We start from the raw sequence: 144,179 nt of genomic DNA, 5'->3' as shown, positions 1-144,179 counted from the left end.
ATGTAGAGTTAATATGAGATTAATAAATAATAACTTACTGTCTTAAATTTGTGGCTTTGTTCTTCATGTTCTCCTACATGAAATTGCATGGAAAACAATTACCTAGTGAATGAGCAATGAGCAAAAGGAAAATTACATAGGACTGAGAGAGATATTTGAATTGCTGGTCTAATGCTGCTGCATTTATAGAGAGCCTCTGACAAAGCCTGACTAATGCATTTAAGTGACATCATAGTGAAATATTATACAACACTACTTTAAATGCTGCAAAGTCCCAAACTTTTAGTACACTAGGGACATCCAGTCATTTTTTTCCCCCCACAGGCTTCCTGTAGAAAAAGTCCTTTCAGCTCTGTTTGTGACTCTGTAGTTTCCTTTTCTCATAGAGAGGATAATGTTTTCCCCAGCCCAGCATGTGATGGCAAAAATGCTGCTTAGTGTATTAACACAGTACTGAGGACACAGAATGGCAAATAGAATGCTAATATTATTTTGCATCATCTTACTCTTTCATTTTTCAGACTGGTGAGTTTGTCTATTGCAACTCTCCCAAAATGGCTAAAGACAAGAATGCCTCTGTGCCCTTATGCAATTCTGCCACTGTTTCAGTAAAGGTCATTACATTAAATTGAAGCTGCAGTGATATTTATGAAGGTAAGAGAACCTGCCTAAAAATGATAAAAGAGCAGCCACTTGCACAGCCTTTGGTGACTCCATCACATGCAAATGAGTTCCTTGACCTCTTGGGTTTACTTAAGTGTATTTTTGCCTTGGAGTGAGGCTTGGCTTAAACCATAAACTAGTTTTGTCTGCATAGTTACTCAAAACGTAGGAAAAGTCTGAGAGACAGGTCCCAGTTGAAGAAGCAGGGCTACTGAAAACCTCCATAGTGATACACTGCTCTGTAAGGGACATGTATGTCAGTTCTACTCAGCTGCTGCTAAGTCTGCTGAGAGTGTGGTTTTCTTCCCTGAAAACACCCAAGGCTTAACACTCCTGGCGTCCCCCACCCCTTGTTCTTATGGGTCTCCAGATAGACCACAAGTACACAGGACTGGGTATCTCTGGTCTGCCATGTGGCCCTAGGACCCTGACCCATGGCCTCAGGCTTCTCAGGATATGTCAAACTCTGGCACCACTTGCTACTTCCGTACCTATGAATCTGGAGGCACTAAAGCCACTTGATGACCTCCAGGAGTCCAGACATTGATTGGTGCACATATGTAGAGCCTAAAAGTTTTACAAGCAACTATTCAGGGATTAATGAATGATAATTTTTCAATTTAAATGTTGTTTGGTAAAGAAAATTCTGCCGTGCTCAAGGGCCAGTCAGTCAGGCTGCCAGTGTTAGGAGCCTCAGTTGTCCCATGCTAGAGATATTGCCTAGAGTTCACATCTCTCTGGAGCTTGTTTGCTTTCCTGACATCCCACATTGACTAGGTATTAAGGGACAGGAAGAGAGATACAAGTAGGCAGGAGTAGGTCTCCTGAATACCATCTAATCTGCCACATGTCCTGACATTTAGACTCTTGTTTACTCTTTGGTCAGCTTGTGTGCACAAGAAGACTTGCACATGCACTTGAGAAGACATGAAGACTGCATCACTATTCCAGCTGCAAAGGATATTAAATCTGGAAATCTTCCAAAGAGAACACTCATATTGGTAGACTTGCAGAATTCTAAGATCTTTTTTACCAGCTCAGAAAGGTAAATAATTCATGCCTCAGTTTACATCCAATGCAAGTTGTCTACCTCTAAAATGGGTGCTGACAGGAGCATGGAGGAATATTCAAATGGTACAGAACAGAGCTGCTACAGAACCAAGGGCTGGGAGCTTCACCATCTTCAGAGAAGTGTCTGTAGGTAGTAGATGCTCCTTGGTACCTGGATTTGAACTTGGCATGAGGCAAGAGCTGCTACTGATCATTTGCCTTTAAGAGGCAAAAATATGGTTGAGCGTCTAGTGACGTGCCTAACCTCTGTGTTTGAAAGAGCTGACATCAATACAAGTAGAAATCTGAATGGGAATTGCCTCACTTCCATCCAGGATGTGACACTTCACATACGGATCTGTGAAGTACAATACCTGACAAGCCTATAGAAGTACAGAATTGGCCAGAAAGTGTACATAAAACAGCTTGGCAGAAAAATGTTTCAAAATAACATTTTTTCTGAACTTACAAATTTCAGTAATTACCTCAGGAAAACTGAATAAAATGAAAATTAGTTTTGAGTAAGTTTGTTTTAGAATTTTGACATTTCAGTTAGCATCAGATGTTTTTAATTCCATTGTTTCCTAAACTTTAACTATCAGTGAACATTTTATGTTACTACTGCCATGTACCATAATCTGATAAAAGAGCTGTATTTATTAAAAAAGTAATAAATTGAGGTTGTTACTTCACAATGGTTGAAGTGTTTTACCTGCTTTCTAGATCAAAGTATCTTCTCTTTGCATCATAATCAAATTAGTAATAAAAATATACAGCACTTTGATCTAGTAGAAGTGCTTGTTCCAACAAGTAAGAACTTACTGTTCTTACAGATTTTAAAAATGAAGTGATATCTGTGGCCAGAAGTGAAGTGTGAAGGGAGTGCTGTGTCCAGTCCTGGAGCCCTCAGCCCAAGAAGGACATGAAGCTGTTGATGTGAGTCCAGAGAAGGGCCACAAAGATGATCCGAGGGTTGGAGCCCCTCTCGTAGGGGCTCAGCCCCAGGCTGAGAGAGTTGGAGTTGTTCAGCCTGGAGAAGAGAAGGCTCCAAGGAGACTTTGTAGTGGCCTTCCAGTACCTGAAGGAGCCTATGGGAAAGCTGGGGAGGGACTTTTTACAAGGGTGTGTAATGATAGAATGAGGGATAATGGTTTTAAACTGGAAGAGGGTAGATTTAGGTTGGACATTATCAAGAAATTCTTTGCTGTGTTGGTGGTGAGACATTGGAACAGGTTGCCCAGGTAGGCTGTGGATCCCCTGTCCCTGGAAGCATTCAAGGCCAGATTGGATGGGCCTTTGAGTCACCTAGTCTAGTGAAAGGTGTTCCAGTCCATGCAGAAAGGTTGGAACTAGATGATCTCTAAGGTCCTTTCCAACCCAAACCATTCTATGATTCTATGATGACTGTTTCCTCAAGAAACTTTTCCTAACTCCCTTTAGAATGAAATAGGAAAATAAATATATTTTTCTAACACAGCACAATGTCAATACAACAAAGGTTAAGAAGAATTTTGCATGAGTACAAATGCTGCATTTGCAGCTGCTCTCAGCATTTCTGCAGGCAGCAGATAGCAGGGAGATGAAATGCTGGTGTCTTTGCCTGATCAGATGCATGTGACCAAAGCCCAGGCATCCTGTGCTTCGACAGCCTGGCTGCTGATGTGACAGACTGAGTGTGCTACATGTCTGATGCAAACTGTACTGGCCAGCTCTCCTCAGCCCCAGGGCTGGGCTGCAGAGAGGTGGGGGCTGTGTCTGTTTTTGAATGTGCACAGCCCGGCTAGCCACTGTGTTGGGTAAAACCAGCTTTCTTCTCAGGCTGCTGCAGAGTACAGCAGGCCAAGTGTTGCCTGCCCTGTACTACGGGGCTGTGAACACAGCCTGCTGGAAAGAGATCAAGAGGGCTGAACAGGATAGGAAGGAGAAAAGGAGGGTGGATTTCTGAACTATCCCAAGTTGGGGTAAGAGGCAAATGTCACTGTTGTTTTGATGGAGGAGAAAGTCATTAATAAAGCATCAGCTGGCTGGTATGCAAAACAAGCCTCTTGTATTATTCTGGGAAAAAGAAAAATATTGCTAAGGAGAAATTTAGCCTTAAACAGGTTCATGGCTTCTGACAATTGTGGCTATCAGAGAATGATTAGGGAATCTTGTGTGGAGCTGAACATGAGACCCAACTAAGCAGAAGAATTATAAAAAGTGCTGATAGAGAAGATACATGCAAGATTAAAAGGAAACACTGTTTTTTAATTTTTTTAAATTTTTTTTATTTTTCTGAGTGGTTTTTGCCAACTGCTGTGAGTGGCTCCTTATCCCTGTTGGAATATTTCAGTACATTCTCAACTGCTTCATTTTATTCCAGCAGGTTAGATTACTTGAGGGCATATATTTATCTTGGTATATGATTATGCAATGCATTTTCTGGTGGCTAGAAAATAGGAGTAGCATCAAGATCACATTTGATAACCAAAGAAAGAAGGTGGCAAGGTTTATCTGTATCTCTTTCACCTGCAGAATTATCTCATGCAGATTAAGGCAGAAGAACAATAATGGCAAAGTCTGGACAGAAGCTTGTACAGTTCCTGTCTCAGGTCTGTGGTTACATGGAAAATTTCAGCCTCAGCAACCACCAGCTGTCAACACCATCTTCTCCCCCATTACACAATACATCTTACATTTTGTTCAGACCAGCGTGAGCAAGGTTCTTTTTGCAGAACTGTGTGTGCTATTTAAACGTAAAGGATTTCCACAGTTTAATCTATTTATAGATAATACAGTTAATGTCATCTCAAAAACAAGGAGAAAAGCAATAAAGACAATAGTAGGTGTGACACTAATACCTTTAGAAAGTGCATTCTCTTCTAATGTGCTGCTTATTAAATGTTGCGTTTGCACAGAATTCACTTTTTTTGCTACTGGCCTGTGTGGTCTTCTATTCCCTGTTTAATTTTGCAGACCTGGTAACAGTTACTTTGTGACTTTCTTCAGGGAGCTTAACCCAGTTTATCCAAACGTCTGTAATCCGAGTTGTGTTTCTTTGGGGGTTTTATATTGTTCAACCTCCGCTTCCTGCACAGCTGTGCGTGCTTCTTGCACCTGAAAGATCTGTACAGTCCTATCTATTTATTGATTACAAGAGTCACACTGCTTGGGAACAGGAAGAAAACCAGCAGAATCAGTGACAGGTGGAACACTTTGGTCCAATTACAGTTGAAAAGTCTTTACCATTAATCCAGTTATACCCATCACATCTCTCTCAGAGCATTCTGGACTCACCTGCCAGTTTGGCTTCTTTGGAAAGTTACTCCATCCCAGGCTGCACACTGAACAAGGTTGTCAAGACTGTATCCAGCATTGTGTGTTTCTCTGGGCTATCTAACCCTTTGTAAATGCTGCTTTTTTCTATGTTAAACATCTATGTCTCCTATTTGTATGAAAACCAGAGTTGCAGATTCATTACTAGAATTAACTGTGTAACCCATGAGAGAAAGCACAAATTATTATTGGAGGAAACGGATCTCTTTCAGATGGATCTTTCTAAGCAAGGGACTGTACGCTGGGTCTTTATTTCTGTTTTGTCATAAACCAGAAATTTGCTATATGACCCTTGTCCCAAAGCTCATATATACATAACACTATACACATAAATAATATAGGGAAAATATTTATATCTCAAAGGTGATTCTATCTTATAGATACCTGCAATGTGAGATAATAACAGCATGCACTAGATGGTACTAGTGAAGATAAGCTTACAGTTACATAGTACTCCAGTTATGGGTTGAATATTTTTTCTGTATTTTCCATTTTGTCCTTACAGTCTCAAAACAGATAAAGAGGGACATTTTTTTCTGGTAACAGAAATATTTATTTCTAAACTGAAACAGGTGACATGATAACGTGACATTTTAGACTTGGTGTATGTCAGAAAGATACCGAAAGAACAGTGTTAGATTGTGTAGAAGGAGCTAACTCCTCTCTGATAAGTAACAAGGAGAGGACCTCCTGCCAGCTTGTCACCACAAGAAACAAACCCTATGATCTTAAACAGTTTTCAACATCTGTGTTTCAGTAGTGGCTGACAGAGAAACAAATCTGGTTTTTATCATCCTCATGCAGGCTGCTGTAACGTCACTGTGGCTGCCCTCTGATTGTGTCAAGGATGGGACATTCAAGTAACCTCAGGACAGAGAAACATGACAAAGTCAAGGGGCAGGATACTATAAATAGGGACAGGGAGGACAAATTAGCTGAATAAAGCTTTTAGAAGAAATGTAATTCTCATTTTGCATTGTCTTTTGCCTGTTCAGAAAGTTTGTTTTTTAGTGAAGCTGTGTCCAAACAAGGAAGGATTCTTTTTCTCCTCCATGCTATTTCCAGAAGGCACACCAGCATTTTCTGGCCTACGGATACATTAGAATTATTGGCATTGCTTCTTGGAGTATAGACATCTGATCCCCATTTATAGATGGTGAAACAGAAGGGCAGTAAGTTGTACATTGAAATTTTGAAACTTCTCTTGAATTGAGGAACAAATATTGACGCCCTAAACATCAGTGATGAACGTTTGCAGCTTATTCACTCAGTTTGTACTTGCATCTCTTCTGCACTTTTGCTGATATGGCCCAGAGTCAGGCAGAGGGTCTTTTCCCCTTTACATGAACTTCATTTCAGAAGACTCAAGTCATGGCAGAAAGATTTTATGTCCATTATCAGATCAGTGATATGTGTGGGAGGATGATGCACAAATTGCCAAGTGTAAAAACCTGTTGATGATTCAACATGACCAGGAAATGTACGATCCTGCAAGCAGCAAATTTATGTGGCAAGAAAAGTTAGCCAAACCTTAGAAATAGAGATTGATTTTATTTAGCTGGGAGAGGCACCATTTTCTGATGTTTCCTGTAAGCTGGAATTTCGGTTGAAGATATTCCGCAAATACTCACACATGGGATTTCTGAAATGAAGTATGATCCCTGGCAGCTGCTGGCTGAAATTGGTCTGGTGCTCATTGGGCTCAGTGCTGCCCACCTCCTGAACAGCAGCTGTGACTTTCATGATCGTGTTAATTTTGCTCAGTTTCTGCTCCCTTCCCAAATCTGGATTGCTGAGATGGGTCTGCCCTCTGGGTTGCTCTGGGGTTCCAGAATTTCTAGGCCCCTGAGCCAGCTGGCTCCCTTGCTTGCAGGAGCTGGATGCTTCGTGGTCCCCTGGAATCTCACTCCATGATTCATCAAAGATGCTGATCCTGGTGCTGATAGCAGCCTGCTCTGATGAAGCCACGTCTAGTTGGAGAGTTCACAACCAGCTTTGAGTGGTACAATGATTAATCGATACTCCCAGAGACAACGATGCACAGACACATCATTATCTCTGGTTCCCTTGCTGTATAATTACCAGACATAATTCAACATTTCTTTCATGAACAAAGCACTTACCAGTTATGCTCCACCTGCCCCTTTGGCAGTGGTCACAACACAGAATAACTGAGCAGGCCTGCCAGCCCCTTCCAGCCTTCCTCCTCAAGCCCTGGCACACAGTTGCAAGGCAGAAGTGATCTTATGCCCGTTACTTAATTTTCCTCACACCGTTCATCCTTATGTCAGCTTATCCTTTTCCTATATCCACAGCTCTGCCCTTGGCTGCCTGTGCCCACTGCCTTCTGTCCCTTCAGTCAGATGCCACTACTGTATTTCCCACTGCTGCATATGCTCACTTTTCTTCTCATTTCATTATCTCCTCCGTCAGTCTGCTGAGCTCTCTCCTGGCTTCTAACCTCTCTTTCTGTATTGACTTTCATTGAGGAACCACAGCTTTCTTTTCCCCTTCCTTCTTCAGAAGCTGCCAGCCACAGATTTTGTACATCCTACCCCTTCCTCTCCTGCTTTTCAATAATTTTTTTTTCTGCCTTCTTTCCAGTTCTCTTTCTATTAAATGCTGTCTCAATATATCTTACCTCCTCTTTCAACATTTGTCCTGAAGCCATGACAAAGTCAGCTTTCTCTTTTTCTTGCCTCATTCATCTCCTTTCCACTCCATAACCACAGCTCTTCTTCTGCTGGGATTTGTTCCACCCAATTTGTCTTATTTCTCGAGGCTTATTTGATTCAGCTAAGTGTATGTTTATGTGAGCATCGAAATCTAATGACCTAATGACCCATTTTTTAAGTCACTGATAAGCTGAAACCTCAGTGATAAAAGACTGAAGGTCAAAAATTCCAGCTTCCTGCAGTTATCATGAAGATTGGTGACTAGGTGAAGAAGAGAGATCAGCGCTTGCCTTTACTGCTGGAAAGGCTGCAGCACATGCTCCCTCCAGCGAATCCAAAATTATTATTAAAGCTCAGCACCAGGAAACACTTGGGTCAGAGTTCACATTTTCCTAGACAACAGAAAATGAAATCTCAAGACAGAAATCAGTAAGGAACTATACATCAGGAATTCTGCTGTTCACAGAACTGCTCATTTTTCACTCTTGCTTGTGATCTGTTACTCAACTTTCATTATTTAACTTTGAGGTTTGTCTTTCCTTCTTATTTGAAATTCACTTGTATCTTGATTGACTTCCTTAATCAAAATTTCTCATACAAATTTTTAGTCACTCAGGTTTCTGGTTTGACTTCCATTTTTGAGTTCATTCTTTCTGCATCTGGACTTCTTCAAGGTAACTCTCTTCATGTCTCCAAGTTCTTTAGACAATGCCTTCTCCCTTAATGTTTCTTCCTTTTCTCTTGTTTTCTATCTGAGCACTTTTCTCAGCAATGTCAGTTCTTTAGTTTTGTAGTTGCTGGTGTCTGCCATTGTCCCTGAGCACTCTCCTTATAATCTAGCTCTCTGTATTTGAGAAAATTGCCCTTTAAATGCAGAACTGGGGAAAAAAACCCCAACAAAACAAACCCCTCCATTTTTCTAGGAGGGAAGGGAAGAATATAGTATCTTTCTGAAACTTCATTAAATTAATTTATGGCCACAGTGAAAATTCAGATGCCCTTTTACCCGTCTTGATAAATTTTCACTTAAACATTCACATTTCTGTCACATACACAAGAAACACATCTCTGGTTACAGGTTGAGATGAAAATTTATTTCTGAGCCATGTCAAATTATTCTGCACTAAAGTGCTTGCAATGAAAAGGCTGTATGGCTTACAAGTCATACAAATCTTATTTTGCTTATTTTATACTCAGTGACCTCTCATTAGGAGTTAATATGTTTTAAAGGTAGTGGGCAATGATGTTGAAACCTTCTGAACAGAAGAATATCAACGCTTGGCATGGAAACACTTCTAGTAAAAAAGAATAAGAGAAATAATAATTTTTAAAAGCAGAATATTTTGTTCTTTCCTCCTAGCATTTAATTTGAATTGTTCCAGAAATGCTAACAATAAATTTAAGTCAGCATTTTGGAATTAAGATCCTAAATCACGACTTTGCAGAGATAATTCCTTACGTCCCTAAATACAACTGATACAAGAAGTCAAGGATAGGAATCTTTCATAATTGAGTGACAGATAATGAGAGGCAGCAGAGAAGTGCTCTCTAGCAGGCCTGATTATAAACCATGCTCCACATTTTCAATCCAGGAGCATATAGAGCCATCTCTCCAGAAGAGTCTTCAACCACTGTATTTCATAAATCCCAGAGACCACACACAACTGCCTGCAAAGGAGTGAAATTAAGATCCTGCACTAAGTGAGAATTTGATTTTGCCCTGAGCAACTTCTGCGGAAAGTTTTATTAGTAAAGTTCAGACAGTGAAGTGTCACAGGTGCAGCACTACAACAGACAGCTTCATTTCCACATCCAGTGAGAGCTCCTGGGTGGCAGTAGGTACAGCTCCCAGCTTCAGACCTAAATTGAGCAAAAAGTAATCAAGCAAATAGGAGTAAGGAAATTACAGCTTACTTGTGTACTGTCATATCCGATCATGGCTCTTCCACCAATGAGATAAATGGGCACATCATACTTGAACGGCAGTAACCTCAGTTCTGACCAGTAGGTGGAGAGTTTTGAAATGTTATTTTTGTTACCTGGATTTTAGTCTTTATGTCATGCTTAGGCTAGAGCAAGAAAGCTTCTCAAAATATGTTATTTAACATATGTGTCAAAGCCTATTGTGCAGATAGCAGTTTATGCTTTACATTTGTGATACCTGGCTGCCTTGTACTGTGCTACTGATCATAGAATCATAGAATCACAGAATGGTTAAGGTTGGAAGGGATCTTAAAGATCATCATGTTCCAACCTCCCTGCTATGAGCAGGGGCCCCTCACACTAGACCAGGCTGCAGAGCCTCATCCAGCTTGGCCTTGAACACCTCCAGGGAGGGGGCATCAACAGCCTCCCTGGGCAACCTATTCCAGCATCCTCATGGTGAAGAATTTCTTCCTGATGTCCAGCCTAAATCTCCCCTCTTTCAATTTAAAACTATTACCCCTTGTCCTATCACTGCCCTCTCTAGTGAAAAGCCCCTCCCCAGCTTTCCTTTAGCCCCTTCAGGTACTGGAAGGCCTCTATAAGGTCTCCCTGGAGCCTTCTCTTCTCCAGGCTGAACAGCCCCAACTCTCTCAGCCTGTTTTCATAGTAGAGCTGCTCCAGCCCTTTGATCATCTCCATGGCTGTTCTCTGGACCCCCTCCAACAGCTCCATGTCTTTCCTGTGCTGAAGGCTCCAGAGCAGTAAGTTCCAGATGAGGTCTCACCGGAGCAGAGCAGAGCAGAGGGGCAGTATCACCTCCCTGGCCCTGCTGGCCACATTTCTTTTGATGCAGCTCAGGATGCAGTTGCTCTCTGGCCTCCAGCACACACTGGTGGCTCGTGCCGAGCTTCTCATCTACTACCACCCCCAAGTCCTTCTCCTCAGGACTGCTCTCCAGCCATTCTCCCCCCAGCCTGTATTTGTGCCTGGGGTTGTGCTGACCCAGGTGCAGGACCTTGCACTTGGCCTTGTTGAATTTCATGAGGTTGGAACTGCCCCACCTCTCCAACCTGTCAAGGTCCCTCTGGATGGCATCCCTTCCCTCTAGTGTGTCAGCTACTCCACACAGCTTGCTGTTGTCAGCAAACTTGCTGAGGATGCACTCCATCCCACTGTCTACGTCTCTAACAAAGCACTGGTCCCAGTACCGACCCCTGAGGGACACCACTTCTTTCTTGGACACTGAATGATTGACCACAACTCTCTGGGTGTGTCCTTCCAGCCAGTTACTTGTCCACTGAGTGGTCCATCTGTCAAAACCATGTCTTGTGTAGTTTGCAGATCAGGATGTTGCATGGGATGGTGTCAAACGTCTTTCACAATTCCAGGTAGATAATGACAGTTGCTCTGCCACCATCCATCATCTCTGCAGCCTTGTCATAGAAGGCCACCAGATTGGCCAGGCATGACTTGCCCTTAGTGAAGCCATGTTGGCTGTCACCAATCACCTTATTTTCCACGTGCCTTAGCAGACTTTCCAGGAGGATCTGTTCCATGATCTTGCAGGCACAGAGGTGAGACTGGCTGACCTGTAGTTCCCTGGGTCTTCCTTTTTCCCCTTTTTAAAAATAGGGGTTATATTCCCTTTTTTCCAGTCAGTGGGAACCTCACCAGACCACCATGACCTCTCAGATATGATGGACAGAGGCTTAGCAACTGCATCCACCAGCTCCCTCAGGACCCGTGGATGGACCCCATCAGGTCCCATAGGCTTGTGCACCTTCAGATTCTTTAGATGGTCAGAAATTGCCATCAAACTTTAGTGCTTTGGTTGAATTATTATTTGCTTGTAAGTCATAATCTGCTTGTTATTTATTGCTTGTAGGGAACTAAGAAATTATCAGTATATGATAAATAGCTTAAAAGTGGGCTCAAGTTCAGGCTGGTAGTAATGGTTATACAATTGTAGTGAAGTCTAGAGAGCGTCTTCAGGTCACTCTTTTTCTAGAGATGGATAGACAAGTAGTTAAAAAGTGCCTACTACAGTTACAAGAAACATTAACTATATGGAACATGCAGAAGAAAGGGAAAGCAACCATGGGGACCTGTAAACATAGTGGGGAAAAAAAAAAAATCTACCTATTTTGTCAATGAGAATCTTCCTGCTATGAATGTTTCAAGTGAATTTCACCAGATGTTGCAGACAGCCTGAATCAACTACCAAGAGAAAAAGATAAATTGCTCCATATAATCTCAATAGCATTGATTTTGTACCTCAGTTATCCCAATGTTCATTCTTTCTTCCAGACCATTTTAGTGAAAATACTGTAGAAGCAGACTTGCTCTGTTACCTTAGGTCTCTCAAAAACCTCCTTTGTCCCTGGATTAAATGCCAGACTTTCCCTCACTTGATTTATTTTGCTTTTCTTCAGTTGTCTCTGTTGTTGATTCCAATTTGATAACACTTTTTTTTAAATATGTGGGGTTTTATTCGATAAAAGATCTCCAGGAAATCAAGTGAAATATGACCACTTAGGTGGAATATTTTCCCCCAGATCTTCAGTAGCAGAAAATAAAAGCAGTGTAAAACCCTGCCACTATCTCATTAAAATCTGTTCCTGCTTTCAGCCTAAAACCTCACTAAATTAGCATTAAAGGAACAGACCTTTATGTTAAATTCATTGCAGAGCTGTGCCAGCAGGACTCGTTGCATTTTAGTGGTCCCTTGTTGCCTGTTTGCACAAAATTATAGCAAAACCCTGAACAGTAAATTAAAATGGTACACAACCTTTTTATGTTGAACTTAGGGTAGTTGAAAGCTTAAGCTTATGTAGAACTCCATTCTTACTGCATAAAGCATGTCTTCCAGATTTAAAATTCTGGATGATTGATTAATTAAAAACACTTGCAATAATTAACGTGTATGCTAGAAGAAGACAGAAATTATTTATACAAAATTGCTTATTGTTTCTTTTAGTGTAGATACAAGAAAACTTGATATATTGACTCTTTCAGAACTTCCAGCTTCATGAACTAGCACTGCCTGGGTGCCTGATTTTAAATAATTCCCTGCAGTAGGTTTTTCTCTTACAGGCAGCTCTGTCTCTTCAAGTAGAATTCTGCCTTGTGTGTATTTCTTCTCTCCTTTTTGCAACCCAGCAATTTTTGACCATGTTCTCCTTTCCTTATTACTTCTTTCTCTTTGGCAATGAGCCCTTCTTTGTCTTCTTCAGCCTTATGAATGTATTAATATAACATACTACATTAAGGCACTATAGGAAGCATAATCTCTCTCTAATAACTGTTGCTACAAACCATGGGATAAGCCAGGTTGTTGAAAGTTGTTGCCAAATGTGGTGAATTGAATGGCACTTGACAGTATTTAAACCACAGTGTTTTGCCCTCATCTCTTTGCACACCATGTACTTTCACACAAGGGTTTTCTGAGCCATAATCCTACAGAGGGTCATAAGATGAAGTGTCTATATGCAATTTAGGACTACAAATTGCTAAAAGGACATATTAAAGAAACCAGTTTTATAGCAGTGCATCCCTGTCAGCTCCTGTTTTCTCTGACAGTCTGAGCAAGAGCAAGGGTTACCCAAGTATGTTTAAATAGTAAAGATACAGTGCTGGTTTGCACACTCTTTTAACAAAATCTGCTCTGTAAAACTGATTTTATTTGACAGGTAACCTGCAAACAGACTTTGACTGGAAGGTAAAATGACTGAAATGGCTTTAATTTTTTAATAATTATAAAAAAGATTGTGGTCCATATAAGCTTGTACCAGGAGGGCAAAGATTTTTAACTGACACATTGTTTTACTCTTGCTTTTATCTGCACTGTTCAGGAACACAGGATTGTATGAAGCTAGGCAGACCACTGAGCTTGCTTCAGTATCATCACAGGACCTCTTTGTGTAATCTCCAGTTTGAGCTGACTGGTTAATTTTGATGATACCTGTAATAGACATCGTATAGTCAGTGGGAGATCTGTTTATTCAGAGTGCACCTGTGTTTGAGCACACAAGCTGCATGGGAACTGCCCATCTCCCAGAACCAGCAGATGGCAGATCCTGGGTCTGCAGCTTCTCTGAAAACTCACCCAGATTTGCAGTGCCAGGTTCACCCACTAAGACTGACTTCATGAATCTGCTCTTTCTACTATTCCTAGTGATGTAAATTCAGTGTGGTGATGTTTCTACATGTTCTTGTTATCCTTCTTCCTCAGATTACTCACCAAGGAACCATTGTGTTTGTGCATGGACATGCTACTTGTGGCAGAATGGTCTATGGAATACAGGCTTGATGACTTTTAGAGATGTGTGCATTCTTCCAGTTGAACACAGCACAGCCCCTCAACTTTACAATTAACAGTTGCATACACATTTCAAAGAAAAATGCTTCTTCTTTACATGTGGAATTTCTTAAAACTATTCTGCCCAGTGCCTCATACAGGCAACTACAGGCTTTTCTGTGCTTGAAGATGGAAAGACTGGATGTGACTAAAGATGATTTTTTGGCAATAGAGATAAGGTCTTTAGCAGTTGGAAAGGAGAGAGCATGATTTTTCTCACAATGTCTGTAATTTACTTATAACTTTGGAAAAGTCTAAGTTGTCAGGTAAAAGATACTGATGCTTGTTTTTTCCTGCATGTGGAAATAGACCATAATAGTTACTGCAAGCTGGCTAGCACGCTTTGAATTTATCTCCTGCTTTATTGTGTGCTGATTACCCCTTGTGGACAAGCCTATTAGTCTCCATTAGTGTGTTTATGGTTTCTCCAGAACACACTGCAGTGGGTCTTGTGGGGATGGAGCCACCTCACTTTACAAGTGAAGCCATTTGGAAAATCAGTCCCAGTGCATTTAAAAATACCAAACCAAAACTTTGCTAGAATATTTATCTATCCCTTCTCACTCTTTTCTTCTGGCAGTGCATGAAGATGATTTTATACCACATCACCATCTAATTTTTCTCAATGTTTGTGTAACTGCATAACTCAGTCATGAATAATGCAACCAAGATAAACTCAAGGTAATGACACCTTTTAATACTGAACTGTTATGTATTCTGTGTGTCATATGAAATATGATTAACTCTTTGGGGTTAGGTAGAAATCAGCTAGCTAGACTATAAAGGTGAGAGGCTATGAGGCTAGATATTTCCTAGTATTTTAAATTGGCAATTGAATGTAATTTATTTAATGAAAAATTTAACATTTCCATGTTTTGCCATGCTGTGGTTGTGAGGGCTGATTTAACAACAAATTGAAAAGCATGTTTAGTAGTGTGCTGCTCTAGAATAGCGAGAGAGAGACAGTTCAGCTTGATAATACCTGGAGTAGAGGAGGTAAGGCTTCACTTATTCTGAAGTGCATCACTGATGTTTTCCTTTCACGTAAGAGCCTGTATCAGGTGTACTGGGTCAGATAAAAGGCCCAGCTAGCCCAGTGCTCCATGTCTAGCACTGGCCTTATGGAGATGTCAAGAGAAGAACAAGAACAGGGCATGCAGGAATGACACTTGCCCTTAACACATTCCTGCGCTCTAACTGCTTTTAGCTCTGGCCTTCCTTGACCTGGATGTGGTTTTGAGGTGTTTAGTAATCCTTAGAACACCTCTCCTTGAGCTCACAGGAGCTTTATTATCTACAACATCTATGTTGCAAGAAGTTGCACAGGTCCACCTGTCACTTGAAGAACTGCCTTTCTTGTTTTCTTTGGACATGGCTGCTGCCAGCTTCCTCTCTATTCCAGACCAAAGAGTCCTAGCTAACTTAAATAACTGTCTGAATGGAAATCTTCCACCTTTCAACATTACTGCTAAATTAGATCCTTTTGCACTTGGATAACAGAAAATACTTGGTAGCCTTCTGAACAGTTAACTCCACGACTTTTATTGAATAAAAACTTTTAATTTCTATATATTCCTGTATGTTCTTGTGTACCTGTCTGTCAGATTCTGAACTGGTGCAAATCTGTAAGTTTATTGATTTAAGAAGGCTTATATGTTTAGACTAAATGAAGCCACAATCCAGGATTTGTCTGTTTATTGTTGGTGAAGTAAATTTAGTATTGTTGATGATGTAAATTAAATAGGTGTTTGAAGATTTTTACTGCTTTTGTAGCCTACTTTATGGGATGTAAATGCCCCAAATAAGCTCCCTACATAATTAAATTGTTATAGAATCAGAGAACAGTTTGAGTAGGAAGGGCCATTAAAGATCATCTAGTTCCAATCTCCTGCATTGGCAGGGACATCTCCCACTACACCAGGTTGCTCAAAACCTCATCCAACCTGGCCTTGAACACTTCCAGGGATGGGGCATCCACAACTTTTCTGGGCATCCTGTTCCAGTGTCTCACCATCCTCACAATAAAGACTTTCTTCCTAATATCCAATCTAAATCTCCCCTCTTTCAGTTCAAAACAGTTTTCCTTTGTCCTCTCAATACAAGCCCTCCCCAGCTTTCCTGGAGCCCCTTCAGGTACTGGAAGGCCGCTATAAGGTCTCCCCGGAGCCTTAACTTCTTCAGACTGAACAGCCCCAACCCTCTCAGCCTGTCTTCACAGGAGAGGTGCTCCAGCCCTTTGATCATCTTTGTGGTCCTCCTCTGGACTTGCTCCAACATCTCCATGTCCTTCCTGTGTTGAGATATAGAAAAGTTTGTAAAGTTAGTAAAGATAAGTATGATTAAAAGTTTCATAAAACGAAGTAGAGCTGTGTCTTTTCCTTTTTGAATGTAGACCTACTTCCCAATTAAATTTGTTCTGATATTACTGCTTCAGTGAGAACGGGGATTATGAAAACAGTACATGTCCTAGAACTGACTGATTCCACAGATAGTATGAGAATACTGCAAGTTTCGATAGTAAATACGTCAATGAGACTATGACAGCAACAGTTAGGGTGGACAAGTAACCTCTGTAAATGAATAGTCCTTTAAACTGTGCAGATCTAGGAGGAACATTCAGTAGAGTGTACAAAGTCAGTATGAACTTTTATGAACAGAAACAAAGAAAGCTTGTAAGATAAGAGAAGTGAAGCTAACAAAATGCTTTATACAAGGAGTCTGTGGAAGAAACAGGATAAGGTGTAGGCAATAGTTTACCTTTTTAAACTACTGTTTTAAAAATCAACATGCAAATTTTTCATGCAGAAGTTAAAACCAAACCAAGCAAATTACCTCAGAGCTGGGCAGCATGCCACCCAGGCAAGACTTGTTACATCATGCCTGAAAACTGCCAGCAAGAGCTTCAGGGAATACTGGCATTGCAGTCAATGTTGCAATAATCCAAGCATCAGCTAACAAGCCAACACACGGCACGTATAACTGGGCTTACTTTGCTCTGTAGAGTTGATCACACTCTTATTGCCTGCATTCAGTATATAAATATTAACACTGATCTACACGTGTGCACTTCTTCAATAGTTTGATGAGTCACCTGAGGCAATCATGCAACAGTTTGCTTACAAATTCTGAGCAAGATAGCATTTAACAGGAAGAAAGTCATATAGGTGACTTTTATGTTCAAATCTGCTACCTGAGAAATTATATTTCACATTCAAGATATTAAACAGTTCTGTTATTCCTGGTTGCCCATTAAAGCAAGTTTTGTACCTTTATCAGAGTGGATTTTAGCTTTTTTTTGGCTTAGTAAACTTTGGGCAGAAGGTGTCAGCCTGAAGAATTTACTGACACACTGTAGTTTCCTCTCCTTCAGGAAACGAGAGGTCCATTTTCAACCAACTGATTTTGTTAAAACAATGAAATTAGAGGTTTATTAGAGATATAGACTCTCATACTTTATATACTCTCATAATTTGAAAATTGAATGGAAACACTTCCTGTGGGAGGCAGGTTATCTAGTTACTGTTAGATGCAGAACTGTATTGGGCTCTTCTGTAAAGTATCTAATGTACAATTCCTGTGCTCCTTAGAAAGAGCAAGTATATTTCTGTGCTGCAAAGACGAAACATGTATTTTTATTTACAATAGCTCTATTAGTCTCATCTTACAGGGAACCATAGAGCCTCCAAGGCTGTTTTCAGCAGACACGGGGAATGCCGCGAGGCCATGGCAATCCAGAGTACAGGCAGAGCACTGGATGCTGGGTGACATGCTCCTGGTGTACTTACACCACTTCTGTGCTATTTCATAGTGCCAGCCTGGACACCGGTGCCTGTGCTGCTCTCCACTAGTTACTTAGACAATCAGCTGATTTACCAAAGAATGTTATTTTCCACCAGTTTCCCTCAATTCTGCTAAGTGGGCACAGGGTGCAAAACTGTCCTAAAGTATTTGTCACTTACAGCCCTCGTTGTGGGTTCTGGGCTGTGTCTTCCTCTTGATGTCAAGGAATAGGACCAATTCTGTAAGAAAGTGCTGCCAATAGCACACCTTTAGCTGGAAATAAGCTGGGTAGCCTTCTGCAATGAGCTGCCTTCTGTGCTACCTGATCTTTTTATTTGTGAGAGCTTATTTTAAATCCTGCATGGTGTGTCAGGTAAAAAAAGCTGCATGGAGCACAGCACCATTCACACTTACATGAACAGTGGGATTATACTTACGTTGTTTTGTGCCCACATTTCTGCCATTTACCTGAAGAAAGCTGGTAGCCAGGGAGTCTTCCCTTGATGTGCACACAGCAGCATTTGGGGAAGCATAGCCTTGCATTTTCTTTCAATTTCTAAACTGACTCAGTAGTATCTTAGGTCTATTATGCAATGCCATCTGTGTAGCAGCAAGTATTTTCAACTGTTCATCCTGTAGGATCCCAGAGCACTTTCCAAAATAACACACAAGTGTCATTTACTAAGCACTGTATGAAGCTTGTTAAATAAGTAACATCTAAATCTTATAATTGAGTAAATATTCCACCCATTCACTAAAACCTATGTAGGGTGGGTCTTGGTAAGAGCTGAGAAGAGTTGGCATTACCAGAGAACATGAAGTCTACTGAAATGAAATTTGAACCCACAGGTCTGTTAACAGCCAGGAAGAGTCCCCATTTACAGGGTGTGTGATGAAATCTTATGATAAAAAAGCAGCTCACCTGCCCTCACTGCAGATTTGAACTTTAAAACAACAACAATAAAAATCAATGCAGTTAACCCCTCCAAGGTGCCAATAAAAGAACAAGTTTGTCATGTCATCAGAGAAACTAAAATTTGCAATAACTTCTGTTAGAAATCAGTCTCCAATGTGATTTAAAAAGGAAATACAGCATCAGTACTTGTTACATCCCATTAACATCTGAGAGCTGCTATCTAATGATCTCAGAGATTGTTTGCAAATATTGGCTTGCTCCCTTTGAGACAGTTGTTATCTTGCCATTTTGCAGATCAGAGTAGGAAAAGGTAATGATGAACTCTTTAATAAAGCTGATCAAAGTTCACGCAAGAAATCAACAGCAGAGCTGGTAGGAGAAACATTCCATCAACTGTAGCTATATTCATCTACATTTGTAAGGTCTAACACCAAGTTTATCCTGCCAGGTTAATATGTAAAAAGTGTGTCACATCTTGTGCAGCTGCCCTGTCAGAGGTATGGGTTAATCTAGCACAGCTACACTTCTGTAGCATTGCATTGTGCCCTTGTTCTTCAGAGTAATGAAGTTGAATTTTACTGTCAACTTTGTACAAAATTTCAATGGTAGCCAAAAAAGGAATTGAAAATCTGCACAGAACGAGTTGGAGAAGAGTGGACTGAAAAGAAACTACAAAGACAGGAAATCCAGATCAATTTTACAGTGCTGGTGGAGATGATAGGCATTCCAGCCAAAGTGAGCAGTTAGTCTTCCTCAAGGACAGATTTCATTATTATTCCACAAAACTAGCAAAACCCATGTTTGTCTTTCAGCCACCTCACGTATTTCTCCTTCCTGTAAGAAGGAGACTACCAACAAAGTAGCATGAAGGATTCTCTCTACTAGCCACCAATGATAATTTCTGCCAACATTTGCTTCATGTCAGTGGACATTTTAAAACATTTTAAACCATTAGAGAATTAAAATATTCTTTTACATATGCATGCTCTTGTTAAAAATATTTCGGAAGCGGTCTGTTTGTGACAACAGCCCTACTATTTCAAGAGGTGAAATAATCACAGTTTTTGTATATATTTTTGTAGTTGTATTGATGATGAGAGAGTGAGGTATGGCTGATGGCTACAGAGAACTGACAGAAAGTCATTGGCAGGTGGGACTTGGCCTGCATCATTTGCTTAGGAGTGAACAAAAGCTGCTTTCCTCTTCCTGGATGGCCATGATGTAATTTCAGTCCAGTGGGCACACACATTTGTTTCCCAGAGGTGCTGTTGATCAGCTTCTAGGATGATACCTCTAGAAAATACTCCTTAGTTGTTTAAGCCTCCAAATGTTTTCCAGGTTTTGATGGATTAATATGTTTACAGATTATAGAAATACATACATATGTACTTCATATCAATATATCAAAAGAAGAGCGATCAGCAGGTTGAGGGAGGTCGTTCTCCCTCTCTGCTCTTGTGAGAGTCCACCTGAAGTACTGTGTTTAGTCCTGGAACTCCCAGCACAGGAAGGACATGGAACTGTTGGAGCAAGTCCAGAGGAGGACCACAAAGATGATCAAAGGGCTGGAGCACCTCTCCTGTGAAGACAGGCTGAGAAAGTTGGGGCTGTTCAGCCTGGAGAAGAGAAGGCTCCAAGGAGACCTTATAGCAGCTTTCCAGTACCTGAAGGGGCTACAGGAAAGCTGGGGAGGGACTGTTTAGAAGGAAGTGAAGTGATAGAACAAGGGGAATGGCTTTAAACTGGGAGAGGGTAGATTTAAGTTAGTAGGAAGAAATTCTTCACTATGAGCGTGGTGAGACACTGGCACAGTGGAAGTGTCCAAGAGCAGGTTGGATGGGGCTTTGAGCAACCTGGTCTAGTGGGAGGTGTCTCAGCCCATGCAGGGGGGTTGGAACTGGATGATCTTTAAGGTCCCTTCCAACCCAAACCGTTCTATGGTTTTGTAATAATACAATTTATGATCTAATTCTCTAATTGCATTATTTTATCTGTGTTAAGTTTCGTGTTTCATATGTGAAACTGAGAATAAAAAAATAAAGCTTGTAAGAATTATTATAGTAACTACCCTTCACAGAGTGGCTATGGAGGAAGCCTGAAATGATTAAACATGCTGTATGATTAAATGATTAAATCCTGTTGCTCCAAGATCTGTGTTGCCATTAATATGCTCAGTTGTTAAGCTGTGTCTAGATATGTCAGTTTTCACCTGTTATCTATCATGACATTTCTATTTCTGTTATTTCATATGAACTTGGCTGTACAATCAACAGGAAATAGAAACATCAAAGGGAAAGAATAATTTATTTTAAAGTAAGCTCTTAAAAGGTTATGTAAACTTTTCAGCCTTGATGTCTCCAATGACAGAGGACCTAAGATGTCTTCAGCCCTTCCCGGGAGGCAACTTTAAGAGTTCAAACAAATAGCAAGTCTCATTTGAATGTGCTATCAATATACCCCATGCAGACTGTGTAAGATTGCTTTGCTGCATTAACCATGATAGTTGTAGTGTGAAATACGTTGCCAACTATCAGCTGTTCTGTGGCCACCCTACAATGGTAAATTCAGGTAGGTGGAATCGGTAACATATTTTGGTTTACCTTTGCTAATACAAGGCCTGATAGATTACGTATACGTTTCTAGTTCAGTGAGTCTCCCACCTGCAGTATACATGGGAAGAGAGGAGCACAAAAAGAGTCTTGCCCATTTTAAGTCCTTATGAGATAGGAATTCTCACTTATATGCTGTGTTTTTTTGGGCATAACTCAAATAAACAAAGCACTTGTCCCTAGATTCCCTATGCAAATGAAAATGTTGTGCTACTGTTCTAGATAAGAGAATTTTAACCTCACATGTGCACCAGCTTCGTATCCAAATTTTAATTCAGAGTTGAAAAAAGCCTGCATACAGTAGATAGCTTATTATTAGTACAAATAAAACACTACTGCAGTAGTCTAACACACGTTGGCTTAGAAAGAAAAACTGCATCATTTGGCCCCCTGTCAGCAACGACCAAATCAGTAACTGCCTTTGGTAGTAACCAGGTCCTAAACAGGACAGGGCCCTGTGGCTTTTCATGTTGCTAAAAGGCACTGCAGGAAGTTCAGCTTGATCTGGCATAACTGGCGGAAGAGAGAGTCATTTTAAGATACAAACTTGGATGAACGCTTCATTTAAGAACAATGTGACTTTTCAAAAACAGTAACTGTAGATGATCAATGTGAAAAAAATAAATCTGGCTGATTGTAAGAGATGCCGTGAAGTCATTGCTTGAATTAATGTGACAAGTTAGTGGTAAAAGTCACTTTCAAATTATGCAACAACATATTTTTCAATATGATATAATTTTTCAAATTATTCAGACTAGAGAAGTCTGAATAATTTGGCTTTTCTAAATATACTGAATCTTATTTTCTTGCTTTAAGGTTAGAAGTAATTTACTATCAAAAGAATCCAGAGAAAATGAAGAAATGAAGTAGTCAGCTCCAAAATCTGGTACCAGTGCCATGAGTGTTAGGGACAAAAGCTTTGTTTCTCCTCACTGACTGACAGTTCCCCGGTTACAGTGGATACACCAAGGGAGCTCCCACCAAGTGAGAATGCTGGATATTAGAAGCAAAACCTTGAACAAACTTGGCATTTGGCAGAGAACCAACACAGACGGGCATGTTCACAGCAGCCCTTCATTTCTAGCAAAGAGCCTGGTATGTTTTGTACCAGCTGGAGGTTTTTCCAGGGATAATGGAATTCAGTAAGAAAGAAAGAAAGTCCTGAATACATCTATCACTGTAGTAAAACCCATTTCCAGAGCTGCAAGTAGATGTTTTACTTCAATTACAGGAGAAGGCCTTGTTCTAGTTCCTGCTGGTGGAAGTGAAGCCTGTATTTCTTTACTGGTAAGATACTTGATGACTGCAACAAGTTGTTTTATTTTTTGAGCTACCAAGTCGTACTTTACACTTGTTTGTTAGCCACTTTTTGCTTTGTGTTGATGTTGCTAGAAACAGGAATGAAATGCAACTGAAGGCTCTGTACATAACTTCTTAATTTCCAGGTAGGATTGAGTGTGTGGTTTATCTGGCACTTGCTAGGAGGTAGGAGATCCATTTTCTTAATGTACTTGCTAATGGAGCGAAAAACTGGTTTTTCAAGTTACACATGGGACATGTGATTTGAGAGTGGGCTGATAAGTAAAAGGAACTGATAGATTGATTTTGCTTCCTTATTAGCTGTTTTTCCATTTGTGCCAGATACTGGCAGACACAATAACAATGAAATGCCCTTGGGAAATAAAGAACAGTTTCAACTGTAGCTACTGATGTAATAATAAATTCAAATAAATTACGCAAAAGCAAAATAAAATAATTAATCTTAATGAAAGCTTAATTGAATAAAATGTGTTTGTCTTCTCTGGTTTTAGTTTACAGTAGTATTTGCGTCCAGAACTCAATGGAGTTTCATGTGACATGCCAGGCTGGTGCTACAGAATGCCTTTCTGTGGCAGATCTTTTATTAGCTGATCGTCCTTCGAAAGCGTGCATAAACCTTCTGCAAAGATGATGCTGAGAAAGAGGCCAGCTGGGGTCATTATTTGTAAAGGCAATTGCAGTTTCCCTATGAGCCAGAGATAAAGTATTCTACTTTTCTATTTCAGGCTGTAGACCATACCAGGCTGTTCTTGAGCGTAAGTTCTACCTTCACAGGAAATCCATTGTTTGGAAGGCTAATGGAGCCACCACGCCCTTGTGCGTACACAGATGGGCCTCTCCGATAAGTTCTTGTTCTCCAATGGACATAAATATCTAGAAATTATCTGATAAGGCTATTGTTAAAGTTCCAATATTGAAAATCCGATAAGAAATGATAAATTTATTTACACAAATTTATTGAAGTAGGGAACTTGATCTGAGCTAGGAGGCAAATTAGCAAGTAGGAATTGTAATGTCTAAACCAATGCAGAGACAAATCATCAATCCAGATAAATTACTGGAAGTTAGCAGTGACCTGGTGTACAGAAATACTGACAATCCAGTAGCTTTATTTATTTGCCTGTAGGTGTATACATCAACTACTCAGAACAAACAGTGTTGCAGAGTTAAGCATTCAATAATAATCATTACTTTCCCCTTCCCTCTGTTGGTAGAAATAGGAGCTCAGTAAAGCTCAGAAATCTTCATCCAAAAAGGCAATAGTGAACAAGCATATCTCCTTCATAGAGGGAAAGAGTGTATAGAAGACAGAATTAGTACAGCTTTAAGGTACTCTGCAAATAAACACCAGAACTTTTTTGAGGGTCACACATTCAGTTATTATAAAATAAATCTGAACATAGAAACCTTCAAACATCTTAGCAATTGACAGCTTAGTAATATCACGTTAATATACTTAGATATTTGTAATCACTCTAGAAATGCTGCCTCTCCCAGTCTTTTAGAGCAGAAAAATGATGAGTTTTTTTTGAGGATGTGTTAGGTTTTCCAGAAGTAAGAGATGAATGGAGACAGTCTGAAGTGAAGAGAGAAAACTTCTGTCTTTTAGTCTCCAAATACATCTAAACCAGAAATTCAGTTTCAGATTAGGTCCTACTGAAACAGTGGGTCATATGCAATACAACTAGCACCTTTGGGAAATCTGGTTGGAAAACATAGTTGCAAAACTCAGTTTGTTTATATGACAGTTCCGAGGGTGTGAAAAATGTGATTCTTAAAGTTATATACTCCCTTTGCTCCTTATACTAATAGCCTGGCTAAATACAAGTAGATTTTTAGAAGAAAAGCTAAAGGCTCATTCTTGTCACTAATGTAATTCTGAGAAACTTGAAACTCTTACTCCAAGGAACTTGAAATTAAAGGGTGGAGCTTTGAAAATGCTGGTCCAATGGCTAACAGCGCACAAAATCAAATATTTCTGCTATAGGCAACTGAAATGGGATCCTAAAGTGGGAAGTGCTGGACTGACTCAGGTAGCAGTGTCCACACTGCTGCTAGCCCAGCATATAAGACAAGTTGCATGGTTGGATTTTAATCTTCAAGCAGCTTTCACTGTGCATGGTATTGGATGATCAAAACCACACTTTTGGATAGTTTGTATTGTACTTACTCTTCTGCAGGGATAAATGATTTTCTTTATGTAGCTGTATTTACCTGTGGCTCAACTTTGAAATATATACATGCAGAAGTTCCTTTTGTACTTTGCTCCTTTTGACCTTTAAGACTTTGCTTGCTGTAAAACCAGTGTGTGGACAGAAACAAATTGGTATGCCACACCAAACCCCATCAGAATTCAAAGTGAAGCATTGTAAAAGTGGAAGTGCCAAGAAAAAATACGTTTAGACTGATTGATATAAACACTTTATTTGAGTGCTTTGGTTACAGATAAACAATCCTTGTGCAATATTTGTTATGGTTCCACCTGCTTTAAGCAGGAAACTAAAAGTGTTTTGATGAATGAGACAGAAAAGATCATTGAGTTGCTCTGCAGCTGCAAGTACTTCTGTATGTTATGCTGAAGCACTGTCTTACAAGAGCAATATGTCTCAGTAATTAAATTTTTGTTGGGGTTGGTTGTTTGTTTTTCCACAGAGGATGAACCATTACCTTGTACTGCAATTACAATGGGCTTTGGTGACATTCTTTAATGGACATATATATAAGTGTTAGTTGAAATGTTTTTAAAAAAGATTCCTGTAGCATTACTAATTCAAGTTCTTTTCAATTATTTGAAATTATGTTTTATCTGAAACTCAGACTTAACAAGTACAAGATCACATTTCAAACCAGTGGAAAAAGCAGGAAAACTTCTGTGATATGAAATATTTGAGGGACCCTTTAAAACATTCTTTAGGATTTAAGAAATTTGGGTTTATATTAAATGATTGATAACATTCTTAGGGATTTTCTTTTAAGTTGTATTTGATACTAGCAGTTTCTGTAATCTCCCAGTTGATTGTGGTTTGGTTTCCCTTTAACCCTAGTGACATATTCTCTTTATTTCTTATCTTCTGGTTGCATTTCTGCAGATAAAAGCATACACCTTTCCTGACTGGCACTGTCACTGGGTACTCACTAACAAGGTGACTTCTAAATGGAGGCTAAATAAACTTATCTAGATGTCTATATTCTTTCTCAGCTCATCAACCTTCCCAATACATAGTCCTCATTTAAGAAGGACAAAGGCATGACACCCTTCCACTTCAGTTCCATTTTTTCAAATGTAACTTCTACATTTGTTGCTTAAATTTACTGGACATAGAGCTGTTCCTAGTCATGCCTTATTCCTACTTTTATGTGAAAAAATAAAGTAACTTATGCTAGAAACAGTATTAATCTTTGTAGCCAGCACAGGAAAATATGCCTGTAACCATGTCCTGTTCCGATTTTGGTTTTCATGGTACTTGAGCTCTACTGCTTTATAGCGGGCTACAATAGTTAATCCAGAATAGCTGGCATGAAATAAGCCAGTCTGCAACCCCAAGTTGCATACGGAGGAATTCAGATGAGTGTGTGATTTAACTCCAACGACACCTGTAGAACTGGACATCTTTATAAGTGAAGTACTTGCAAGGTACAGTTATACTGCGATAAATAAAAAGTGTTCAGAAAACTTGAGATAACAAAAAACCAAAACTGATGCTTAACAAAATTCTCAAATAAATTCCAGAACTGTTTTTTTAAATAGTTTTATTCCTTTCAGGTTTATGACAGCTAAAAACTGAATTGCTTCTACAGTTTTTGAGGCCATCATACAACTCAAGGGGATAAGGATTTAAGAAGACAGGTATTTTTACAGGTGTCACCTGCCAAGACACCTTTGACACTGGGGTTTGAAGCTAGGTAAGAACAGGAGACAGTTAACATTGCAGAGAGAAAGAAACAGTTCACAAAAGAATTTTTTATCCTGTGAGGGCTAAACGTGGACTCCAGTATGTGCTTGTGTATCTGGGGGACAAAGTTAAAACATTTAACTAAAGCTGCTGCTCAGAGTAACTTCTGAGACAGGTGGCAGGATGTCTCATTAAAGTGAAACTAGAGTTGCCCTGCTGAGATTCCACCTGCTCTTGTAAAAGTGATTCCACCTTCTTGCCAAATGGAAAGAATTCCCTGACTCCAGCAGACTTTGAATCAGTACTACTTAAAAGTGATGCATTAGGGTTGTGAGATGAAGCACTAGAAAACATACACTGGGCAACCAGAATCAGAAGATTCCATCTTAAAACTGCAGAATTGTTTAACATAATTTGTTTCCTAACCATAGGAGTGAAAGATTGCCCCACGTTCTTGTGTAAACTTCCCTTCTCGAGGGTTTCAGAGCACTCAAAATACAAGGCTCCGATTCTTGGTTACCTGATGGATTTGTTGTGGGAGTCACAAATGAGGTTCTAGACTTAACAGTGAGATTTTTGTGGTGGGGGAAAAAAAAAAAAAAAGCTACTGGCCTTTTAGTCTGGTTTGGGAAACGTACTTTTAAACATATCTACCTGCTATATTTAGCATTTGTAAAAAGTTAGTGCTCTATAAAAACATTTCCCTCAGTAGTTTTTAATCTCTCTCACTAGTATTTTTATTTTCTTTCTCCCATTATGACATGGCTTAGTGCTGCTCAGGTCACCAGTTGAGGCTGATAGCAGTAGCTGCTATAGCATGGCTAGAATGAGAATACAAATAATAACTCATAATGGTACAAGTTACGTGCAGATTGATCACAACTCATCCACTGGTATCTCCAGTGGATACTGGGTCAATTCTAGCACTACATTGTTTTCTTTGGTTTAAGACAATATGCCTATAGCAGAAAATGTCATGGGCTTGAAAGCAAATAGACCAGTAATAGTAACCTTGTTGCATTAAGCAATCACTTGAAATGCATTTAATTTCACACCATAATAAGTACAAAACTATTAATGATTTTATGAAATATCCCATTTATTTTTTTTATTTTGATGCAGTTTGCAGACATCTTATCTCAGAACTGTTTATATCGAAAGCAGTATTTTGTAGGTTAGTAGCCAGATTTATGTCTATAAACCCGTATTTTCCCACTAGATGGGGAAGACCTATCAGAAGAAGCTGTAGAGTTTTCAGGTATCTCCCTGGAGAAATTTATTGTCTTTTGGAATCTTTCTTTAGGTTCTCCAAGAAAAGGCAACATGCAGTTAAATGTTTAATTCTGAAAGTTGTGCCTTAGATTCTGGATCACCTTGATGCAGCTTAGAGTCATAGATTGGTTTGTGCTGGAAGGGATATTTAAAAGTCCTCTAGTCCAACCCTCCTGCAGTGAACAGGGACAACTTCAACTAGATCAGGTTGCTGAAAGCCCCATCCAACCTGACCTTGAATGTTTCTAGGGATGGTGGCTTTCTTCCCTCACCTGTACTTCACGCACTATTGGCCTTTTTGCATAAATTTAGACTTTTCAAATGGGCGTTTTGTGTTTGATTTTTTTTTTTCCCCATGAAGGGACAATAGAATAGCAAGTTTAGGGTTATTAATGATAGTTTAGATTTTTCTTATGGTTTTTGTTATGCATAGATTAGTATAGTTCACTAGTGCATTTATACCACAAATGAAAAACATATCTAAGCCCTTTTGAAACAATAACTGTTTTGTTCTTTTACCTGTATAAACATTGTACCTAACACAACGGGTTTTGAAATCCAAATCCTTGACTAAGTTTGTGGGCATAACCACAACATAGTGGTGAGTAATGATAACAACTACCACAGTTGTAAGGGCTAGCAGCAGCAGCTCAATACTCAACAGCCACTGGCAATCTGTTTACAACTTCAGTTTCTAAACTAACCCCTAGTGTTGTCATTTAGGAATTAAAACCTTAGTGAAAAGAGATAAATTCATTATTTTTGCATTTCCAGATCTCTCTGGAAAGGTTGCTATGGGCACAGAGTATTATAATTCTTCTTTCCGTCCCCTAGACAATGCTTGCAGCAGCTGTGCCCCAAGCTCCGTGTTAGCAGGCAGCTGACCTATGAAGTCAAAAGAGGAAAATCAAGAGACACTCCAAAGACCATATAAGCACGTGTGAATGTTTCCTAGTTCTGAGGGAAAATAAAAAATTAGAGGGCTTGTGGAACAAGTTGGAGAACAAAAGTGTGCACAAATACATGACAAGGCACTGGTATGCAGGACAGCTCTCCTGAGACTGGGAAGGGGGCTAAGAAGGATGTGACAGTTACAAAAAAATCCACCCCTTCCAGCTCTGGCTTTTACACAACTCACAGGGGATCAAAACATTCTCCTACTGTGATCCCACCTCTGCCACATCATCTCCCAAGAACACTGAAGCGTCCCCTGTGCCTGTCACAAACTTTGAAAACCTGCACAGCTTACCTGTGTGAATGCTTAGGAAATTAAGGTTACTTTACAAGCCCTGAATTTCTGCATCTGCCCGTGTCCACCTGTGTTTACTCGCATTTCCAGGGCACGTTTTGCCAAGCCACAGAAGCAGAACGAGTCCTGTGTGCTGAAGCAGCAGTCAGAGCAGCCAGGGATGCTCAGACAGCGCAGGCCTCTCCCAGGTCCTGCTCTCGGCGAGCACAGAACTCTTCTTGCACTCTCTCAACTCACAATCTTGTGAGATTTCTTCCCTTCGTAAGGATCGCTATACTAAATAAAAACCGAAAATCACACAAGCCATACTGAGCTTCTTCCTCAGCAGGAGGACGCAGCAGCCCGGCAGGCGGGGGTCCCGCCGCGGACAAGCCGTGCCCGGGCTCCGGGCAGCGCCCGCTCCGCCGCCCCCGGCCCTGCCCGCCCCTCGGCACCGCTGCCCGGGCGCAGCAGCCGGCCCCGGGGAAGGTGCCTGCCCGGAGGGCCCGCCCGGCACCCGGGGACGGCCCCGCCACCCCGCTCCCAGCGCCCGGCTCCTCGGAACGCCCGGGCAGGAGGAGGGACGGCAGCGGCGGCGGCCGAGCCGGGCGCTGCTCCCCGCACGCGCCCGCCGCTCCCGCACCCCGCAAGACCCCCGCGGTCCCGCGCCCAGCAGGGAAAGCGCGGCGCGGGGCAGGGTGCGGGAACGCCGGCCCGTCCCGCGGTCGCGCCGCACCGCGGGGCACAGCCCAGGCCCCCGGGCTGGGGAGGGGGCGCGCAGCGCGAGCCCGCGGGGCTGTGGGGGGGGGGTAGGGGTTGGTGTTCCCCGACGCGCATGCGCGCCCCAGCGCCCCGCGAGGCGCGCGCTCCCGCGGCACCGTAGCCCGGCTCGCGCTCCCATAGGCTGCCTGGCCCCGGCAGGCGCGCGCCCGCGGCGCGGCGCTTCCTCGTGCGCGGGCTCGGCGGGGGCCGTGGCGGGCGGGGCTGCCGGCGCGCGCCGCTCCCCGCTGTCAGCTGCTCGCGCGGCGCTCCCCGCCCCCGGCGCGCGCGCTGTCTGCGTCTCGCGCTCCGTCTCCTCAGCCCGGCGGCGGCTCCGTTAAAGCGGCGGCGGGTTCCTGCTTCCGTCTCCGCACCGCCCGGTCCCGTCGCTCTCCCCTCCCCCGCCCCGCCGCGCCCCGCACCCTCGGCCACGGCAGCGCGGGCCCCGCCAGCGGCGCCGGCACTCGGGTAAGGGGATGCGGGGGCTGAGCGGGAGCCGCGGCGGCGGGGAAACGCGAACCGGGCTGCTCCGGCTGGTGCTGCACATCCTTCCCCCGGGCCTGGCGCCGCCTCCGTTGCGGCTCCGGCGCTGCTCGGCAACCGCCGCCGCCGGGGTGGTGGCGGCACGGAGGGAGCCGGTCCTCGCCGTGTGCCGGGGTCTCCACGGGCTCCTGCACCTGAGGGGCGGCGGTGCGGCCTGAAGCCGCCCGGGGAGCGCGGCGGGGGCCCTGCGCCCGGCGGGGGCACGGGAGGCTGGGGCTTGGCGGGCGGCTGTGGGTGGGTGGGTGGCATCACCGTCGGCAGCGGGGCCGAGCCGGGCCCGGGAGCGAGCTGTGTGCGAGCCCCGGCGGCGGCGGTGCCCCGGGGAGCGGCGCGGGCAGCGGGGTTCCCGCCGGGGGGAAGGCGGGTGGGACCGGCCCGTGCTCCCCGGCCGCAGGGCGCGGGTGGCGGCCTCCAACTTTCCTCGTCCCAGGAACTACGGCCGTCCCAGGGGGAGCCTGGTTTTGGCACAGGGAAATACGTGGGAAATGTGGGCTTTAAGGACGGACCTTACGCTCCAGGGCCGCCTGTTAGCTCTGGGAAGTGCCTGTCTTACACGGTCGCAGAGCCAGCGGTTGCTGCCTGGGGCTATTCCCAAGACATCCTTTACCGCGTTTTAGCACATTTAATTGCGTTGGTCTTGGATTCTGTTCCTGACAAGGATCAGGCGATTTTTCCTCTAGTCAGGGTTGTGCTTTATGTCCACTCAAGTGTTTCACACGCGTGTGCAAATGTGTAGCCATTGTGTTGTAGGTGCTTTCCCAAGACCAGGCTAGGACCGCTCTGCTTTTGGAAGATCGTAATTGGGAGTACAGGAATAGGTAGAGACTATCATGCTGTGGTCCGGGATGTACCAAAAAGCCTATGGTCATAGACATCAGCTGACAAACTGCTTGTTGAAAGATTCTAAGTGCCTTAGGGCAGTACCTGTCCTTGTGTCCTTAATGCACACATGATACAATGTACAGCAGTGTAAGGTGGTCAGCACGCTGTGATCCACGTGCTGTGGGTGAGTGCGGAAGATGACAACCACGTGTTAAGAACGTACTTCACTTTATCTGTGATCTCATATTAGCACTTAGCACTTTGTCAGCTGAAACATGGGTGTTTCCGTATAGATGTGTATTTATGAGTCTCTGTGCATGTAAGTTCTCTACCCAAAAATGTGGTCTTTTAGTAACTAGGCATTCACTGAAAGCTGATGAAGTAAATACTTCAGAAAGGATGTTTAGGTATGAAAAGGTGATTTATTTATTTATTATTTTTAAGTAATTGTCCACTGTAAATTGTCAAAAACTTTAGAAAAGTCTGAACTACAAAAGCAGATAAATGTCCAACATTGCCTGTGTTGCTTGGAGTGATTTTACAGAGGGCTCTGTTACAATTCCTTCCATTATTAAATCAGTCTAGTTATTACAAGTTGGCAACTATGCTTTGATGTATTTCCAGTGATGTCTGTTTCTCTGATTATTATGGGTATGCGTACTGCCAAATTTTTATTGATACTTGTTAGGGTTTCATACGTACCTTAAACTGGTATATTAGTGTATTGCAAAGTTTGTGTATTTTCCCAACAGCGGGAAACGAGACAATATTTTTTCAGTGTTGAAAGTGTTATTCACTTTCATAGTTATTAATATTTTTTGAGCAAGCAGATTAGTGATGAGGGAAGAGTAGGCGTCAACCTGGAGTGATGATTTATGCAAATTTTCTCTTTTAGTGATTTAGCTGCCAGGACATTTCACAACTGAGAAATACAGAGGGTCAGATTGGAAGCTGTAGCTTTCTTTCTCGTTTACTCTTGTGTCTTCGTTTGTTAACATTTTGGTAGTTTCGTTAGCTGAGCAACTGAAAAGATATTACTTCTAGGTAATATTAGAACAAGAAAAAATGTTAGCTGTGCTTGCTGGAGTAGAAATGGACTGAACTGACCTTAAGTGAATTAGTAAAGGTAGTGCTAACCTGCATGGGGGCTTCCATTTGTTTTGGCCTCTCTGGATTATGATCACTTTATTGGACTGCAAACAGAGGCTTGATTTTATAATGGAATGTTTATATATTATCAATATTGCAGATAATTCATAAGATTATTCTGAAAAAATATATTACTGGTCCATTCTTGTCTCTCTGTAGCTGTATAAAATTTTTGCACTGTCAGAGGTGTTCTAAACCAAAGTTATTTCCCCAGTCTTGAAGTTTATGTACAGTAAAAAATAATAAACTATAATTTTACATATACATTATCTGTCTGTTCATAGACACTGAAGGGGATAAAGAAAACATGGGCTTGAGTATTTAAATCTTATAGCAGAGTCAGAATTGAAAATGAAAAGTAATTACTATAATCTTAGGCTGGACTGGAGGGGGAGCTAGTGTCAAAGCAAAATGGGACTTAATCTTTTTCTAGACTTACTCAAAAACTTTGGTCATAGAATATGATTCTAATACAATAAAGAAAACAAATGTAGATGATACATGCTATGTGTGATTGCATTAATATGCATCTCTTTTATAAAATGAATATGATATGCAAGTTAAGTGATTTGTGTGTATTTTAGGGAAATCGTGTGTATGTTTTGCTATTATGCAACAAAAACTATCTTCAGATAACTCTGAAGTTGCAGGATCAAGCTCTCATAAGTCATGAAATGCCAGAATTAAGGATTCTTGTAAGAGCTGTGATTTGGCCTGTAAATATATGGTTAAATGTTGCGCTTTTCTCTACAAAGTTTGTTTCGGTATATAGTATAAGAATGGCATAGATTGTGTTTAGTGAGCAATGTTTAATCTTTTTTCTTGGTATGAGATAATGTGTGGCCTCCCTATTTGTTATGTGCTGTTGTTCAAACTGTACCTTCTTATTTTCCTTTTCTTGCTGTTTCATTACCTTCAGTCTCTAGAGTTGGCATGTATCACTAGTAGTAATTTCACAGAAGTCTCTGGAGTTGTGTTTATGTGTCCCTTTGTGTTGAATATCCAATTTAGGGCCTTTATGATATGATATTTCAAAATAATCTATCACTGTTTTAATAATTTACATGTTCTAAAGTGTTTGGGTTTTTTTTTTTTGTTTTTTTTTTTTTTTTTAATAAAGGTCTGTCTCCCTCTGTAATTTACTAACAATAACCTGGCTTTTCTTGGTTATTTTTGTACAGATCCTTTAAAAGGGATCCGTGAATGCATATGCTAGAAAGACTTCACTGCCTGATTTGTAGTATGATCTCTGTAGATTTAGACTGCAAGTACAAATACTTAGATCTGCTGCAACATTAACCCCAAGATACTAAGTAAAAAATTTTGATAAAGAGTGGATTGCCTATTGAAAGGGTGGTGTTTTTTTTGTTTTGTTTCATTTTTTTTGAGAGTATCTGCTTGCAGAAGACAATAAAAATTCCCTCTCTTTTCCTGCGATACCTATCTTTTTAGCAGCACACTTGCCAACATTTGCAGTGCATATGGCAAGGTTCTTTATATAATAGTGTTTAATTTTTTTTTTTTAACATCTTGCTAGAGTACTTTACACATGAGGGCACAGAGAACAAGTTCAAGTAATTTTAAATTTTTGTTATGTGAATATAATGTGTTTTTCATTTAAACTGAGGTTTAGGTTTTTGGTACTCATGTGTTAAAAAATATTCTTTGCATACAAACAAAATGTTCAACATGCTAGATGAAAAAAAGACAGGAACCCTGCTGAAATGTGTGTACTTTGCCGTGAGACTTCTGCTACTTGAGCTACTAGAGAGTGTGGTATCAGTCATTTATAATCCATTTGCGGTCCAAATGATAGGTTTGTGAATGATTTTCTGAAATTTTGAAGTGTTTCAAAGTAGTGATGAAACTGAAATCTTGGGCTCTACTCCAGGCTCTTGGAATAAGCTTGTTCTGCTGGATGCTGATTTTTCTGCTTACTCCTTTGTAATAGCTGCTTAAATATCTTCCTGTCCCAATCTTTTTTTGCTCTATTCTAAAAGTTTTATCATAATCCTGTTTTCCCCATGTAAACATTTTATTTCTTGCTAATGGGCTTCATATCTGAGATCCAGAACAGCTGTGCAGGGAGATTCTAATTATTAAAATTGTTTATCCCAGTGTTCTTTCACTGTTTGAATCCTATCCAGCTATTTGTACTCCTTTCTGCTGGTCTCTGTCCACTATCCTCAGCTTCATGTCCAGTTCTCTATCATGGCAAGGATCAGTCCCTTCTATGTTCTGTATTTCCACTGGCTCCTGTTCTGTCTTTGTGAAGTTTTCCAACTTTGGGTTGTACTTTGTTCTGGTCTTCCTGCCTAGCTGGTCTCTTACTTGAATTTGTTTTCGTCTTTCATACCAGTCTTCTCACCCATCTCAGACTTGATTTGTATTCCAAATTCAAGATTCTGTTCTGGTGTCAACTGTATCAGCTTTTTCCCATTTTGCATTTCTTTCTTCAGTTAAGTCCTGTCAGTCCTCTTTTCCACCCTTTGGTTTATGTGGATAGCTTACCTCTTGATGCATGCTGGGTCTAGCAGGATATCACTGAGAAGCAACTTAGATGCCAGTGGTCCATCCTGATACTTGGGAAAACAAGCAGGCCTATCAAGAGAAGAGCGTGGCTTAACAGACATCTCATGTCTGAGCTCCAGTGCAAAAATGCAAATGTACAAGCATTGGAAACTGGGACAGGCTACAAATGAAAATTTAGAAACATTATCCAGGTATGTAGTGGTGACAACAAGAGAGCCAATGCTCACCTTGATGTGGCACTTGTAAGGGAGATCAAGGGCAGCAAGAAGAGTTTCTTCTAGTACTTTAGTAGTAAAAAGCTGAACAAATAAAATATGGACTTGTTTCTGAATGTGACATGCTATTTAGTGACAGTGGTGATGGACAAGGTGGAGGTGTGCAGTGCCCTCTTTTGCTTAGCAAGTCTTCATCGACAAGGTCTCCCAGGCCTCTGTGCTTAGTGACAGGGTTTGAGAAAAGTAGCTACCACCAGTGGATGAGAATTGAGTCAGGGATCATTGAGAACTTAAATCATACAAACCTGTGTGGCCAAATGAACTGTGTCTGAGGATGTTGATAGAGCTGACCACAGTCATAGTGAGGTCCCTCTCCATCATCTTTGAGACATCTTGGATCAGGAGAGCTTCCTGAGGACTGAAGAAAGGCATATGTTGCACTCTTCCAAAAAAGGTCAAAGTACAATCCAAGGAGCTACAAAACTGGCTATAGCTGCCTTTTTGTCCCTAGGAAGATAGGAATATGGAACACGTTGTAACACATTGTAACACGTTGGCACAAGAAAAGGGAACTTATTTGGAACAGTTGGCATGAATTTGTCAAAGATAAATCATGCATGACTGGCCTGATCGTCTTCTATGTTAAAATGGCTGAATTTTTGGATGAGGGAAGAACAATGAGTTGCATTTACCCTGACTTCAGCAAGGTTTTTAACTCTTTCTCCAACATATTCTCATATCCAAATTTGGACATTACAGTCTGAGTGGATGGAGAGCTAGGTTGGAGAAAGACTGGTTGGATGGATGGACTCAGAATGTAGCGGTTAATGTGTCATATATGGAGGCTGGTAACAAGTGAGATACTGCAGGGGTTCCTCCTGAGGAGGTGATTGACTGTCCTATTGTGTTTGCACATGAAATGAAACTGGGGGAAAAGTTGATACTGATGAGGATGGGGCTTCCATTCAGAGGTGGTTTGGCACTGCAGATGCAAGGTCCACCTGGAGTCTTATAAAATTCAGTAAGGAAAAATGCGAAGCCCTGCACCTGGGAAGGAAGAGCTCCTTGCAATGATACAGACTGGTGACTCACTGGCTAGGAAGCAGCTCTGCTGGAGAAGCCTGAGGTCTTGGTGGAAAGCGCTCTGACCGTGGGCCAGCAGCAGCATGTCCCTGCAGAAAAAAATGGCAACAATATCTTTGACTGTATTAGCAGAAACATAGCCAGTAGATGGAGTGAGGTGATTATCCCTCTCTACTTGGTGCTCATTAGACCACATCTAGAGTACTGCACCCAGTTTTGGGACACTCAGTACAGGAAAGACATTGATGAACAGAATTGAATTCAGTGGAGGGCTACCGAGATGGTTAGGGAGGTGAAGCACTTGCACTGTGAGGAGAGGCTGAGAGAGCTGGGTTTGTTCTTCTGGAAAAGAGATAGCTTCAGGGGGATCCAAAAACAACCTGCTGGTGTCTTTAAGGAGATCAGGCCCAGTTGGCATGGGTTTGTGAAAGGCAGGTCCTGCCTGACGAACCTGATCTCCTGTGACAAGGTGATCTGCTTAGTGGCTGAGGAAAAGGCTGTGGATGCTGTCTACCTAGACTTTAGGAAAGCCTGTGATACAATCTCCCATAGCATTCTTCTGGAGAAACTGGCTACATATGGCCTAGAGCAGTGCCCTTTTTTCTAAGTAAAACACCAGCTGGCTGGCTGAGCCGAAAGAGTTCTGAATGGATTTAAATCCTATTGGTGGCCAGTCACAAGTGTTGTTCCCTGGGATTCAGTTTTGGGGCCAATTCTCTTTGGTATCTTTATCAATGATCTGGATGAGGTGATTGAGTGCACCCTCGGTAAGTTTGTAGACACATCAAGTTGGGTGTGGGTGTTCATTTGCCAGAGGGTAGGAAGACTCTGCAGAGGGACCTGGACCTGCTGGATTGATGTGCTAAGACCAACTGGATGATATTCAACATGTCCAAGTGCTGGGTCCTGCACCACATGCAATGCTATAGGGTTGGGGAAGAGTGACTGGAGAGCTGCCCGGAGGAAAAGGACCTGGGGGTGCTGGTCAACAGCCGACTTAACATGAGTTAGCAGTGTGCCCATTAGGCCAAGAAGGCCAACACCATCCTGGCTTGTATCAGAAATACTGTGGCCAGCAGGAGTAGGGAAATTATTGCCCCCATATACTTGGCACTGGTGAGGCCTCACCTCGAATATTGTGTTCAGTTTTGGGCACCTCAGTACAAGAAGGACACTGAGGTCCTGAAGCATGTCCAGAGAAAGGCAACAAAACTGATGAATGGTCTGGAGAAAAAGTTTTATGAGGAGCATCTGAGGGAACTGGAGTTGTTTAGCCTGGAGCAAAGGAGGCTGAGAGGAGATGTTAACGGCTCTCTACAACTACCTGAAAGGAGGTTGTAGCAATGTGGGGGTTGGTCTCTTCTGCCTAGTAACAAATGATAGAGAGAGGAAATGGCCTCAGGTTGTGCCAGGGGAGGTTTAGGCTGGATATTTGAAGAAACTTATTCACTGAAAGAGTTATGAAACTCTGAAACAGGCTGGCCAGAGAGGTCATTGAATCACCATCCCTGGAGGTGTTTAAAAGATGTGTAGATGTGGTGCTTAGGAATATGTTTTAGCACTGGACTGTGTAGAGTTAGGTTAATGGTTGGACTAGATGATCTTAAAGGTCTTTTCCAACCAGAATAATTTTGTGGAGATCACCAAGAAGATGGAGTCAGGCTCTGTACTGCAGCACGTGGTTGGAGCACACAAGGCAGTGGTCAAAAATTGAAACAAAGAAGTTTCAGACTGGGTATAAAGAAAAATTTTCAATCCATGAGCATAGTTAAGCTGTGGAAGAGGTTGCCCAGAGAAGCTTTGCAGCCTCTGTCTTACAAAACCCAGCTGGATAAAGCTAAGTAACCTGTTGTGAGCAGGCGATTGGGCTAGGGACATGTGGAGGTTCCTTCCAACCTGTATTATTATCCTGTGAGTCTACGACTGTGGATGCGTAGCTCCCAGAAGGCTTATACTGGAATGCAGTCAGTACAGACAGAATGTGTAGGTGACTCAACCCTAATATACCAAAACAAAATCAGTAACAGTAATGTTACAGGGAGCTTGACAAAAACATTTGTTTGTCAGGATATGCATTTTGCTGTCTCTTAGGAAGATGCACATGGAGTTTAAAGTGTGCAAGTGATTAAACTTTTTAAAGAAAAAATAGCCTTTTGCAGTGAGTGAAAGTGTGTTTTTCTGTAGCTTTCCTTGGAAAGGGGAAAAAATGTTTTGTGTACAATGAAAACATTTAAGTAGCTCAGCTTTGAGCTGAACACCTGGCACAGAATGGCTGATCTTGGGAAGCCTTTGGCAACTTAAAAGAAACTGAAAAATTAATCTCCTACAGGGAAGTATCTGGCTGCCTTAAAAATAGGTGATCTTTCTGGGTCATTTGTAATGATATATATGTAAATTGATATTATGTATTTCATAATGCATCATATCAAGATGGTGATTTTGTTGAGTATCTGCTAAATCAGTTGCAATAAATTCTGAGGTTTGTTCCCCCTGCCCCCGATACATTATACGCTAGTTCCCTCACAGTTACTATTTCCTCCTGTTCTTTTCTTCCTCTCTTCCCCCTCTGTGTTTTCAGAGTGAGGATGAGAAACAAATAAAAGAAAAGAAGCAGTCCTAAGATATAAGAATCCCCATGACTGTTCTGCAAGACTTTTAGCTATGAGTCTTCAAAGCAGAAGAGTTGCCCATAGCAAAGGGCTGCTCTTAAATGACAGCCTGCAGATATATTTTTTAATATATTTTTTTAATCTTTTGTTATGAAGCATGAGATGCTAAGTGTAAGTCTTTGAATTACCCTTTTCTGAGGTTTTTGCCTCTTTACGTGGATGTGCTAACCTGTAGTTTTTAGGGATCCTCCCTAAGACAAGTGGTGTTTTCTGTAATAAGGCATAGTTTCCAATGAATGAACCGTTTTTCTTACTTTCATCAAGTATTAGATATTAATACATTAAAAACAAAAAAGAAACGCTGCGGGTATTGGTCATTCTAGAATTTGTCGAAGTTTGTGCTGCTACAATTGCTTTATGTTAACAATATTAATTTTGAATGTAAATGCTTTTTGGGAGTCTGCTTTCATTATGTTTTCTTCATCATTTTATAGTAATAAGATAAATTATTTTCGGTAGTATTAGAGAGTTTCTTTTGTGAGACAGTTAATATCAATTACTGTCACCATGACATTATTAATTCTGAAAGGTAAATACTGTTTTAGAAGCTCATGAAACATTGCTGTGAATGTCTTATGTAAGTTAATTCAGACTTGCTATGTGTTAGAATATGTCTTCAAAGCATTGCCCTTCCAAAAGGTTTTGTAAAAGAACAGTAAGAATTCTGTTCCAACAACCTCCAAATGTTCATCTCTTGTTTATTAAATTACTTATGGTGAACTCCACCATAATTTGGGTAGAACTTGCACAGTGTCATAGTAACTTTTTAGGGTTAGTCTGATTTGTATGGGTACGAATACCTTTGTCAGGCTTTTTTGAGCTTAAACTTCTTTAAAGTCTCTGCCTGTAAGGAGATTTCTGTTGACCAACTGACCTCTTTAAAAAACGTCAGCTTTAAAATTACCTCTAGCCTTTGTCTTTAGCTCTGTGCCTCTATTTATGATTATAAAATATTACATATATGTAATATACCTGAAACATGTATACATGTTTCTGATATGCTGTACTTAGCTGACATCCTGTCTCTTTCTGAGTGTTGCCTAAACAGCTTTCTTTGTTTGACAATCTGTAGAATGTTTGCACATTAGGCGATTGTATACTTCAGACTGAATGATTTTTGCTGTTACAATGTGTGTAGTGTGTTGATGGTCTCTTTTCTCTGTTTTTCTCCATCAAGTTGTATAAGACTGAGAACATTATGTCTTTAGTTTTTCTCAGATGCAAGCATTTGTCCCTATATACTGCAAGGTTTGAATTCACAGAAGAAAAATATTCCTTAAAAAAATAAATTAGTTTGTTTCCACTATTTATGATTTGGTTGCACAGAGACATCTTTGTGGTGTTGTGCCATGCCTTGGTGTACTTAGATAGTCTCTACAGTTCCTTTTTTTTATGTGGTTTGAATTTTTTAGCTTTTGTAAAGACTTGCTCACAGTTCACAATCTTCTGAATGCATGTCTTCACATCTCTCTGTGTTAGGTCTGTTTCACTATTCTTTTGGGATTTTTTTTTTTAACAGTACAGCATCTTACTTTTTCATCTGTCCATTTCATGAGGTGTTTTCAAATTATAGCAATTAGGACAGTATGAGTCACACCTTTATGTTGTGATGTGACCCACTGTTTAGGACAGAGTGGCGTTGGAAGATGTTTTCCTTAAGTTGTTCTTCATTGCAGATGCCTAGTCAGTGCTCTTGATTTTGTGTTGGACTTGTAGACATTCTCTCTGCAATTCTGCTGTCTTTTAACTTCAGTGAGGTGGTGCTGTATCAATACTATTAAGTTTGCCCTACCAGGCTATAAAGATGGATGGCAATTTGGCTAATATTACAGCTTACATTACACCTGGTGACAAAGTCTTCAAACTCTGCAGATGTGAATAGGCGTTGTGTATTTCCTAGGGAGCAGGGGATGTTGTCCCTTAGCAAGATGCTGATTTCTTCTGATGTAATTTTTTTCCTTCAGTGGCAGCAGGACCCTTGGAATGCATGTGAGAAAGCCCTTTTATCCTTCCTCTCTACCTGATTACAGTGGATAGCACTCTTACAGGATGAGGGATTGAGTACAACGTAGAGCAAAGAAACATTGGTCTCTCGAGGCACTAGACATACACACAAGACACAGAGTTCAGCATAAATTAAAATGCTTGTTTGATTTTCCTGTACAACATATTGCAGTGTCATGCATAGATAATGATAGATAATAATTCTGCAGATTTTATGCCTACAGAAGTGCTGAGAGAACATTGTCTCTACTCAGTTCATTGCTCTTCAGATCTGTGTGCACAAAATCATGTGCTTTCAGTTTATCCTCAGGCATGCTGAACACACTTCTCTGATATACCACTAGGTGCTTCAAGCTATTAAGCCAAGAACAGCTAATACCCTGAGTACTAGTACTGCAATTTGCCAGTAAGGTCATAAAAACGTGTATTGAGATGTAACAGGATCATAAAATCATAGAATGGCTTGGGTTGGAAGGGACCTTAAAGATCATCTAGTTCCAATCCCCCTGCATGGGCAGGGTCACCTCCCACTAGACCAGATTGCTCATAGGCCCATCCAACCTGCCCTTGAACACTTCCAGGGAGGGGGCAGGGAATGCTGGTTTCAGCCAGAAATCACAGGATCATAGATGTTTTGACCTTATGCTCTCCATAGAATAAATTTGAGATGCCATTTTACAGAATGTTAAGTTTTGCTTACTTGCAAGTCCACTGTTTTCTGAAGTCCTACAAGAGATAAGATCATGCTAGCCCTGGGTGTTGGCCTCTTCTCCCAAGTTAATAATGACAGGACCAGAGGAAATGGTCTGAAATTGCAGCAGGGGAGGTTTAGACTGGACAACATTAGGAAGAATTTCTTTACTGAAAAAGTGGTCAGACACTGGAACAGTCTGCCCAGGGATGTGGTTGAGTCACCATCCTTGGAAGTATTCAAGAAACGTGTAGATGTGGCACTTCAGAGCATGCTCTAGTGGCTGAGATTGTAGGGGTTTTTTTTGGTGGGTGTTATTTGGTGGAGCGTGTGTGGTGTTTGTGTTTGTTTGGAGTTTTGTTGTGTGGGGGTTTTTTTGTGTGTATTTTGTGTGTGGTTTTTTGGGATTTTTTTTTGTCATGATGGTTGGACTCGGTGATCTCCGTGGTCCTTTTCAACCATGACTATTCTGTGATTCAATTAGGACTTCCAGGACTCTTGTCTTTCATGGCACATTTTCTTACACAGATAGTGACTACATCTGCTGTTTGAACTGTGTCAACCTCAGCTTCGCTATTTCAGAGCTATGACTTTTCAGGGCAGGCTTGCTCTCATTCTTCACAAGTATAGAAGGGTAACTGTCAGGTCTATATGCCTCCCTAAGTGGATTAGTTAGCTGTATGAAAGTCTCTAGGGTTGGTCTGTACACTGTTACAATTGATTCCCTGCTGAAATAAAGAATTATTTTTCCTTGCTATGTGGCATTTTTTTTTCTCATTGGTCTTACTCAGAGGGTGTGTTTGTGCTCTGCAAACAGAACTACAGTTCTGATAATTAGGCAGGGCCATTTTTCCAAGGAAATGCTCCATATTATGGGGATACCTGGATCCCCTGCACTTCTATAAGGACCTTTTTTTTGTGAGTGTGTTTTGGCAACTTGCTGTCTTTCTTGTCTAAGTTATTTTCTTGGCTATATCTGCTCATGGAAATTGTGAAAAGTGCCCAAGGACTGGAGGAAAGCAAATGTTACTCCTATGTTCAAGGAGGGCAAGAGAGGACAAGGAGCTACAGGCTGGTGAACCTCACTTTGATCACAGGGAAGGTGATTTAACAATTAATCCTGGAAACCATTTCCAGGCATGTGAAAGACCAGAAAGTGATCAGAAGTAGTCAGCATGAATTCACCAAGGGGAAGAAGTCATGCTTGACCAACTCTGATAACCTTCTGTGGTGAAACGACTGGCTTGGTATGCAAAGGGAGAGCAGAGGATACTGTCTAGACTTCAGTAAGGCTTTTGACACTGTCTCCCATAAGATTGACACAGGGAAACTGCCAAGGTATGGGTTGGATGAGCAGACAATGAGGTGTATTGAAAACTTGCTTGATGGCTGGTTCCAGAGGGTGGCAATCAGTGGCACATGGTCTAGTTGGAGGCCTGTAAGTAGCAATATGCCCCAGGGGTCAATACTAGATCCAGTCCTGTTTCTTATCTTCATTAACAACTTTGATGGTGGTGCTGAAGTGCACTGTTAGCAAGTTAGCTGATGCAACAAAACTGAGTAGGTAATATGCTGGAGGGTTTGTACTGCTGTTCAGAGGTATCTCAACAGGCTGGAAGAAGGGTTTGACAGGAACCTCCTGGAGTTCAACAGAGGGAAATGCCAAGACCTGAACCTGGGGAGTCAAAAATCCAGTTGCTGGGGACCAACACGCTGGAGAGCAGCTTTGCAGAAAAGGACTTTGGATTCCTGGTGGACACCAAGTTGAACGTGAGCCATCAATGTGCCCTTGTGGTGAGAAAGGCTAGTGGTATCCTTGGCTGTATGGGGAGGAGTGTTGCCAGTAGTTCAAGGGAGTTGATTCTTCCCTCTAATCAGCACTGGTGTGGCCTCACCTGGAGTACTATGTCCAGTTCTGGGCTCCTTGGAACAAGAGACACAGGGACATTGGAGAGAGTCCAGCAAAGAGCCATGAAAATGATGAAGGAACTGAAACACCTGTCCTATGAGGAAGGGTTGAGAGAGTTGGAGACTGGTTAGCCCAGAGAAGGCTTTGGGAGTTATTATCAACATGTATAAATACCTGGAGGGAGGTACTGGAGTAAAGGTGAGCTGAGAGACAGTGCAGTGTACTTTCTGGATCTCACTAAGAAAGGCCCAACATCAAATGGCTTAATAAGGTAACTGTTTTAATAAGACAGACTAAGAAAAGTGGTATAGATAGTAACCAAATCATACATCCCTTCAGATGTTGGGCACCCTGTGTTCCTGCAGCATCAATTGGAGGAGCCCAGATTGAATTTTTCCCCCCTGATGGACTGTGCAGAGCAGATCCTCTCTGTGGAGAGAAGCTTTCCCTTCTTGTCATTTGAGCTATTATATAGTTCCCTCACAAAAAAAACCCCAACTCTAATCCTAAAGGATGTTCGCATTAGAAGTTCTTGCTGCACTTTGAGATAAAAGCAAGACCATGCAGGTGGTGTAATCACCTATACCAACTACTTGCAGATTCCTCTGTTATAAGTAACTGCCTGAGTTTAACCAGCAGCCAGGGAATTCATAAAGAGCAGCAGAGGCCTGTACCCATTCAAGTTAACTGTTTTGTTGATCACTAATTCCTAAACATGAAACTGACTCTCAGTTCAGGAAAATACAAAGAAGTTGGAGACAGGCTTTCTTCAGTGCTGACCAGTGACAGGACAAGACACAATGGGTATAAACTGAAACACAGGTGGTTCTGTCTGAACATAAAGAAACACTGTTACTGTGAGGGTGTCTGAGCACTGTCACAGGTTGTCCAGACAGGTTGTGGTGTCACCATCTTTGGAGAGACTCGAAAGCGATCCGGACATGTTCCTGGTCTACTGGCTCTAGGTAGAACCCACTTAGGGGTTGGATAAGGTGACCTTCAGAGGTCCCTTCCAATCTCACCTGTTCTGTGATTCCATGCAGTGTTGTGATTTTGTTTGTTTACTCAAGGGAGGATGCTCTTCTGTTGGCATTTAACATATCCCAGTATTTGAGACTTGATTCCAAAAAGATAGGCTTGTGCCAAAAGCAGTATGGAGATTACACACCTCAGGAGTGTGCAGGTCACTACAATTTAAACTGTGTATGGATCTTAATTGCAAGATGGCTTCCTGAGTCTCAGTATATTTTTTAATTTATTGCATAAGCAGCTAGGAATGATTCTGTATTGGACTGAGTTGTCTTCTGATACCTATCAGCTTCTTTCCTATTTCTCTGTTACAGCTTTTTTTTTTCTTTGTTTGTTTGGGTTTTTTGGTTGTGTGTGGGTTTTTTTGTTTGTTTGTTTTAAATTTGTGTCATTAATCTGAGGACATCTAATGTACTTCACCTTATGTCAGATGCAGGATGGAAAGCAGGAGACCTCAGAAATGAGTTACAAAGACAGAGGGAGCACAAAAATATTAGTCCAAATGTTGCGGAAGAGCTGAATTTATAACAGAATTCTGATTATTGGTTGACAATTATGGTTAGCTTTTGTTGAAATAATATTTGATAAATAACATGTAATATGACTTTATTTTTCCTATCTTTTTGTCATCAATTGTAATAACTGTAAACAGCATTTCTACAGGGATGCTGTAATCTTATTCAGGTAAGTAGAATGATTGAAATTAATTTTTGAAATGAGGGTCTCATTAATTTATCTGAAGACATAATTGCAGGGTTTTCTGTATTTTTCCTTGAGAAAGTTATTTATTTTTTGATGGAGTTTTAATGATGCTCAAGTTAAGTGCCTGTGGATTTATGCTGAATTAAAATTAACTTGCATGCAGTGCTAAGAATACTATTGCTTCTGGATAGTTCTTCAGGCAACTCAGTATTTTGAGTTTCACTTGTCATTAAAATATCTTTTTTTATCTAACTTTTCATGTTAGGTTGACATCAGTTAGCATTTGGAAAAGATAAAATAGAAATCCTTTTTATAATAATTTTTTTAAAATAGATGTTTGTTGGTTGTTTTTTTGTTTTGTTTTGTTTTTTTCTTTCCCAAACTGATCCTTGATCAGTACTTTTATATAATGTAAATTTTGCTGGTTTGCTAACTTTCTCTTAGTTCTTTGTACTGTACTTGCTTCTGTAGTACTGGGCCTGTCAGATTGCAGGTTTGCTCTTGGTTAAATATCATCCTGCTTTCTTAGGCAGGGATCCCTCTCCTTAAAGTAGAATAGATTTGTGAAATAAGTATATATTTTAGAAGGCAAGCATAAAATTTGCTATGATACGTTGTAATAAGATTTATAGGTATTGTCAAGTCATGCCATGTTTATTAAGGCACCTGTATGATATTTTGAATGTGCTTTGCAGCATTTTGTTTAGGAAAATAAATTATTAATCTTGAAGGCCTTTTGGCTTTATTGATTTATATGACTGATTTTTTGTGTTTCTAAAAATCTGAGGTAGTAGATGGAGATATGGTTTAGTATCCTGTCAGAAATGTGAAGCAAAATATCAATTACATGGTTATGTTTGAAAGTAAACATGAAGAATAGGAAGCAGAACTGTATCTTGTTAATTTCAGAGTGCTCTCTCAAAAGTGCATTTAGATTCTAAACAGCCTTCGTCTGACTTTCTTAATGTTTATATATCTACCATAAATACAGAAACATTTTTCACAGTCTTTAAATGTTTATTTAAATATCTTTTCTCATGACACTGATGTGGAATGTTGCAATATGCTCACACTATGTTATGCAGCAAAGGTGCATCCTGGGAGTTAATGAAGATTGGTGTTTCCTGCTCAGAAGTTTGTAAATAATGGTTGTAATTCAGTGGCACCTTCCATATTTATCCAGTACAGTTTTTTGTTTACTGGAGAGGTTTCCATGGATTTGACTTATAGGGCAGTAAAGAACAGCTTGTGTGCCTAATGTTATAGTGTGGCAGTTCAGTTGTTTGGGTTCTCCTCAAAGTCTAAACAAACAGGGAATCTTTTGACAAATAACTTTTTGTTAGTGGTTTTTTTCCTGAAGTCTCTTGCAAATGTGTGGTATTGTTGTTGCTTAAACTTCTTGCCTTCCCTGGCAGAAGCAACCACAAGGATACTGATTCTTTCCTTGTCCGGCTTAGATACACCTTACCAAAAGAGGTGAAATCCTAAGTGCTTTGGAATGGTAGCATTTGGAATGCTCCTTTGGACAGTTCTTTCCTTGGTTGTTGCTTGAAAATGTGGTGTTTATTAACTGCCATCACCTGGTGTTGAAGGGTGTCTATTTCTCAGAGCCCTTAGATGATGGCATTTTTTTGTTTATATGTTAGGTCAAATGTGATTACAGAGAAAAAAGTGATGTGAACTGTGAATTCCCGTCTGAGAATTCAGTTGTGTTTGGATGGGCTGTGTGAAGACTTACCGTTATATTGAAGGTGGATAGTCCCAGGTGGGCACAGTTAGTATGTACTAACATTAAAAAAACCAACCCCAAACCAAATATGCTGGGACAGTATTTAAGAATAATCAGTGTAAATACTTTTTGTGTTGTATTGGCACACATGTCAGTGTGAAAAGTTTCTGCTGGAATATGGTAATCCAAAATGGAATATTGTCTTTTGAACTGTGATTTCTAATGGCTTTTATACTGTTGCAGGGGACTGTCTTCCCTGAGCTACACTTAATACAAATGTGTAATTGATGACAGTTGCTCAATTAGCATGTGTAATATGTGGATAAATGATATTTGGGAGGAAGAGTCATCAGTTCTTGAAGTTGCAGTTTGAACCTTAACAAAACATTTTGTCTCTCAGCTATTTCAGTATTTCATATCCCTTGGTGTTTGAGTACTGCCTTGTCTTTTTTGCATGGTTTCTGCCAGCACCTCTTGACTGCTGTGGGAAAGGGAGATCTATCACTAAATGAAGCTGTTGTTATGAAGAAAAACAGAAGTGATGCTTGGTATAATTTATGAAATTTTTTGCTCTATGAACTAGCTTATACACATAGTATAGATTATAAAGATCCATATTTTATATATATAATAACTATAAAATTGTACTGTGTTGTATCTAATACTGGTCACATAGGGTAGCTTGTACCACAGTCATTGGATAGTGTAGGGAAGCCTGAATTACTGACAATGGATTACTGACAATGGATTACTGTTTTGGATATGAATGAAGAACTCTCAGTTGTGGAGCCTTTAACCCACAGTGAAATCATTGCAGTGAGTCTGTTTGCTTTCTTTCATACCTTGTAGAGTGAAAGAGATAAAAAGATGCAATTCAGCTGGATTAAACTCAACGTGTAGCTTTAAAAGTGATACATGGTTTTTATTCCTAAGTAGGGAAGACATATGTTAATTTTCTTAAAATTACCTTAATAAATTAAGCATCAGAGGAATAAAGAGAGTAATGCAAGATTGCCTAATGGATAGTAAAAATTTGAGATAGGGGAAAAGACCAGAAACACTCCAGAGTACCCTTCATGCATACATTTAGCAATAGGCTCTTCTTAATATCACATTATTTTAGTCTGTTTGTGGTGAAGCATGCTCAAGGAAAAGATGTGTCAAAGATTATTCACATACGAGCAACTTAAAAGACGTGAAACCTCTCTGAAATTAAATGTACCACAGTGTTAGTACATGTTTTTTTCCCTAACATTTAGGCTCTGTAAAGCTGGATGTGTAGTATCGAGGAATATTTTCAAAGACACTTTCTGGTGTGCTGAAATATACAAATTACATATTTTGGTGCAATATTCATGCTAATGGAATGACATTAAATCAAAATTTTCAGCTTCCTTTATTATCAGGCACCATCAGCCACCTAACAGACAAACTTAATAAAGGTCTTTCAGATTTTTCTTGCTGAATATCCCTGACCACTTCTTTGATCTTAATTGCTGGAATTTCAGCTTTGATAGTCATCTTGACCTTTGTTAGAAGATCTACCTTTGATTAGCTTGTGTGATAATCATGAAGCTGCAGTGCTGTCTCGCCTCAAGGCTAGCTGTGTCTCTTCCTTTTTTCTCAGCTTTGTGGATGCTGAACACTGTTTGCATCTGTTCATAGCCTTCCCAGGGAGCAGCAATGGCAGCAGTATGAAATGAATACAATCTTTGAAATCTGAACGGCTGCTGATACGGTTCTGAGTCACAGCAGTGAAGCTGACCACAGTCTTGTCGGTGTCGACTTACTGCTATTTGACCAATCAGTTAATAAAAGCACAGTCACTCAACCTGCTTGATTATAGGCTTTGGAATAAAATGCTATGATACTTATTTACTTGGTTCTTGTGGGAAAAATTTAAAATAAAAGACAAAGTTTTGTACAAATTCCTAGTATTTCCATAGCAGTATCAAACTGTGTGCTCACTGTGAGCAGGTTTGAACAGCGTACCTTTTAAAGAAGGCATTAAAAAAGGAAAGAAGAAGGAAAAGAAAAGGCGTCGAAGGCAGAATAAAAAATGCTGTTTCTTTCTATTAATCTGCTACTATATGAATATGTACAAAAAGAATTCTTAGTAATTCTGTTGGTGTTTCTGTTTCTCTTTCAATATAAATTTATCTGACTCTAAAAGACTCAGACTGGTATTTGTGTAAGGTATATATTTTTACATCTTTAAAAAACTTAATCTCCTTAATCTTAGTCTGAAGTTTGATAGGGTGAATTTAATCCAACAGTTTAAAATAAGCACTTTTAATTAATAACGAGGCCCTCTAACTTGTATATAAATATGACATAGAAACAAAATAGGTTTGCTTTTTTTTTTTTGGCTTGCAGCTGTCTTCCTTTTTGTTGTTTTCAACATCACAATTGTTTTTCAGTGACATGCATTATATTGTCCTTCTGTGAAGCTTGCTGATCTAGATCTTGATTTTTTTTTTTCTGAGACTGTCAAACATGGTATTCATAGCCATGTCTTTTCGTAGGATAGGCTTTCTCTTTTGAACTAATTGCAATGCCCTTTAACAAATGATCATGAAGCTGTAATGCACAAACAATTTCCTTCCTCAAAAGCAAACAGAGAGAGAGATTGGGCTTTGCCAGCAGTTTAGCTTTTATTTCTTCTTCATGGTGTCTGCATTCTCATGTAACAACTTGCTTACTTGGGCTTTCCTGACAGCTTTTTTCAATCTTTCCTTTCAGTAGCCTGTGTCTAGAGAGAGTGTCCTCTTTGTGTGATTCCCTTGCCTCTAAATCTCCACATTCTTTTGGTTAAATTTCTGAAGATGGTTGCTAGCTTCCCCTTTTCTTAGTTTTATGTACTCTTCCTGACTTTATCTGTACTTAGTTTTTGTTTTCTTAAGCTGGTTTGATTTCAGATGCCTTTTGGCTGTGTCAACACTAACAAAGTGGGCCATTGTCTGGGACTGAGGACATCTGGCATGGATTAACATTTGTTATTTCTGTTAATCTCAGCCTTCAAAACAGGTACCTGCATGTGCAGTACTGTTTGGAAGTCTTTCTGGTCATGTGATAATGTGATAACCTCAGACTGTTCCCAGAGGTTAAAAGAGTGCAGTTGACCTTTATAAAAAGTATTTAAGGGCTTGTTCTAATGTGATGATTTGCATTTCAGCATCTGGGGAAGTTTCAGGCATCAGTATATTGATATAGCCTTTTAGGTTAACTTTCATAAAGCCCATAGTCAAGCCAGTTACCAGCTAGAGGTTAATTTGGTTATATCTATGATCTGCTTCCTGAAATGCCTGTTGTCTGAATCATTAATATTAAATCTTATGCTTTGAATTATTCTGCTGTCTGGAAAAAAAAACAAATCAATAACTAAAACCCAACCCAAACCAAAATAACCTTTCAAACCCTTATCCACTTACATTTTCTTTTTTGGTAGTGTATAGATCTACACTTTTTTCTCACTGTAACTTTCTCACTTTAATGTTATGTTGAGTTTTTGGCTTCTCTTGCATTCTGGATCTCAGAACAAGTATACAGACCTTAGATATTAAAGACAGAACTTCCTGCTCCGCTCTCTGTACCTGTGCTTCCTGAGTCAAGTGTACCCTCTAACTATGTAGAATCTCACAAAGTGTGCTGTTGTCAATTGAGTCGTATTTTCATTTACTTTGTGATATTTCCAGGTACTCCTATTTTATTCCCCATAGTTTTTGCATTAGTTTACAGAGATCAAGGAAGTTCTGAAGATGGTCTAGTGTTTGCCACCTTTTCCTTCCTAAGACCCTTTAACTAATCAAGCTTGCCACTAATTACTTTGGAGCTGTGATGTAGATTGCCATTTTTGAGTCTTATTTTATTAAAGAGAACAGTCTTTATCTTTAGTTTGCTCGCTAGTGATATGAATGACAGCAGATTTTTAGCTTGCCAGGCTGGGAAGCACAGATGGCGCTTCAAATGGCTGAGAAGAAGTGGGACTCTGGGGAAAAGAAACATAACATATGTTTGAGAGAGCTAAGAGAAGGCCAGTGCTTGCAGTATTTTCCCAGATTTTCTCCAAATCTGCTCTACGCATGCAAGTGTGTAATGTATTAGCAATGTCACTGTAGGACACATGAAACTTTGAAAAGTGAAAAATGAAGGGCTGGAGGTACTAAACGACAGTGACTTGTTCTCTGGGAATATTGGGATGTGCCGGTTAGGGTAATGTATTTTTTAAATAAAAGGGAATAATGAGTCAAGTAGTTGAGCCAATGTGTCTTGAAGGAGGGGAGCAAGGAAAGACCTTGAGAACTGCACACTGTCACAGTGGTTTATTACATTCTGGATGACCTACCTCCTAACAAGCAAATAGATTAAAAATGTGCTTATGTTTGGGAAGATATTTAGTGTCTTGATTCTTAGTTTGGCACTTCAATATGTTCATGAAAGAAATCAGCAGATAATATATAGTTCTGTGTATTTTATCAGTTTTGTAGGCTGTTCTTGATTTATGCCTTGCAAAGTCACTATGCTTGAAAATTTAAATGTCATGAAGGGACTTCATACCTTATAACAACTGTTTTATACTTTCTTCCAGTAAGGGTAAGCACTTAATGATACTGCATTTTGCTCCTAATTATTATTTGTGCCATTAAAATGGTGTAGTCTTAGAGCAAGGGGAAAGTGGCAAAGTCCTATCTGATAAGGAAAAACAAGTGTGAGGAAATACCTGTCTTTTTGGTTTGTTTTTAGGAATTTTGAGAAATTATACCTCCAGATCTCTATCTTGTTTGAAGTAGAATGTCATTGAATAATTCTGTGTCCTTCTCAAACCCATGGTAGTAAAAGTTTCTCTGCAAAATTGTTAGGTGATTTGGCTTTGATCCTTCCATTTAATGGATTTAGCATATTCTGCTTTTCATTAGCTCTTAGCAGTACTATTTTCCCTAGCAGTCACTTCTCTGACAGCTACTTGAAAACGTAGAGCGAGCACTGAAATAAGCAAGAATCTTCACTTAAAAACTGGTCTGTGTTCTTCTGATATTGCTGATACTAGAGAAGGCAGGATTACCATAGCTAGTAGTTGAGAGTGATTTATGTGTTTGTTGTAAGAGAAAATTATTTAAGTTTAATTAAAATAAATAAATTGCAAATTCATGTACTTGACCACTGACAAGAACTCCTGGTTTAACTAGAGTGGTAATTGGAGGTAGATTGTTGTTGTATGTCCCAGATACTGATCTGTTTCCTTCTCAGATGATGCGGCTTTGTGAGAATAACACGATTCTAAGACACACCAGCTGGTTTTTAGCTGTTAAAAAAGATCGTTAGGACCAGCCAATAATGCACTGTTTGATTTGCATTTAGGACAGTGTATAGCTCTGATCACAGTCAAACTCAGAAAAGATAGTCATTGGGAAAAGAAAGAACTGGTAGTGTGATTATGCTGAAATTGAACTTGCCTTCTTAAAGGAGAATGAAAGAATTTGGCAGGTTAAGCACAGGAAGAAATATAGCCTTTATTGATTGAGTGTGTATGTGGGAGAGAAATGGCTGGAAATAAGTACATCTGTGGGATAAACTTAATAACAACTCTTGTTTGAAATTTCGAGGGTGAGATCTAGTCTTACAGAATCAACAATAGGGAGAAAGAAAATTGTTCAAATTGTTGTTTTGTATGTTTCTGTAAAAAAAACTGTGTAAGATGATGTTGATCCTGAAGTCAGGAATTAAAAACAAGCATATGAGATTTCTTGGTGTTGATACAACAGAAATCTTCAAGAAAGAGGCTAAAGCAGCCAAGGAAATATTTAATTATTATTTGTCATAAAGTTTAAAATTTTTCAAATTCTGTTCTTCAGGGCCACAACTGGTATCCTGTAGACATCAGAAGGCAATATTTATTTTTCTTGTTTCATAAGTTATCCTCTTCTGAAGCAAAGTCAATTTGCCATTGACTAAAGGTGGGATTTTGATTGAGGTGTTTGGTCCTTCCTGTGTTATTGTGAAAGTAGTCCTGGCCTGGCATATGGGTCTAGTGTCAATGTTCAAAGTTAAATCAGTTTTCCCCAGCCAAATGGCCAAGGGAGGAGGAAAGTGTTGTTTTATTTTTTTTAAGAAATGTACAGCATAATAACTGTAAGTCGCCATCATTCTAGACTATGCTCTAATGAGTTCAATGTAGGGCCTAGCTCTGTATTCTTTTTGCTCAGCTTCCTTGACTCACCTGCAGCTGGTAGTTTGACCTCTCAATTTTTATGAAATAGGTAGTGTAACTGTTTTAATGAGAAGTATAATAAAATAACTAGTTTAGTCTTTCTGAAAAGCTAAGACACTGATGTTAATTTTTGGGATAAGAGAGTAATATTTTTTGTTTGGATTTCTGAGATCCTTTATCACAAAGCTGTGAAAAAAAGCTGTATCCTTTTCATTGAGTGCTGCCTTAGCTGAAGTATACCCGAACTGTCAGTCTCAGATGGAAATGAAAATAGGCTCGGTCTTCCCACCAGGCACGCTGTTTTAGGAAGTTCATGGGCTCTGACATTGTAGGTGCTGATTATTTTAAATAATTTATTAGTGAAAAGAAAATACAGAATTCAGTCTTTTTAAAAATTTTATCATTGGCTGGTTTTAAGATTTTAGAGTTGCCAGTTCACCTTGTTAGTTTAACAGTACAGATGCTGAAGCTTCCCTTCAAAATACAGAATAACTTAATTTTCATTAAAAAGTAAAACTAATTTGGCAGAATTCTCATTGCAATAAAAAACATTTATCTGAAGCATTTATCATTTTCTCTTCACTCCTATTCCTGGTACTATTGTTGCTGTAATCAGTTTCCTATTTACTTTTCTTCCCCGGTTTTATTACTTTACTTGAAGTCAGGTTCACAAATTAGCTTTTTCAACTTCCAATTTATTGCTGTTTCAGAGTCTAGCTCTGAAATATATATAGCTAGTACGTGTAGCTTTTGATTGCTTTTCTGTTAAATGGTCAAGAATCAAAATTTAGTTCAGCAGTATACAGCTATCCTGAGTTAGTGAGACCAGTGTTAGAAAATGATATAGTAACTCCATGCTTTGATACCCAAAAGTAAGATTTTGTTTAAAGCAATTTGCTATGTTATATATGGTCTATTCTGTATGTTGTGTTATGTATGAACATAAATCAACAAGTGGAAACCAACTGAATTTGCTTGTATCTCTTTTAAAGGTAGATCCTGTAATTTTCCAGCTGTTTCAGATTGAGGAGGTTACTGTTATGATTTCTGGCATCTGGTTTTAGGATCTTGATCCTACATTTTTTTCTCTTTTTTTCCCAACACCTTGCTATATATCCCAAGGATGAATTCACTCATTTTTTTACTATGACTTTCTTAATTTTTGTACATGGGTGCCATTGTTTTGTGTTTTTTTTGGTGGGTTTTGTTTGTTTGTTTGTTTTTGTTTTTTTAGGCAATGAAGCAGATAATTTTTTTTTAAACCTCAGAATACATAGAGATTGTTCGTATGTATAAATTTCTGTTTTCACATGAATTTAGCTACTAGTCAACTAATCACAAATCATATAAAATTCTGAGCAGTATTTAAATGAGTGTCTGCATACATCTCTTGAATGTTGCATATAGCAGTCAAAGGACGAAAACATGGATAAAGATAAAAAAGGATAAAAACTAATGATAGTCTATTCCTCTTCTACTTTCAGAGAATTACCTAAGCTTCAAAATGAAGGCAAGGAAGAAGAGTCTCCAAAGGTTATTAATTTGAACAATAATTGTTGCTGGTAAGTATGTACTACTTCCTCTGGGGTGTTGCCTCCACTGGGACAAAAACTACATGTTAAGAAACTAAAGAAATCCATGCTACTTAAACAGCAGCTGAAAACTGCCCTTCTGTTGATAAATCATTGTCAGCTGAAAAAGCAAACTTCGTAAAAGAGAGGTCAGGTCCTATGCTTTTATGTCAGTTTACTGACAGAACTGGATCGATTAGACACCTGTTTTCCCTTTCTTTTCCTCTTACACCCATTTCTTTCCTCTCACCGCTAAAAAGAGAAATTCTGTGATACATTCACTGTGTATCCTCTGTCTTGTGTACAAAGCCCTTATCCTTTGGCAGTAGTTTTGGGCCTTTTTGTCTGTATTGCAGATACTACATGTATTTCTCAGAGATAAATGGTACAATAATAATACTGTATTTCTCAGTACTTCTGTAGAAGTTGAGCACAGGCCCTATTACATGAGCTTATAAGCTAAGCTCTTGTGGCTGCAAACTGTTGTGTGCTGATGGTTATCCTAGATTCAGTCCCAGATTTTCTCAAATGGTGACGAGTATTAAAAACTTAACATTACAGATTTTTACCTTTTTGATCATCTATATAAGTATGATAATAGTAATTTTTTTTTTTTTTTAAGTATAATAAATATTAGAGGAGTAGTAACTCCTTTCTGACAAGTTGATTAAAGAATGAAGTGAACTGCACTGAAACTTGAATTCTGTGAGCTTGGAAACCGAGCATATGATGATGTTATTGTTTTTTGATACGACTATAGAAAAGACTGTTATGATCAGTTTTTAAAATTATGGTAAGGATAAGAGGGTTGTGAAAGTTTCTTGAACTTTCACAATTGACCTAATTAGACTAATAGCTCAAGCAAATTTGCTTTTACTGTTCATCCAACTGCAGAAATGGTTGTCAAGCTGAAGACATCTAAAGTGCTCTCAATTACTATGATTTTTTTTTTTTTACAGTCATAACTCTTGGAGTACTTTGTTAGCTTAAGAATTTAATGAATGGTTAGCAAATAAAAAAGGAAAATGTGGGATTTAAAATGATGTTCTGAGGATTTCATGGCGAGAACAGGACAAAGAATATGGTGGTAGCTTTCCAAGCATCCAGTTTCCAGTTAGGCTACTTGAAACTGGGTTAGTTGTTGTAACTGCTTACTGTTGCTGAAATGGTTGTTTCCATTTCCCAAACCCTGCTCTCCCTATCTGACTCCTGCTGAAACTGGTTAATGAATTTATTTCACAGACCCAGCAAAAGGGTGGCTAGTTTTGTTTCTTGGTTTGTGGGTTGGATCAGCTCAGATAAGTGTTCAGAACATGTTAAAGTGGTGCGAAGGAAGAAATGAGACTGCAGGCCAGGAGCAAAGAGTGTAGGAGCATAGACTGTCCTGTTAGGCAGCAGCCAGTCAGTGGATCTGTCTGACACTTTGTGGTAATGCTGTGTTAAACTTGATAGGCTGGAAATAGGTGATTTGACTTTGGAGAAAAACAGATGCGGCTTCTGTGAGAGCTTTAGACTAGAATTGACTAATCTCACCAGATCCCCCTCTGCCCTTGCTGTTAGTAGGAGCGACCTGTTGATACCAAATACGAACATTGATTCAGAGCAGGGAAAAAATCTTAGCAGATAACTACAAATTCTGTAGTAGTTTTCCTGTCCCAAACACAGCCTCGTGTGAAGCATCTATGTGTTCCAGGCCCTGGAAATGAATGAAAAGTACATAAAAAGAGCTTGTATGACTTGTCCAAACCTCTCGTCAGAATTGGCTGGTCCTTTGTACATGATGTTACATGATACAGCAATTTGTCTGTATCTTAGTTGAGTTTTGTAAGCTTTTTTTTTTTTTAATTTTTAAATATGAGCTTGAATGCATGCATGTATGCTTGCTTATACTTTATACTTAATTTTGTACTGTGTTCACACTACCTTGATTTGTCTGTAAAGTGTGATCATGGTTGCATCTTTTGCAGAGATGCAATCCTTCCTTTAGCAAGGACAAAGCACACTGGTTGAGGCATGAAACCTCTCTTTTGCCTTTTCTGTTCAATTTGAGTGGGAGGATAATGAAGGTAATTTGTGCAGGTCTATAAGCTGCAGTGTCTGAAGCACTAGTTAAGCCAGTTGTTTTATATGCATTGCTCAAATACTAAGGGAGATTGAGCAGTGGAGGAAGGCTGATTTGAACCTAATATCTAGGTAAGAGCTAGGTAGTGCTGGTAGGTTGGGGTAAGTAACTGAGTAATTGAACAAAGGGTACCTTTCCCATATTATGTGATTACATAGTCTATGGATTGTGTTGGATTCCTGCTTTCTGTCAGATGGCGTAATGAATTGCATTCAGAACTGTTTTCTGCTGTCAGAGTCTGGCTGGGAAAAACTGCATTTAATTCATCTCCCTCGTTAATACTTTTTCTTGGTGCTATGAACTGCAGTTTTGTTGTTTATTAACAAAGAAAGATGAACTGCTCATTTTTATTACATTCTAAAACGTTTTCTTATCCTTTCTTGGACATACTGTGCATTAGATTAATCTGTGATAGGCTTTTGAAGATGAACTAAACTCTGCAAAAGGCCTTTACATTTTGAGCTCTAAGGTGTATTGTAGGGACACTTGGAATCTTGGATAGATATTCTTCTACGGATCTGAATAGATCTACATGTGATTCCTGACAGAAAAGGAAAATATATTTTCAGAAGGGTGTGTTACTGATCTAGTCCTCCCCTTCTTATCAGGATCAGAACTGAATGATCCTTCTGTGTTTCTGGAGAATCTACTGTCTTTCTTGCTTACTACTTTCTCCTCTCCTGAGGATCTGCAAAGTCTGTTTCTTGTTCTAACATTCAGCTTCAGTTCACTGTTTTATTCTGGTAGTGGTTTAGCTTGGATTCGTGTTTGAAAGATAGTTTATTGCTTGGCCAGCTTTCTGTATAAGTAATTTCTGGTGCAGCAGCACTAACTACAGTCTTTCTTGTATTTTTTTCTTCTCAAGAAAAGGTGTCAGTAATGTATCCATTGATTTGCCTGTTTACTGCAGTGAAAAATAATGCCAGGCTGAGAGACAGCAGAGTAGTTGGAAGATTGCATTAGTATTTAACATGAACCAAGAAATTAGAACGTTCTGGGGAAAATGGGATACAAGCCATTAAGGGCAAGTCTAAAATACTGCTTTTAAATTAAAGAAAAATAGGCAAATAGAGAATAAAGAATAGCTGACAGTTTTGAAGAAGATTAAGGGTTAAGAGCTGACCTTAAGTCAACAGTATCATGCACAAAAAAACCCACATTATACCCAGATAAATAAATGGAAGCACTGTCATAAAATACTGTGTAAATCCCTCTGCTCAGCTTAGGCTAGAGATGGACTCAACTAGCTAATTGTGTCCGGTTTTGAGCCATGAACTTAATATCTGCAAACAAATAAAAATTACCTTGCCAAATTGGAGAATCCAGAATACAATGATACTTATGATCAGAATGCTGGATCCATTACCTGTGAGGAGAGGTTGAAAAAATTGAGGCTGATAATACAGAGAATAAGTGCTGCTGTTCTTGGTCTTTTGGAGCACTGCAAAACCTGATAAACATACATTTTTTACTAGTGCAAGTTAATGTAGTGCAGCTTGTGAAGCACTGCACTACACTGGGAAGAGCATACGTCTGTCTTGGAAGTTCTTAAGAAGTAGTAAGAGACATGAGCATGTGTAATCTCAGAGGAGGATGGTAGTCTAGTAGCCTCCTGATAACCTTATTACATTTTATAATAGTTTCTAGCTGGTTGGTTGTGCTGCTTTTTTTTTTTTTTTTTCTTCTGAATTGGCTGTCTCTTTTACAAGTGAAGTATGGGGCAAACAGCTTTTTGAAAAAGATGCCCAGAAGCAGCATAGTATCTCTTTCTGCATATTATAATATTTTTTTAAATATTTAAATATTTTCTTCCAATGAACCAAGTAACTTTTGATCCTGAATGCATCTAATTTTAAACTTAAATATTCCAGGTCTAAAACACTGATAGTCAATTTGGCAGAATTAGGAAAGTAACCTAGTGGATAAGATTTAGCTGTAAATTAGTAATATTTTTATAATGCCTGAAAGATAAAATTTTAAATATAATTGACAATCAATACCATTTTTCATGTCTGACTGTTACACTGAACTAAAACTGTTGACAAATTGTTTAAGACAAGATCAGAAGAAACAGCCAGACAAAAAGTCTTACCTTATGCTTCCTGTTTCACAAGTTTCTACGGTTAAGAGGGTGAGGAACTATGTAAGTAGGTGAGGAACTATGTCATGGCAGTTTTTTTGGGTTTTAATATGAAATACAGAGAGTTGGTGTAACCAATTATGATGAAAGTATCTGTGAGTTGTGAATTTTTGTGTAATATTGTCATATTACATAAAATGGTAGACTGGGGGTGTTAGTCTTTCTCACTTTTTGTTGTTAGAAGAAATTGTAGTTGTAATGCATGGAAGAACACAATGTGGATAAATGCCAAGGCTACATCTACAATATAGAAATATTCTGCAGGTTTTTTTGGCTTTTTTTTTTTTTTTTAATGATGTAATCATACTACACTGATCACTCACTACTTCTTTATTGTGTCTGTGTTTGGATTATGTTAAAGGTGGCTAATAAACACTTCAGAAGTCGGCAGAACCTGTTTGCTGACTCTTGGGGAAAATATATTGCTCTTAAATTTCTGAAAGCTGTAGTCTAAGAGATATAGCAATTTCAGTGGTAGAGCTCACTAACTTAAATTGCATGGCGAGTTGAATTTTACTTGAAGAACTTGTCTTTGGGTAGAGCCAAATGCATGATCCCAGGTCTAGAGATTAATACTGTAGATTGCACTTATAGGATAGAAACAGTATTTTTGAGTAAAACAACCAGTAGGAGGGATGTGGAGCAGCTGATATTACTAGTGTGTACAGTATTAGTGGGCTTTCGTGGATATATTATGGCTAGGTTGGAGGTCTGGTCTTCAGAAACCATCTTAGGAAGTAGGAAGGGGTTTAGAAAAGAGCTGTAAGAATCACTCAGATTCTGGGAAAGTGTTATCTCATTTTAGAGATTTAAAATGCCTATTCTATTGAAATGTTTGTTACTTGAGGAGTTTTGGAGATTTGTACTTTAATCTTGTATGAAAGAGCATTGGTAAAAGCTGAAAATATACATGTTTGGTAACTTAACTATTTGAGCAGTTTATCTGGGAATCATTCTGTCTCATTTAACGTGTTTGAATCGCATGGATGACTTAAGTAGAAAAAATATGCATTACCTTGGATGAAATGTGTGGTTCTGATGCAAATAATGGGAAAAAAATTTCAATTAACACTGGTTTTCTGTTATCAGTTTGTGGTATGTCAATTTATGTTGGAGACAGTATTAATACAGTCTGTATAAACAAATGGAAGAGCTACCCACGATAGCAGTAGATCGAGTTCTAGACTGTCTAAGGAGCCTGAAGGTAGACAAGTCCATGGCACCTGATGAGATACATCTGCAGGCCCTGACAGAGCTGATGGATGAAGCTGCTAAGCTTCCACTGCTGTCCACCATATTTAAGAAGCTGTGGTAGTTTGAAGTTCCCACTGACTGGAAACGGGAAACATAACCCCTGTTTGAAAAAGGCAAAAAGAGAAGAGCCAGGCAACTACAGGCCAGTCAGTCTCAGCTCTGCCTGGTAAAAACACAGAGCAGATCCTCCTGAAGGCTTGTGCCATAAGGCACATGGAAAATAAGGAGGTGATTGGTGGTGGCAACAAACATGGCTTCAATAAGGGCAGATTGTGCCTGACACATTTGGTTGCCTTCTATGTCATTGTTACAGCACTGGTGATTAAGGGAAGAGCAGCTGGTGTCATCTGCCTAGACTTGTGCAAAGCATTTGACACTGTCCCACATGATGTCCTTGTCTGTAAATAAGAGATATATAGACATGACAGTTGGACCACTTGGCGGATAAGGAATTGGCTGGACAGTTGCACTCAAAGAGTTCTGATCAATGGCTTGATGTCCAATTGGATATCAATGATGTGTGTCATTCCTTAAATGCCCGTACTGGGACCAGTGCTGTTTAACATCTTTGTCAGCAATGTGTGTGGAGGGATTGAGAGCACCCTCTGCAAGTTTGCTGATGACACCAAGCTGTCTGGTTTGGTCAACATGCTGGGGGTAAGGGATGCCATCCAGGGGGACCTGGACAGGCTTGAGAAGTGGGTCCATGAAAACCACATGAAGTTCAACAATGCCAAGTGCAAGGTCCTGTACATGGGTTGGGGCAATCCCAAGCACAATTACAGGCTGGATGGAGAATGGATTGAGAACAGCCCTGAGGAAAAGGTCTTGGAGGTGTTGGTTGATGAGAAGCTCAACATGGGGTGGCAATGTGTGCTTGCAGACCAGAAAGCCAACCATGTCCTGGGCTGCATCAAAAGAAGCATGACTGGGAGGTCAAGGGAAGTGATTCTCCCTCTCCTCTCATGAGACCCAACCTGGAGTGCTATGGGGCTCTGAGCAAGCTGGTCTAGTGGGAGGTTTCCCTGTCTATGGCAGGGAGGTAGGTGATCTTTATGGTCTTTTCCAACCCAAAGCATTCTATGATTCTATAAATTCCCCCCTCCCAGAAGGCTTTTAAAATTAACCCTAATGATGATTAGTTCAACAAAAAATTCGGAAAGCATTGTGACTGCTGCAATTAGCCTTCATTCATACTATATAAAAATAGACCCGTAAAGTGGCTGAATTTAAATATGCTTTTTGTTGAAAACCTTTTTGTGATTTTTAAACCAATTTATTGAAAAAGGAAGAATGTAGATTTGTAGCAAAGCCCACAAGTCAACATTTTGCTTGTAGAAATAGCACAGTATCTTTGCATGTCTGAGTTTCAAAATTCAGCTTTTGCACATAAAGCCAAATATAGTATGTAAACAAAGTTGTTTTGTAAATGAAAAAAGTCTCCTGCTAACATTGTTTCACTCTGTAGATGCCACATTCCCTGTCTTGTAAAATCATATTTCATTGATGTTCTTCACTGTAGGGTTTGTCAGCAATTGGCTACAGTGTCAATTGCCTAAATAGTTACTGTGATTGGAATCAGGCTGTAGTCTTTAAAATGAACTAATATGTTTTGAGTAACATTTTACCTGGTGCAGTTTATCTAATGTAAACTGCAGGGATCTTTTCAGAATCTGTGAATTGTATAATCATGCTAGTTGGAAAGCATTTCCATTTAGCCCAGCCCCTCAATAACTACTCCAGTTAGACCAGCTTGCTCAAGTCGGGTTTCCTCCTTCCTCCTTCCTCCTTCCTCCTTCCTCCTTCCTCCTTCCTCCTTCCTCCTTCCTCCTTCCTCCTTCCTCCTTCCTCCTTCCTCCTTCCTCCTTCCTCCTTCCTCCTTCCTCCTTCCTCCTTCCTCCTTCCTCCTTCCTCCTTTTGTTTCTTTCTTCCATCCGTCCTTCCCCTCTCTCTTCCCCCCCCCTCTGGTCGGTCTGTCAGTCTTTTACTGAATTGGAATTTACTGTGTTCCAAGTTGTTTCTGTTGTCTCGTCCTTTCATTCACCAGAAAAAAGGTGCAACGCCATCTGCTGAGTATTGGGGGAATACCTCTGTGTATATTAGAGTTCTACAAGAAGAGAATGAAGAAAAGGATTAGAAGTTGGGTGATAAGGTGACTTCTACCAGAAATAAAAAGGAGAATAAGTAAAATGCTGTTGCTGCTGTCCATGCTTTTGACTTTCTGATGTAGTTTCATGGTATCACTGTTTGGAATACATTAGAAACACTATTATCAGGAAGTGGATGTTTTTCAAGACTCAGAAGAGGGTACCATGGTAACATCTGTGAAAATTAATTCATTGAAAGGGGATGTACCAGGGGATATAGACTGGTGGAGAAAGCCAGGAGACTTTGGATGCCAACATGAGACCTGTCAAAGGGAGATCTGAAATAGTCTTTGAAAGCAAGACAGTAATTAGTTAGCTAAACTAACTGATTTTTATGTTATTTTTGGGAGGTAAACTGAAAATATGAGTGGTGCTAAAGGCATTTTTTTTGTTTTGTTTATTTTTCCTTGTTTTGTTTCAGAAAAGTTTTAAGCAGATGCCTTTTCCATGCTATAGAATTGCTTAGTTTGGAAAGGACCCTTAAGGTCATCTAGTCCAGCCATTAAACTGACACTGCCAAGTCCACCAATAAACCATGTCCCTAAATGCCACATCTTTCAATTGTGAAAAATTGTCCACCTATTCCCTGGGCAACTTGTTCCAATGCTTGACAACCCTTTCAGTGCAGAATTTTTTCTTAATATCCAATCTAAACCTCCTCTGGCACAACTTGAGGTCATATCCCCTACTCCTATCGCTTGTTACTTGGGAGAAGAGACCAACATCCACCTTGCTACAACCTCACTTCAGGTAGTTTTAGAGAGCAGTAAGGTATCCCCTCAGCCTCCTTTTCTCTAGGCTAAAGAACCCCAGTTCCCTTAGCCTCTCTTCATAAGACTTGTCCTCTGGGTCCTTCACCAGTTTCACTGCCCTTCTTTGAGTGAGCTCCAGCACCTCAGTGTCTGTCTTGTAGTGAAGGGCCCAAAACTGAACACAGTATTTGAGGTGCAGCCTCAGCAGTGCTGAGTATAATGCTTGCCATGATCACCTTCATTATCATACAGCAGCCATAATCACCAATGCTTCTAAAATTCCGACCATTTTTAGTGCATTGTTTCTACATTTGTATCTTCACCTACTCAACAGTTTACCCTGCAGCCTTTGGTATCTGTAAGCTATGATGACTAGTATGCACATCTTCTAGTGGTGATAAAACACTCCTGAAACAGATCTAATTTGGACAGATTCTCGTAGGAGAAGTGTGATGGTATGTGCATTCTCCCTTGTTCAAAGTCAGCAAAATACATATGTGCTTTCCATCAGTGGTCTTTGGTTGAGACATTGGATACCTGAAAGACTGACTTTGATTAGGACAAGGGAAGACATAGCTTAGGATTTAATTTTCTGAGGTTCTCTGGTGGTTAAAAAGGCTACTTGTCAAGCAGGGACAGGAGGCATGATGTATTAGAGAGAGTGCAAAAAGACTATTTGGTAAAATGTCCACGTTAGATGAAAAAAAGAGGAGAGATTGCCACTGGCTTTGCAGATGGAGCTAAGATCTCATTTTATTGCTGAGGGAACAAGCATGTTACAGAGTGTTATAGAGGAATCCCAGTTTATTTCTCAGTACCATATTCCCCTATGCCAACAGGTTATCAACATACCCCTACCAAAGCCAGTGTATTGTTGGTAACTTTTTGTCCCAGTTACTGTGTAAAATACAATGTGCAACGGTAACAGGAATATTACATTCTGTGAAATCTAGCCTTGTCTCGAGGCATCACCAGCTCCTTTTCAGCCAATCAAATGCATATTCAAGGGTCATGTTGCATCTTCTTGTGCAGCAGTCAGATTGAAGGTAGAAACCTTCAAAATTGATATTGACATTGCAATTCTGCCACTGAATATGTGCCTTTTCACAAAAAATGCTAATGTTTGCACAAAGTTCTATTTTAGAAGATTGTGCCTTCCTCTCCGACTATGGTAATATTGATGGTGATTTTTTTTTTTTAATGTTAGAAAAATGCTCCTATCCCTTCTATGCTTGTAAGATTGTCTATTGAAGACAGAACTGATGTAGTCTCTTTACTCTTAATTGACCACATTTTAGAAATACCACTGTCTTAAAATATTTTTCCTGCATGTTACAGTTGCAGTACTGTGCAAGAGGACGTTTTTAGTGGCTCTTTATATGTGCTGATTGCTGTTTACTTTATATTTCCCTTGAAATAGATGATCTGGTGACTTTTTTGGGATTGCAATTTCAAGAGGGCAATCATTCCATTTCCCAATTTGTCAAATGACTGATTCTTTTATCAGGGTTTTACATGGCAGTCGTATTTATCATGAAAGTGATCTTCTCTTTCTGAAGGGTGTGAGGAGGTTGCTGCCTGTTTATAACTGTAACAGTTAATGATCTTCTCAGTGCTTTTTTTCACATGCCCAAAAGCACCACTCAGCACTGTGCAGCTGAATTATTGCAGCAGTTGGTGATTTTTATGCACCATCTGCATCATGCATCGTTTCTCCTTGATTATCTCATCTTCCATTTCAAAATGATGTGGTAGTAGTTGAAGTCAAACAAATATGGAAAAATTATGTATGCTATTGCTGTATGTGCATAGCACTCATCTGAGAAGAATTTCTTCTGGAGGGTAGCAGAATGAAAACTGTTGTGGTAAGCCACAGGTATTTTAAAGAGGGCACACTAAAAATGAATGAATGGACTTGTGGGAAGTGAACTGGTAAGTTTTAATCATGCCCTGAATGCTTTGTGTAGCATTCCAGAGAGCATTGTAAAACAATTTATGAATCATATCTTAGGCAGTGATAAAGAAGGCTCTGGAATGTCAACCGTGTTGTGCACCTTTCTGTGGTTATAAGATTTTTGTGATCAGGAGCCAGCATTTTTGCAAAAATGAGTGTGTATGTATGATGTTATGTGCCACTATTACCAGGAGTATGAAAACTGATGCTTTCTGAAAGAAAAAAAAATTTTAGTGTAGCAATACTGTTTGAATAGGTTCTTAAGTTATTTTGCTTAAAATATTTTATGATGTTTGTATTTCTCTGTTACTAAACAATTTCTATTTTAAATTAACATCACGATTAAAGAAGATTACACTAATTTTATCTTGCAGGGTCCTTTCAAACAAATATCTGACTCTTTTCAGTCTGCTGATCTTCATGTTTTCTTACTGTTTTATAATGTTGTTTCCTGTTTTTCCTGGGATATTCCAGAAAACTAACTTATGTATATCTGGAATCTCTGCTTTTCAGTTAATAATTTTTGCTTGTGACTAGGAGACAATTCTTAAAATGTGTTATGGTATGAAGTTATTTGTATGATGAACCTGAAGCTCTTTCAGAGAGGAAAAGTTAATTAATGCTGATACTTCCGAAGTTATTTTGCAAAAACTGGAAATTGAACATTTATTCTACATCTGTGTTTCAGAACACATTTGAAATGGTACATTTCTGAAAACTGTTTCTGTTCTGAAGTATATGCGTTAGATTAAAAGTAATAGCCCATATGAGTACTCTGCACATAATACAAAATAATTAAATAATAATTATTCAAATGATCCCTAGACTTTTTAAGCTAGTAGCTTGTATTTAGCTTTGGGTGTTCAGTACAATAGCAGTATGGTGCTAGGATATGACTGGTGTAAAATAATCTCTGAGTTTGGGAGCATTTTACAGCAACATGTATTAGAGCGGATTATTATTTTCATGTCTCACTAGAGCAGGGGGCTTAGCACAAAGCAAGGTCAAGAAAAAGGAAAAAAACAAGTTTTGTTCAGCAATCTAGTGGAATGCAGTTCATGCATTGTAATGCCTTCAGAGAGTATCTCAATAACATAGGCTCACTGCTGCCCCTCACTCTGCTATTATTTCTTCCACTTACTTGCCTTTTGCAGCAATGATCTTTCAGGCTTAAACTCTTGCAAATCCTTAGAATTTGGCATTACTTGAGGGTTCTTCCCACATGCCTTATATCAAAGGATTGCTTATTGCCTACATAAAATTTATTTCTTTGCATCATCTTTTTCATAATTTAGTAATGGTTGTAAACATATCATCTGGAGATAGAGTTGGTGGCAGAGAGCATGAAAACTTTTCCTGGTGCATGTCAGTAGGTTCTGTAAGATTTTCTAAAATCTATGGATTTTCTCCAGCTCTGTATGTCCTGAGACTCAAACCAGACTGATAATTAACTGATGATTTGACACAGAAAATGATCAAAATTTAGTTGCAATTTAGTACTTTCGTACATGTATCCTCCTTCTAATCTCCTTTCTCTGTAGACAGTCACTAAGTCATTGCCAGCTACTTCTGTTAGTGTCTTGTATTTCAACAGGATCTTAATCTGTGCTATTTCTTTAGTGACCTTAAAAGCATGTATGTGCCTGTAGGCACACAGAACAGGTTGGTTTTTTTTTCCCACTTTCAATCTCTGTCCTTTTTAGTAGGCATAGTACAAACAAATGCTTTTTCCTGTTTTTTTATACACACATACAGTATTTTTTCTGAAATGTAATTTATTCTATTCCTCTGGATGGATTCATGCAGTCAAATTCTGGAGAGGGTTCTAGGTTTTTCTGTTGTGTGTGGAGTTTTTTTGGTTTTAGTTTTTAGTCTTACTCCACCTGTAATTTAATTGTGCAAGATTAAGTTCTGAACTATAAAAATATTTTTCTTAAGCAAACAGTGAAGACATTATTTTATAGCAAGCTAAGAACCAGGTAATTGCTAACATTTTATTTTTTTAGTGAAATATAAGAATTTTTTTGGGATTGTTTCCATGGAAAGCTTCTGAAGGTAATCGATTCCCACTCCCCCTTCATTTTGTTGCTGATAATGGTCTCTTGAAAATTTAAAAATTATCTTCTTTTCATCAGCAGCACTGTGAATATGTAAAGAATGCTTTGATGGTGTTTGATTGCAGTTATTTGGTTTCATGCTTGTATATTTATATTCTAACATTCAGTAGTTTTGGTCTATAGCACACTTTTTTTGTCAAGTAAAGAAAATCTGAGAGAATAGGGCAGGAGAAAATAGAAAGAGTAATGCTTAAAGAGATAAAATACCCCAAACCAACAAACAAGCAAGCAAATAGAAAAAAAAACGAAGAAAAAAATCTTATGCCAAGGTGTTCCAAAAGCCTGTGCTGTATCTAGGAAAGCTTCCTCAACAGCAAATGATGGCCCACACCACTCCCTGGTCATGTGAGTGCTTCTTTTGTAGGATATAACTTTACCTTAGTTGGCTGTACTTCAATCCTAGGACCAAATCCCATTCATAGGTATGTAAATAGAACTGACTTTGCTGTGGAAGTAGTGTTTATATTATTTTCTATCAGAAAAATAGAAGGTGGCTTATTTAATAGAACTGTTTTTTTAAGAGAATTTGAAAGCTGGTCTTTGAGGCAAAAGATCTGTAAGTTTAACTTCTGTACCAAGCAAGTCTGAAAAAAACTGTGAAGATTAAGTTATTGGATATGTGTCTAAATATGGTATTTTATAGAAGAGCCAATGTAGAATTGACCTGATCAATAAACTATAATTAAATTTTCTGTTGTTGGCAAGGCTCTTCAGCAGTCACTTTTAGAAAAATGAAAGTCTGCTGGGAAAAGAGAAACAGTCGTTTTGTGAATTTGTAACTACATAATGGAATAAAAAAATGAGGGATATGTGGATATTTTTCATAATAGGAAGAGTGTAAGGCAGGGATTAATCTTATCTTGTGCAAGGAACTGTGCTGGGTTATAGGTAGTTCATCATCAGAATAAATTATCTGGAAAGCAGAGTCTCTTGAGTTTTTCTGAATAGAATCTGTACAGGAAACTTTAGCATTATATTTGGCTCTAAATAATCTTAATGTTTACATTTTAATTGTTTTTTCCTTTTTTCTTCTCTAACAAAGTTACAGATGAATGCATATTGAAATTTGGGAGTAGGTTTTTGTGTGGTCAGGTAGTGAATAAAAAAAAGTGTTACTAAATGAACCTGTGCATGTAGCATTTAATGAAGATGTGGTTATTTGAGTTATCAGTACAGTATATGGAAGCCTTTTTAAATACTCTGTGAAAAGATTAAAGAAAATATTTCACACTCCATAAGCGTAAAGCTCAATTTGGTAATAAAGAAATTTTTATACCTCACTGTCCCCCACCTTGTTCTGTATTTGACTGACATGATTTTATGTACACATAAATAGCAACTAGCAAATGTTTGAGCATAGTTAGATTTGTTCTGATTCAGTTTTAACAAATATGAAAACTCTGCTTTAGGTTTGTTTCTGGTTCAAGGAGAACCAAGATTTTTTTGAATGAGTTTTTAATTGGAGTTAAATTAAACTCACTGTATTAAAAGTTTAATTCAAAACAATGGCCTTGAATGTTCTCATTTTCTTGATTATGATGTTAATATGCATTGCTTAATAAAAATGCAGCATGACTTTAGCATTTGTTGCTGTTCATTGCACATGTATATTTTTTGTGAGTATTTTAGTATGAATATTCTAATAATATTTTTAAAAGCCTATTCTAGCTTTTGAAAACACAAATGTTTTTATACTTATGCATAACTGAGTTTCTTTAAAAGTTTACAATTATTTAGTAACCTGGACCAAATGAAAACATTGTTTGTACATCTGGTTGTCCGTACACCATTATTTTTGCTAGTATTAGGAATCCCTTTCGCAGTTTAGAAAATGTTAACAGATCCATTAAAAGCTAATTAGGATGATATTTGGAGGTTTTTTGTTTTGTTTTTTAAACACTACATTTGAATTTTTTATTACCTTTGCTATGAAAAGCAAAGTATACTGGTATATATGAATTGCATATTCCATCACATTCCTGTTTTTAAAAGTTTAACTGTATGACTGAATTAAATGAATAAATAAAGATCTCCTAAAGCCAAATATTTTTGTAATAACAAGAACTGGATCTGAAATATTTTATTTCTCTCTGGAGCTACCTGTGCAAATCTCAGTGAGATAAAGGCAGTGTACATAATTTCACTTCCATTCATTGTTGCAAAGAGTTGTTCCTCAAGAAATCTTACTAAATCTGTTTTAAATATTTAGATAATTTATAAATGACTATATATATAAAAGTACAAAAAACGATATTCATATGAGTCAATTCAATGACTTTTTTTTAATGTTATATATTTCTATGTAGTAACCAGTGACAGTTTGCAATAATGAATTGTATGCCAGTCACTCCCTTTTCTCTAAAGGAAAAGAAAAATATCCTGCCAAATAGCTGGTATTTGAAAATAAGTTTTTGAAAATCATTAACTAATAAAAATATTCTGGGCTACTACTGTAGTGGAATGTCATGATATTGCATTAATTTATTTGTGCATGCCTGGTTACCTTTCTCTTCCCTTTTTCCCTCAGTGTTGCTTTCTTTTATAGTGATCTGAAATGTATTTAGTAAATAGATAACAAATGAATCTGGCTGTCCTATTCAGGTAACTTCTTTTTGGTTTTATTTAAGAAATCTTACATCAGTTTTGACCTGATATATGGTCACTGATGTCCATTATCATGCTTCTGAGGACTGATGATCGTACTATGAAGTAGAACATCTTGCCACCTGTCCTGTAACTATTTTAAACTTCTAAAGCATTACCCTGACTGTAGCAAAAAGGCATTCAGCACTTGTAAATTTTATTCTGAATTTTAAAAGAAGAAATTATATCACAAAGTTGTGACAGGTTTTCAGAAAGAGATTCAGTGTGAATGTTCCCTTTCCTTACAAGATGTTTACATAAAGGAGAAGGCTAAGATTCTTCTCCAAATAAATGCAGTGGCAGCTACTAACAGTTTTGAAGTCACTTAATTAGTATTAATCAACACCTGAAAATGTGGCTTAAGAAACCATGAAACTGTTGTTTGAAGGAACTGATTATCATAGCATTTTCAGCTTCCGGTGAAGTTGTTGTATCTGAGCATCTCAAAAATTGGATCCAATCTACAAATGTGTTTAAATTCATATTATGTTTATTTTAAATTGATGCCTTTATGAAAAATCTGGACACAGCAGGTGTGTGTGGTCCAAGAATTGCATCTGAGATGCTGTATTTCTATGCTTAGATGTTTTGATTCTGATGTCTTTACAAGTTCACGTGTACAAGTTATGCAGGTTGAGAATGAGAAGATTGTAATATGCAGTTCAGTCAGAAATTTTGATGGTTGTTTGATTCAGTCTTTATAAAAGCATATGTATTTGCAGAAGGCAAAAGCCCTTGGGGAACTGTTACATTTGAGAAGTTCAATTGAGCATAAGGAATCATTTCTAAAGAAAGAATTTCAGTGCTTGTTATGTTAATAGTGTGTTAAAACTGTGGTGGTGGATGGAGGGTGAGGAGAAAATCAGTTACCACTTCATCAAGGTTATTTGTCAAATTTTCAGTTTCTCTTTCTTCATGTATTGCACTTCTGGGGTATTTGAATAGCAGACATGAACAGTTTTTATAATCTAAAGCATCTAGTGTTCCCTGAACTTCAGAAACAAATTGTGCTAACTTAATCCACATTTTTTCCCCCTAACAGACTTGAAATGTAGTGCTTTATGATTTACTTAAATTTTAAATTAAGCCTGTGGGTTTTGATGTTTGGCAATCTCAGTCTTTTACTCTATATAATGTGATTAGAAAACAGGCCAGGCACTATTGCACTGAGATTGCAGTGTTGCTGTTCTGTGATTTCCAACCCTGATAAGTGAATTTAGCAAATAGTTTGTTTAATTTGTCATGACTTACTCAAATGCATGTAAAGGAAAAAGGAATAGTTCTCTTTCAAATTAGTGACTGAATAGCATTCTGAAAAGGTCAGAAATAACTCATACCAGTTCTAGAGAATGAAAATGTGTGAAACCACGTAGGTAGTCAGGGGTTCAGCTTTATTTGTTTCTGAGAATTCTTGTATATGGATAGCAGCCGACACTCTGGATATATATGGATGCTTCCATGAATGCCAGTTGCAGGGTCAGGATACAAGTTAGAAGCACAAAGTGGGAACAGTAAGTCCTTGGAATATGGAAGGACTGAATTATACCAGCAGCAGGATTTGACACCCTGAGAGCAGTTTTATTTATTACACTGTTTTCAAAAGTGCAGTCTGCACATTAAATGCTGTGAGGTCCTGCATCTGTGGTGGAGCAGTCCCAAGGATAATTACAGGTTGGCTGGAGAATGAATTGAGTATAGCCCTGAGGAAAAGGGCTTAGGGGTATTGGTTGATGAGAAGCTCAGATTGTGCTAACAATGTGTGCTTGCAGGCCAGAAAGCCAGACCTGTCCTGGGCTGCATCAAAAGCATGGCCAGCAGGTCAAGGGAGGTGATTCTCCATCTCTGTTCCACTCTCCTGAGACTCCCACCTGAGTACTGTGTCCAGTTCTGGAGTGAAGGATATGGAGCTGTTGAAGTGAGTCTAGAGGAGGGCCACAAAGATGATCAGGGGGCTGGATCATCTCTCCTATGAACACAGACTGTGTGAGTTGGGGATGTTCAACCTGGAAAAGAGAAGGCTCTGGGGAGACCTTATAGCGGCCTTCCAGTACATGAAGGGGCCTACAAGAAAGCTGGGGAGTGACTTAGTATGGGATATATAGGGATAGGACAAGGGGTAATGGCTTAAAATTGGAAGAGGGGAGATTTAGGTTAAGCGTTAGAAGAAATTCTTTAGTATGAGGATGGTGAGACACTGGAACAGGTTGCCCAGGGAAGCTGTGGATGCCCCATCCCTGGAAGTGTTGAAGGGCAGGTTGGATGGGGCTTGGAGCAACCTGGTGTGGTGTGAGGTGTCCCTGCCCGTGGCAGAGGGGTTGCAACTAGATGATCTTTAAGGTCCCTTCCAACCCAAACCGTTCCATGATTCTATGATTTGTAAATTAAAACATGAATATGAAGTGTTCACATGCACAGATTTCATGAGAATATAAAAATCACCTCTTGTAAATGAAGAGGCCAACCAGTCTATCCTTCCTGCTCAAACATGGCTTCAATCTGTTTGTATGTTCCCAGATTGCTTCTGTGTTTCAAAGGATGTTTTTTTGGTTTTTTTTTGGAAAATATACTGGTTGTATACAAAGATTACAATTTTTCTTTGATCTTGTTTACTGAATAACCTGATACTCAGTGCCTTTAACTGCGGTAGTCCTAATAATGCTCTGTTGTATTTCATAGGCAAGCATAACAATGACTGTATTTACAATATTAATTATTGGGATTTTTCAATCTGTTTGCTATAAGGAATGGCTAGTATCTCTGATTACAACAAAGTTGTTAAACCAAATGTGTCTTGTGGTACTTTTTTTCCTATAAGTTCCAATACTTGCGAAGAAGCCATTTTATAACCACATGTAAAAAGTAAAATAAAAAATGATACATAACCTTCCAACAACTTCCAACTTCCATTTCTTCTGTAGCAGTGCTTAGACTGTATGTTATCCCCTCATCTGCCGCTGATTTCATGAGACATTGTGTCATCTTTCTTTATACTATTTGCTGCTGCTTTTCATAAAAACAAGAGTGTGGAAGTGATCTTAAAAATAAAACTCATTTTCTCTGCTGACTTGTAACATCTATAAGCATTGACACAGTAAGACTTGTTACAGTTGTCTTTCACAAAACCATCTCCAGCAGTATGGGTTTGTTGTCTATCTGCAGAATTCCACTCCTGCTTCATACTTCCAAATGCATATACATGTACTATGTATCATTCCAACCGTCTCACTTATAATTACTTTTGAAATTGTTACAACAAAAATACTTTCCCCAAGTTTGGTGCTGCAGAAGTTTGTGGTAATTATATTTAGTTTCTTCTAATTTGTCTTATTTTTAGAATATTTAGTTTATAAAATAAAATACTCATTGTTTAAAAATACCAAACAACTTTCTTTTGTTTATACACATAGACACACAAAAACCATATCTTGCATATTAAAGAAAATAGCTCAGTAGTTAATGCTGATAGTTTCTGACACTCATCATGGTTTGACAGCAAATTTATAAATTAGCAATAGTTCTGTTAAAAATGAGAATTCTGATTAACAGTGTAGTCTTAATACTTAACATAAAAGGAGTTAAAAAGCTTATACCTTCAAAGGTGTTTTAAACTCATATCTTATTTTCCCTTAGTGTGTCACACCAATTTCGAGAGGAAAAGCTGTTAGTAGCTGTATGGGAGGTTTTGACTTGCAGCTTTCACAGTCCTGTTTTATTCATAGCCTTACCATTACACAGAGTACTTCTGAGTTTTTCAGTTCATTCACTTTCAAATGAAAGAATAGATCTTAGATCAGCCGTGCATTTGAGCCATCATGATGGTGAAGATCAGATGCAGGAAGCAGTCGGGTTTTGGTGGCATTGAGCTTTCGTGAAAGCTGTAAATCAGTGTAAACAGACAGCGTGAAGCTAAATGCTAATGTACATGAATTGCTTCCAATACTTGAATTAGCTCATCAGATCTCTGTTGTGCTTTGTAGTATAGAAATTTCAGTGCCCTAAAGTAAAAGTTTTGATCTATGAAAATGGATTCATGTTTAAAAGAAAACTGGGGCGGGAGTTTTTAGAGGTTAAGGTACACTCTTGTGGCACAGTGGGATTAAACTGCTGGCCAATACTTCTACGTTATATGGCAATATTGTATTTGCAATCTTCAGTAAAATTTGTCTTGTTCCAACTTACATTAGAAAATGGTGATACAAAGCAAGCCTGGTTATTTATATAATGACCACTTCAGACATTCTTTCTTTGATGTGGCTCACTCAATATTGTATTCTGACACATCTGTTACTGAGCTGTCAAATTACCCGGTCTCTAAGCCTTCCATGTGTAACAAAGAAGTCTTTTAGCTCCGTTCTGTGACTCTTTTCCAGCTTCTGAATACTGTGTACCCTTGACTATGCTTTGAGTTTGCAAAACCTCCTGGTTGCAAATAGCACTCTGGTTTTCTTATGGCTGCCAAGTGTCCTGTATTTTTGCATAACCGTTGCAGACTCAGCAGCTCTCTCCTCTCCCCGTTTTTCATCTTGATTTATAAACATCCAGCTGAGTTGTGAGCAGGCTGATGTGAAGTTCCTTGATTATTAGATTTTGCATGTTGCTTTGATGCCAGCCAAAAGAAGAAAGATCTTACCTCTGATCTTGTTTCTGATATTTACAGCCATTAAGGAATGACACAGGGAATCTGGTGGAAAAGATTTAGTGGACGTCTTCAGCATCAACAATAACGTGAAGAACAAATATTAGCTAAAGGTTGTCCATCTTTTTTGTCCCACCCTATTCCTTCCCCAAGGTATTTAGATTACTCCAAGTAAAAGAGGCAGCTGTACTTTCATCCCAGAAAAGTGCTGAAACAGAATGCAGGACATTTTTATGTCTGATTCTTATAATTAGCTCCTCAAAGGAGATTAAATGTTATTTAATTTTAAAAGTGCCACGTTTTATTAGAGTAACATAATAATGTTTTAAGTATTGCAAACTCAGGAATAGGGGAGACAGAAGAAAAGTAGTTTTTTTTTTTTTTTCTAACAACACTTTCCTTGCCCACATTGTCATTAGAGTTCCTTCCTGTCATGTGTAAGGTCAGGTAGCCTCCTCCCTGCTTCTTACTGCAAAGTCTTTGCTTTAGCTGTAAGCTCCTGTACTGGGATTTTCTCAACTCCTATACTATAAGTTTCTTGAACCTTCCAGACTTGAACATAGTCTGGATGTCTCCAAGGAGTATCTCCTAGTCATCTCGAAGAAGCATTAAGATGATTGTGAACAAGCAAACAGAATGCTTGCTGAGCTGCTAATACTATCTATCAAAAAGAATGGAGGGCACTTCTGAAAACTTTATACATCTAAACGTATTAATAGAATTCACAAAATGCAGGGCTTGGGACAATGTGTGTTGTCTTGAATAAATACTAAAAGGATCAAAGAAGTATTTTGTTATGAGAGCTGAATTATGTTTTTAGGTTAAGAAGCTATGAAGAGAACTTACGTTTTTTGCAATGTAGCAGGAATTTTCTTGAAACTTTGGGAGTTGTATTCTTCTTCTATGGAATTATTTTAAAGAGTTATGCAATTTATTTGTATTTTGCTTTCTCCATACCTGCGGATTTGTAATTTTTCCAGTTGCTTTAAGTGTTTATTCTAGTGACTTTAAATATTTGGATTAAAATAAAATTAATTTTCTTTGCAAGGTTTCCTTTATACTTTTTATAAACTATAATGTACTTGAAAGAATATGCGTGAATATTCTTAGTTTTATGAAAAATAGGGTTAAAAATGAATATTGCATTCTTGATTTTTTTTTTTTCCAAATTCAAAGTTTTGAATGGTATTTTGAACAGTGAGTAATGCTTAGAGAAAAAATATTTTACAAAACTGTTAAGTGGTAGAATTGATTGTGCAGATGTATATCTTGCATATATCTTTCAGCTGTACGTGTGATAGTATCTGTAAAAATTAATTCAATTTTAAACGTAATTTTGGGGTTGGCAAATATTAACAAGGGAGAGTGGGGCCTGATAAGACTGGCTTGTACAAAAAATATTAAATCAATACAGACCCTAAAATATTATTTGCCTTAGTTCTTTGATTGCTAGATCACGTAGTGTCTAATCTATGTATAATAAAATATGGTAGTTAAAAATATTAAGTAAATAATTAATCTCATGGAAAACCCATAATTAGTTAAATAAAAGGTAGAAAATGTGATATTTTAAGATAAAGAATTAGGTTCTGTCTCAATGTTGTGTTACAAGGGCAAATCAAAAGGAAGATGTTCTTATAGGATGTGAAACACTTTTGTTTGAATGTGAAGTTAAAGGGACCTTCTTTTTTCTTTTAAACAGTTACTAGTTTCACTGGCTGCTGGACTAGTAGGATTACTTGATAACCTCCAAGCCGATGATCCAGTTGTATTTATTTCCTGCTGTCATGGAGAGGGTAAGCTGTTCTTCAGATGTGTTATGAAGCTATGATATTTAAAATTTTACTGCTCTTTATGTGAAGGCTAATATATGTTGTACATGTGCATGTTATGCTTTTAAAAAAATAATAATTTCACACTAAAAGGTATAAAAAATGCCGATTAAATTCCTGGGAAGTTCTTTTGCTTCCTGGAATCGCAGAATAGCTGACTTTGGAAAGTATCTCTGAAGATCTTCTAGTCCAACCCCACTGGTCAAAGAAGGGTCAGCTGAGCAGGTTGCTCAGATCTGTGTCCAGTCTCTAGGGGTTGATACTTCACTAACCTGCCCAGCCTGATCCAGTATTTAACTACTCTCACAGTAAAAAGTATATTCTTAGCTTTAAATGGGATTTCGTGTTTGTGCTCATAGAATATAATGAAATAGAATATTTAATTTGCAAGGAACCTGCAACAAGCATCTAGTCCGGTGCCTCACAATTCAGGGCTGACCAAGTTAAAGCATGGAAGCAAAGGCATTGTCCAAAAGCCTTGTAAGCACTGACAGGTTTGAGGCATCGACCACCTCTCTAGGAAGACTGTTCCGGTGTTTGACCACCATATTGGTGAAGAAATGCTTTTGAATGTCCAGTCTAAACCTTCCCTCATGCAACTTTGAACTGTTCCCACATGTTCTATCACTGGATATCAGGGATAAGAGCTCAGCATCTCCCTCTACTTCCCTTCCTCAGGAAGCTGTAGTAGAGCCACAAGGTCACTCCTCAGCCTCCTTCTCTCCAAACTAGACAAGTCCAAAGTCCTCAGCTGCTTCTCACAGGACGTTCCTTCCAGCCCTTTCACCAGCTTTGTTGCCCTCCTCAGGCAACATTCTAGGACCTTCCCATCCTTTTTACATTGTGGGACCCAGGACTGCACACAGTACTCAAGGTGAGGCTGCACCAACACTGAGTACAGCAGGATAATCACCTCTTTTCATATTGTTTGATGCACCCCAAGATGCTGTTTGCCCTCTAGGCTTCCAGGGCACACTGCTGGCTCGTATTGAGCCTGCTGTCAACCAGCACCCAAATCCCTTTCTGCTGGGTTGCTCTTCAGCCACTCCTCTCTCCGTTTATACTTGTGTCCAGCATTATTCTGTTCTAGGTGCAGAATCTGGAATTTGGACTTGTTAAATTTTATCCCATTAATCACTGCCCAGTGCTCAAATATATCATTGATACTGAACAGAAATGGCCCTAGAATGGAACCCTGGGAAACACCACTGGTGACTAGTCACCCACCAGATGTTGCCCCACTACTATCCTTTGAGCCCTGCCCTTCACCCAATGCACTGTAAACCCACTCATCCCACAGTTGGACAACATGTCCAGAAGGATTTTGTGAGGGACAGTTTCAAAAGACTTTCTAAAATGCAGAAAATCTGCATCCACCACCTACTAGGCAGGTGTCCTTATAATAGAAGGATATCAAATTAGCTAAACAGGACTTTACTTTTGTGAACCCGTGTTGGCTGTGCCTGATGACTGCATCCTTCTTTAAATGCCTTTTGGTTCTACCTGGCATAATTTTCTGTGTAACTTTTCCAGGAGCTGAGGTTAGATTAATGTATCTGTGGTTTCCTGGGTCTTCCCTCAGACCCCTCTTGTGAACTGGAATAATGTTGGCTGGCTTCTAGCTACTGGGGACCTCCCCAGTGGCCCAAGATATTTGGTAGATGATAGAGTGGGGTCCTAACATCCACTAGCTGCTTTAGTATTCTGTTAGTTGCCTCTTGAACTGTCACTGGGCAACACTGACAAGATTCTTTCTCTGTCTTCTTTACTTTCCCCCAACAGTTATTTTTATATGTTGATATATATATAAATATTGATATAGGATATATAGGACATATGACCTGCCTAAACTTTCTCTTCTGGCTGAATAAGCGCTTGTTCAGTAATGGTACCAAGATTATTATTCTGGGTAACATTCAAGCATTTGTGATAGAGATCACTGGTGGAGGAGGAGGCTTGTAGGAAAGAAAAAAAGAAGTGCATGCATTCCCTAGTTGCTTTACTACAGGATTCTAAATGAACTTAGACTTGTAAGGAAGATTGGAAATCACACTATTTTCTCAGCTTTAGTTTGTCTGCTTAAGAGCTTCAGAAAAGCAGTTGGTTTGATGACTTCTGTCATATCTTCACTGATCATCAGTCATTTTAGGGAATTTATTGCTTCTGTTTGGCTTGCAAATACAGCAACTCTGGAGCTGTCAATCAGTTTATAATCTGCATATGTTCATCTTTTTTTGTTGACTTTATTTGGATTGAATCAGTAATCACTACCTACAACTGTTGGGTAAAGTTATTTATATAGAGCAACTACCTCTGCTTGAAGCTGCAAACAAACTAAGTATTGACTTCCTAAAAAAAGATGGCTGGCTCAGGATTGCTTACTGGATATTCTGAATACTTGTCTTATTTCTTCTTCTGTCTTCTTTCTGAAGGTGTTTTAATTTCAAAATTCTACGAAGTTGTGCTCAGCTGTACAGTTTTATGCAGTTAAATTGAAAAAAGTCTCTTTATTGGTTAGCTGAGCATTTTAGTACACGCACTAGAAACTCACAAGTAATACCAGGGTTATTTAAGGTTCATTTTTCCTGTGCTTTGAATTTTTTGTCTGTATTATAATATGTATTCTTCTAATGCTTCTAAATGAGTCTTTCAGACGACTCTTCTCAAGTTCATAATCTTGCTTTTAGACTCTAGCTTTAATCCTTCAACTCCTGGTAATTATAAGCTCTGTAAGTCTGAAAAGTCATCAAGCTTCCAACATTGTGTGAAAGAGTCTCTCTGAACAAATTTCAGGAAGAATAAATCACATTGCATCTTTCCTCTAAGTTTGTTCTTATTGGTTTTTATTTTATTTTCTAACCAAATTAAATGAATGGGCCTGTAGCCTCGACATAGTTAAGGAAGTCCTTCAGTACCATCTCTTCCTGCCAGGGAGTTTTCTGTGGCAAAGATCCAATATAGCATTTGAAGGCTTCAGTATTGAATAAATCTTGACTTGCAATGAAATGGAAAAGGATGGTGAATTCCATTAAGAAAATGATTAGTTTTTTAGGAAACCATACAGATATAAAATTAGGCTGTGGATGTAGGAGCAAATAGTAAGCAAGTCTCATGATCATGTTTACTTATGTCCTGTGATGCATATGAATAGAAGTTAAGAAGAAAAAAAAAAGTTACACAATAATGAAGCATACATATGGAATAATACAAAATGTATGTCCTTGTTCCAGAAAAAGCAGGGAATAGATAGTTTTTATGGATATAAAAATAAAATTATATAACTGAAACACTGAACTTGGGAACTAAAGAACTTTGTTTTGGATGATTTTAGAATACAAACATTAATACATGTTCTGTGATTGGGTTTCTGTTCTCTGGTTGAAGAAAAAAAGATGTAATTTGTGTATTAATAAGGTAATTTAAAAAGTTATGGATGAATCAAGTACTTTCTAAATTGTTTTGAGACAAAATGCTAAAAATTAGATTGGGTAAACTCTGTTGGGATTAGTGTAGATGAATGCTAGAATTAGAAAGAATTATCAGTCCTGGCCTGATCACAGTAGTATGCAAAGCATGTGGACAAATTTTGAAAGAAATTACAATTGACAAAGTACAGCTAGATGAGAACAGAAAATTATATAAATGCCAGACAGGTTTTCTAAAGTTTTTTGATGCAAGTTACACTGGGTTTACTTATTAACTGTTTCAGTGAGGGAAAGTAAATTTCCTAATGAACGTAGTTTGGGAGAAACTGTGTATCTGGACTTCCTTTCAGCGTTTTCTTTGCACATAGAAAATTATATATCGAGTCAGAGAAAATGTGGATGAAATACATAATAATTCATTTGAAGTAGCTGAAGGGATGAAGTGACAGAGACTTGAGCTGCAAGCAAGTGTATTAGACTGGAGGAAAGACACTATTAGTGGATTACATCGGTTATTCATCTTGAGTGTTTTCAGTAGTGACAATGTCATAAAAAGATAATAGAGTATAATGAAATTTAGGTCACAAAGTAGAGGAATGTTATGATGGGGGTCAGAAAAATGTGCAACAAATTTTTACTTGGGATACTGGAGTGGTAAAATGGGGTTAAGTATAATAACACACATTTTAAAGTATTAAAAATAAGAATTTCTATATGTAAGATGGGAGCTGATCAATTTGAAGATAACGATGTAAAAAGATTTGGAGGTATTATGTCCTTGCAAAATGGTGGCTGACTGCCAGAGTAACATGGCCATGAAAAAGACAAATCTAGTCCTAGAATATATCAGACAGCAGGTCTAAGAGAGAAAAAAGCAAGTATTTGTTTAATACCAGACAGTGGCAACATCTTGTCTGTTATGTACACAGTTCTGATTCTTGATATTTTGAAAAGACCTAATCAGAATGGGAGTTGGTGCAGGATGTGGACAATTTATAAGCATCTTGCAGTGAAATGCTTGTAAGCTAGCATATGAGTCTGAGAAGAGATAGAGCTGCATTTTGTAGATACACCACTGTATGGAGTAGGGCAGTAACTGAGCTCTGGAAACTGAGTTTCTACTAGTGCAAGAAAACACAAGGATAAATTAGCAAAATAGAAATTTAGATTGGAAATTAAACAAGTCTTTTTTAAGAGTTGGAAGAATAAGTTTTTTAACAGCCTTACAATAATGACCAAAGGAAATCCACTTTTATTTTTTAGGTGGAACTTAGAAATTCCTATGACGTGGTTACCTGAAATACTAGGACGTGGGATTTCACTGAAAAAAATCTTGCCTATGTGACCTAGTTCAGTTTATGAAGATGGTATTTCATTAATCAAATAATACGTAAGCCTTTGTAAAGAATGCATTGCGTATATACCATGAATAATATTTGCAAAGTTTGCTTATTTGTATCTAACAGTACAGAGTAATTTGTTATTTTTGATCCTTAGTTTTAATTTAATATTCTAAAAGGATTTTTTTATTTAGGCTCTAATTCATTGCCAGAGGCTGTGCCATCACACCATATTTACATAGGGACTGGAACCAGGAAGTTGGAGTTTTAAAAATTTATTTCATTTTATTTTTATTAGAGCAGAGCATGTTACCATTACTTAAGAGTAACATACTTTCCTAAGAAGATAAGTTTTGTTAGTGAAGTCTTAAAAATACTAACAGTATTTAAATACTTAAAAATACTAACAATACTAAACTTAAGTTTACTTTACTTTTAAGTGAAACTAACAATTATATGGAAGTTCAATTTAAGTTTAATGTGCAATATAACTTGCTTTTTAAAATATTATGCTATTGTGATAGCCCCTAACAGTGGAATGAATTTTATGTTTCATAATGTGAAAAAATAATTTGAGATAATGTACATGCCATTAAATATAGTGCTGTATATATTAGCCATAGTGATGGATGAGTTTTGCTTCGTGAGTAATTTTTTTTTCTTTTCAACTTACGTAAGATAGACTGCTTTTTTACGTGAATCTAGGTCAGTAGGTGGTTGAGCCAAAAGTAGACTTGCTTAGCTTTGAACTGAATCTAAAATAACTTCAAACTGTACATTGCCAAGAAAAAGCGTAATGCTATTCTGGATCCATAGTTCTGAACAGCGAGCAAAAATACACAAGGAGAAAATCTCCACTCCATCACTCAGTTTGTTAGTGAAAGCATGTTGGGAAGAGTAAATTGATAAGGACCTTATTTATTTAAGTCATGGAAGATGTCATTTCATTTGAAGTTATGGTACTGGACTATGCAACTTTCTAATTTGTAAGTACCTTTGAAAGCTTTAATATAACCAGCATTATAGGGGCAAATGTTCTCTTCATTGTTACCTTTAGTAATTTTGTAAACACTCTATGGCGTTGCATGGAAGTTATGTTTTTTAACTAAGTCATTTGACAAGGAAACATTTTTATATGCTTACAGTAGATTGTGGATTACTTGTGCAGTGTGCACAATTTGATTTCCTAATTAAGGCATTGAAGCAGACCCTTATTTTTATGTTAAGTATTTTGTCTTCTCTTTAGTGAAAGTCTAAATACACTTGTGACACAAACCACATTTTCTGTGCTATGCATTTAGCAGTAAATAAATTTTAATGTTACATCCTTTCTCACAATATTATTTTCCATTCAACTGATGTAATAGAGACTGTTTATGCCTAATGATAATGATAACAAGTAGTTATCAGAACTTTATTTCTTCATTAAATAATACTACATGTTTTGTATTAACTTTTGATAAGCTACAGAGGTAATTTAAAAATGGCTTACTGTAGGTAATACTTTGTTTTCAAACTTACCTTTGCTGTTAACATGACTTTGTTCTTATTCCATAAAACATTTTCCGGATATTGGTTTGATTTCATTAGTAGACCAACACTTCCTCTTGTAAGGAAGGTGCCTGATTTGTGAGCCTATTTAAGTTCCTATGTTAGGAAGAACAGATTGAAAAAAAGAATGTATGTATTTTCCTTGCAAAATAAACAATTTTTATATACCCTCAGCATTTATTGACCTTGGAGTCTCTAGTAAGCTATTGGCTTTGGATAAAAGGTTTAGTATTAATTTTTACGTCTTTAATGTACAGAATTTACGGTCTTAGGTGTCTAATAATTTGATCATGCTTGTAACTTTTTTAAAGTATACTTTCTTTGCTAATTATAGTAGTAATTTTTATGTGCTGTTTTAATTAAGACCATGATATCTTTCTAGGTGGCATGGAGTCCACTTCTCTTTTAAAATAGTACCTCTTCTTGAAATTAATCACAACCGTAGTGGTTTGGTTTTTTTACTTTATTCCTCCTAGAAGAAGATAATATCTGAGTATATTATGCAGGCTATTATAAAGTGGACCTCCAGCAGAAGCTTTTTGGTCTAAGTTCTGTTAACTGGTTATGATTAAAACAAGTTTTTCATAGTAGCTTTTCTCTTAAGCAGAAGTTTTTATGATGTCTGGAAAAATTCACTGAAAGGGTTGTCAGGCACTGGAACCAGCTACTCAGGGAAGTGACAGAGTCACCATCCCTGGAGGTATTTAAAAGACATGTCCATGTGGTGCTTAGGAACGTGGTTTTGGAGCGTGCTAGTTAACAGTTGGACATAATGATCTTAAAGGTCTTTTCCAACCAAAATGATTCTATGATCTATTCAGTAGTGGAAAGTTTGAAATCTATTCTTTCCTCTTTCTTCACAGACTTTGCGGTTTCACTTAACATGCTGCAGCCATAGTCAGTCAGCCATTTTCTGGGTGATTGGTAGTATAGATCTAAGAATACACTTTCCCATCAGTCCGTTGGGGTTTTATATTAATAATTTCTGCAAGTAATTAGGCTTGCTTTGCTTATAGCAGCAATACTCCATGGGCTGGACATTGCCTGTTCTGTTTCATATAGTATGCATTCTTTTTACTTGTGCTGTGATCTCTTAACGATTGTTAAAGAAACCACTATCTTTGTGAAGGCAGTCCCACACTCTTGCCAAATTAAAGCAAAAACTATATAAAGCTTTCTTAGAGATCTGTAGAAAATGACATGTTCCTAGTGTGGGATTTTGACATTACTTTCAAAGAAAACTGATCTACTTATAACTCGCCTTGTCACAGATACATCAGATGGAAAAGCCTAAGAGAAGTACTGCTAATGTTTCCCAGTTCATTAGTAATATTCAATTTTCAAATAATTTCTCTCGTGTACCATCTTACTAATCTTAAGTGGATTTTTTCTGTCTCTTTAAAAACCCTTCTGCAACATACCTAGATAAATTTTCCAGCATTTTTAATACTATGTTAGAATTTTTATATCTGGAAGTGCATGCTCCAGGAATATCTCCATGACTGGGAGAGTTTGGAGGTTATTGCAAGTCTTTAATCTTGAAACTAATTGGAACAGAATAAAAAACTAAATTAAATGAAAAAAGTTAAGATGAGAGGAGGTTTATGTAGAGAAGAATAATTTGAGAGAATGTGGATGTGGATAGCATCTCAGAGGAAATATGGTGGCTTTACAGACTTGAGAATTTGAAATACAGGGAATTTTGGCAACTGAGTATAAATGGCACATATATGCCTTTTACAAAAGCTAGAAATGTTATGTTACATTGCAAAGAAAGAGGAAAAGAGGTGAGAAGTGCAGTCATCAAATCATGTTTTGCCAAGCAGAAATTGAGGCAATTTATTTTTTTTTTAATGTTGCAGTGTTTTTAGATAAGGTATTAACTTCAGAGCTTTTTTTTTTTTTTTTCATTTTTATAGTTCTAATAATAACATTTGTCAAAATGTGTTGGATAGTTTTAAAGCAGAAGAATGTTTTAAAAAATTAGTTTTCTAAAGTTACTCCTGATTTTCAGATTTGTGAGTATAACAGGGGCACACAGGTTCTACTTTAAATCTCAGTGTTCTTAAATCTTCAGTAATATTCTCTGTTTTAGTGAGTACAGTGGAAGGGTAAAGAGATTAGCTGTGTTGTCTTGCAATTTTAAGCAAGAAATAAAATTTTGGGTTTAATATTTGATGGGTATTTCAGAGGCCACTATGAATTTGAGGGTGAGAAATACAATTGATTGGTTGTAAATTAATGCTTACACTCTGCAGTGCTTGCAAGTTGCTTACTTGGTATTACAGCTGCTACCATGCCAGTCTATTTGGAAATAGAATACAATGTTAGAATGCCTGTAACAGAAGCTGTTATAGGGTGGGAGTAATTTCAAAAATGGAAAATTCATAAAAGTGAAAAAAGTTCAGCTGAATTTGTAACTGGGAAAAAGCTCTTTATAATAGTAGAGGAGACTATTAAGTTTACCACAGAATTATTTTTAAACTGTTTTAATGTGTGAGATCACACACAAATTGGTAAACGTTTCTCTTACAAAAAGTAGTGTTTCTTCTGCCCATTTCAAACCCAGAATTAATTGCGTATTGTTTATTTGGTTCATTCTTGAAACCAGGAATTTTTAAGGAAAGTTAAAAGCATTTTTCTTTTTCTCTTTGATAGAAAGTTGTAATATTGTCTGTCATCATTCCTGAATGTTAATGACAATGCATTTAGCTTAATTGCTATCCAATATATTTTATTATATCAGAATTATAATTTGAGGTTTTTTAAAATTCTTTTCACAGAATATAAGCGAAGAATGATGGGATATTAATGCTTTCTGTGTACAGCCCCATAAGGATCTTCTCTAAGGAGCTGCAGTAAGATAAACACTGAGAATTTTTCTCCAGTACAATGTGGTGAAGCAGAGGAACTGAAATTGTCCTCTTTTGTACAGGCTAAGGACTTAAAATGTTTGCTGTTTTGTGAGCAGAAGCAGCTCTGGAGTGAATTGAACTTCTGAAAATGCGGCCATGGACTGGTTCCTGGCGTTGGATTATGCTCATCCTCTTTGCTTGGGGAACTTTACTCTTTTATATTGGAGGACACTTGGTACGAGACAGTGAGCACCCAGATCATTCTAGTCGTGAATTATCCAAGATACTTGCTAAACTTGAACGATTAAAGCAGCAAAATGAAGACTTGAGGCGGATGGCAGAATCTCTCAGGTAGGATCTAAGAGTAATTAAATTTTTTTAGAAAATAGTTGGAAAAAAGGTATCAGAAATTAAATTGAAAGAGTCGTTTGTGGCACTTTTTTTTGTAAAATAATGTTTAAGATTTGAAACTATAGGTAAGTGTTTTAGTCAGTGCTATAACTAACTAAATATATGTTGCAAAAACCTTTAAACAAATAATGTACATTTAGCCTTGGTCTAATACAGTAATTTTTTAACAGTCATTTAATAGTGTCCAAGTGTTACTATCACAGTAACAGAGTCCTGTAGGTGATTAACTCCTCAATGCCAAACAAGTGCAATTATTATGACATTCAAACCAATTATAACAGCTGGCGACTTTTCTACAGTTCTGCATGCAGAACTGGAACAGCCAGTTTTAAAAGTGCTGAAAACATTTGTACAGCTTCTTGAAGATAAATACGGACTTGCTGAAGACAAGCTGCCATAAACTACTGCATTATGTGAATTCTTTCAACTAAATTATTTTGCTTGCCTTTCTGCTAAAATTGTATCAGTACTTGTAAAATAGAAGGATCTTCTCCCTTTTTAGAATTGTTACATTATAGATGGCTACAATTACAAATGTTTTCTTTCACTTCAGACTTAGACTGAGACTTCTGGTATTTCCTAAGAACCCACAGTAGAGAGCTACTTAGGGAGGATCTATGCCAGAGTCAGATTGAATTTAAGTATGTGGGCAACCTGATAGTCCTGATGGATCTTGGGGATAAGTGCTAAGGAAAAGAGCAAAGCTCAATCAAAATTTTACAGAATGAGAGGGTGATGTTTAGTTTTGAAATCTCTAAATGAGCTGAATTCACCGTCTTGTTCACAACTACATAACGACAAGCACTAGGACGTGTGTGGTAGTGGTCTGGCCAGAATCACCTGTGTAGAACATGGAAAACAAGGGGCACTGGCATTTCAGTCTTCATTGTGGCACCTGGGTAGTTCTTTCTTGGCAATTATAAACTGATTTTGGACTTGCTTTTGAATACCTTTTAGGAGAAGATGTCATTTTGGATCTTCTACCTTGCTATTTTGCTTCATAAATCATAGGAAAAAATAAGTAATTGCACAAATCCATTTATTTTCCTTATGATGGTGTTTTGTGGTTCTAGTCCTGTTCTTCTTACCTTAAGTCAGTTTGTTTCTCTCTTTCATTTGAGTTAAATCACACATATGGTCTCTTTAGCAGTGAAAAGAATACCTTGCCTCTTAACCTTGTTCTGATGTTTCTTCTGGTTGATTCGCTCTCTTTCACGCATAGCACAGCTATAGGATCTGGTAGACTGGGTAGACATCCCCCTGCCTTACTGAAATTTTATTTCACTGCATTCCCTTCCTCGTGTCTGGAAAGCACTGTAGATACAGCTGCCTGCTTGTGAGGCTTCTGAGTTTAGAAAAACAAATAGTAAATTGTTTGAATTAGTAAATAGTATTGAACATGTTAGCCCTGAAGAAGTTCCTCATTTGGTCCAGGTAACCTTTCTTGCTGTATGATACTTTTCATGTCACATTTGATCTTGTAATTTTTCCCAATTGCTTCTTTTCACAAAGGGTGTGTGAGGAGTAAGGGCAGTAGGAGCACTGTTTTTTGGGATTTGGTTTTGTTTAGGTCTGGTGTTTTTTCCCCCAATGTTTGTATGTTTGATTTTGCAAACTACATAATGTTCTTCTTATATATATATATTTTATATTTGTAATTCATTACCCATATTGATCAATAATAGTTCATATTTTTAATTGATTTTTTTTTGATGAGGTTATTTTGAGATTTGAGATGCCTTTTTTTTTTTTTTTTTTTGTTAATATGTACCCTTGTGCAAGTTGGAACAGCCAAATCTTTTTTAAAATTGCCTGAAAAAGTAATCCTTTAGGAACTGTGTAAACTTCTGGGGTGCACTTCTGATGACTTAAAATTACTTCCCGCACCACTTAGTTTTTGCAGTGCATTTGAAAAGCCTTAGGTGAGAAGTTACTGTAGGGGTTTTTTTTTGCCAATATCATGCTTTGAAAAAAACCTTATTTGGGGGCCATAAAGAGGCACATGTATATTAGTGATTCAGAAGATAAATGGAATTAAGGGTGTTTTGTATTGCCTGAGTTTTTGAAATTATGTGTATGAATATTGTGGTGTAATGAGATTTGAAGAGTTTCCAGAGTCCCTACATGTTTATAAACAATACTGTGTGGGCAAAGCTGGGTTAATTTTAGAAGCAGCCTAGATTCCATGAGTACAAAATAGCAATACAACTGAGTTTTTAATAGACTGTCTTTTCTACAATTTTTGTAGCTATTTAAGGGAAACTGGATAGGAAGTAATGAAGTATTACATAATGTTGTTTCATTGTTTGCCTGTATTGTAGTTTTACCTGAAAATTTTATTTACTAGTAGGATTATGATATGACTACAAAAACTGTCACTTTTGCATCTAGCTGGTAGAAGGCTTTTAGGAAGAGAGCTTAAAATTATTACTTTTGTAATTTCTGATTTTCTTAAACGGAAACTGGAAAAGTTTTGTGTATGCCTTTATATGTGTCCTAGATTTCCTTTTCTGCAATACATGGCTGGTTCATTGTATTTGTGTTCTTTGTGTTTTGCTGGGTGATAGTAAAATTCTGTCTTGTATGGTGTGCTGGTGGTATCCTCTCCTGGAAGATAAGCCTGGCAATATAGGAACCAGTAATTTTAGAGTTCCTTTCAGGGAAATAGGGAATCTTGTTAAATGTATTCATACTGTGTTCATATTACTCATAAATTGCATCCTGTATGTATTTGCTTCCTAGAGTCTATTAAATACTACATTTTCTAGGACCTGCAGTTTTTTGCATAAGTATCATAGCCTATTTCTTATATGAACAGTTTTGTGTGTTACAAAGTAGAACAGGAGTGGAAGGGGGTAAAATGTAATCAAATAATCCTGAACACAAGTATTTCTAGATGTTATTCTCATAGATCTGAGTGTAGCTTCAGAAAGAAGAGGTAGGGTTTTAACTTCGAAAGCACACAATAGTTGCTTTAGTAGTTGACTCTGAGGTTGGGATAGAATCCAAACTTAGAATCAATTAATCATAAGCAAATCTATTAAAGTACTTCTGTCAATTACTCTGGGCAGTTGTGCACAGTAACCCTGTAGTAAACATCGGAAGGGAATTACATAAGAGAATAGCTTTGGATTGATAAAAATTTAAATACTATTTTAAATTTTGAAGCTGAGGCTGCTGCACAGGCCAATGTGTGAGGGAGGAAAGTCATTGACTGTATGGTGTGCTCTTACTGCTTTTTGTGCAATTCTGAATTAAGGGAAGGGATACATCTTCAGTGGATATAAATCAGCACTGGTCAGAACTCTTCTGCTTTAAATGCTGAAGATGCTGCTTGCTCTTTATTTGCAGGTAGTATTGAGCATTTTCTTTCAGTTTTATTTTTTGAAGAGGTTTTATCTTAGAAGGATTGTTGAGGTTTAACCCTAGCCAGCAACAAAAAAAACATGCACTGCTCACTCACTCACCCCCCACAGGGGGATGTGGTGGAGAATTAGAAGAAAAAGGTAAAACACATGGGTTGAATTATGGACAGTTTACTAGGACAACAAAAGATGAGAAGAAATATTAATAACAGTTATACTAATAAAAGAAAACACAGAGCAGTTGATCCACGAGACAGTTGCACACCATGCAGGACCCACTGATGCCCACCACACTTCCAAGCTTCTGCCATAACCCTCCCCTGGCCAACCCCCCAGTGTATATATTAAGCATGTCATATGGTATTGAGCATCCCCTCGGCTAGTTAGGGTCTTCTATTCTGGCTGTGTCCCATTCCAACTTCTTGTGAAAAATTGACTGTATACTAATGGAACCCAGGACAAGAGTGAAGTGACACCTTTTATTTTGTTTGTTTGTGTTTGTTAGTGATCATTAATAATTAAACATAATTTTTTTGGGGGGGAAAAAAAAGAAAGAAGCCAATCATAATGTGGCTTTAGTTAGTTATAAACCTTCTAGCTCCATACAAAGAACTCAGAAAGATACAAATGAAAGAATGAGAAAATTTGACTGTGGGTACGTGAAGTTTTAAATTTTTCCTTTTGCTGATAAATTACTGTAAGCTTTTTTGTTTTAAAAATTTTTAGCAATTATTTTACACAGTATGGCAGTTCTCCTTGGAATATCACAATTAATTTTTGAGTGGTTCTTTTTGCTTTCAGAGATTCAGATTAGAGATTGCTACCTTGCCGTTGCCCCTCTATGTTACCTGAAGGTGATGAGAAAGTGGTGGCGGTGATATGGATGATATACACAGAATTCTTTTTTTGTCTTTAAGGGTATCTGGATTACTAAAGGGACAAAGCATAAATTAGTATTCTCTGCAACATAATCTTTTTGATATTTGAAGTTATGCAGTAATATCTTTATTTAATATGAGTTCACTATGGAATGTGAAAAATAATTCAAATGAAACCACTACTTGGTGCATTAGCATGGTTGCCCATGTAAGTGGATTATAACATTCTTTGTTTTGAATTTATAACTTCATTTACAATATTGCCATAGCAATAAGGGAAGGATATTCTATGCTAGATGCTTACTGGCCTGTTCTTTTATTGTTGATTAGGATAATCATAGTTTATCTAAAGATACTTTAAACTTCTTAAATGTTAAGGAACAAGTTGGTTGTTAGGACTTACTTTGGTATGAAAACTTATGTGTATGTTTTTCAAGAAGATTTCTTATTCATAAGTATGTGTACAGTACCGTATTTCAGTAGGATATCATACTATGCATGTGTTGTAGAAACAAATTCACAAATGGATTGTTCATTAAGGAAGTATGTTCAGGGACTGCATATGTTTAAGATTAGAAGATTTTCCTCAGTTTTGTAATGCTTGTTCCCTCAGTGCATAAAAGCAGATATATGAGCAATTATTGGTAATTTTTATTTATCATAGTAGCTTTAAAACACAGTATTTTGGAATGATTTAATGATCCCTAATTTGCTTTCATTAGGGATCATTAAGTGTGCAGAATTTTATAGTAAATTTCTCTCCAGCTGTGTATCTTCCTCTTCTACTTCTCCCACCCCACTCTGAAAAAAGGGGCTTAAATGCTTTGCTTTGTGTGATCTACCTTTCTGATGCTTACATTAGGTATTTATTCCCTTCTAATGTTGTGAAATGGACTTTTCATCAGTTCCTAAATTTTTATTGGTATTTAATTATTCTGTTCTGAGAGTCATTAAGGTTAATGACATCTCAGTAGGATCTTTATAATGCTGTCATTTTTGGTTTAGGGTGAAAGTACTTCCTCTAACCACTGATTTCTCTATGCTAGAGGCATCTTTTGTCTGGCAAGTGGTCTTCCTATATGGTGTGTTGAAACTCTCTCTACATGTGTGTGGAGAATATTCCTTTCTTTTTATACTCATATTCCATTATGAATTAAGAGTTATCTCCACGTTCTGCAACAATTCTGTATTCTTTACAGTTCTCAAGACTTTTCATTACACATTGGCTTCCTCTTTTCCTTTTCAGGGTCAGCTCTTATAACTGTCTTATAAAAGGTGGAATAATTTTTATTTCTTGTATTAATCACAAGTGTCATTTCTCTAGAGACCAAAGGGATTTTTATTTTCCCTGCATTAATTTTTCCTTTATGAGGCAAATAGAAGATAGTATCAAATTCCTATACTTTAATAATTTCAGTTTATTAGTATGTGGATTCAAGTTGAGATGATGAGCAAACTTCAGTAATACCATGAGGGCTGATTCATGGCTCATAGATTTCAGTATACATATTTCTATACTTTTCCTGTGCTCACATACTAGAGGTTTCACAAATGGTTATTACAGTTGCTGATGTTGTTTTATGTGACCTGCAGTTTAGAATGCAAGAGTTGCCATAAAAAATAATCACAGTGGTAGATTTGAGAAGCTAGGATGTTGTTGAGAGTCCAGAAAATACATGGAAATCATCTTGTGCCAGTGTGTAGGAAGACAACTTGAAAGTGGAGTTCCAGTGCTGGAGCTCTGGTACTCTAAAACTGTATGACTGGCATTCAAGAGTAGAATGTATTTCATGTGTGAATATAAAAAGTAGCCAGAGCTTGAGTCCTGTAAAGGCACATCCCTTCATCAGGCTTTGCTTGTGTCCAAAAAAATAGTCTGAGTTAAGCTGCTGCAAATACTATTTTCAGAAGTAGAGCCTTGTCAGTGAGTAGAAGTCTCATAAATAGCGTGGTTTAACACCAAGTTCAGTCTTTGTACTGCAGCTGTGTTATGCACTGTTTTTCTCCTATGGGACTGTGGTTTTAAAATATTTGTATATGTTAATGTGTTTAATTTCTTCTGGTTTTAAGAAAATGCCAAGAAGGCTTATCAGCAAAACAGGATGGAACCAAAATGAGAGGAGAGCTGAGTTGTTAATGTGAATAATTTATAAAATAACAATTATCTTTATAAGTCATATAATTTATTTACTTTCTATATCCTAGGATACCAGATGGTCCCATTGATCAGGGACCAGCTGCAGGAAAGGTACATGCTTTAGAGGAGCAACTTCTAAAGGCCAAAGAACAGATAGAAAACTTTAAGAAGCGGACAGGAAATGGTTGGTAGATAAATTTTCTTTTACTTCTAAAACAAGTTTTGGTATTCCATATCACAAAAACACTGGTTTCTTAACAAGTAATTAAGCTACAGGTGCTGATGCTTTTTCTTTTTTCCCCCCCTTTGTTTTAAATAGGAGGCCTTGGAAAAGACCATGAAATTTTGAGGAGGAAGATTGAAAATGGGGCTAAGGAACTTTGGTTTTTTCTCCAGAGTGAACTGAAGAAGTTGAAAAATCTAGAAGGAAGTGAACTGCAAAGACGCATTGATGAATTTCTGTCTGATTTGGGTCATCAGGGAAGGTACTTATATTGGTTGACTCTGCTTTTCTGTTGAAAGGATTATGGATTGATTTAAGTAGACTACTGATACACTGCTTAAAAATCTCTTAGGATAAACTGCTGGCATGTGGGCTAAAATATCATCTCTGAAACATGAACATAACATTAATACATGTATTTCATGGGACATAAAGTATATATCCAGCTTATATCACTACAGCTTAGAGTATGTCCCTTTAACTTGTTATATTTTTATTTTTTTCTCAGAAGACATTTGTCGTGAATTCCTGTTGTTTTCCAGTTACATCTGTTTATATATGTGCATAGAAAAATATCAAACAGCCTTACAAGTACTTATTTTAGGTATCTGATTGTGCCTTTCATAAAGACTAGAATGTAATTTACATTGATCATTGGGATATTACATAATTGGAATGACTATAAAATTGGGTAATATCTTAATTTCAGGCTGAATTGTCACACTGTAAAGTCACTTATTTTTGTAGTTGGAATCTAACAGACTATTCCAGATTAAAATGACCTTTAATTACATTGTCATTATTATGTTGTTCAAAGATGTGTTGGAATTACATTTTCAGTTGTTGATCTTTTGGCCTCCCCTTTTTGAAGTACCTATTTTATTACACTAAAACATTTTGTATGAGTTTTTTCATTCTGAACAAAATTAATCCAGAAACTGTTAAAAATTCAGTGAAATGTGTCTGTAAACCTGTTATAAATATAACTCTGTTCCTAACAGGATTGCAATGGCAATTTGTGTCACATTAGTAAACAGTCATAAGGAAGTAGTTGAATTAACTTAATATACCACCTTAAATCTCTTTCCCTAAAAACCTGAGATCTGCGTATATGAACATCAGTAGTAAAGCATAAGACTTTGAAAATAATACTGTAGCAAAAAGAAAAAACAGTCAAAATTTTCAATTCTTGAGAAGTAAACACTATTTAAAATGTAGTTTGAAAAAAAAATGAATTTGATTATTAATGTGGGCAAATTCTATAGTCCATTGAAGTTTGTAAACTAATGTCCCACAATTTCAAAACCAGTTTGTCACACATAATTGTAATTAAAAGTGTGAAGGGACTATTCTGTTATCAAGAGTTATTATGTATATAAAATTGGCCTTTACATTTCATCAAGATATTTCTCTGCTGAGTGCAATTATGTATGTTTCACTTGAAATAAAAGCAGTGATTGTCTGAAGGAAAATTTTCCAAAAGACTTGAGATCTTCAGGTAATAATTAACAGAGAAGCTGCCACTTTCAATAGTTACGTCCACTCAGAAGTTGTTCTCCAGAGGAGCTTTTTCCATTTGAGTTTGTTGGACTTCAGGTCATTGATTCTTCATGTACTTCTAAACTATCTGTGCCAAAAGTGAAATAGTCTAATATCAGACCTACTGACATCTATCATGGGAACAAAATCACTTATGTACACATTACTGCTTTTTTTTATACAGCCAGGATCACATCAGGGAGTTGTCACAGTGGAACCTTGAAGTTATGTGTTTGATGCTAGAATGTATCATGTGCCTTCCTCCCAGTATGCATCTTTTTTTATTCCTTTCCTTCCTACACCAATGACTATTAATTAGTTAAGTCCAACTTGCAAGTTTTTGTATTTCTGACTGCTTTATCTTCACATCTCTCTGTACTGCAGAATGAGGTGGAGCCATTACTAGAAATGCATGCTCCTTTGCATTGAATAGTGAAAGTCTGCATTATAGATGTCTGGAAGTTACAAGATTAATCCCACCGTGGAATTCTGAAACCACTGTGGTTCTGGAAGAAGTTTGTTTGTGATGCAAGCAATAACAGCTGCTTTTTTTTTTTCTTTCTTAAGAATTTTCTTGTTGAATAAAAGTATTAAAGAATACTATACCTGGCACACTGGGTGTCAAAAGCAGACTGTCCTGAAATCTGTTGAGACCTAGCAGTATATCTTTGTAGGCCTTCCTGTGTGTGTGTGTGGGGGGGGGGGGGTCAAAGGAAAACTTGAGTCAATTAAGTTAAAACCAAACAGCCAGAAACTAGGTTTTATTAAAATAAGATCTAGACAGTTTTTGGTTATATATATATATATATATTTTACAACATGGAAGTTCAAAGCAATAGCATAAGAAAAAACAGGTACAGAAATGTTTCTGCAATATTCAGTCTGTGTTCTTGGTGTATTTACAACTTCGACTTATGGACAAGAAAATTATCTTGTGTTGCAGAAAGCTCTTCTTGCTTCCCTTCAGTCCCAAGGAAATTTGTTCTTTCACCATTGAGGTCAGGCTGTCTGCTTCTTTCCCGTTAATCTTTCAGTCTTACTGTGTAAGTCGCAGGAAAACTCCCAGCTCTGTGTGTGTGTCCTTTGTCCTGTCTTGTGCTGCTGTCTCTGGGGTGTTCTTTTCCCTTAGGATAAACAGTACTTCCCCAGGGAAGGAGCAGTCTCTTTTCCCTCCACACAGTCCATCTGGTCTCTTCTACTGGAAGGACCATAATATACATTTAAGAAGGAGCAAATCAGATGCTCTCATTCACTCAGAGAATCACAGCTTTTTGGTAGGGCTTTTTGTTATTGCTAGAGTTGTTTGGGTTTTTTTTAAATATATGTGGACTTCTTAATTTTTTAAGGAATTTAACAAGTTGCCAAATGTCCTTTTCTTGACAGTGATATCTTAAACATTTCTTACTTATGGACAACAACAAATAGATATTGTTGGTTAGTAATACACTGAAAAGCCAAGTTTGACTTCCTAAATATCTGTAGTGCCACTGTCTGAAATGTTTTTTGCCATTGTACAACCCTCAATAGCCTCTAATAAACCTGTGCAGGCTCATTTTTTGTCTGTACTTAGCTGTCTTGAGCTCATGGATCACTGATTCATCTACTTTTTGGCTCTCTACCTGAGGTTTACTCTGGTCTTTGGTATTAGTCTGTGGATCTTCTAAATTTGTATTAATAAGCCATCATGATGGTCTGTCACACTCAAAAGAAATTAGCAGGTGTAAACCTAAAAAATGCACTTTTCCCAGCAGTAGCCATCAAAGAAACAAGGGCTCCATGACTGACAGTGTGTTAAAATTACACTACCTTATAATCATTTCTGTGTGACAACAACTGGGAATTCTTCAGTTCCTGGTTTACTTCAGAGTTTTATAAGGAAAAAGAAAAAAAAAAAAAAAAAAAAAAAAGATTGTGGATACTACCAGAAAACTCTTGCATGAATTCATAAAATTTCCCACAAGTCATTTTATATATTTGATTGATTGTACTGAGCAAAGCTGCCTTTCCCTTAAGTGTTGAGTCACTGAGGCCATGTAAGGACTCTTTCATTCCTCTTACAACAAAAATGATGGAAAATAATTGTATTTCATCTGTAAGGCTGATTTTTTAAACTTACCTACTGCCTTTGCTTTGTCATGGTCCCTGTGGTTAATAATACAGGAAATCAAATTTGGACAATGCTTTGTTTCCTTAGAAACAGGAAAAATTACTTAAGTACTCAGAGGGAAGATTTTTTTTTTATTTGATAGGGTTTGTATTTTCAGTTATTTAATGCAAATATTTAATATAAATATATTTCTATAAAGTAAAAGGAAATTGTGCTAATTACTTACATCACAGGTACAGGAAAGGATTTTTTTAAGGCCAATGAAAGAGAACATTTGAAAATTGTTTAAAATTTGGCTGTGGTTGTGCAGCTGTTTTTAATTATGGTAGGGAAATACCGTTTTAAAAAAAAATAATATTTAGACAAGAAATTTCTAGGTTTTCTTTTAAACATCCAGCATGCTTGCATCCTGATTGGGAAGGAAAATATATTTAAATTCCCAAGGAAATGCATGGATTTCCTTTTTAAATTTACCTGCTAGCCTCTAAGGCTTTCTATAAATTGGAAAGCACTGCTTTAAGAGGAGCAGAGTCCATTGTATTATAACTGAATGATTTATTTCAATATTTACCATTTAAATATTGTGTCATTAGAAATAGTTCCCTAATAGATACATGGTCTGCTCGTCTCTCACTTGCTAAGTTTATTTACAAATAGTTGCTAACTAGGTTTGTGGTTCCAGTACTAACTAGTGCTGCCAACATCAGTGTCTTGTATTACTTCACTGATGAGCACTTCAAAGTTTGTTAGGAAATATGCTTGTTTTCTCCTCATTGTCTTTTTTTGTCAGCTCCCAGTCTTCTCTGCCTTCGTTCTGTGCTTCAATTCCTAGTGATCAAAATTGTAGCTTATTAAGAATTTCAGGCAAAAAATTGTAATGTCAGATGCAAGAACTAAGAAAAGTTTTTCAAACTTTAACATTGTTGTGGGGAAATGTTGAGCAACTTTAAATACTGTCAGTCTGTAAACCCAGTTCTGAAATTACTGGGTCTGAATTGCGCTACCTGTTACTTGTAGAATAGCTATTAATGTTTTTACAAATATTTGAGTAGTTTGCTTCTGGCTTTGTATTTCCCCCCAAAAGTCACATTCTTCCTGTGTGTTTGGGCTATTTCTCACAAAATTCCTGGCTAATCTTAGCAAATAAATAACAGCTACCATTTTTCTTCTCATGACAAGAGTTCTTTGTCCTCTTACTTGGCCACTGTAATGTGTTAACCCTAAGAAGAGGATCTCTAGTGTATTAGACAACCTCAGTTTAATATTTGATAATTCCTTAGAATTCACATTTTGTAGTCTTAACTTGTAATATGAGCATTAGTCTTTTTTTGAATTTTTTGTGTTTTTTTTACCATTTGAGTATTAGTAGCATGCAGTCGTTCCAAGCAACCAAAACTCTTGCTGCCTTCTGGAGTCAGAAGGAGCTCCATGACATAGAAAATACTGTATACTAAATGTAATAATATTCTGTAGTTAGTTTTAACTAATAAAAATAGAAAGATTACTGTAGTATGTGCTAAAGATATTTCAAATATTGCATTCTGTATAAGCATAGGAAGATGATGGTAGGATGTAATTAACAGTGCATTACAACAGAAGCTACTGTAGGAGTCGCTTTGATCTGGAGCCACTGGATAATGTGTCTAGCATGGAACTATTTTGCAGTTTAGTTTCCTTCAGCACATATCAGAGACAAATGCTTTATAGCAAGTGTAAGAGTTTTTGTAGCACTTCTGTTTATAATTCTGTGTAGTAATGGAACACCTTAAACGGAGAAGACAGCTTTGTTGGCTGGAGGTGGCATAGATAAGTTGTTTTTGAGGCTACAATTGGAATATCTCTTTAATTTGCCTTTGATTTCATCTAATCCTCCAATTTAGTAATGTTAATACTGTTTTCCATCTTTTAAAGATTGTTTTCCATTGTTGCTTACAGGTCAATAATGACTGACTTGTACTACCTCAGTCAAACAGATGGAGCAGGAGACTGGCGAGAAAAAGAGGCCAAAGATCTAACAGATTTGGTACAGAGAAGAATAACCTACCTACAGGTAAGAGAGTAGAGCTTTTATATCAAGGTAAACTTTAAAATAAAAAAAATATGTGTGTATATATGTATAATTTAGCTATACTCTTTTAATAGGATAATTACATTACAGTTTTAAGTGAATGTTTGTATATGAATGAATTACATACAAAGCAAATTAGAATGTTTGTTTCAAACATTGCTTTATATGTATATGGAACTATAATATTTCAAACAAATCTTTGCTGTTTTGAGTTTTTGTTGCGCGTTTTGGTTTGTTTGTTTGTGGGTTTTTTGGATCCATGGTTTTCACTGGGCTATACTTACCTGTTTGGATTCTTTGTTTTACTATAAAAAGTAAGTCTCTGGTTTCTGTTTTGCTTTCCTAAAAGTTTCAGAATGTATACATACGTTTGCATAGCGTTAAAAAGAAAAAATGTCAAAGTCCTTGAAACTTCTGAACAAGCTCCCCCTTTTAAATATACGAGTATGCAAAATGGAAGTACTTGTGTAGTGTATTGTCCAGTCCTAAACTGTTTCAACAGTTGTGTGAGACTTCTCGTAGAAGCTCCTATTTGTGAGTGTATAAAGCCTTTTTAATATATGTGCTTGGGTGTGCCTGTAAAATTCATACAAAACTTGATCTGAAGGTTTTGGGACTTGTATTCATGTATGAATGCATGCAGCTCATTATATAGTTACTTGGTTGGTTTTTCCATGCACGTGCACGTCTCACTGCTTTGTCTTGCATCGTCATGTCTAATGTCTGATCTTTTCTCTTTGTAGACAGCTGAATTTATTTCATAGATTTTCATTGTTTCACATTTCACAGTTCAGCTGTTGGGACTTTCTCTTCTGTGACCAAGCTATGTATTTGTTGCTTGTTAAATAAAAAGACTACACCCTTCTGTGGAACTAACTCCCTGTAAATTTTGCGGAAAGCATCACTTTATTGTCTTGCTTCAACTTCTTGAGAACTGTTCCTCATTTGTTCATTTTTGATGTCACTGTTTGGCAGTGATGAACTGCAGCTCCTTTTCGTGCTGATAAATATGGCCTTTGCCTTTTTGTCTTCTTTCACTGTATCCATTTGTTGTCTTATCTAGGAATGTGTGTTTCTGGAGAGTGATTGTCTTCCTATTGTGTTTTACAGTGCTCAGGGCCTTAGTTCAAGACTAGGACCTCAAAATATGTACGATGAATAACAGAAGTAAAAGGCACTTAGGAGAAGAGAAGCTCAAAAGTGAAGCATTAAATAAATGTTTACATTGTGTAAGCATTTCTAGTGAATTTGAAAAAAAAAATATTTACTGAGCAAAGAGCTGGGGAGCCCAGTTAGCTCCTTCTAAAATTTATTTAGAGGCATATAGTGTATGTTAAAGGGTTTTCATCTCTTTAGAGGTAATTTATTCTCATTTTAAAAAATCTTCTACATATTGATGTTTTGTGTGCTTGGTTGGTTGGTTCTCAATGAATGGTAAGACACTAGCACACGTTGCCCAGAGAAGCTGTGAAAGCCCTGTCCCTGGAAGTGTTCAAGGGCAGGTTGGATGGGGCTTTGAACAATGTGGTCTAGTGGGAGGGTCCCTGCCCATGCAGGGGCGTTGGAACTGGATGATCTTAAGTCCCTTCCAACCCAAACCATTCTATGATAAGCTCAGATACTGCCTTGTCTTAAAATTTGAGTATAGCAATTTGAAAAAAGCACAGTTGTAAAAAAACAGCTTTTAACTAGCTTTCTATTTAGGTCACAAACTAATATTAATATATATGCTTTCTAATTAAGGCTCCAAGTAATGTTAAAACCCAAGTAAGCACATTATATTAACATTGGTAAGCATTCATGTTATCAAATTATGTTTCTTTATGTGATTCCTACTTGATTTCCATAATATTGTTAATAGACTATTGTATAAACTTACATTTGCATGCAAGGAAGTTAGAAAGGCCCACCTTATTCATACCACTTCAAATTTGTAATCAATTAAATGCTTTCATATTCAAGAGGACACAGGCATTTGAAGGTATTGGAAGTCTAGATAATGTTATCTTTTGGTATTTTCTAACAATTCTCAGAGATTATTCCTTTCAAAATAGTTACCAAAAAGTTAGTTTTTATAACAATTTTTGTTACATGGAAAAAAGTGATAAGACAGTCGTAATATAATAGTTTCTTGCCCTTTTGACATCTCTAATGAATCTGTTGTTCCTTTCTGCATGCTTTCTTTAAAATCAAGACTTTTAAAAATGTCTTAACAGAAGCATATTGCAAAATTATTAGTTTGTTTTAAAATAAATTAATAAAAAGACTTGTATGGCTTGGTTTTTGGTAAATGCATTTTGTTAATGGTTTACTTTTGATTATAATATGTCTTTTTACAATCTAGTTAAAGTATGTTGCGCAATGGTATTAAAACTTCAGATAGTTTGTATAAAGTATGAATTGTTATTATCAAATGGGAGTTAAAACATCTAGACACATCTTTCAAAAATAGAAGTAAAACATGTAAACACAAAATAAAAAAAATTAACTTCTGTAACTGATTATTGTGTCAGCTTCTGACAATTCTTTAAATGACAGAAGGAAGCTTAATGTAATTTTTTTTATCAGGCTAATATTTCTGTTAAAGTAGCAACATAACAATATGCACTATTATCTTTGCTTTCTTGAGCTTAAGTCTTTTCTACACAGTACCAATTAATAGCAGAAAATTATTCTACATGTACCTGCTATCATTGCACAGAATTGCATGGTGTAAATATATCTGTAGATTCAGAGAGAAGATTTTTTTCCAAAGAATTCTTTCTTTGTGGACCTGTACACAATACTAGAAAAACCCTTTTTCCTAAAAGACTGTGGCAGCTGGATATGTTACAGTCTCAAAGATACCTGTTAGATTTGGTCTCAAGTTGGATTTCTCATTAGATTTCCAATAACAAGAGTGGTGGTCTGAGGAACAAAAATTAGAAATTGAAATTTTGTTTACTGTTTTTCATATCTAGTTAGGTTTTGAATCAGCTGGTTTTTCCCTAAAATGAAAAAAATGCTCAAGTAACATGTTTTGCGGTTTGTTGTTTCGTTTTTCTTCCAGATCTGAACTATTCTCCCTGCCTTTATGCAAATGAATACACAAATTAAATTTTTTATTTAGTATTTTAAGACTCAGAATATCCAGGTTATCTTTTAAGATCACTTGATGATCTCAGTTCTCCAGATGGTGATTTTTGGGTTTTGGAAAGACCTTATTTGTTGCAACTTTATAGAAAAAAAAAAAAATTAAGTTGTTTTAGTGTGAGAGGAAGAGAATTGATACTGACACTCAAATACCAGGTTTCTTACAGCTTAACTGAAAAATAACTTTTCATCCTAGAGATTTTATTAAAAAAATCCATTTTGGAATGTAGAAGAATGTCTAGACACATGCAAGGATGAATGGATACGGCAAAGTACTATATTTTACAGAAGTAAATGCTTCTCTAGATTATCTTGTTTTGTTGTCCACGTATCTAAATGTATTTATTAGTTTGTACTTTTAAACAGAGCATTCACATCACATAGACATTTGCCTGCTTTGTTGTTGCTTCTTGAACTGTGGAAGTGTCATATATTATTTTATTGAGAGTGAATGCAGATTAAAATACTGGTTTTTATCAGTCTGATCAGGTGTGTGTTTTATGTTCTGTGTGTGGTATGTGGTCAGTTAGTTTGGGAAACAGTCCACTAATAAAAATTTGTTTTATTCTGTATCCTGTAGACAGGTGGAAAGTTTCTTTTGGTGGGTGGCATGCATACTCATTGAAAGAGAACTAACAAACTTGGAAAAATGGCAAAGGAAAAAGCAGTCCAACGTTGAGGATCATATTGATGAAATGTGAACTTTTGAGTCCAAATGTTAGCTTATTCTGACAGGTTTACAAATGAGGAAGTAATTTAAAATCTTGAAAGTATTCTGTTTTACATTTGGATAGTGAAGTATGTTCAATAACTGTTCATGTTCACAGTGAAGGATTCACATAAAATTTTCATGGAGCTGAAGCTCAGTCATCCATTTTAATATGAGATGTATTATGGATGGTTTGTGTAGTTTATGACATTTGTCATTTTTTCAGAAAAAAAGTATTCTTTTGTGTATATCTTCTCTTCAGCTTCACTTTTCATCCATATTTACAGAATCCGAAGGATTGCAGCAAAGCTAAGAAACTTGTGTGTAACATCAACAAAGGCTGTGGCTATGGCTGCCAGCTGCACCATGTGGTCTATTGCTTCATGATTGCGTACGGCACCCAGCGAACACTCATTCTGGAGTCTCAGAATTGGCGCTATGCTACCGGTGGCTGGGAGACTGTGTTTAGGCCTGTAAGTGAGACGTGTACTGACAGATCAGGTACCACCACTGGACACTGGTCAGGTAAGACTTAATAACTCAAATCATTTCTCCCTGTTTTTTGCAGGTTCATTTATGAATAACTTCATCCCTCTTTCTTTACCGTTATGCGGAGCGTAATAACTATGACTGCTATTATATACATAAGCATCTTTTACATCTTATTTTTTCACTGTATTGAAAAAAGTACTGCCCTTAAGATACCTCTTATTTGGCAGAGATTTTATGATATAAAACTTGGATATTTCAGATTGAAATTATAATTCTTCAGCAGTCTGCCACTGTGTTGTCTGCCAGATATGAGTCCAATTTTTATGGGAAGAGAATATGAAATAGAGGATGTTGTTGGTAAGCTTTAAAACCAAATATAAAGGAAAGGAAAATGGTATGCTATAGTCATTCACACACACACAAAGTAATGAAACAATTGGAAGAATTTTTAATGTAAACTGAACTGACTTGAAATTCAGGTTGTAAAAATAGTGGCAATGTTAAATACTCCTTTATTTGTAGGTCAATAAGTTGATCCATTCTTATACTAGGCTGAAGAGTTTTGCTTGAATAACTAGATGGGCATTAGATACCTTTGTCTCAAAGTAAACAGCATTCATTTTAATGGAACTCTCACAGTCATCATCTTTAACATCTGCCTGGTTTTATAATTCTTGCGATATATTTTTCAGGTATTTGTCAAAATTGAGTAGGTATACAGCACAATTGGAGGTGGCTGGCGATATGGTAACTTTTCTCTCTATTTCTGATAAACACTAGGAAGGATTTTTTAAAAGTTTCTACAGGGATAATTTTATGTGAACAATTATCAGGTTTTTAAAACATAGGTTTTATTGACTCTTCCTCTTCTGTTAGACATTCTTATTTTTTCTAAGACTAACTGGTATTACAGTGGGAGTTTATAAATGTTAAAGTAAATGGAAGGAGGGCTCAGCTTAGCAAAAATAATACAACTGACTGTTCTTCATGAAGTGTAGGTAAATCTAGTGACATGTCCTCATTGATAAAAGGAGATTGTTGGAAAAAACATAACTAAACAGTTGGGTTACAAAGAAGTGGGATGTGAATGTTAATTTTAATAATATTTTGTATTATTTACAGTTACAGTCCACATAATTATTGGATGAGTAGATAAGTTAACAATGGGTATAGAATGGTCTAAGCTGTGGACAAAACCAATTTAGACTGAGAAATGGTAAGAGAGATGTTGTGCTACTTTTCAGGCTATAGCTGTTCTGTTTATCAGCACTGATGCAAATTTTTATTATAGCATGTGGCACATTAATCTTATTCCAGAAAGGAATTTTGACTTGGTAAGTGTCTGTTTAAAGACAAATAAGAAGGACTTGTACTTTTTATTATTTGTTAATTGTACCTAAAGACTCAAGAAGAGACTCAAGAGTTCCTTTGCACTATGTCCTGAAGGTTATACTTGGCAGGAACAGTTGTGACTTGGTTTTAGTTGTGACATGTAACAAAAACTGTAGGGATTTCAGTAGACAATTGTGTAGACTACACTCATGAGTAAGAGACAGTGCACTGATGGGGTATTATTTTAGCATACAGTTTTCTCATTAGAACAACAGGAGCTACAGCATGACTTTTGCAGACCAGTACTATCTCAGTGCCATAAAGACAATACACAGTCTGTTTGGATTAGCAAGCAGAGCTTTTCAGTTCTGGGTTGACAGAAACTGGTTTCCCCCCATCGTCTTAATTTTTCTGTTGACTTCTCCTGATGCACAGATTTTTGATGGAGTGTGAAGTTTGACACAGAGAAGAATGACCAAATCTCCAAGTCATTGGAGAGGGTGCCCTGTGCCTAGAGTCACAAAAAATAATCCCTTTCCTTCACCTCTGACAGGTATAGGGTTACACTGTGTTACAGGAGAACTCTGAACTAGACACTGGGCTTGGAAATTAACACCAATAAGGAGAGGAAAAGAAAAATGTAGATATTAATTCCTTCACTTCATCTCTCTTTCTGTCTTTGAAATGGTGGAACATGTGTCCGGTCCCATAGCTACTTCTGAACAGGGAAAAATTGTGTGTTCTGACAAGTGTCTCAGGTTTCAGTTGTCATTCCATAGTGATTATGTCTCTCATAGTTTCTTAAGTTATTTAAGTCCTTAAGCTAATTATGGGCAGAACTGTTACCTTTCAAAGATTTCTACTTGCATATGGTGGAAGTGTCTGTGTCTTCAACAATTGTGCTACTTGGAATGATTACTTCAGAGTTCTTTTACTTCCTACTGAAAATTCTTGGGAGTTGTGTTATATGCTGGGGTTTGATGTTTTTTGAGAGTGGTGTGTTGTTTTCTATGTTTCATTTCTGTTCTTTTTTTCCCCCAGAGAATCAGTAACGTTTCTTATTCATATTGGATGCAAATAGTACTTGGAGTTCTCTGTTATCTGGCTGATTAGCAGCTTAGTGAGAAAGTGTGCCCTCGAGGATATGTAGAGGAAGGAGAGTTGCCTGTGCAGTGGACAATTCAGCCCATGGCCTGTTTGAGTTAATTGTTAATTCATAACAAGATTTAAACTTCACCAAAATGTACTTGATCCCATACATTGTGTGTGTCAACCAGATCTCATAGTTTCCACTGTTGTATCTGTGGAATAGGTTTTACAAATGTTTTTCTACTTCAAAATATTCCTCCACTTATCTGTTAGTAGATTCTTAGAAGGTTCAGGATCCCATAACATTGCTGAATTCAGAGGAAGGCAGGGCAGGGTGAATGTTATGGGGAACTTTGTTAACAATAAAATGCAGAAACAGTACTTGCCTTTTCAAAGCAAGCACGCATCTCTAGTTCAGTAAGGTAGTCTTTTGTCTTCTGTGGATGGTAAAGAACATTTTCAAGTCCTTATTTTAGAAACCACACCAAGAACAACGCTGATTAAAAGCAAAAACTTTTTATCATGGACATAATCAAACAAGTTCCCTAGAGAGGGCGTGCAGTCCCCATCTTTGAAGGCTTTCAAGATCTGTTTAGCTTAAACATGTCCTGATCTCATGGCTATGCCTGATTTGAACAGAAGTTGGGAGTGGATATCCTCCTGAACTGTGAGATCTGGACAAATGTTTTAAATTAGTTCAACTGTGGGAAGTGTTGATTATGACTAATAATAACCTGGTATTTTATTCTCATGAACTGGCACTATCCAGAACCAGCTGCTTTAGAAGAGAATAAAAGTACATGAAGAACAGGAAAATAAGGGGTAAGCTGTGTCAAAGAGAATTCCTACAAAGGATCAGTTTCTCCTATTTTGAAGGAACTATTCTTAGAAATGGTTGGAAGTTTTCTAAAAATAAGTAGAAACTGAAAACAAGATTGGAAAAAGCTGAAGTTTTATTCATGCTTGACAAAGTTAGCAACTGAAACCACCATCTGGGCATGGTTCTGGGCAGACAGCTCTGCGTTACCCCAGAATTCAGTTGCAGGCGGTTTTGTGAGCCTTGCACAATAAGCTGTAAACTGTGTTCTGGAGCACTTATGCACACATGGCTCAAAAATACTGTGTATTTCCATGAAAATCTGTTAAAATAGCTCATGATTTGCTGCAATATGGGCTCTTGCTGGTGAAAGTACAAATTATGTTCCCTCCTAGGTCCCTACAGTTTGATGTTTGTTTTTTAAAAAATGTTTTTAGATCACAATAAGTAGTTTGAAGGTTGAACATATGAAATACCTTGATGTGATAAAAATTTTTAAACAATTCCAGTTTTGTTGTTTTACAGCTAGAAGACATTCATCTGTGAAAGACAGTCTTTCCATGGGTAGCCTACTAGCCAGCCACACACACTATAAAATGTGTTAAATTCTAAATGCAATGGCTTGATTTCTGAGGAAGAATGATACTGACAAGCTGATATTAGTCGGATAGCAAAACATGAGGGAGGCATATTCTCATCTGTGCAGAGAATAAGGAATCATCTCTTTCCTTGTCACCTCTGGCAGGAATTGTTCTTTGCATTGGATGTGGTATTCCTACAAGTCCATGTCAATCTTTCTAGCTTCAATATGTTGAAAGACTGAGAATTCTGTCACAGGTTTCTGCAAATACAGCAGATATTTTTACACTGTGGCATAATTTTTCCTTTTTCTTTATTTCACTTTCATACTGTCATTCTAGAGAACAAATCTTAGTAAGAGATCATTTTATGCATGTTCTTTTAAATTTTAAAATGATATCCTGCCTGCAATTGTAATTTACTTGTAGTTCATTTTTCCTTGTTATCTGTGGCCAAACTGTTTATGAATAATCTAGGTAGGAATTGTTATAAAAAGTATGTATGACTTGCTACTAATAAGAGCCAAAATATAGAGAAATTGTGAAGACATACTAGATTTTTTATTAATTTTCTTTGAAATAGTTATATTGAGCATGAATATTTTAACTGCCAGGTCGTAATGTTTGGTGATCGTGGAAACATGCTACAACAGGGTAGGCCTCTTACAATTTTTTTTTGTTTGCTGGTTTATGGTGTCCTTGTGTCATTTCCCAGTAATACATTGAAGGTGGCCTATAAAATACCTAGAGAAAAGAATAAAAGAACCATATAATAAATGGGGAAAAAAAATCAGATTATGAGAAAAGACAAATGAATACATGGTTAGGAGTCATATATGTATTAAATGATGAGGAATGAAGGTATATGGAAGTAGAGGGGCCATCTACGTATTTTAACTATCAGTGTGTGTTTCTTATCATAAGGCCTGCAAACCAGTAATATGAAAGAGAACTTAAAAAAGGAAAGCTGAAACGAAGTTTCCTGCAGTTACCTATGAATATTGACTTTGCTGCCTCTAGCTGTGGTTTGACAAATGAGTGCTTTTTAGACAGGGGTACCCAGAGGGGAAAAAATGGTAGAGCTCTTCATTTGGTGGTAGTGCCAGCTTTTAAGTATTCATTGAACTAGAATCTTAAAATATGAATTAACGAATATGTTTATATGTATAATTTAAGATAGAGGATACTGTGGGTACACAAAATTAATTTTTAATTTCTTAAAGCAACAGGCAACAGTAATCAAAAGAACTAAATGAAAATTACAAACTGAAACCATAAAATGCTCTGCAGATTTGCAATAAATAAAGTTTAATTTCATGAACTAATCTTCCTTGACAGTAGTTTTTCTTTTACCTAAATTATATTCATGTTTAGTGCCTGAAAAAAAACCATTTAACTTGAATACAATTGTATTAACTACATTTTGCTCCTGTATCTCACTTTTTGTTATAAAATTTTGCAGAAAAAATGGATCCATTTATGTTTCTAATTCTTGATACTTTTTTTATATACTGACTTTCATTATTTACATTTAAATTCAAGCATATTTACACTGCTGTGGCGCTGGGGAATGGTGATTTATCTTGTATCTTTCCATTGTTTCAGTTGTGTTAATCTTGAAATCAAGCTATTGATATTGTGAACGTGCTTTTAAGATACTCGAGATAAAGACATTTGTGTATGTAAACATGAAAAAATATTTAGAAAGTGGTAATGAAAGGACCTTAGAATTTCAATGAAGTAGGTCTGAGTTTTCAGAACAATTTAGCAGCCTAAGAGAGCAAAGTGGAAGGTCTAAGTGGAAGATTATTGAATAGTAGCAAGAAGTTATTTTCATGTTGCAGAGCAATGGCAAGGCTGCAGCACCCTGTCTAGTTTTGTTATCTGGCCTATAGAATGGATATTGATAAATATGAAAGGATTTTCAGAAGAACTGCACTAAATTCAAGGCCAGAAAAATCTGCTTTACAGTAAGAGATTAGAGAACATAATTCAATTTTAAAATTAAGTAAGTTTAAAAACCTGATCCTGCCCCGTTTTTTGGCATTTCTGCATGGGGGAAAGATTGACTGACTACTGTAATAATTTGTTCAGGGTTTGTGATAGATTCTCCATCTTCATTTCATCAAGATTATATATGTTCTTGAAAACCGTGGATTATCTCTCTTTCAATCTTTTAATATTTTGCACGTGTGGCGTGGAAGGTTATTGTGACTTCAGTGAGCCAGTGGAAGCTGTGGTCTGGTACACAGTAAACAGGCTAGGATGGGGAAAACTGAATACAGCCATCAGCAACTGAGGAGCTCTGCCTTGGATGAGCACAAGTAGTCTCGTTTTAAATGGTCCTTTTCCTGCTATTGCTGAAGAGATTGCAACAGCTGAAAAATAAAAGGAAAAATAAGTTGACACTTTTTTTAAAGGTGTATTTACCTTTTAAAGTAAAGTACTTTTCAAAGTGAGTAAATCCAGGGAAAGAAACATGAAGCATAACTAAAGATCTGGGTGTTGTCTTTGAACACACAGCAATCCTTTTCACTTTCAAATGTCAAATCAGTGCTTAACTTTATGCACAAAACTATTAGTGGAATAAAAGATGCAAAGTCTTAGAATCAAATGGAAGTCAAACTCATTAACCAGCTGATCTTAAAGTGAAGGAAAACACTTCATATACAAAGATAGATGGGATGGAGGGGGAGACAGATTGATTTGTATTATTGAGCCTGCCTTATTATACATAATTTTTTTTGAGGTCACTGCAAATCTCCTACCAAGAGTAGACATGGTTACAAATTCTCAAAAAAGATACTTTCTAATGGTTAGAAATGGACTTTAAAATTAAGGTGATTTGGAATATTTTGAAATCCTCTTCTGATTAGAAGTCTTTGAGTCAAAAATATTTGAGAGTATATAATATTCAGAAATAAAAACATGATAGAGGTGGATTTGAAATTACACAGCGGGGGTATATTCCAAAAACAATTATGTTCTTTCCTGGTAAGATTTTTACATCATAAGTAAAAAAATTGTGCCTTTTAATTATTTTTTTTTTAATTTGACGTATGTTTATGCTAATATTATAACCAACAGACCAGATAAAATTACCAAGTCTGCTTTCAGTTTTACCACTTTTTCAGTTAAGAATTAGGCATACAGCATATTTCATCACTGCAAGTCAGTACTTTGTGTTGCTTTTTATGAAATTTACATGCTTTATAAAATGTAAGATGGTACTTTCTGGATCTCAGAGAAACTGAACAGCATGCTTTGCTGTAGCTTTGCAAGTAATTCAAAAGACTTTGTGATCCTGTTTGGAACCATCGGTAGAGAAGATCATAGTTTTTTCCTGCTGTGAACTGATTCTTACTAGTTTTTATTTATACAAAAAGTAGTTTCTGGAAAAGTTCTTCTCATACTTTTTTTTTAAAAAGAAAATATCTTCAGAATACTGAAAAGAAATTTGTATTTAGAAGGTATCTTGTAATGTAATTGAACTCAGTTCCAACATCCTGTTAAGCATTTTGTGTTTTTTCTCTTTGTGTTTCTTTTAAAAGGGTTTACTTATATAGATCATCTGCGTGTTGCAGCAAAAATGAAGAGCTGAGGCTTCCTTTAATCCTAAAATAAATTAAATTGTAGCCCATTATTTGTAGCCCACAATTGCAGTATATTATTTATTTTTTAATTATTTTTAAATTCTTGTTAAAGCTTTTTGCTTGTTATGAAAATGTAGCTGTCCAAATTCAGAAAAAAAAATATTTAGAGTTAATCTTAAGAATATCTGTTATTGTCATAGCTACATTTATATAATATAGGTCATTGTCTGAAGATTGGAAAATGCCTCTAATTATTGTTGCTGTTATAGAAGCCCCTTAAAAGCCTTGTTGCAACATGTATTTTCGAGGAAGATAATATTATAGACTATAAAATCTTGCCATCAGAATTAGGACCAGTAAGATAGACAAAGCAGAAGATGTTAGTAGGGTGAGTAATTTTATACCTAGTGAAATCCTCCTGAAGACATTAAACTCTTGTGTTATTTTTTAAATATAGTATGCAGCAAAATTATTCATAGTTAATAATCCCATCCTGCTCTTTAGTAGCCTGGCATTCATTGTAGACATGGCAGAGAAATGAAGATACTTAACAAAATAATTTCTTTATTTGGTGGGAAGTAGAATCAAGTAGTAAAATACAAAAGCAAGTTTTGAAGAACAGCATTGTTCTGTTCACAGGTCTGAGAATAAAATAGAAATCTTCAGAATGACTTTTGATTTGGAGGGACTAGAGAGAGGGAAAAGGAGCAGAAATGTAACAATTGGAACATGTCTGGGTGTTGTCATAACATTAACTTAAATGCTGTGACTGTCAACATACAGGTATTAGTTATCTCCATAACAATTAATAATTTGTGTTCCTCAAGTTCTTTATATGTTGTTATATTACTTGTTGTGTAGCAATGAAGTCTTGCCCATGTCAGTTTTTTAGATACGGACATAGTAAGAATTTCAAGAATGCAATACATAGCTTTAAAAAAGAAAACATAAAAAGGCAGTATTTTTTATTATTGTAGATACTCTGTTGCAACCTGTATTACAGTTACAGCACTTCACTTCTTGGTACTGTTTTTAGGCTCAGTCATCTACATTGCTGCAGTCATTAGGCATTGTTCAGCATTATTTTTTGTGTTAAAATTGTCTTTGAGCCCTTCTCTGCTTCGTCTTTTGTCAGTTTAGGAAAACTTCTATGACTGAGGATAATTTTCCAGCAAATTTTATGGCCAGCAGTGCAGCTAGGATTGTTACTAAGAGAAAGGGAAAAAAAAAAACAAGATTAGGACCAAAACATTCTTTACTCCATGAACACACTCTGTCTGGAAGAATATTACTGAGTTACCAGAATAAACAGAACATTGTTATGTAGCTCTCGTTATTAGAGTAAGCTTGATATGTAACGAATATTACCAGTTGTTGGGTCTAAAACGTAACTGCTTAGGCAGTCAAGAATGCTTTTGAAAATTGAATTTGTTGAAGAATGAAGTTTTAAAATTGTTATTCTTTACATAATTACCTTTTTTGAAAATTATCTAAAAACCCTGAAGACAATTAAAAACATTTGGGTAGTACTGCAGGCTATACCTTTATTAAAATACTGTATGAATGAATAATAATTTAATATTCTAAGAAAACATTTATTACATAGCCTCATATTTCTTGTCACTATATATCTGTGAATGCTGTCTTATCTAACATGTTAAATTGCAGTTCCTTATGCAAGTGAAGATACTGAATTTTAAGTTCTTAGGTGCAACTCACTATTGCAATTATGTTACTTTCCATTATTATTTTTAAAATCCATAATGATGCAGGAGAGTATAAGATAACTTTACATGGGAAGACAGCATAGTATCTCTTGTGACACCTCTTGCAACACACCTTAAAGTTTGAGTTTAATAGTCAGCATTCCAATGGACATTCTAATTTTACCTTTTCCCACTGTTGGACATAGAAACCAGATACTATTATCTTAAAATATGAATCCAGTATAAGCTCTGAAAAGATATGTGTATTCTAGTTATTTTACAACCTTGATTTTACTTTTTTAATGCGTGTATTTAGAGTATCTTGTCAATAGTTGACGTGTTCCAGTAGAAATGTGTTAAGACATTTGGCTTTTTTTACTGTACACTTCAACATTTTGTAGCAAGAGTGGAAGTTTAGTTAGACAGGAAGACAAATAAACCAGATAAGTGAATTTGTATGGGGAAAAAAAAATAAAAATCTGAAGTGACCATCTGCTTATCTAAGAGAAAATAAACCCGTCATCTTTGCATCTTAGAAATTTTAGAAATCAGAATTTGGGTAAATCAAATTTAGCTTCTGTGAGGGTAGGATACTGTGTATCATTTGTAAGATTATATGCTGTGTATGCCTCTCTCAGACCTCAGAAACTAAGTAATCTTTTCCAGACAGATGAAACTGAGAAAAAGAAGGGGAGAGAAACATAGTCGAGATTTGCACTGATATGATAGAGTTGTCTTGCCTTTAGCTTCTCCTATTGTTGTGGAGGAGCAGATTCCTGATTTGAAATGTGTGTATAGCCAGGACAGCACATCAGAAACCTATGGGATGTTTCAGTACTCATACTAATTTATGTAAGAAGAACAGATGGTGTCATAGAGCAGATGAATAGCTATGTCTGCTTAAAATAACAAATAACACTAAATAACAGAATCCAAACAATCCACTACAATATTTCATTACAAAAAAAAAGAAAAAAGAAAAAAGAAAGAAAGGAGCTACATAAAAAATAAGTCAGGACTAGTGCATGGAGATTACACGAAACATGGACCAAACTCATACCACCTGTCAAATAAACCTTTCTAAAAAGGCAACTATGAAGTTGCTTGATGTTGTTAAAAGGCATTAAAAAAAATACCAACAACGTAAAAAACCCAAACAAATTTTGTATAAATGACAAAAATAGGAAGCAATGTAATTTCTAGCAAATGACTCATGAAAATGTAGTAAGGAATTAAAAGATTTTGAGGAGAAGCTTGCTAAAGGCAAAAACCCCTGATATAAAATGCTTTTTCAAACGTAGCAGAATAAGGAAGCTGCCAGAAAATCTGAAGGACCAATAGATGATCAAGGGATGAAAGAAGCACTGAAAGAAGATCATAGTACAAATTATAAAAATCTTTCATATGTTCATTGTAAAAGAGTTTAGGAAGGCTCCCATGTTGAAATCTTCATAAGGGACTCTTTGAGTGCTTTTTCTCTAACAAGGGTCACTGAAAGCATTTTGCAACAAAACCTTTTGTTTATAATTCCTGTTTGTTTATAATTGCTGTTCTACAGAACAATGGAAGATGGCTGAAGGAATACTGATTATCCTAAAAGGTTCCAGTAAATCACAGACTCAGTATTGGACAAAATGACAGAAATTATAATGAAGGGTTCTTGTCTATTTGCATTTGAGTAAAGAGTAAAAAAACAAACTAAAAATGTCAGCTAATTATTCAAGATCTATTTCTTGTATAGATTCATAATGTCATACTGAAAATATACTTCTATTGCTATTTATTTTGTTAGACATGAAGAATCAACTAAGTAGACAAATGGTACTGAATACAGTTTTTTCACCATGTGAAATAGCTGAAAGCTGCACCAAGACTTGTAAGGCAGAAACTCTTTCTTGCATTTTACTTGATTCTCAGTCTTTAAGCCCTCAACACACAGATACCTTCCTGGTGTTTTAAAAAGATAAGAAATTTGAAAACCTGCATTTTATTAAATTGGTCTTCTGCTTATATTTGAAGACACACATTTAGTTTGTTAACATAAGTATTTAATATTCCGAGAAAAAAACCTTTACTATATTCTTATATTTTTGCCATTATAGGTCCACAAATACCATCTAAAATGTTTTATAGAGAAATCATTAGAACCTATTTTCTTTACCTGCTGTTACATAAATCCTGGGATAAGCCTCAAAAACACAGGTGTTTTGTTTGCAAGTGCCCATAACTCCTATAAGAAACATAGGGGTTTTAAGTTTCTGATAGTGTGGAAATTAATAATAGTTTATTATTACTGTAATAATTATGGAGAAAACATTTACATCTATCTGTGAGTTATCTTGTTTTTTTATTAATCCATTGCATTTTCCCTTTATGTTCTTTGGAAAATACAAAATTCTGTCTTCAGATCATAGACCACTTGAAAATGGGCATACATGCTATGGCTAAAGACCAGAAAAGTTTCCTTTTCCATTACTGCAGGGTTACATTCTTGTGTTTCCCTCTTCTATGTTAGTCTATATGAAGTCTGCTTCATAGAATGTATCCCTGCTTCAGTTTCTTTCAGAGGAACTGTTAAGGTGGAGTGTGCTTCACTGCTATGAATTTCCAACAGCATAGCTGTTTTATTCTCTGCTGTTTTATTTATGACTAACTAAAACATCTTCTAGTCTACATGCACCTTGAGGGTTGTTTTCCATCTGAACTTGCATATGCAGGTGTTTTCAGTAATGCATTGAAAGAAGAGCCTTCCGAGTGTTCAGATTAGGACAAGACAAGATTGGAAGCTCAAGTTACATTACCTCAAAAAGACAGTAAGTGTTGTTTCCAAACTGGGAGCCCTTTTCCACTAAATGCCTGCACAGCCCACTCTGGGTATTAAGCTCTGTTATCATGACCTGTTGGAAATGTTTAGGTCTCCTAAAATAGAGTCTTGAGGTTGTCTGACTTTTTGCATGCTTGTTAAAGGCTCCTAGGTATGTCCAATTAGTATATGCATGCCAGAGATCAGTCCCTTCAGGTAAGTCCCTGCAGCCGTTGAAGGAGTCTTATAAAAATAAGCTGTTTATTTAATGTTCCAGAAAAGAACCTAATATTCAAAGCAAGCATTTGGAAGTATTTCCAGGTATATAGTAATTAACATTAGAATGAATAGAGAATGAGCTTCAGTGAAGTTCTTGCAAATCAAATCCAAAATTAGTTTTTCTTTAATATTTCTGTAAAGATCTTTTCTGTATGCTTTCCTAAGTTATTTCAACTCTCCTTATGTAAGATCTTACTTTTAAATAATGAACTCTTACTACTGTTTGCATGAATTACTAAACCTGGATAACTTGGCAAAACCCCTTTTCATTTATAAAAGGCCATTTGCCTTTTCAAATACACTTTATGATATTTTATGATAGCCAGGAAGTTGGAGATCTTAGACAGGTACCACTTCCCTATAGGCTATTTAGATGAAATGGAGTGTAGTTTGGAAGTAGTTTGAATATATACAGATAAAAGAAAAAATATATTACTAGTAACCTTTGTAATTTCTACTGAGTTTGGCAGTCTGCTCAAAATGCTTTCAAAGACTGTTACACAAAGTCAGTTTTTGCAATCATACACTGCATCTGTAAACTGTCCAGGTGGCATGCTGGTAATCTAAACAACTGAGGAAAGGAAAAATCTGTACTTTTTATTGTTCTCTCAAAGTGGTATGATAATTGCTATAAAAAGCTTCTAGTAAGTGGTGAGATGTTTTCAGTTAAGTGGAACAATATAGGTCTTTATAATACAGCTCACCTGACCTTACTGAAAAGGGAGTTTTTTAGAGATACAACTATTTCAAATGCAGAAATTGATACACTCAGTTCATGCTTTCATTAGCTTCAAGAGGGAGAATAGGCATTGAAATTTCTGTACTTGTTAGGACAGTAGTGAGAGCACTATGTTGTGGTTTTGATTATGGGTGGGATTTTCAAAGACAGAGTGACATGGGCAAAAAATGCTATTGAAAGTCAGTGGAACTTGTGTTACAAATACAGGTTGGCAGTTCAGGTGCTTTGGAAGTGATGGGGTTTGCTGGAGCAGAAATAAGACTATTGTCAAAGTTTTACTCTTCTGGGAGGTGCGAATAAAACATTATATTTGGTAGAGACTTGTTTTAGCCAAGTTTCTTGGAAGAGGCAAAGTTTTGTCATTGTGCTGTACCTTTCTATCTGCTCCTTTTTTTTTTTTTTTCCCCTAACTTAGGACAATATTGGATGAATTTTGGCCAAATTTGACCAAAAGAAGTAGGTCTTGTTAATGTCTCTCAGAAGTCCTCAAAATAGATGACCTGAGTGTGTGTATTCAGGGCTATCAGCAAGTGGGAGGCAGTGACTGATGAGGGATGTCACTTTCCAACAGGCAAACAGTGTGGAGAGTGGTAAGAGACATGGCAGTACGTGAGGGTAGGTGCAAGAGTTGTGGAAGAGAGGAGAGGAAAGGATGCAGAAAAAAACCCCTTGGGAGTGCTGAGTTGAGAAAAGTAATATAACAAATGTTGGCATGTTTGAAAACAGTTTGGTTTATTCGCTCCGGAAGCTATCAAGAGTCAGCCTCTTGGGATAACAAATGGAACAACACTACCCATATGGCAAATAACTGGGGGGGTGGTGCAAGGGGGGAAGAAAAAAAGAAAAAAAGGACTGTATTTTCATTTTCGTTAAAAATTAATTGCAGCAAATTTATTTATTCAATATCTGCCTGCATCTAAGGGTTTGATTAGATAAAGGATAATGAAAAAAATTAATAATTGGAACACTAGTGAGAAAGCAATGATAAATCAAGTTCAAAAACTTTGTATTAAAAATGTACAATGCAAAATCTTGAAGGAGAAACACTTGGATATACAAGTTATCTTTGACTACTTTAGAAGAAAAATAGGATTCTTTATCTAATTTTAAATCCATTTTATAATTCAGCTATGGCTGAATTCTTCCTGGATGACTAACAGTGTTTGGAAATGCACAAAAGATAGTTGTAGGAGATGTAGTCTGCAGCACAGAGCAGATAAAAACACACCTTTTCTTTGTTCTGAGCTGGCTGACAGTTCATAAATAGCATAACAGGGCAGAACTTTGCATAGTTCCCAGTTTTTATTTTGTCTCCTCTGCAAAGAAAAGCATTAAAATATCATTGAAATTGTTGAACCATGAACCTGCTGTCTTTGCGATACGTTAACAGTAGCCAGCAAGACAACAAGGAGCCCTGTGAGAATTCAGCACAGTCCCTCTTGCCATATCCTATGCTAATCTTAACAACATTCCTATCACTCTGACATACCTTATGTGATTTAATTTAGAATGGTTCGCTTAGTTGGGGTGGGGTTTCAAACTGGCAGTAAGTCTTTCATGTTTAGAGCTTGGTTAAGTAGAGCTGTGATTAGTCCATGAAAGTTGATACCAGCTCAAGTAAGTCTGTACTGTGAAACAAAAGCAATGAAGCTATTCCATTTTTCTTTGAGTGTCCTTAGCACAGTGTTTCTTGGCATACTTTTAAGGATGACTTCTGAAATAATAGGAGAATTAATAAAGTGCTCAAACAGGTTTCATTGAACATTAACTAATAGTATTGATTCTTACTTGAAACGAGACTGTTATTTTGGCCATTCAAATGCAGGTCTGAGCCCAATGTTCAGATGCCAGGAAGTGAGGTAAGGTAGAATGACAAAATGCCAAGGTTATTTTGAACCAAGCCAACATTTTTCAGGCTTCAAAGGAGTTGATACGAAACATACAAAGATCAAGAGTCTCTAGATGGGCTTTAAATTAGGAGAACAAAGATTAAATGTGAAAAGTAGACAGAAAGATTATGCTAAATCACAAAAAATTATACGAGTCCTGTGAGATGTAAAAGAAGCAATCAAGGCATATTGGGGTACTGCAGGGAAACAAAGTTCTATTTCAAGTAACACAAAAAACTCATTTCAGTGTTTACAAAGTAATCGGGGGTGGGAGGGGTGGGGTGTGGAATTCCTGGAAATTGAAACTGTGTTACTGATCTATGGATGATAAACATATTTTTAAAATGGTAATAAATAAGAGCTAGGTGGTGCAACTGACGTGGGTCATCTAAATAAAGATCAATTTCTATACAAGTCAGTGATTTTCCTCCAGAGTATGTTGTTGTGAAAAAAGATTGAGTGTTAGAGGTAATGCAGTACTTTATGAATTATTACATAAACATTCAATCTTTTGATTACTCAGTGAAGGAAAAATGGATTAAGTTGCAGACCTTTGGAGGACAATTATTTAGATTAATCCAAACTGAGAAATAGCACCTGTAAATATAATTATAGACCAGAATTTAGGCATTTGTAAAAGTAAAATAAGTCACATTGAAAGAAGTGACTTGAAGTATTGCTGAAAAGTGAACGACTGTAACAAATCAAGATATCTTCTAACCTAAATAATTAGGTGGTTCTCTGATCAAATATTAAAGTTGAACCTACACTGAGCAGGTTATTGGACCTGATTGACATAATGATACTGTGATTTGAGCTACTAATATGAGAAAAAGAATCAAGCAGTAGTGTGGATCATGATCTTTTTTGACTTACCTGTTTTTTAACAAAATACAGCTGAGAATTTGAAGAACTAAAGAATTCTAAAATTTAGCGAATGCAAAGCTAAAAACTGAAGAAATGCGAGGATAAGATTCTGTATTTTGAATTCTACTTAATTATCATCAGTTGAACTACTGTGATTCTTATCAATCAAGAACGTGACAATGTTTTTGAAGTGTGTAGGCTTGCCTGTCAACCTGAGTTTTGGGTATTTACTGTATTGTTGATTTTGATTGCAGCTTCTTTCTGAGTAAACTAAAACAATATTCTGCTACCCAAAATTTCCACTGAAGTTCTTTAAACTATGCCTGTTTGAAAATGGAACAAGATCACTGTGAATTAGTAATTTTCCAACAAACACTTAAAAAAAAAAAAAAAAAAAAAAAAAAGTTACCAAATCAGTAGGATAAGAATCTTGCCTGTAGGGCTGTATGGCTCATGCAGAGAGTTGTTTGCTCCTTTGGGTTACTAAAGAGTTACTCTTCACTATTTCTGTCCAAGACAAAAGAACCCCTTGCTGTAAGTTTTCCTGTTACTGCATCTGCTATCTCATCCTTTTTACAGTTAATGAAGACTGATAGGAAGTTTTTTATTCACTGTTCACAGTATAAAGGTAAAAAAAACTAGAAAGTTGTCAAAAAGTTTCCTAGAATTGTTGACACATCTGTGTGTTTGATTACACAGGTGTTCTCATCAGTGATGTCAAATGGCTCTGCTTTATCGAAGGATTATATATTTGAATTAAGTAGATGTATGCACCGTGCTCACTTCTAATTTTATGTAAACCATTATCAATAGAGCATTCTTGAGCATGGTGGTGACCATACTGATAGTTTGATTTTATTGTTTTTTAAAAGCAACTACATGCATTGGCTTGGCACTACAGTGTGTGTCAGAATTATTTTGTCGAAGTCCTGAAGCCCTAATTATAACACCACATCCTTTGATCTGTATTTGTGAATATTTCCTTTAAAGACTTTCCATTTGTTACCCACACTTTCAGTGTTTGCCCTTTGCTGGGTCTCATATTGCATAGTTTTACAAAGTAAGGAACTCTTAATCTTCTCTGTGAAATAACCATATGTTATTTTCAGTTGCTTTTCAAAAAGAAGTTTTCCATATCTCAAAGTGCACTCATTAACACTTGTCCTTGCAGTTATTTTTGTGCAACCAAATTGTTTGTTTTGCCTTACTGAAATACATTTTGTTTGTTTCTGCTTTTGATTTGCAACAAGTCTTCTGACTAGTACTTCACATCTGCACTGGATTTAGCACTTCCCTGGCTTCAGGCTGCTTTTCTTTGTTGCAGCTTTCTGAAGACATACTGATAAAATATTATACATCTTATTATAAGAAAAATAAAATCCTTGGTATTTTTACTAAATTTATGAACTTTTACTAAATATTTTCCTGTAACTGTGCTATAATACATGGTAAAAATAGGAATTGGCTTCTTGAAGTAAAAAGTATCATGCATACCTGCAGTGTGCAGTGTTTCCCAGTGTCCTCTGGGAATTTTTTCTAAAAAATCTCTTCATAATGGTGTTACACAGTGCAGTGATGAAAAATTAACATATATATACATCTAGGAGGACAAATTTTCCAAATCTATGAAGAATCGAAAATATATTTGATTGTAACTAACTTTCCTTATCTAAATAACCATATCTCAGAGAGCTAATGTTAAATTTTGACCAGTTTCAGTAGGGTCACTAGTATTAACGTAGCATTCTGCCATATTTCTAGGACCATGTCACAAATACAGTGAAATCATTTTTAGTGCATGCAAAAAGTGCATCCTTAAGGATTTTTATCTGTTATTAAAAGAAGGATCGTTATCCTTGCACTGAATTGATTTTTTTAGCCATTAAGTTTCTTTTATCATCAACAGTTATAGGAGATTGATTTGCTTATATTTAAAACAGCTTTCTGGTGGTGAGCACTAAACAGAGAACTGTCTTTATCAGTAAACACTGCAGACAGGAAAATACTCTTCTGAAGGAAATGAGCACACTAGCAATCTTACCTGAAGTGTTCAGTGTTCAAAAATGTAATGCTTTGTATTATGTTGTCATGTGTTAGAATTTATTTCAGTATATGAAAATAGCTTTGAATTATCAGTTATGTACACACTTCTGTTTGTGTAATTTGTAAAAAACTCTTTAAAACTGTTTAGGGCTATTGAGACTTGAATGAAAGGCCCAATTTAAAACATCTCTCTATTCCACAGTTAGTATTTATAAGGTAACCTGTACATTATGTGCTTGTATAGTGCTTGGCTGTTTTCCTTAATCTATTTAATTTGCTACTTGTCTTCATAGTTTAAGTTTTTCAAGACAAGAATTGTCTCTGTCCTTTCTTCTCTGCATTTGTCAGTGGAGTGTAGCTAATTCAATGGTTCTAAAGATGTCTGAAATGCTGAAATTTACTGCAATAAAAAGAGAAAACAGCAGCAGGGCTCTATAGTTATTTTTTAACAATGTTTTCTGCCTTAAAATATTTCTTTGTTTATTTTTTAAACAAGTAATTGAATTTTAAGCATTTTAGATAACAAGTCTGTCCAGGTAAGCCTTAGCACACGTAAATGTATATAAAAAGGCATGAATATATAAAAAGGAACACTTTTGATATTTTATAAACTACCAGCTGCTAAGAATTCAAGTTCCTTCAACTTTGTTCTGCTGGAGGGGATTGTTAGATGCCATTTGTACATAAATCTAGTCTAAAACGGATTTTTAGAATTTATATTTTTACGCTATTTTTAAAAAGGAGATAAAAGATGAGGTACTCTGCTTGCAGTTGAAGATACAATCTAGTTGATATGTTTCGGATATTACTTGCTCATGGTAAAACTTATTAATGAAGTGAACTCCTTGACTCATCCTAGTATGTATTTTAAAACAGGTGAGGCTAATGATAAGGATGTTCAGGTGGTGGAACTTCCCATTGTTGACAGCTTACACCCACGGCCACCCTATTTACCATTGGCTGTCCCCGAAGACCTGGCTGATAGGCTGATTCGTGTCCATGGGGATCCTGCAGTGTGGTGGGTCTCGCAGTTTGTGAAATACTTGATTCGTCCACAGCCTTGGTTAGAAAAAGAAATAGAGGAAGCCACAAGGAAACTTGGTTTCAAACATCCAGTGATCGGGTGGGTATTTAGGTGTTTTCTTTTTTTAACTGTTTGTGCTTTAATATGTGTATATAGTGCTTGCAATTAAAGACAGGTTTTTTTATGATGATTATCCAAGAGCCTCAAGCAGTTTGTTGGGAGAGAGGGTGCTTTCTACATGAAGCTTTTTTTTTAAACTGTGCATAATGCAGTTTAATTACAAGTACTTCTTCAACATACTTGCCTACCAATAGTTGGACAGATATATGTAAGACAGGTCAGTAGAAGATTTTCTTATATGTCCTTCCGTATTTAGTAATGTAATACAGAGTTTCATTCGTGTAATTGCCTTACAGCTTGTATTCCAGACACTTTTCTGTCTGGGTCTTCTTTTCAAGTGCCTATAGCCTTTATGGTTGAGGAAAAAAGGCTAAGCCTACATTTTACATGCCACAATCCACAACTAATTTTATTGTTGGCTGCACCTGAACATGGTATGTGCCTTTCCCTTTCCTGCTGATGTTTTCACTATTGTTGTTTCTTAGCAGTAACTATGAATTGGAAAGGTCTGTATGGGGAGATATGGGGAGAAGGAAGGAAAATATTGTATGGGCAATACAGAACAGCTTGTGGAGAGAAGGTTTTACTGTCATTTCATGTTAAGGTTTTGCAGCTGCTGTACTGGAGTCTGCAAATACTTCTTCCTTTGCCAGAACTTTCTTTCAATCCTTAATCTTTCTTTTTGTTGGACACAGTAGTTCTGTCCAAATGTTACTTGGTTCTGACCATGGAATCAATAGGCCGCTTCACCACTGGCAGATCTGAAGACTTGTCACTCAAAAGTTGTTAGGTTTCAAGCAGACAGGGAAGATGCATTTTTAACTACATTCATTCAAACCCTGCATTGTATTTGGTGTCCCAAATATACGGATGATACAAATAGTCCTATTTTGCTTTTTAACTGTATTGATCAAGTGTTACCTGTCTACACCAGATAGCTTAACCTTCTGCATAAAAGGAATACCTTTTATGCTATAATTAAATCTCCTTCATATATATCAGTTACTCTGCCTTTCATGCAAGATTATTATATTGCTTTCAAGAACAGACTGACAGCTAAGTTCATGTTGTCAGTGTGTCTTGATAGACATGGCTGAGTTTTAATCCCTCCTTGTTTTATGCAAGGATACACTTCAATATGCATTCTAAAAGCATGGATGTGAAATTTAAAATTAAAATTTAATTTGCTAAAATATGTATTGTATTTATGAATTGAATTCCTAGTTTCTGCCTATTTACAGGATTCACGTCCGAAGGACAGACAAAGTAGGAACAGAGGCAGCATTTCATCCCATTGAAGAATATATGGTACATGTTGAAGAGCGATTTGAACTTCTTGCTCGCAGAATGCATGTTGATAAAAAAAGAGTGTACTTGGCTACAGATGACCCTTCATTGTTGCAAGAGGCAAAATCCAAGTAAGATGAATTATGTTTATATTACAGTTCCTTCTGGTTAGCTTTACAATTTCTGACTATTGCGTGCAAAAACATCAATGCAATTTTTTTTTTGTTACCATTTATACAGTTAAGATTGCATTTCAGCTTCTAGCAATTTTTATTTTTCTCTCAGACGTTCCCTATTTTGGATGAGCTTTTTTCCAAGTATGCTTCTCAGAGCATAATGTTAAAAATCTAGAAGAGTTGAGCAAGATACCTGTGACTATTTAAAAAACAAACCAATGCTGTGGAACATAAGTAAAAATATAAACATACCTACCATCTTGAAGAAAATACACATAAAAAGAAACTATTCATAAATATTGTCAAAACTAGTTTCTATATTAAAAAGTGTCACCTGTCCAAGCAATACCTTTCTGTGAATAGTTGCCAGAGAAATTTATATAAGTTGGTTGAAAAGCTTGTTAACTCTTTCAGAAAGATTTCTGTATTGACAACTTAGAACACTCTCACCCTACATACTGAATACTTCTAAAGTTTGTCCTTTAAGATGTGTGGGATTGTCGATCTGTAACGTTCTCTGTCCCTTTTTTGCTCGATGTCCTCATCTAGCTCTCCAGAACGTGAGTGTAACAGCCTACCCTAGTTATAGGATATCCCAACTTGTCATAGGAAATACAAGTGTCTTCAAACCTGGAAATACACAGTATGCATCCATTTACTCCTAACATGGCCTGTATTTTCCTATAAAATCTCATTGTTAAGTTACGTGTTTTGCAAGGTGTCACTGAGACGGCAAAACCTTCTTAGTTAAAGAAAGCAGATACATGTGGAAGAATAATGTTCCTTATTTAACTGTATCTTTCTTGGGTTATGGTGTTTATGACACCTAAAAAAGTGCTGATTGCCATGACTATGGAAACATACATTGAATTTAAGCATTTTTCTTACTGAGTAAGGAAATATTTTGCATGTTTTCCTTTGAGTGCTATTTATTTATCTATCTACTGATTGGCTTGTATTTCTGTTTCCAAAATTTTATCTCCCTTGAGAAGAAGAATGTTTGGTTGGTTGTTTTTTTTTCATTTAAGCAGGGAAAGAAATAGTTTTAAAAATTAAAGTAGCTCAAAAATGGCAAATTTTTAAACTTTTATTCTTGGTAGACATGTAATATTCTGGGTTACAAATTTTCTTTGGCATTTACAAGGTAATGTTAATATAACAGATATTATTTTGTTTTTTTACAGCATTGTAAACCTGTATATTTCAATTGTGTTATTTCTGTTTTTCTTGCATTTCTACAAAGGACTGCTGTTTAAAATTATGTAGTTTTGAAAAAAACTAAGCAAACATACACAACTCCAGCTGACAGCAATCTAATCCTTCCTTTTTATATTATGTAGAGACAAAGAACAGTAGCAGAAACCATTACAATAACGTAACATTTAAAGGGCAAATCAGAACAATGAAAATACAGGTAGTGAAAAACCGAGGTTATAATATTAATTGCATTGCCTAAATAACTTTAATTGTAGTTTGTAACATAACAGAATTCAGTATTGTTGTAACTATCTTGGTTGTGCATTTTTTCTTTATATGTGTTGAACTTTCAATCCCTAGCACTGTACACTTTAGCTTTGTGAATAATAATGATGTGCACTCACTATGTAAACACATCACCTCAAGTTTTCAATAGCAATTAAAACTACTTGTAAGTTGTGACTGGCTCAGTAAAACCATACTGAATTTTATTAAGCATTGCAGTTTCTATGACAGTTCAGGATCCATTCCAAATCACACGTTTATTGAAATAATATAAGATACAACTCATTATTACAGCATTCATTTTATACATTTTCTTTAAAAAGCCATAGAATCTGTAAGTAGTGAAGAATTTCTTATGTGCTGCTGTTCGGTTTTCAGGTCATAGTTTACACTGAAACATAATTTCTGAAGTTGATTGCACCCAACTGTTACTTGCAGTTGAGTAGAAAGCATTTGAAACTTAATAGAAGGCAGGATGCAATTGGATGTTTCAGCTGCTCAGGCAGGTTAAGGTCAGGTTTTGGGAATAAAGAACCTTTTCTTCCTGTTCTTGTGAAGAAAGCCACAAATTAGTTTACACTTCTGTCAAGAAAGTTCTAGTCACATTGAACTACCGAGCTTTGATACAAACAGCTGTCACATTGCACTGCAGTAGCTTACAGTGTATTAATTATTGGGTGCATTAATATTAGTAAGATAGCGTGTTTCTCTTTACATGAGAATTATTTGCCATCAAACAAAAAAGACAGTGGTGTCAGTACTGCCAGTTTTTCAAGGGTTTTTTATTTGGTTTGTGTTCCAAAGAAAATAAAGAAGTTCTATATTTTCAGAATTAGGATGATATAGAACAACATGTTTAGAGAGGAGCATGGTTGAGAGTCCAACAGCAGTAATAATTATGGGATTAAAGCACTTCTGATAAGCAGAGATCATAGAGTATTTATCTTAGATAGGTGTAATGTTAGGGATGATGTAAATTGCTTGTTCTTTGGCTGATTTAGGAGTTTTCAAATAGAAACTTTTTAATTTCTTGTATATATTTCTAGTCTACAATATTATTGACAGAATCTAATCTTTTTAAGGTAGAGTATTCAGGATAGTGCCACTGAACATGCACATAAATTCTTAAAGAAACCATATTAAATAACTTTCTGGTTTATATGAATCTATTTAGGTCTCTTTCTCATTTATATGAGCACTAAAATTTAACATATTACATTCTTTCCAGGATGTTTAGCTGTAAAGTCATGTGTATTTTGCTTTTTCATTTTTTTGCAAGAATTTGCCTCCTTTATGTGTTTTTTTTCCAGCACTTAAGATAGCTTTTCCCTCAACCCTGTTTCACAGTTTACTTCCACAATAGCAAGTTAATGTCTTTCCTCCCTATGTACTAGCTGCAGTTTACCTGTTGCAACCCTCGCCACTCCCAAGTCATAGTATAGCTAATACATAGAATTCAGTAGTGCTTCAAAGATCTTGAGTCTGATGAACAGCTCATAGATTTTCCAATTCTTATTAAAGCAAGATGTGAAACACGTTATTTCTTGCTCTTCTGTCTACACACTTGCTCACGCTCTTCTGTCAGAGGGAAGAAAGCTTGCATTGCCTGTTCTGGACACTTCTCCATTCCTAGCGGCTGAGAACAGGAGCCTGGGATTCATCTCAGTTTGCACCTGCTGCACACTCTAGTGATAAGTTGTAGTTTCACAATTAATTGATCAGCTTCTGAAACCAACTGGAACTTGAAATAGTCTTGTATTGGTTTGTATCCTTATCTGAGGCTGGTTAAGTGCTGGAAGGAAAGATTTTAAACTATCTTTTCCCCACGTTCTTCTAATTTCTTCTTTTCCCCTTTTCCTAGAGGTCAAAGGTGGGGAGAATCCTTCCTGGCCTGTGTACAGGTTTCAAGAATCTATTAGTTAGCTTTAGAAGAATTAGATACTAATTTTTTATATATAGTCTGATACAAAGAAAATAGTATTACACCAGTTTCTTGGGTTTTATCTTTACAGTCTGGTTCTTTCCTGTTATAGAGGAGAGAATGCTTGGGTAATTTCACTGGAAAGCTAGATGGGGCCCTACAAAATACTGTATTTGGATTATTCTGTCAGTAGAAATAGGACATCTTTTTATTTATTATTCATTTACCATGCATTCAGGAATCCTAGTAATAGGATTGTTCATGAGTTCTGCATAAAAAGAAAAAAAATATCCCCAAAAGCTTACATTGTAAGTATTACATTAATCATAATATAAATACAGAAGGCAAAGGGAGTAGAAGGAGGCAAAAGCTAACTATAGAGCTTTAGAAGTTTTATTTCCCTCAATCTTTGTAGTCATCATGGTAAGAATAGCTTTAAATAGAATCTAAAGCACTATAGGGAGTGGGAAGGAGAATTTAACCTCACCGGATGCAGAAAGTCAGTGGGCCACATATGGCTAATCTTGAGAGGAGAATAGGCTTGACCTTTTACTGTATTTTTCTTTTTTTTCTGCTTTCAGCCTGTTTTGGGAACAGAATGGGACTAAAATATTGTTTAGTCACACTGAGTATAGCTGCTGTTATACTCACGTTTTAGGGTATTTAAAAGAAACCTCTTGAGTGTGTGGGACAACATCAAAGTCCTTGCTTGAAAATTACAACATGTGTGTTAAGCTTGGCTCACTTATTTGAATAGTTGGGTTCTGAAACTGTTGGTTAAGTGAATTTGAATCGATTTTGCAAAATGGAATTGAAGACCAGGTTTAAAAGCATCTCAAAGACTGTCTCCAGAATAAAAGGAGGAAAGATAAAAACAGTCCTTTTTTTCTCTACTCAACCTGTTCATTGTCCCGAGAAATATCTTCTGTTAATCATTCTTCATGTTGCTCCCTCAGCGTTGTGTCACTGAAATACGACTTATGCCCATGTCTGTTCTTCAGCTAGTTTTCTAACTAGGGTATAACATATTTCCGTTTGTTCTATGCATTTTTTTTCTTTTAAAAAAATACTCATATGATTCACACATGGAAACAGAATCTTTCTATCACAAATATTGTGTTGTCATCTGTTGTATTTTGAAAGCTCGTTAAATACTGACAAATAGACATGAGAAGATAAGAAAGTTATCATTGTGATAGAGTTCATCTTGAAAAAACTTATTTCTTGGTCCATATACTTCAATAATTTATCAAGAGAGGTTTTATCAGATATTCCAAATGAATAATATTTCCATGTTCTCTTCCTTCTTTTTTTCTTTGGTTTGTTTTCTTTTGTCTTGTTTTTAATGTAACATGAACTTCTCCTGACACTCATGATCAGATGCACCCTTTAAAGTCATCATTCTGTCTCTGGGAAATTTACTATATGTATGTATTCTTTTTTGTTACAGCACCTGTTTCTCTTGGGAATATAAAATTTATTAAATCCCTATGAAGATAAATTATAATTCTTCCTCAAAGTTGGAAGTTTTGCATATGTTTTTTTTTATTCACTCTTAAGATTAATTTCCTGATTTGGATGGGAAAGCCTGTTATATTTGCTCATTTAACTTTTGAAAACAGTTTTCCCATAGTTTTAACATTAAAATGGATTAAACAAGGCATATTTGTACAAGGAGTTGTCATAATAATGTCTGCTGTGTGTCCAGAGTGTATGCACATGCTGCATTGCTGTAGACAAGTATGTGCTGACTTCAGTAACTTTGCAACAACTCACGAGTGCAAATCTTATTTTGTGCAACATTCAGCATGGGACTGTCAAGCTTTGAAGCATCTAGTTACAGGTCTAAGTTATTGTTGCTCCAGCATTATGGCCTGCTCTAAAATATAATTTTCTTTATGTAAACAGTATAAGAGGGATTAATTCATTAGTTGTTTTATGATTGTTATAAAGTTGTAAATTTGAAATGTATATTTTTATTTTGTAATTAGCTCTGTAGTTGAAATTTTGTAGTCGGCAGGTTAGTTGCATGAGTTGCACTTCATTATTGAAATAAAAGTATTGTGCAACAGCAGTACCATTATAATCTATGTTACATCTACGTGGAATTTTTAATATGAATCTTACTTTTGGTAGGAGGCTGACTGTAAATGTGATTAATTCACGCTAGTTTTTGCAGTTTATTGCAGATTTCAGTTCCTGAGTAGAACAAATGTTTGGGGAAAGACCACTCTTTCTTGACATGTTTAAAAAGCATTTATTTCTTTCAAAGTAATTGTTCATTGTTAAAACATTTTATTTTTAAAATAATATCAAACAAAGGTTAGTATTTAAAATTAAAATGTTTTTACTTTATTACAATTTTAATGACATTTTTAGTAATGTGTATGTTTTACATTTATTTCCTTTTAACAAGTAAATTGCCAAATTTGTTCTCCACAGAGCCTTAATAACCACAAATGACTTCTTTCTTTGTTAGTTTAGATTCATTTATATAATATGCCCCTTTTACAGGTGACTGGTTTTCTTGCACTGTGTCATAATCAGTATCTATTAGAGAATGGTAATAAACAAAATGTAGTCTAGTAAAGACACAATTCCATATTCAATTTGGTAGGCATTTGAGTATATTTCATGTAAAATCAGTAGCATTACCAGAACATGACGTATATTTCCAGATATTTTTTTACAGTGTCAAATCTCAGATAGATTTACAGTCTTTTAATTTTCTTCTGGGTAAAGAGAAGACATGCTTGGAGGCAGCAGTAACATTCTAGAGTGTTCAGCAGAATTACAGTTCATTACCTGTAAAGCTGAGACTCACCGAAAACCAATTAACAACCTTATCTTGCAGCAAAGATGATGCCTCTTAAAAAAAAAACACTAAAAAATGCAGAAAGACTTTGCTGTTAAGTGTGTTGTATTTTCACAGGTATCCCAATTATGAATTCATCAGTGATAACTCCATATCCTGGTCAGCAGGACTTCATAACCGATACACTGAAAACTCCCTCAGAGGTGTTATTCTGGATATCCACTTCTTGTCTCAGGCAGACTTCCTGGTCTGTACATTTTCATCCCAGGTAAACAGCAATACAAATACAACATAGAGTATATGTACCAGTTCTAAATCTTCTATCTTACTCTTCATGCTCTCTCATGAAAATTTCAGGGAAGAATTAAAGGCTCAGTATGCTATGTGAACATTTGTGGGACTGTAAGAATCCCTGGAAGTGTTCAAGGGCAGGTTGGATGGGGCTTTGAGCAACCTGGGGTGGTGGGAGTTGTCCCTGCCCCTGCAGGGGGGTTGGAACGACATGATCTTTAAGGTCCCTTCCAACCCAGACCATTCCACGATTCTATAATTCTGTGATTACTTTTCTACAGTTGAAGTTAGTGGCTTAATTAATTCATAAATTTAAAATAAGTGAGAAATAATACTAAATATGTTTAAGAGTTCCTTGTTTTGCATAAAGTTAATCTACAACTTGTATCCATCAATTTCTATGCAGCTTAGTTAAGGCATTTAAATAAGTAAAATAACTTTAAACATGTTTAACGCTTCATAATTTTGAATAAAGTTAATATATTAACTTGTGCCCATCCAGTTCTACACATCATTGCACTCTACTGCAGTTCAAACATGTCTGCTCTTGCTTGAGTTGATTGAGGGAATGGATAAGAATGAAGAACGCAGACATTTAATTTCTTGTCAGTCTTGCATTTCCAGCAATCCAGAGGCAGTGCAATAAATGTGAATGCTGACCACTGTGATGGGCTGATGAAGCAAGTTGGAGTCCAGTAAATCTGAATCATAGTTGTCATCACTGGCATTTTCTTCTTCATTACATCATATTGTATATTAATTTCATCTATCATGAAAAGCTGTTTTAAAAGGTGGTTTTAAGATTTAAAAAGATCAGAAGACAGTATTTGTGACTGATGTGCTGATCAAGTATGGCAGAATATGATTTAAATCAAACAAAGTGATTTTTTTGTTTGTTTTTTTAACCTGCTGTTGTCATATATGCCCTTAGGTAATGCTCCTGGCTAGGAAAGCATTCAACTGCAGATGAGTATAGATTATGATCATACATGATTGTACTGTTACATGGAAGTGAACACAAAACTGAATATGGAAATTCACAAAAGAAATATTTTCCACGGCCTCAAATATCAATTTCCTGCTGCACTGTAGTAACAATTACATAGGTAGCACGCACAGCATTATGATCAATACAGTGATATATTGACCTTGATGGCCACAACTCTTAGTAACATTACCATGGCAAGAAGACAGCAAAACCAGAATAAGTAGAGAAAAGCCACTTGTCTCTCAATCATGCTTGTGGATACGTTGTTTTCATTATTCACCAAACCCTGTGAAGAAAAAAAACCAAAACATTTTCTGGCATATTTAGAAGGTTATTAATATACGCTACTTCCAACCAAGACATGAATGAACTCCAGAGTAAAAGTTCTGGCCAAGAAAAGCTTGTGAGGACCCAGGCACTTCTGTGAGAATATTTGATTCAGCTGAAGTGTGTCCACTGAATGCATCTTGCAGTGAAAGAGGGGATCATCAGCCAAGACCTATAGTTGTATGTCTTAAATGCAACAAATGCATTGGTGTAGAGACCGTTCATATTCTGAAGGAAGAATTATGTGGTCTTAGATAAAAATAAGATATCGATAATATTTTCTGCTATCATTCAGAAAGATGTGTTAAAAGTGGTAAATGTTTGCTGTAAATAAAACACTGAGTATAGAAGAAACCTGTTTAAATATAGGTACAAATTACTTGGACAGAATATATGGTAATTAAATTGTAAGCACTGGAGTAATTTCAAAAGAAGAATATATGTTAAAACACATGGATGTAGTTAAATATATAACGTGATACAGGCTGATGGGGAACCTCCAGAGGTCACCTGGTACAACTCCCTTTGAGGGTACCTTTGAGATACGTGGTATCTTTGAGCTCCAGTCTTATTCTGCATCTCCCTGCATTTGGCAATAGACATGTTTACTTGGTTTTCCAGAGCTGCAGAAAATTCTTCTGAAGTCTAGAAAATCCTGTATAAGACTGTTACTCTCAATAGCTGTGACTATGAGTTTGGTCCAACCACCTACTTAATGTACTCTGGGCAATTTCTTGTATAATAATTCATACTCCTCAAAAATAGTTTAGCACCAGTTTTGCTGGTCATGCAATAGTGTGGGTCTGTCTCTCCTGTATTTTAATCTCTTTCTAAGGACTGTTGCAAGTTTCCCTGCTCTTCAGAAAGATTTCTCTTTTATGGGTTTAAAATTTAATCCTCTGATTTTTAACATCTTAACTACTATCCCCGTCTTTTCATAATTGAAATTTATTTACAATGACATTGTAGGTAAGCAAAATCAGGCTGTCTAATCTGTGTGAAGAGAAAGTAAGGACAAGAATGCAGTCTAATTTACTTCCAGTGTGATTTTGGACTTCCACATTAATCAATTGTATGCTGACTTTTTTCCATTTCCTTGTTAAAAAGAATCAAAGTTTCATTTTAGTGGTATTAAGAGAAAATTACAGTATGTGTGAGTAGAATCAGGTGCTTTAGGAAGTCCCCTCTATTAATTCTTGTTAATGGTACCAAAACTAAATGAATATTGATAGAAGCTGATGAATAGGTGTTTCATTAAAATACTGTTGTTAAAGAAATTAGGCCCATCACACATGATGTGGAGTCAAGGGAAGCAACCTACTTTGGCACTGTATTTCAGCATCATTGCTTTAATTGAGATATACAGAAAAGCCACATGGTAGTTACACAAATCATAATACAATAGCAAAATTAAAATTGCTCGTTAAAATGAAGAGCTTTTTTGTCTCCTCAGTCTTAATTTTGATGAAATTGTAACTCCCTCTACCTGATGTATTTTTCTTCATAATCTCATTTATTTCCAGGACTTAGTAGTTTCTGTATTTTGCATTGTACATGTAAGTATCCAGGCTGCAAAACAAGTACATCTATGAATCAAAAATGGAAGGCTGGCTTTATAATTCTGCATGTGGATTCTTTGCCTTCTGCTTTCATTTTAGTTACCCAGGTTTGGCACTACAAAGGAAACAATTGCTGAGAGGAAAAGTATGTTTTATGTCAGGCATTCAGGACACTGACACTCACTTAAAAAGCATTTCTACTAAAAAGTTTTAAAATCTTTCACAGAGTATGTGTGTGTGTATCCTCCTCCTGGGAGGATCAGATAGTGAGCAATAAAAGGAAGTCTATTACATTTTTAAAGCAAATTACTGTCTTGAAGAAGCTAGGAAAGTGCAAATATGTCTAGTTTGACTGCTCAAAGTTGTATTCACTCTATCTTCAGAGGGAGGAAAGAGAAGCAAAATTAAGCTTTACTGTATTACATAGACTGAAAATTATGAAAAAGTTCAAATGCTTCCTCGTATTTAAGCCTGCTTTATTGTTAATCAAGCTTTATCAAGCTTATGCAAAATCAGAGAAAGATACAGTAATATAGATTAGAATTCAGAAAGGTCACAGTGGCCAAATCAGACACCTGACAGAAAAGAGCTTTCTAGCTTTGTTTAATATAGTGTCAGCCTTTGGTGTTTCTGGTAACTTTGAGAGATACAACACGATTCTGATGTGGGGACCTGTTTTCACTCTCAAGAAAATTTTGTTTATAAAATGTGATACAATGACATTTCAAAATACATCTTTCTCCTCACCAACATCATTATTGTCTTGCTGGAATTTGGTTTCATTTAGCTGTCTTCCAAGTTGCCAACAGTCATAATTCTGTCACTGTTCTAATATTAACTGCATTTTAAAGCCTTGGACTTCCGGAGGTGCTTGACTGTGAGAATTGGAGCTTCCTTTAGAAAAGTAAATGTAAAGCCTTTTTATCACAGAATAAATTGTGAAAATGTAAGTTTTAAAGGTCGAAAGGGGAAGTAAAGTGCAGTCTTTGTTAGCAGTGGAAAAAGGAAATTAATTTGTTTTTACATTTGATTGGCTACAAATTGATTTTAAAAAGCAGGATAGCTAAGTGTTCCTATGGATGTTTTCAATTTCTACTGAAAAGTGAACTGTTCTGATTATTTATCTGTTTCTTTATTTACTGAATCTGATCAGCGCTGTACTAATTAAAATGCTGCGAAAGTATATTTCTCGTTGGTAAATATGGAAGGGTCTTTATTTTCATTTGTTTGTTGTTTTTGGTTAGTTGGTTGGCTTTTTGGCCTGGACATTCCAAAACTCAATCCTCTTGTGAAATTTAAATGTTGCACATTGATTGCTGACTTCTGTGGTATGTTGCAGGGACACACAATATTTATTACTTCTCCTCTGTTTTTATTTCTAAGGTTTGTCGAGTTGCCTATGAAATAATGCAGACATTGCATCCCGATGCTTCAGCGTATTTCCATTCTTTGGATGATATCTACTACTTTGGGGGACAGAATGCCCACAACCAGATTGCTATTTATGCTCATCATCCACGAACTGCTGATGAAATTCCTATGGAGCCTGGAGATATAATTGGAGTAGCTGGAAACCACTGGGATGGTTATTCAAAAGGCATCAACAGGAAATTAGGAAGAACAGGCCTGTACCCGTCCTATAAAGTTAAGGAGAAGATTGAGACAGTCAAGTATCCTACATACCCAGAGGCTGACAAGTAGATTAAAAGGAAGACATTCGACAGTAATTCTCAATTTTGAGTGTTCAGAACCAGTCAACAAACTTACGGTTTATATGGGATTTGAATTTGCATTTTAACATGCAGTTAAAATCAAAACCTTTAGCAATGAAACTGGAAAAGAAGCTGAGAACTAATGGATGGGCTATTATCTGAACATACTCTTAAACATTTTTTGTTATATGCACTCTCACACATGCACACACAAAACCACATGCAACAGGAAAACTCTTGTTTTATACTCTTTCTCTTTCCAGGATTTGTCCCAGTCATAAGTCTTACGTGAGCTTTGAGCTCTTTTCTCTGCCATTACTTGACAATAATGTTCAGACTTAGAACACTGCCACATTGTGTAATTTGAGTGACATGAACATATTTTGTATGTGCAAAATTTAAAACATGGTGCCTATCTTTGAAAAAATTGTGACCTTTTTAGAAGAGCCATGTCTATTTCACAATGGGCAAGAGTCAATCTTCAACTGGTGTTATCATGACCACTGAACTTGCTTCAAACAACAGATTCAGATTTCAAAATAGATTTCTTTACAAGTTTATTTTTAGCATTGCATTGATTACTTCTCATCATTAATAAAATAAAAGATACATTCAACAATAAAATAGTCACCGTCTGTTAGGAACTTTTGTAAAACAATGCCATGAATGGATTCTTTATTACTTGATAATGTGTCTGGACATTGCCTTTGATTTAAACAAACAAAAAAAAGCAGCAAAACCCACAAAGGAGAAAGTAGCTGGAGTTTAATTGAATTTTTAAACACTCAGTATGTAGTACAACAACTGCTAGTGGCACAGTGTTTCTCAGTTCTGTGGACAGTGAGTTTCAGCAGGATGACTTCAGTGGTTAAGTTTCTTACACTTACTCTCCAGCATTGTTCTTTTACCTTCTGTGTTTCTCTTTCAAAAACAGTTTTTAGGGTACTATGGATGGCCATTTGTCATTTTGGCATTGAATGTAATTGCTTTTAAGTAAAATACTGCAGGTCATCCCATTTATTGAACCTGTCAGTCTAGAGTACTCTAAAAAAAAAAATAAATCTAACAATTTACCCAAAAAATCGGAATTTCCAAGGAAATATATAAAAGGATGAATTTTTATGCATGACATAAAATTGCTAGTAACTCTAAGTGCTTTGAAATCTGTTGCTAGTCAGCTCTCTATTAAGAAAGGAGGTAAAACAATTTAACAAACAATTTTTGTAGAGTGGGGGGTTGTGTGTACATATATATATATTTTTTAAAATGTACAAGAAATGAAGATACTATTTCCAAATAGAAATAATATTAACATTATGAAGGTTCTAGTGCAATCCAATCTGGAATACTGGAAATGCAGAAAACATTTTTTTATTCAGACACTGAGAAAATGCCACATGAGTAAAGATTTAAAAAGCATGGTTGGTTGACCTTAGCAAAGCAAACATTAAAAGGCTATTTAATTGTATTTATGAATAGACCAAAGACAGTGTTAACGTAATGAAGGAATGCACTGGACCATGGAGATATTTTAGGCTGCAAAGTAAAAGGAAATCTCTGGTGGTGTGAATTTCAGCAACAGTCTTCCAACTGAAATAGTGGTGAGTAAAATGGAAGTTGATTTATATGTAAAGGAATTAACAAAGTAGTTCTTGGTCTTTACTTGCAGGGTTGAGCCTGTAGATCCCTTCCAGTTATGTGTTCCTCAACTGAAAAACTTTTTTATCTGGAATAAGAATAACAAGATTAAAATTGAAAACTGCTGTGGAGAAAAAAAATTAAAAATTGCCTGTTAGTAGTATTAAATAGACACATCAGTAAAAATTAGCATAGATACCAAATGGAATTTAGAGATGCATTGAAGGGTAAATGCAAAGGAGGAAGAGTGGCCAAGTAATGCTAAAGACAATGAATTCTTGTGACTGAAGATGGCTAGATTTAACTGGTGTTTCTGTATTTTGGGACTTCTAAGGAAGCTCTTTGATCTTAGCTTCCTGTATAAGTGATTCTGATAAAATTTCCACTAACTTAGTCAAACTTGTGGTATTTCAGAGGCACAGACATAGGCTAAATTATAACTTGTTTTAAAACTTCAATTTGAGTTGTACATATAAAGCTATTGTTACTTCCCTTTTCAACTTGGAAAAAAAACCCCCACAAACATTTCTTCCTCAACTATGAGATCAGCACATTTTGTCTTTGTGAAAACTAATTTAATTATTTCTCTACCAATACTACATTATCTATTTGATATTTATAGATTTCAGAAATGTTTTATTTTTTAAGCTCTTAACTTATGGCTTCGGATCTCATTACTTCCAGCTCGTTTTTTACAGTGTGATGCATAAATAGTATTTATAAATTAATTAACTTAGGATAATTCCTCCATAGTCAGGTAACGCAATTAAAAATATTACTAAAGAAAATAAAAAACAACATCTAAGATGAGCCCAAAGGCAAGAGCAGATCTTCTGATGTATTAATGAGAGAACTGAAAACACTGTGACATTATGTAAGACATAGACTATGGCAATTCCTCAACAGACTGTATTTGACAAAATATTGGCAAGGTACGTCTGCCTCCTTACGTATCTAAGTACCTAATGAATAATGTAGCTCATAATCTTTGAGATAGTGATAATGAAATGGTATGAAATTATAAAATTGTTAATAATTAAGAAGTGCACTAATGTAGATGCTATAATCTCATTCCCCTGGACCGTATGATCTTTTCATGCTTATAATGCAGGACTTGTCAGAGGAGGAAGCCTAGCAATAGACTGCTTACTAGACCCATCTGTTTCTAGAAATTTGTTTCCTTTATGACTACCAGTTAGTTACGTGTTGAAATCCTGGGACCTTTGGATATTAAAACTGAATTTGTTCTATATGATTCTTCATTCTCAGTTATAGTGGAGTCCAGGTAGTATGGAAGGATCCATGGATAAATGAAAACAAGACCCACCCGAATTATCATTGTAGCTCACAGAAAAGTGAAATAATGGGAAATAAAAATTTTGGTTTAAATACTTGAAAGAAAGTTGAATCTTTTGAAAGTTCTTAACTTGTTAAGATACGAGCCAGAGTGTTTGTAGCAAGCAAACATACGTCTTGTTTCTTCTGTTTGCCTTGTAGCTCTGCAACTGCAATCCAGTCATGTAATTTTTGCCTCATACCAAACCACCAAGTCTGACATCCGTAAAACAAAGACAGCCCTCATACTCTTTTAAACGAGCTAATGTTTAATTAAATTTTTCCTCTTTAAGAAGCATTTGTGTGTATGTGTGTGTGTGTTGTGTTCATAAAAAGGAAATATGAACGGTACACTTGCCTTTGCTCTTTTACATGATCGTTGTCACATTCTCTGCAATAACTTATTTGCCAGGTAAATATAGTCTCTGAAAACTGAATATTCTACTTCCTTCTTACCAGCTAGACAAAGAAATTTATTCTGAACAGTTCAGTGTCTTCTGTGACATTGATGCACCTGGAGACTGGGGTCATCATCAGCAATTTGCCTCTGCCACTGCAATTACACCAACCTGAGTTCAGTCCTTGATTTTCAGTCCATCCTACAGTCAAATGCATGGGATTCCCAAGCCTCCTCTACCAATATCCTATCCCTGTGAACTGCAGGTTATTACTGATTTGTTCATGAATGTTGATGTTTTATTTCAAACTTTTTAAAGATTTATCTTCAGATAAGTGTTTTGTCTACCCCTTCTACCACTGAAATTTAAGGAAACTTGCAATTACCAGAAGGTTTTGCCTTCTTTACCAAATTTTCATAAAAGAGACCTGGTGATACCTTTCTTATGGAGAAATATTCACAGTATGAAAGTTTCCTCCATAGTGAGTTTTATGTTTCTCTGATATGCAATTATAGAATAAGAGTCTTGGTTTCTGAGCTAGGAACACAATAGAATATGAAATAGAAAATTTTAATTCCAAATTCTAGTTAATGGGAGAGAGATATTCTCTTTTGATTTGCCTAATACCAGCCCCAGTCATGTGTATTAACATGCTGGTCATACTCTGATAACTGGTTCTTGCTATATTACAGGTTTGTTCTTTATTTGGGTGGCTTGGGAGCAGGCTTTGAAAGGGCACAACCTTTGTCTTACTTACTGTGTTGAACTGAAATTTTATTTAAAACTCACAAAAATTCCTTTTCCCTAAGGCACCACTAGAATTCTAATTTTGTCAAGGTTTGCTACGTACCTGGCAAGCTTACAGGGAGCAAGACTGAAGCAAAGAAAGTTGGGCATAAGTATCATCCACCAGCCGGTCTGGTTAGACTGTATGGTATCCTGTTCATTTCTCAAGTGTGGCACTGCATGATGCAATTAGGAGGGGACCACAAAATTTCCAAGCCTGCAAAAAAGAATAAAATAAATGGCTAGTTTGTTTGCTTGCATTGCTGGTTGTGTTCACTGTCTACAAGGTTATTTCAGAATCAAAGTACCTAAGGCAAAGTACCTAAGTCTTCCAGCATTACTGCAGGCATCTGTGAATCCCTTCCCTTGATGTGTTTGCTGGTCTTTTCCCCTTTTGGTACCATGTGCAGATACCTAACAATGCTGATAATGTTTGCTATTCAGTGGAACCTTCCATTCTTTTGTATGCTTGTTTCCTTTCACTGAATTGTAGCAGAATCCTATTGTCACTTCAAGAAAGTTTTGATTAATACAAAGGCCTACCAAGTATTTGTACAAAAATGTCTTTACCAAAGCTCAAAGTTAACTTCATGCTTTCAGGCAGAATCCTAAGGAGACGCTGTTGAAGGAAGGACTTATCGCTGCTGAGCTACACTAGACATGTAACATAGCTGCTGACAGATGCTTGTCCTCGTTTTACTTCTAACTTCACAAGATTTTTCCACTTTCTATACCCCCGACATTTTATTTTAGTGTATTTATTAAGTGTTTTCTTGAGCATTGTTAGACAAAGTCCCAATGATCCTACATTTTCTTCAAGAAGTATACTGGCCCTCTCTCCATTTCCTCTCATTGTCTTAAAGACATCCTCTGATCACAGCATTTTAATAGGATCATCTAGATTGATGTTTCCTGAGGAGTATGACATTTCCATGCTCTTCCATTAGTCACGCTGCCTACTTGCATCTTAGCCTGACCTGCCATGGTTGATTGAAGCTTCTTCAAACCTCTCTGCTTAGTGTGTTTTGATTTCCTGGCCTAGTGGCCAGTGTTCATTACATGAGCAGGAATCTAAGGGGCAGCAACTGTCCGTATTTTATTTTTCATAATAACATTAAATAATTGCTTGCAGGTGTTTTTTTGTTTGGTTGGTTTGGTTTTTTTCTACAAAATGCGTTTTGTATTTTCCTTGACTGGCATAGCAAAGGATTCACAGAGAAAATGCTATAACCAGATGCGCTTAAGTGCTTAGGAGGCTTACAAGGCCTAGAAGTTCCTTGCCTAATAAGATTTACAGCTCACACCATAGCAAATTTCTGGACCTGGATTAATTTTCATGGCATTCCTTATTTGGCTGTCTCTGAATATACACTGATGCCTGCATCTTAATACTCTCAATGCAGTCTTTTACGGGACCATAAGAGGCAAGTAATTTTCTTCTCTTCAGTCATAGAATCCTTAATTTTATCATGGTTTTAGTGTTCCTGCTCACTTTCTTTGACATATTTGTTTGTTTGATAGAGCTGCACAATTCTTAATTACTCTATTAATTCTTAATTACACTACAAGTAGAGCCACAAAAATATATCTCAGCTGTGAGAATCCACTGAATGTTGAGATTGCAGTCCAGTTCAGCTGTATACAGAAGATCTGTCTCTAAAAGAAGCCAAAAAGTATGTTTGCTGATATCTTTCCAAGCAGTAATAACATGGAAGAATGGAAGCAAAGTAGAAAGCAGGACATCCTACATCCTTCTTTGTGACTGAGAAAGAGTTCGGCATTGTGTGCAGCAAAGACACTGGAAAGCTATTGACTGGCTGATGGGAGTAGTTTGCTACACTACTTCAGCTTATTGCTGGAGAAGGAACTGTGATGAGTTTATTAGTTTAAATCTGTGGTCACTTTTTAACATCTATAAAAAATTATTTGTTTTCACTAGAGAATAAAATTGCTACACACAAAGAATAAGTTCAGGTTTGTGGCATTAAACTCACGGTGTTTCTTCTTGCCTCAGATGGAGTTCCCTGTGCACTAACATTTCTTAAAATGAGTTTTTACTTATGACTAAACTTCAGTTATTCAGCAAAGATAGCCAAATCTTGTTAGACTGGCTTGACCCTTTTTTTAACCTGTGCATCACTAGGGATTATAAAGAGGCTAGCACTGATGAGCCTTCATGTAATATATTTAGAATTGAAGGATTTGTTTAATTTTTCATTTGTTTAGAAACAACAAAAAATGGGTTTTAAATATTAAAAAGTTACAATAAGGGTGTATCTGCCTGCTGAAAGTATTTCTCTGAGGTTGATGATGTGTTATGACTACTTTTTATTACACTGATTCATATTAGCTCATGTTCTTGTGTTTCTGAGTGTGTTGCTCATTCTTTTGTTCCAAAGTTTAGACTAAGATTTCTGATCCAGGAGTCTCCTCTTTTATATTGTGTTTCTACACTCTTGTCACAGTGGGATTCCTGTCATTCAGTAGGATCCCTGGAAAATACAGTAATATTAATAATAATTGTAGTCATAAAATGGGTTAATAATGTAATCTATAATGCTAAATTCAGTATTATTTTGTAGTATTTGCTTTTGTTTCTGTTGCATTATTATTTAGGTTTATATATTGCTTATTTTGCACTATGTGTGTCTGAAAAAAAAATTCTTAAACCCTCCCATCCCAAATATCTGAAGTCAGATTCAGGAAGTTTTGTTAGTTCCTTCCTGCATGCTGATGACCTTTGTTATTTGCAGTATATTTATGTTTGGTTCTGGAACAGTAGAGTGATTTAAGAAATGACCTTTTGTACTTTGTTTACTCTCATTCCTTCTCTTGGGACTTAGTCACTGGCCAAATGTATGCTGAATATATTTCAAGGTGAATAGAAACAGATTCACATCTATGCCACTGGGTTGGTATATATTAGTGTTTTGGAAGTAAACATGAATGTATATCCTTCATTTATGTGTTTTTAAAATTGCATGTAGCAGAGTAAGTGTAAGAGCCATTGGAATAATAGACTCATCACCTTTTGTTGAACTGGATAGAGATTACTCATGCTCTTTTTTGTTCTTAAGAAAGCACATGGCAGGAATATGCTATGGAGAGACAGTTGCATACACCATAGACAGTTACATATCTAATAGGAAGTGATAAAAGCTGTTGAAGATCCTGGAAGAAACCTCTTGGAGATGAGAACAGAACAAGGTAAAGGTTGACTTGACATGAAGGTGTTCCTGTCTTTGCTGTATCTGCCAGTCTGGTTGACTGGAAGTTGTTGTCTTCTCTTCCTGGGCTGCGCCTTCAGGATTAATTTAACAGACAATATATATTATTTTGTCACGACTTCATGCTGGATGGATATTGGTTCCAGAACATGCTGTTTCTTTCTGATAACGTGCGTCTTATCAGGTGCTTTGTTGTACAACCTCTGTAGTAAAATGGTGCAGTGTTTAGTTGGTGTTGGCCTTGTAAGATTCCCTTGAAGCATTTTCTTTTGGTAAAACCATACACAATGGTTAAAAAAAAGAAAACAATATAATCCTTTGCTGATTTGAGTCTAATGTTTTATTTTTGAGATGCCTGCCTTACCTATAAAACCATGAGGTAGATTTCAACTTATTTTCTGTGGCAAGTAGCTTACTACTGTTGGCTATAGCCAACAGTTTGGTGCTGAAAGTAAGCTTCAGGCCTCTGGCTCTTACTGCTTTCTGAGAAAGAGTGGTCTCCTCCCTGACAGTGGATATATGGAGTTCAGAAAAACTAGTTTGCACTAATTCTGATACATTTTTTTCCTACCAACACTACCACTCTTTCACCTCTCTGTTTTATCCAGCCTAATTCATTTTAGAATTATCTTGCAGTTGTAGAGGTATGGAGCAATTGTGTTGTCTGTGCTTGAAAGGCAGTTTTAAATGAGATTTCTAAGCATGCAGCTAGTGCAAGGTGCAACAATGGCCATTAATCTCTGTGTATACAATATCTTCTCCAGCAACTTGTCTGCTAGTGGTGCCAACTTCAGTTCTTTGTTTTTTACTCATTTCCTCTGTCTCTATGTGTAGAATGCTCTTCTACTGTGTTCAGTCGGATCTCTAGAAACCTGCATATGTACAAAAAGTGAAATCAGAAAATTAAATGCAGTTAAATTATCAACATGTCTGCTTTTTTCATCAGATTTTATCTTACATATATCATATTTTTGAACTTTAATTTCTCAGAAGCAAACAACTTATTTTGTTGTTTTTCAGACTTCTTAATCCTCAAACAATAAGTAGTAGACAAAAAGGCTTCTAGAAGGAGTAAAGCTTTTCCAAAAGCAGTAGATTGAACAAACATAATAAAAAATAGAAATCCCATTAGATTCCTAAAAGTAGAACTGCATGAAAGATTATTCTGAATCCCAGAGTAAGAAATACACAGGATTATACTTTTTTGTCCTGTAGCAGCTCATCTAAGTTGCTCCTTATCTGTGAGAAGTCAGCACTAATTAGCATCTGCTGAAGTGGACAGATTCTTCAGTGTACACACTGTCTACAGTTAAATTTTATCTCAAGAAATTTTTAATCGTAATGCAAAATTGCTTTTATGTTCTTTTATAGCATTTAGTATTTTTTGCATCTTGAGGTTTTCAGATAACCACTGGTGGGTGGTATATAACATGAATGATAATATATACATCTGGGAAGAGTAGGAACAGCTGTCTGTGCAAAAGGCAGTATGTTGATATGTCAAGTTAATTAATCATTTTGATTTCAGTTACAGGATGTGCAAAGTCTATCACTTTACTGCACAGCAGTATGACTAGCAAATGATTTGTGAAATCACTGTCCATTCTAACTGGGATGTTTTTATTAAAGAACAGTAGCTATTACAGGTTTCTATATTGTATCCCACTTGTTTATCATGGCACACATTCAATGACTGAATAATAAAATATGTAAACTTTGTTTTACTATTACAGACAGATTCAGGACAGTTGAGTCCAATCCAGTAGCCAAACAAATTGGTTTGGGGAAACAGAATTAAATGATGAAAATAATAAAGTACTAGATAAAAAGGCTTATAACAGGTTCAGAGAAGAGTCTCTGCTCTGAAGTTTTCAAACTTTCTGTCTAGGGAAGTTTTCGTTTTCAAAGTGTGCATCAGAACAGTATACTCTACCAGTTTTCTCATTAATAGTATTTGCATGAAGATGTATTAGTGTGATATTACCGTGGTCTTATGCTTCCTTTTCATTCCTGACATTTGTCAAGGTTGTATTTATATGCAACAGTATAACAACAGTATGCTACATAAGTAAACAAGGATTTTCCAAATTTGCAGATGCTTTTTCCTCCTATATACATTATTATTAGTGCTCTGAGGTGGATGCTTGCTTGCATGCATCATCAGATTAGCGTGTCAGTACTGAAGTTAAGTACCTCTAGCATGCTTGCAACTGCAGAAGTTTTTTTTCCAGGAGTCATAAATGCAAATTCCTTGGATGAGTGATCCGTATTTTCAGCACTTGTGTCATTTAGCTGTGGATCTGTTTGCAATGAAAGGAAACAAGCCTTTTTTTAAAAAAATGATTTTTTCAAAGATGGTTGGAATCTGTGGCAGAATGCTGATGGATGCATTCGTTACAATTCTCTTGCTTCTGTAGCTCCTAAGAACATTGGTTAAAGCACTTTACAGTAGTAATTTATACATAGACAAGACAGACAGTTCACAGAGTTGTTCAAATTCTCTGCCAGTTTTCTGGCAAAAAAGTGGTGATTTTTTGACTGTCAACAAAGTATTAATTTCACACTCCAACCTTTTTTAACTGTACCAGTAAGATTGCTTTTGCATGCATTTCTGACTTATGCAGGCTATGCTTCATAAAAGGTTAATCTGAACACCAGGAAGAAGTCTACTAAGAAAACTTAGATATTGAAATATGTATGTATGTATTTTTAAATTTATAATATTATACATATATATATAATTATATATATATATATAATTATATATATATATATATATATATAAAATTATAATATCTGTTGTTTTCTTTGCAAGCTTTGTGCCACTCCCAGGACTTACTTTCTGTACGCTTGCCAGCAATTAGAATCTTCTGTCCTTTAAATGTCAGCATCTTTTGTCTTTATACTCTT

The 144,179-nt window shown here is 36.9% G+C and overlaps 1 protein-coding gene across 3 annotated transcripts; it reads left to right on the top strand.

Moving 5' to 3' along the window:
- Nucleotides 1-30,108: 30,108 nt before the first annotated feature.
- On the top strand, nucleotides 30,109-137,156 carry FUT8 (fucosyltransferase 8). Of its 3 annotated transcripts, XM_051620995.1 has the most exons (13): nucleotides 30,109-30,231; nucleotides 54,533-54,610; nucleotides 76,087-76,180; nucleotides 80,905-81,031; nucleotides 85,316-85,738; nucleotides 92,247-92,362; nucleotides 92,498-92,663; nucleotides 97,983-98,097; nucleotides 102,244-102,481; nucleotides 121,060-121,306; nucleotides 122,569-122,745; nucleotides 129,126-129,276; nucleotides 133,557-137,156. In XM_051620995.1, exons 5-13 carry the CDS (start codon nucleotides 85,536-85,538, stop codon nucleotides 133,872-133,874), a joined length of 1,731 nt encoding a protein of 576 aa, XP_051476955.1. In that variant the 5' UTR covers nucleotides 30,109-30,231; nucleotides 54,533-54,610; nucleotides 76,087-76,180; nucleotides 80,905-81,031; nucleotides 85,316-85,535; the 3' UTR covers nucleotides 133,875-137,156. The 3 variants fall into 3 exon arrangements, with proteins under 3 accessions (XP_051476955.1, XP_051476954.1, XP_051476956.1); XM_051620994.1 differs by lacking the exon at nucleotides 80,905-81,031; XM_051620996.1 differs by lacking the exons at nucleotides 30,109-30,231; nucleotides 54,533-54,610; nucleotides 80,905-81,031; nucleotides 85,316-85,738 and having other exon boundaries at nucleotides 76,149-76,180.
- Nucleotides 137,157-144,179: the final 7,023 nt, after the last annotated feature.

The sequence above is a fragment of the Apus apus genome, chromosome 5, assembly GCF_020740795.1.
Source record: "Apus apus isolate bApuApu2 chromosome 5, bApuApu2.pri.cur, whole genome shotgun sequence".
In the NCBI taxonomy this organism is placed as follows: Eukaryota; Metazoa; Chordata; class Aves; order Apodiformes; family Apodidae; genus Apus; species Apus apus.
Note: the sequence above shows the minus strand (reverse complement) of the source record. Positions and strands in the feature narration are given on the sequence as shown.

Bases quoted from the DNA above. Each gene is read 5' to 3' on its own strand.
- FUT8 (XM_051620994.1), top strand. From the start codon at position 85,536: ATGCGGCCATGGACTGGTTCCTGGCGTTGGATTATGCTCATCCTCTTT. The intron at 102,482-121,059 runs GTAAGACTTAAT...ATTTTAAAACAG, and splicing joins CACCACTGGACACTGGTCAG to GTGAGGCTAATGATAAGGAT. The intron at 129,277-133,556 runs GTAAACAGCAAT...TTTATTTCTAAG, and splicing joins TCTGTACATTTTCATCCCAG to GTTTGTCGAGTTGCCTATGA.